Source organism: Meriones unguiculatus, chromosome 2 (assembly GCF_030254825.1).
Source record: "Meriones unguiculatus strain TT.TT164.6M chromosome 2, Bangor_MerUng_6.1, whole genome shotgun sequence".
In the NCBI taxonomy this organism is placed as follows: Eukaryota; Metazoa; Chordata; class Mammalia; order Rodentia; family Muridae; genus Meriones; species Meriones unguiculatus.
Genome location: NC_083350.1, coordinates 126379460 through 126514190, shown reverse-complemented (window position 1 = coordinate 126514190; position 134731 = coordinate 126379460). Strand labels below are relative to the sequence as shown.

The 134731-nt window shown below is 44.4% G+C and overlaps 2 protein-coding genes, 1 long non-coding RNA gene and 1 other non-coding gene across 5 annotated transcripts; 3 read left to right on the top strand and 1 right to left on the bottom strand.

Moving 5' to 3' along the window:
* The first annotated feature begins 3857 nt into the window (after window positions 1-3857).
* LOC132652450 (uncharacterized) lies at window positions 3858-12129 on the top strand. The gene is made up of 3 exons (XR_009590033.1): window positions 3858-4312; window positions 6577-6648; window positions 6825-12129. It is a non-coding gene; the product is annotated as an uncharacterized LOC132652450 (long non-coding RNA).
* Window positions 12130-31651: 19522 nt separating this feature from the next.
* Window positions 31652-55215, top strand: Mdm2 (MDM2 proto-oncogene). 2 transcript variants are annotated; one of them, XM_060378101.1, is made up of 12 exons: window positions 31652-31834; window positions 32246-32410; window positions 32545-32629; window positions 37778-37852; window positions 40777-40910; window positions 41580-41629; window positions 45848-45915; window positions 46630-46726; window positions 47594-47742; window positions 50788-50943; window positions 51663-51740; window positions 53294-55215. In XM_060378101.1, exons 3-12 carry the CDS (start codon window positions 32564-32566, stop codon window positions 53864-53866), a joined length of 1446 nt encoding a protein of 481 aa, XP_060234084.1. In that variant the 5' UTR covers window positions 31652-31834; window positions 32246-32410; window positions 32545-32563; the 3' UTR covers window positions 53867-55215. The 2 variants fall into 2 exon arrangements, with proteins under 2 accessions (XP_060234084.1, XP_021514623.2); XM_021658948.2 differs by lacking the exon at window positions 32545-32629.
* On the top strand, window positions 34465-34571 carry LOC132652695 (U6 spliceosomal RNA). The gene has a single exon (XR_009590272.1). It is a non-coding gene; the product is annotated as a U6 spliceosomal RNA (small nuclear RNA).
* A 3154-nt stretch (window positions 55216-58369) lies between the features above and the next one.
* On the bottom strand, window positions 58370-112594 carry Cpm (carboxypeptidase M). Its single transcript, XM_021658952.2, has 9 exons — window positions 112519-112594; window positions 112152-112314; window positions 83121-83218; window positions 75808-75980; window positions 73698-73882; window positions 72754-72924; window positions 68004-68156; window positions 65393-65541; window positions 58370-62134 (listed from the first exon to the last, which is right to left on the bottom strand). The coding sequence occupies exons 2-9, from the start codon at window positions 112309-112311 to the stop codon at window positions 61892-61894; spliced, it is 1332 nt and encodes a 443-aa protein (XP_021514627.2). The 5' UTR covers window positions 112312-112314; window positions 112519-112594; the 3' UTR covers window positions 58370-61891.
* Window positions 112595-134731: the final 22137 nt, after the last annotated feature.

The following is a 134731-nucleotide window of genomic DNA, read 5'->3' as shown; positions in this document are numbered from 1 at the left end:
AGGGGGCATTACAGGGGCTGGTGTCAGTAGGAATGAGGGACAAAGTTGGAGCAATGAGCAAAGGCACGTTTATATAAATGAATAAACTGTACTGCTAGAGCCGCAGGCTGATACGCATGTCTGCGCCCTGAAGACTAGCATCGAGTTGAAAAGAAAGTTCCTGGGGAAAATGCCCCCACATCCTGGAGTAAGCGCAGGGACACACACTAGACACAGCACTGTCTTTTTGTTGCCAATGGGGCTGGGTTCAGTTTTTATCCTCACTAAACTTCAAGTCTTGCTAAATAGCAAGGACTCTTTGTTTTCACTTCCGTCTTGCACATTAGAGTCCAAGAAGAGGGTCAGCATCTGTGTGTGTAGAAGCGTTGCTCTGTTCTCCTTGCAGACCCTCAGCTCTAATGTAGCAAATTCCAAGTCCCTTTTCAACTATTACATGTATTATATGGGGGAGGCTAGAAGATGGTTCAGTGGGTCAAAGTACTTGCTGCCCAAGCTTGAGGACTTAAGTTTGAGTTCATAGCACCCACATTTAAAGAACAAAAGCGCAGGCTTGGGGCACTGGAGAGTTGGTGCAGTGGGTAAGAACACTGGCTGTTTGTTCTTCCTGAGAACCTGGTTTGAGTCCCAGCACCCACATGACAGCTCACAACCATCTGTAACTCCATTTCCAGGACATTGATGGCTTTTCCTGGCTCTGCAGGCACCAGATGTGCACAACATACCTGCAAGCAAAACAGCCACATACATATTTTTTTTTTCTGTCTGTGTAGCTGTTCTAGAACTCACTATGTAGACCAGGCTGGCCTTGAACTTACAGAGATCTGCCTGCCTCTGCCTTCTTAAAAGCATACTCCATCCTGCCTAGCCATACACATAAAATTTTAAAAATAAAAACTAGGCACAACTGTATGGAGACCCTTAACCCCAGTATCCTGGAAAGAAGAGACGAGGGGCGGGGGGAGGGGGGGAGGTTGGGCGAGGGGAGGGGGTGTCCCAGGCTTCATAGGACCAACCTAGCTTCAGGTCTGGAACAAGGCAGAGTGACAGATCGTGGCTTCCTCTGAAACTGCATGCAGTGCTGAGAACACGCATGGTGCCATTGACTGCACGCAGTAACCCTGAAGGAAAGTAGAAAGCATGAAGATAGTGGGAAGGAGGCGGGTGTGGCCGTACACGCCCTTAGTCCCAGCTGAGGCAGGGTCTTTGGGTTGGAAGCCAGCCTGGTCTATATAGAGGATTCTAGGCCTAGGCAGGGCTACCCAGTGTGGGGGCTGCAGCAGCGCACTTCCTGCCAGGCTGCAGGCTGGCTGTTCTGGGCTAGCGAGGGACACTACTTGCTGAGGGTTCTGTTAGTTGTTTGCAGCTTTGGGCATGCCCCTGAGCATCTGGGTAGTGTGTGTGTGTGTGTGTGTGTGTGTGCGCGTGCGTGCGTGCGTGCGTGCGTGCGTGCGTGCGTGCGTATGTGCGCGCTTGCATGCTGTACTGTCTCAATAGTAATGACAATATAGAGGAGAAACCCTTCTCTGAAATGCAGCCTTTCCTGTGCTTCATTTTTTAAAATACCCTTTAAGGAGACTTGCTGTTCTTAAATCACTGACATCTTAAGATGTTTTTCGCAGCAACATTAGTCACTCAAAGCACAGAAAATTGGCATGTTTTGAGACAGGCCTCACTCAGCCAGGCTGGACTTGACGGAGGGTGATGCAGTCTTCCTGCCTTCTCCTCCCCAGTGCTGGGCTTACAGGTAGGAGCCACCACGCTTACACGGTTTCTCTTTTCCAGCCTCATACTCTGTATTCAGTTTCCTGTTTGTGCCATTCCTCCTTTTTCAGTTAGAAATCAGGCCTGTACTCATTGCAGGAGTGGGTAGGTCTTACCAGTCGGTCTGGGAGGCCCAGAATCAGTCTGAGGCCTCCTAATAACCCAGCTAGGACTCCCTATGGTGGTGACTGGGCTCTGGATCTGTCTCTGGCTGACGTTGAAGAGCAAGGCCAGCCTTCACAGCCTGTACATCTTGGAGAATTGTGGACTTAATTGACCACACTTGTAAGAATAAAAAAAAAAGTTTATAGTGTTCTGCTTGCTTACAAATCTACATCACAAGCATGGCTGGTTCTTGCAGAGGCCAGAGGAAGGCCTTCCATGCCCTGGAACTGGAGTTATGGGTGATTGTGAGCCACCATGTGGGTACTGGGGAAAAAACTGGGTCCTCTTCAAGAGCAGCAAGAGCCTTTTCTTTTTCCTCCCTATTTTCCACAAGACTCCCTACACATTGCCCAGTATTTGGCAGTGAGTCTGTTTTGAGGCACTGCTGGGTAGAGTCTCTCAGAGGACAACTCCATCAGGCTCCTGTCTGCAAGCTTTGCAGAGTATCATTCATAGTGTCAGGGGTTGCCATTCTCTGGTAGGGTGGGTCTTTGGTTGGGCCAGGCATTAGTTTGACATTCATTCCCTCAATCTCTGCTCTATCTTTATCCCTGCACAGCTTATAGGCAGGGTCAAATTTGGGTCAAAGTTTTTGTGAGTAGGTTGGTGTTTCCCTCCCTCTGCTAGGAGACTAGTCTAGTTAGAGAATGTCCTCTTCAGTCTCTATGGCTTCTGCTACCAGGAGTCTCTGCTTGAGTCCCCCTTATGTCCTCCCAGGAGCCTAACTAGACTTAGGTCTCCAGCTTGTCACAGAGCTATCCCAACCCTCAGTTTCTCTTTTCTCCACAAGCCTCTGTCCTCTTACCCTACCTTCCCTAGGTCTGATCTCCACCCTCCTAACTCTCTCTGCCCCCTCTCCTACCTTGTTCCCTCTCTTCAGCCACTACCTCTGTCTATTTTATCTCCCCTTCTGAGTGAGATTTATGCATCCTCCCTTGAATCCTCTGTAACTTATCCTCTTTGGATAAGTGGGAAGAAAGAGAAAAGGACCTGGAGGTGACAGGAGCCCCACAAGAAGACCAACAGAGCCAATTAACCAGGGCCCCTCTAAAACTGAAGCATCTACCAAGGACCATGCAGGAACTGGACCTAGGCCCACTACAGAGATGTAGCAGATGGGCAGCTTAGGCTTCATGTGGCTCCTCTAGTACAGGAAATGGAGAACTGTGTCGGACATGAACTCAACAGCTTTTGATCCGTTGCCCTGGTGGGACTGCCTTGCCAGGCCACAGGGGAAGAGGACATGCTCAGTCCTGATGTGACTTGATGAGCTGGGGTGGGTAGGAGGGAGCTCCCCTTTGATGAGGAAAAGGAGAGGTGGATGGAGGAGAGAAGGGGTGGGGCTACAGCAAGGATGTAAGGTGAATAAAAAAATGAAGTTAATACCTTCAGAAAGGAAGGAAGGAAGGAAGGAAGGAAGGAAGGAAGGAAGGAAGGAAGGAAGGAAGGAAGGAAGGAAGGAAGGAAAGAAAATAGTAAGGACTTTTAACTTCTGAGCCATCTCCAGCCCTCAAAATGTATCTTATAACAAAAATGTGAGAGGGAGAAAAAAACATAAGACGATTGGTTTATCATCCGAAGCATTCGTACTTGCTCACTTCTACGATAAAGGCTTAAGCTAGCGATTCTCCTGTTCTGCCGTACAGTCAGGACTGGGCTGTGTGGTGTCACCTGGGGAACAAACACGACAAAGTTGAACATTTCTGGGGAAGCTTGCTGTTCTGATGCAAGCGGCAGAGGTGGCTGGTTGCGCCTCATTCCAGCGCTTTCACATCCCAGGCCAGCGGTGGGTGTCTGGGATCGCTAGAGCTGTGACGAGACCCTGGTCAGCCCCTCTGCAGCAGCGTTCTGGCCCTGGGGGGGGGGGGAGGGGGGAAGGGCATGCAGGCTTCCTGTTCCGGGTTGGGAAGGAAAGCCCTATTTGGTGAGAGTGTTTTTAGGAGTTACTTACAACTTTGGGCCTATCCCTGAGTATCTGGTGTTGGTTTCATTTGATTAGTTCATAGTATCTTTTACAAAATTATTTTTTAAACCCTTCATTGATCCTTTGTGAATTTCACATCATGCCTCCCAACCCTACCCATTTTCTCATTCCTCCATATCTAACCTCTGCCCTTGCAACTTCCCCCCCAAAAAAGGAAACAGAATCTCCCCATGGAGGCTGCAATGTGTCCTGGCGTGTCCCACAGTACACCCTTTTGACCACTCATCGTTACTTGCAAATGTTCCTTGCGATGAGTCATTGGTCTGGTTCGAGGCCTCCGGCTTCTGCTACACCATCAATACTGGATCCTCCTGGGACTCCTCTGTTGTTGCCTGTGTCATGGAGATCCTGTAGCTTTGGTTCCAAAGGACCTGCCCCTTCACAAGCTCCAGCAGTTCATAGGTAGGTGTTGGGGCAGGCCACCTCAAAGCCCCGGATCTGGGCCTGGGTAGCAGCTGGATGGCAGCTGGGTGTTCAGCCCGCCAGCTCTCCTGCATATCAGGTATTTACATTACGATTCATTACAGCAAAATTACAGTTATAAAGTAGCAATGAGAATAATTGTGTGGTGTGGGTCACCACAACAGGAGGAACCGTATTAAAGGGCCACAGCAGTAGGAAGGCTGAGAACCACTGTGGTAAAGGAAGCCTGCTCTAATAGAGCTCCAAACTCCTGGAACAACATAGGGGGCTAGAGCTGCAGGAGGAGAATGGAGGTTGCAGCTTGGCCTGAGCAAAGCCATCTTGGGTCACAAGCTACTGTTTTTGTTTTTTTTTTTGTTTGTTTGTTTGTTTTGGGTTTTTTTTGCCCCTCCCACTCCACTTGCAGTTTCTCAGCGTCCTATGCACAGTCATCAGAGTGGGGTGTGGATCATTCTGAGCAGACCCTAGTGCAGCCAGCATTGGCAATGTTCGTGTGGGCTTTGATGCTGACTCTAGATAAGCTGGGTGTACTCTAGCTTGGATAAGAACCACTTCCGTCCTGACTGATACAGAAGCCCCTCTTCTAACCAGATTTCCAGAGACCTGCTGGTTTTGACCATACATCTATCAGTAACAGAATACAGAAAATACAACCTGTGCAGTCCTGTATCCGTCTGCCCCTAACATCCCACGGAGCCTTGGGATGTTCTCATGCTCAAGCCCAGGTTCTTTCAGAGTCCACACACATCTGGAGGCATGGGCCAGACACTGTAAGGAATGGGGTTTCCTGCTGACCTGCTTTATTGTGGGCTGACCCAACAGAGAAGTCTTCGGCCACATACAAAGCCATTTGAGTTCATAAAGACGCCCAGTGCTTTTATTCAGTACCCCCCTCAGGGGAGGCAGGCAGCTCAGAGATGTTCTGGAAGGCTGAGACCCCAGCAGTTGGGTCCTGGAACTCTGAGCAGGAATGAATAAGGGAATAATGAAAGGACCGACACTCGTACAGAAAAGCCAGAATCAGATGGGAGTTTAATAAACCTTGGCAACCCGGAACCTGTGTGTCTGTTACATACTGCAGAGGAAGAAAGGGCTTCTCTAGGGTTGCAGACTCAGTCTATGAACATGCAGGAGGAGGAAGCCATAGTTGCTGTCTTTACACACACTGGTCGGTCACTCGTAAACACCGAGATATGCTTTGCACTCCTTTGAGCGGGGCCACATGGGAAAGGGCCGGGATCTGAGCCTTGGAGTGCGCTGCTTGGCTGTGCCCACCCAGCAATGCAATTCCCTCAGGGTCTCACTCTCTGAGGGACTTGCACACGAAGGCCTTCCTCTGCCTCCTACGCTGAAACTGGACAAGGGATCCGTGGCCACAGCCTACTCCTCCCCTGACACTGAGCTGTAAGGCTCTGGAGAGGTCTAAAGAGGCCTGCCGCCGTGAGGCCCTTCAATATCATCACACATAGCTCCTCTCTGCCCAACACTGCCCCCTGGTGGAAGTGTGCACAGCGGTCTGAATTTCCAAACTTGACAGATTTTCCTACCCTAGGAGTCCGTGATTACCAACCAAGTCACAATCTCTGATTTTATATTTTACAAAAGCTTTTTTTTTTTTTTTTAACTTGGGAGCCTGGTGGGGAGGAGGAAGCCTGTGCCTTGCCATTAAGCTATATCCCTAGTCCTTCCTTTTTGTATTTAGTTTTTTGGAACATGGTCTGTCCAATTTCCCAGGCTAGCCTCTGACTTAAAATCCTCCAGTTTCCTGAGTCATTGGATTCCAGGCATATGGCACATCTGAGTCAAAGTACTGTGCTATACAAAAAGGTTAGAAGTGAGCACTGGGCCTTCTCGCACTTAACGAGGACTGGCCCACCCGCATGGAGGGACAGACAAAGTTTGGAGCACAAGATGAGTGGCCTGGGCAGCCTCTTGGTTGACCCAGCCTGGCCAACCAAGCTTAGTTTAAAGTGGGTCTTCAGCCTGGCACGGTAGTGCTCCACTGTAATCCCAGCATTCTGGGAGGCAGAGGCAGGCAGATCTCTGTGTTCGAGGCCAGCCTGGTCTACAAAGTGAGTCCAGGACAGCAAAGGCTACACAGAAACACCCTGTCTTGAAAACCCAAAAAAGTATATATATATATATGTGTATGTGTGTGTGTGTGTGTGTGTGTGTTATATTATATATATTATAAATTATATGTGTGTATTATATATATTATATAGTGGGTCTTCACATTACAGGATTTGGATTCTAGGCTTTTTTCTTGGCTACCTTGGAGTCTGAGGAAAGAACAGAGTCAAGAGAATAAAAAGGTGGGTGACTATGTATACAACTCATTTATCCAGAGTATACCTTGAACTCTCTATGTCCAAGACAACCAACCAATATCCCCCCTGACCCATGTTACCCACATTGTTACTGTGGGCTCACGAAAAGCATCTTGGAGTCATCACTGACACTTCTTTCTCTTGCCTTTCTAATCTGGCAGGAAATTTGGCCAACTCTTCCGGATATCTAGAACCCACATACTGTAACACTTCCCCGAAGGGTCTCCTCACATCTACCCTTGCTCCCCATAGCCTGTCCTCAGACCCCCAGTTCTCCACAGCCAGAATGAGCCTGTCAAGTCACCCCCTGAAGCCCTGCAGCAGCATTTCCACTTGACTAAGCTACATTCCCTCAAGGACAGGTAACATGGTCTGTGTCCTTCCTCCATCTCCTGTGTCCCAGGCTTTGCTGCTGGCTCTGGTGCGCTGCAGGCAGGCCCATCTTAGGGCATTTGCTCCGTTTCTACCTGGAAGCTCTTCCCCAGGCTGCCTTTGCTTAGCTCTCACCTCCTTTTTTTTGATGGACCCTTTAAATTGATTCATATTTATCATTCGTCATCATCCCCCACCCCCCCCAGAGACTGTCAGCCTTATGAGGGTTTATTTATTGATGTATCCGAAACCAGGCATTAAAATAGTGAATGAATGAACAAACAAATCCAGAGGAATCTCCCTACAGCACTGCTTATTAATTCTCTTGAAGAACCCCACCCCAGCCTTTGTTATCACCTTAGTGGGGAAAAAGCAGAAAGAAGGAAGAATGAAAGAATTATCAAAATTTAAGGTTGAAGGGCTGGAGAGACAGCTCTGTGATTAAGAGAATATGGCTTCTCTGGAGCCCAAGTGTGGTTTCCAGTACCCATGTCTGGTCCCTTAAAATCACCCGTAACTCTGAGTGGTTGCATTCCCCCAACACCCTCTTCTGGCACACATTTGACCTAAACACACAGATACACACACTCCAAATCTTTCTTTTAAAATTCAAGGCTGACTTTTGTCAACTGAAAGGTTCAACCACCTTCTCCTTCATCTCCATGACCTTTGCTCCTTTGGGGCAGGCCAGGGAAAAACACTGATAACAAACAAAGAACTGGAATCTGCCTGCTTGTAACTCCCAGGACTTCACTCAGGCAAAGCAGGAGAGATGCAAGAGTGGCCGGCTCCGGCCTGTTCCCACTCTGTGTGTCGGGGGGAGGGGTGTTGAATGTGCCCCTTCAGGTGTGTCCACGTGTGTGCATGAACATGTGGAGGCTGGAGGTTGCTGGCTGTCTTCCTTTATTGTGCTGCACAGCTTTGAGATAAGGTCTTCAGTGGTACTGGGACTCGCAGGTTTGGCGAGGCTGGCTGGCCAGTGAGATCCAGGGCTATTCCCCCTGCCCAGCTCTGGGATTATAGACCAACCACCAGCTTTCTATGTGGATGGGATTCAGACTCACATGCATGGCAGACATGTTACCTAGGCCCTCATTCTCTGCTTGTTTGTTTGTTCGTTTGGTTGCTTTATTGAGACAGGGTCTCACTATGTAGTTCTGGCTGTCCTGGAACTTGCTTTGTAGACCAGGCTAGCCTTGACCTCATAGAGATCCACCTGCCTCTGCTTCCTGAGTGCTGGGATTAAAGGTGTGCCACCACAGCCAGCCACTGTCCACTTAGGTACACACTTGTGCCACAGTTTTTTTCACCTGAGCAAGAGCCGGGTGAACACTATCAGTACAAGCATCTCTCTCAAGTCTTCAGCAGAAAGCTGGAAAGAAGGGACCAGCAGAAAGAAAACGGGATAAGAGAGAGGATTGGAGAGATGGCCCAGCAGGTAGAGCGCTGGCTGCTCTTCCAGAGGACCCAGGTTCAAATCCCAGCACCTACATAACAGCTCACACCTGCCTGTCACTGCAGCCCCAGGGGATCTGACACCTTTACAAAGACACACATTCGAGCAAAACACCAATGCATAGTAAATAAATAAATAAATAAATAGCCCGAAGACATTCAAACATACAGTAATTAAAACTATGTGAGGCTCAGGTTCATTTTAAAACAAAGTTGTAAATAAACAAAGTTTAACTTTCTCCTCAGCGACTACCTAAAAAGAGAGAAGAAAGAAGGAAATCTAAGGGAGTGCTAGCAATATCAGACAAACTAGAATTTAAGATGAAAAGTAATGGAGATGTAACTCAGTAGTAGACTGCTCGCCTAGCACACACACAGCTCTGGGGTCCACCCTCCCCCATCATCTTCATCATCATCGCCACCACCTCCCTTTTATATGCACTCACAAGGAAACGGGGCTTTGCTGTTTTGTTTAATCTGCTGAGGGCCAGAAAGATGTGCCAGCGGGGAAAGACACTTGCCTCAGCACCTGAGTTCAATCTCAGCTTCACAGAGTGGGAGGGGAGCGCCTGCTCCCACAAGTTGTCCTCCATATATAGAGCTTGGCACACACGCACATAGACACACACAACAAAATAAGTGGATAAATGTAAAAAGGGTTATCTATTGAGCGATGTACTCCAAAGAGAGGTTTCAAAGGTCATGAACTATAGGTTCTATGGCCACACTTTGAGTTTCATGTTCAAATTATGGCAGTAACACACCTCACCACTACTCACTCAGTGTTTTGTTTTGTTTTGTTTTGTTTTGTTTAACACCAGTTTTACTCACTATTCACTATCCAGCCAAATTTATTTTGATTAGTCTTGACCTTTGAGTGCCTGGATGTTTAGCATTCTATATGATCAGATGGGAAGCACACATAAACTCTTCTGCCCCACACTGAGATACACACATAGGTCTTCTCAAAAGCTCTGGTCAATGAAATGTAAGCTGGAGCTGGTTGCTGTCCCCACCTTCCAGGATCATTTGTACCTGAAAGAACTACAGGAAACTCCAAGCAAGGCTACAGACAAAAGGCATGCTTTTAGGAATTACCAACTCCTGCTAGGCAACGGTAGCACACGTTTTTAGTCTCAACACTCAGGAGACAGAGGCAGGCAGATCTCTGAGTTTGAGGCCAGCCTGCTTCCAGGACAGCCAGGGATATGCAGGAAAACACTGTCATAAACAAACAAAAGAATTATCAGCTTAGACATGGTAAGGAAAAGGTCTAATAATACATAACTGGTGAAGTTTTGTTCTCTAGGTTTGGACAGTTCTGGTCTTGGGGAAAGTGAGAAACTAAAGAAAGAGTAGGGGAACATGGTTTGCACACTGCGTTCAATGCTAGGCTCTGGAAGGAGGACAGGTCCGAAGAGAACATGTTAGAGAAATGTCTCTGTGAAGCTGTTCTGTTTTCTGCTAGCTGAGCAGCACGGTGATGGATGGGCCATGAGCCAAACAAACAATTTTGTTATGACAGTAATGGTTTTACTCATCAAAGCAAGTCACACCAAAAGAAGCCCTGATTGTTGGTCACCCAGCATGGTGGCACAAATCTTTAGTCCTAGTAACTCAAGAGGCAGAGGCAGGTAGATCTCTGTGAGCTTGAGGCTAGCCTGGTCTACATATCAAGCACCAAGCCAGCCAAGGTTTTGTGAGACCCGGTCTCAAAAATACAAAACAAAACAACTCCCACCCCACCCCCCAAAAAAAACACCTGTTGTTCTTTTATAGAGAATCCTTGCTCTCTCTCACAGCTTTCAACATAATAACATACAAAATTAATTGACGCATGGCACCACCATGAACTTCCGTAATTACAAATACCTCATCATATTTACAAAAGTGGTGAACTTTTCTTCCCTGTGTGGCATACATTGTGATGGCCATCTCCAAAGTGACTTACATTTATATTAGATTATAGTCATAAATCTTACAGTGTTTTTTAACATGCTCTATAAAAAAATTCAACCTGACCTTTTCCTTCCTAAAGACTTCTGCTGTGCCCAGGGTTTAGACGAGGTTTTCTGTCTCTTCCCTCCATCTTTTGGCTGTGCCCACCTCATTCGGGCCCAGTGCTGGTCCCGGTGAATCAATGATTTGTCTAACAAGTAGACGTTGGAGAAGACAAGCCTTCTTTTAACAGGCTAGCAAACTACATTCCTTTAGCCTTAGCTATGATGGAGGAAATTATTCAAGTTAGGAAAGAAGTAAGGCTTTCAAAAAAACGTACAGAACTTCAACAAATCTTTAATAAAACTACAAGGCTAAAAATTACATGTATGTTTTAAAATTAGGACAATTTTGTATTTCAGTTTATTTCTTTTGTATGTGTGTAAGTGTTTGTGTTTGTGTGTGTGTGTTGCAGCATGATCTGGCGCTTTGTATGTAATTAATTGCTTTGTTTTACCAGCAAGCCCTCAAGTATGTCAAGGTGATGCTGTGTTACCTTGCCTCCAATTATCCCTGATTGGCCAATAAATGCTTATATGGACAGGGCGGACGTGAGGTAGGTGGAGCTAAAGTTCAAGAGCTTGGAGGACAGAGGATCACGGGAGGGAGAAAAGAGAGGGTGAGGAGAAGAGAAGAAAAAGGTGGAGTGGCCATGGGTTCAAGAACAGAAGAACCACATGCCTGGGAGGAGCTTGTTCTGAGGATCAGTGTGGAGGAAAGTAGTCCAAATGAAACGCATGTGCAAGTATTTATTCTATTTGAATTGTGGATGGGAAGTAGCCCAGATAGAAATAATTAAAGCAAATGGCATGGGATGTGGGGCTGGAAGGTACAGATAGCTTAGGGGTTACTTTCTGCCCAGTTCCAGTGTATAGGCATATTAAAAATCTAACGGGTGTCTGAGTCTTCTGTTGATATGATAGTGAGTTAATAATGGCTACAATAATTATAATAATAGTAAATATTAATAGCAAATTTTCTACAACATGTATACGTGTGTGTGTGTGTGTGTGTGTGTGTGCACATGCCCTCAAAGCACACATGTAGAGGTCAGAAGAAAACTTGCAAGCATCAGTCTCCCCTTCCACCATGCAAGTTCTGGGGGTCAAACGTGGGTCATCAGATTTGGCAGCAATTGCCTTTACCTGCTTAGCCATTTTGCTGGTCCTGACTGAGGACAAATTTAAATGAAAAGATTAACCAGGCAAAACAGACGATAACTGGAATAGCCAGATGTTCGGGTACCCTAAATTAGAAGTTGAAGCAAGAGAAGTGGCTCCCAACGTTGCTTTTGTTGCCTCTCTCTATGGCTTACAGCAACCCTTAGTTATAGATTTACTCATAGCACTGGTCTCACTGTGGACCCGCACATATAGACCAGGCTGGCTTCAAAACTTGACTATAGTGGTTTAAATGAGAAATGTTCCTCGTAGGCTCATGTCCCCATTTGGTAAAGTTTGGAGAAGTTACGGAACCTTTAGGAGATGCAGCTTTGCTCATGAAAGTATATCTCTGGGGATGGCCTTTGAGGCTAATGGCCTCATCCCACTTCTTCTTGGCTCTCTACTTTCCTGTATGGAACTCAGCTTCCTGCTCTTGCCGCCACACCTTCCCCACTGTGGACATTCAGCCCTCTGGAAATGTTAGACTAAAATAAACTCTTCAAGTTGCCTTTGGTCGTGGTATTTTATCACAGAAAAAAGAAAGAAAGAAAGAAAATAGTAATTAATACATTGATGCCCTGCCTCTGCCTCCCACCTGTTGAGAGAGCAGGCTTGTGTCACTGTACCAGCTCATATTTATTAATTTCTGATTTTTTCTTTTTAGTACAAAGATAAAACCTAGGGCTTCACAAGTGATAGGTATGCCCACTACCATTCAGCTCTATTTCCAAGTCCATAATCATTAATCCCATTCATTCATTCATTTAACTTTCCTATGTTTTGTAAACAGCTTCATCAATTCCTTCCTCCCAGGCCTGTCCCTCTCAAGCCATATTCACGTGATTTCTGTTCCAGCTGCATATCTTGGGGTCAGACAATCTAGTCCTACTACTCTGAATCGCACCTGTGGTGAATTCCAAACCTACATCATCCTTCAGTCCAACATCTGCATGTTAAAATCTAACCGATCAACATTCCAGGCCATCTTCAGCAATAACTATTGGAAAAGAACAAACTGTGGCTTAAATAAATGTTAAAGATATATAATAAGTAATGGGGGTAATGGGGGCTGGGGTGCAGCCCAGGTGCTAGAATGCTTGCTTAGCGTGCAGGAAGCTCTGGGCTCACCGAGTCTGCTGTGGTGGCACACGCCTGAAACCCCAGTGCTCTAGAGCTCACAGTTATTCTCTGCTACACAGTAAGTTTGAGGATAGTCTGGGCTATTTAAGAGCCTTGAACCCTGCCCCTCTGCAAGACAGAATGTGTTCTTAATTGCTGAGGCACCTCTTCCGGCACGGTGGTTTTTAAAATCCCAACCTTCAAGTTGGAGATATAGCTCAGTGGACTAGTACTTACTCAGCATGGAGTAAGCCACACACAGAGAGGGGGAAGACAATGGGGGGAGGGCTGGAGAAGAGAGAGAAACAGGGAATGTCTTTGTCCTAGGTTTTAGAGAGTCAGCAAATCAACCATGTGAGGAACAGTAGCCAGAAACTTAGTGGGAGAAAAAGTGTTTTTTTCTGAATGATTCTCCAGAAGTAGCAGCTCACACAGTCACAGGTGCCTGACCCTGAGCTTGAACAAAGACCCATGAGTGGTGGCCCTGCACAGTCTACCCTGTGATCGGCTCCATTCTGGAACCTGCATCACTGAATCTTTTTATTTGCAGCTTTTTGGCTCAACAACAACAGTGTGTCATTGCCAGATCTATACAGAGAGGAGGGAGCTTGATTCCCTCTAGGGAGCAAGCCTCCCGGAGATGCCAGGGCCAATGCTACCTGTCCCCTTTGGCAGAAAAGAGACTTTTTCCAAACGAGAGCAATCAGTCCCCTGGGCCATTCTGGAGATGGTTGTGCTAGTTACGATCGTCTGTGCAATCTTGCCTTTGTGGAATACTCTCTGCTTTGCTTTCTGTCAGCCCAACCTTGTGCCAACCCGTAGACAACCAGGGAAGTAACGGCTGGAAAGGCTATTATCACCTGAGGTCCAACTTAGACCTTAAGCTTAGCTATTCTGTCCCATGGATTATAGTGGAGGAGTGAGCAATGTTGCCTTCTAGAACACCACTGTGTCCAGGGTCACCTCCCTGCACCTTAGTCTAGTAATGGGCTCTAGCTTTTGTACATCAGAAAGCCTTGCTCTGAAGTTCTATGCTTAGGCTATGGACACGCATGTGCCCTTTGCCTCCTGGCAGAAAAAGATTCAAGATCTGCTAGATCAGTGTTCTCTCCCTTTCTGACAAAAAGTACCTACTGGATGAGGGCACAGCCTGGTCCATTTTTTCTCACCCTTGTAGCCAGCCCTGGCATGAAGCCTGGAACAGATAATGTGCTCAGTGATTGTCTGATGAAGGACTGGAAAAATCAATGAGTGTTGGCATATTTTTATCTACTTCATTTAGGTTCTTATACCTCTACCTCCCTTCCAACCCCCCAACACTAGGTAGGAGAGAAAGAAGGATAGTGGGGAGAAGGGATGTAGGTCTCTTAACTACTCCCTGCTGGTTAAGGACATAGTTCCTTGAGTTCCTTGGGGCAAGTCCAATCTTGGTAGTCAGGATATCCAGTAGTCCAGCAAACCAGCAATAGCAAATGCAACAGCAAGGCATTTGGTAGTCGGCGTCAGCAGGGTGAAGCTTCAGCAGCAGGGTGGGCTGCAGCTGCCATCTTCCTCCCAGTGCACCTGTTCCTTTCTGGCCTCTGGTATTTATACCCTCTCAGAGTCAGAATTAAACTATCTGCAGCTGGCAAAGATCACACCCCTCTCAGAGCATGAGACAATCATAGTTAACAGCTGTGGACAAACTAAAGCAGCCCCATATCCCACACCTGGAATTAAAACAAAAACATGTTTACGAACATAACTGAGTTTTTTAAAGAAACCAAAACTTCCACTACAAACAAGGGCTTTAACTGGACACTTATCAGTATTAGGTATCACTGATGGCATGGGGGGGAAATGGGGAGTGCTGGAAACTGAACCAAAGCCTTTGCAAATGCTAGGCTCTACCATTTAGCCACATCTCCAGCTCCTTGCTCATTTGGTTTTTTTAATTCACTAGTCTACAATGAATTACTGATTGTGTCAGCACTCATTAAAATGCTAGAAAAAAAATTTTGTGAGCTAATGAAATAAACTAATGAAGTTAACTAGTCAGAGATTTTCCCCAACTAATGTGTTTGCTTTTTTTAATCTACCTTCCTTTCTTTAGTACTGGGGATCAAACCCAGGGACTTGCGCATGCTAGCCAAACACTACATTCCCAGCCTAGAACACTAAGCTACATTCCCAATTCTTTACTCAGCAGCATGAATTAAGAGTTTCCTGCAAGGCCCTCAGGAAGCAGAGGCTGGTGGGTTTCTGTGGTGTTGAGGCCAGCCTGGTCTGTATACTGAATTCAGGCTAGCCAGGGCTACATAGTGAGACCCTATCACAAAAACAAACAAACAAACAAACAAACAAAAAACAACAGAAGAAAAAAGGAGGAATAAGAAAGAGAGAGAACAATGCAACAAAAAGCATTTCTGCCTGCAGTACATCATGCCACACCCAGAAAAGTGGAGGGAGTGCTGTTGGTTTACCGACCAGGACAAAGCCGAACAGTGTCATGTTATATGATGACACACGTGGGAGCATGACACTGACTGTACCGAATGCTGTGGCTCTGAGTCACCAAGGAGTCATGACTCAGAGTGGCTCCGTCAGAGCGAGCGTTCATTAGCCTGGCTGGGTCTCTTAAGAACAAGAGATCCTTCTCTTCAAATGACTCATCAGTTTGTGATTGGATAACAGTCATTTCCCCCTCACAACACTTCAAGCTTAAAAAAAAACTATATATGTATAATGCATATATCATATGTATATATTAGTCAGGCTATAGTCCAAATGTCTGCACTGTACCTCCAAAACACAGTGTGTTTTGTGAACTAATGGTCACGGCCGAATTCCCCCCTAAAATATGTCCTTCCTGGCCAAGATTGCAGTAGCCATTCAAGAAACTAAATGAGGATGTACTCTTTACGAGACTGGGCACGTAAGCTGCCTGTAGTCCTAACCAGACAGATGCCTGCTGCCGTTTTTTACAGAGTAAGGCTCTAGTCCAGACTCTTTTTAACTTCATTTTCAACTATGGCGAGAACTCAAGGTGACTTTTATAACAGACTGCCACTTCGTAATATTTGCTCATGTTTTTGTGTGATGCATTTGGGTTTAAGCCTTTAGATAACACAGATCTGACGAGACACATGTGAGAACTGAGTGAACAGGGCAGTGGTGACACATGCCCAATAACCCCAGCGCTGGGGAGAAGGAGGCAGGCGGAGCTCTGAGTTTGAGGCCAGCCTGGTCTACAGAGCTTCCAGGATGGTCAGGGATACACAGAGTAACCCTGTCCCCTTCCCCCAGAAAAGTGAATATATAGCTTTTCAGGAGTTGTTTGTTTGTTTGTTTGTTTGTTTGTTTTTTAATCACAGGGAGGTATTTTTTTTTTCAAATCACACAAAAGCCCCCAAGCTGGGGAGGAAAACCTCCAGTTAGGCTTTCTTGGGTATTAGGTGGACCCACTACTTTCTAAATCTAAACCTATTGACAAAGAAATGCCCTCTCACTCAATCATTTTACAACCAAGGTCTCTTTCCCCTTTTGAGACAGTTCTCCCCATATTGCCCAGGCGGCCATTGGAATCTCAGGTTCAAGCAATGCTCCTGAGTAGCTGGGAATACAGCTGTGCATTGCCACTCCAGCTTTCTATATTGAGCACTGTTAAAATAATAATAATAAACATTAAATTTAATCAAGCTTATTTGAGCAAAGTAAAACAAAACAGGTAAGGCTGGTGAACCAGAGAGCCAAAGCAAAAGTCTGAGAACTTCAACCAAGTGTCACTGGGCTTCACAGAGGAATTTTAATTCAGAACATGGCTGCTCTGGCAAGAGATCTCATCCAAAGACCTTCCAGTGTGAGTACAGACATGCCTTTAATCCAGGAGACAGAGGCAAGCAGATCTCTGAGCTCAAGGTCAGCTTGGAATAGAGCAAGTTTCAGGTAAAGAAAAGCTTAGGTCCAGGAGTGGTGGCACATGCCTTTACTCTGAAACAATGAAGGTAAAGTTAGTTTGTAGAAGGAAGCACCCATGTTAGAAAGTGATGTCTAATTGAGTGGCAGAAACAGTGATGAATCAGAGAAAGCCTTGACAGAATAGGATGTGCCCAAGTCTCATGAGAAGAGAAAGGAAAGGGAAGCTACTTTAGGAGCAAAAAGAGGAGGGCAGGCAGTTTTAGCAGAACAGTAATAGAGAGAAGGGTTGCAGAGAGAGAGAACTCAGTGAATGAGCCAGAGAATGAGTAGGAGTCAAGCAAGAGACTGGAGCAGATTGCTTGAGTTAGTTTGAGGCCAAGCAGAGAAATTCAGAAGTCCACTGGGAGAAGAACAACTGAAGCAGGTGAATGAAAGTTCCTTTTACAGGGCTTGTTAAGGTCAGAGCCTGGGCTGAGAAGCCACAGCAAGCTAGACTCAGCCATTCATCCCCAATGGGTGGAGAGTTGTTCTCCTCCTGCCTCCCAGCAGCCCACAAAGTCAGGAGAGGCAGGAGACAAGATGCAGGCCTGGAACCAGACAAGAATCACACACACTGGGAACCACTGATGACTACTTCAATTTTCATACCAGAGAACAAAGGTTATCTACCCCCAGGGGAGCGGGTGAGGAGTTCCAAGAATAGGTGTACATAATTGGTTGGAACTAGGCACTTCAAGGATGCTTGATTTGCATTTTACAGCATGACCCTATTATAAGAGCAGAATGTCAGTGCTTAATTAACATATAGGTGTGAGGAGGGGAGAGCTAACAGGGAGCTGTGTCAGAGGCCACACATCAAGTGTGGTTAGGGGAGTCTGCATCTAGAGACACTGTCCAGATGAAGTCAGGCAGTGAGCAGGGCACCCCGCTGAAGGGAGGGAGTTCTGCCTTTAGCACCAAGCTCATAAGGGCTATCCGGTCCAGGCAAGAACCGCAACCTCAACCAGCAGGGTATCTCCAACAGCCGAATGATCCAAGTAGCACTGAAAACCCGAAAAGGTAGGTTCAATATAACTACCTTAGAAAGAGGAACAAATAAAGAGGCTCAGTGACACCCTGTGTCCATCTTTGAGGTCCTGACATGAGGTTTAGGTTTAAATAGAGGGCAAAGGGTATGCATAAATAGCTCAGTATCCCTGGTCAGGATGAAGCCCTGCTTCCTCCCTGCCCCCCGCCATTTCCCCATCACTGTCTGGGTTCCTGTCTCACTTACCACAAGATGGTCTAACAAAGTGTCAGACCTGTGAAATCTCTTTCCTGTAGCCAAGCTCCTCATCATCTGATTGTACCAGGCTTCAGTCTTTTCCTTCCTCAGCATGAGACTCCTGGGGAGATTCCCGTTTCAATTGCAGGTAGCCTAAGGGGAGGACACAAGAGTCTCTGGACTCTATTCATTCCTACCAACATAGTCACCCAAGCACATTCATAAACAACATTTGCAGGAAACCAAAATGAAACACTGACAGCAAGGGTACTGGCCACAGCCTGGCCAGCCACCCAGTGAATTGGGTAGCGTTTCATGGGGAACTCCATGACAGTCATTACATTCTCTATTGGTTTGGTCCATTAAGCCCAAGGCAGGTGCCCAGACCAAACCTGTGGACTCCCACAATTTTTTTTAACAGAATTTAACATTATTTTGTAGTTCAGTGAATTCTCTTAAGCAGGAAAGAACCGAGAGTAAGAAATACAAAAAAATATGTCACCAGAAGTATTGCTCATTAGGATTGAAACTCAACCTGAGAGGTTGGCGAGGAGGCCCTGCTGGTTTTAACCATCACGGTGACCAGTTAGAAACCCAGGGAGGGGACTACGGTTTAGGAGGAAGGAAAGACGGACATCGAAGGTCAGAACATTAAGATCTGGGTGACTTAGCAGGCTGCAACACATGAATTAATCCCATCCAAACAGAAAACATTCCGTGTGGCTTTGTCATCTTGGCTGTGGTGGCTGCTCATCTGCCTTCTAATTGTCCTTGCTTTCATGTCCTCCTCTGATGATAAGGGAAGCTAAGTATTTGAAGAAAACATTAGACAGAACAACTACAAAGGAAAATGAACAGGCCGTACGTAGCAGAGCTGAGGTGGAAGTGCCTAGGCCCTCCTCCTGCCCATCCCCCCCACTGTTTTCATTTTTTTTCTTGTCACATCACATTGTTTGTTAGCCTTTCTCAACACCTCCTCCTACTTTAAGCCAAAGTGAACCCACTGACAAGCCCTTCTACCCCAGTTCTGGAATGCTACCATAAAACCCACAATCTCAGTAGTCACTGTGGTATAATGTAAAGAAAATGCCCCTTCCTGAGCTGGAGATGCCTCAATGGTTAAGAGCATGGGCTACTCTTCCAGGGGACCCAGGTTCAATTCCTAGCACCTACATGGTGGTTTACAAACGTCTATAACTCTAGTTCCAGAGGAACTGGTGCTCTCTTCTGGCCTCCATGGGCATTGCACGCACATTACACATGCAAGTGAAACACTCATAAAATAAAAATATGTAAATCTTAAGAGAAGAAAATTCCTTTTCCTATAAAGGCAACATGCATATCTTTTCAACTGGCTAAAATTGTCCTTAAGTAAAAATTAAATAGAAATCAAACAAACTGACAAACATTTTGTTTTCATAGAGATCTGCAAATCTGTCTTTCCAAATTTAGTCTTGCTAAGAGTGGGACGGGGGGGGGGGGTTACCCTCTTACAGTGATCACGAGACACAGCTTCTATGGAAAGCATTTCAGCAAAACCACAAAGATGTTCATGCTCCTTTTTAATCCAAAAGATCCATGTGCAAGAGTTTATCCCAGAAAGCAGAGAATTGTGTGCAGGAAACTTTAACATAGCACTACAACAGCTGATAACAGCCAGAAAATTGAAAAGCACCAAAATGCCCAGTGGCTCCCCGGTGTTCTGGAAAAGGCCTGGAATTTCCAACCTGTGTTGTCACCTAAATCTCAGCTGGATGAGTAGGGACCTGGCCATCTATGATCTCTCCAGGTAATGATTGCTAGCCTTAGTTTTTAAAGTATAAACAGTGTGATTTTTTTTTCCCACTTACCAATATTCTGCTCCACCTCCTGCACTTTCTATTGCAACCCTTCAGACTTCTTCTGTGGTTACCTATGACCTGTGATCTTTGAAGGTCAGTGGATGGCTCATTGGGTAAAAATGCTTGCTGGGTAAACCTGGTGATTTGAGTCTAATCCCCAGAACCCATATAAAGGTGGAAAGAGAAAATAGACGTCACAAAGTTCTCTTCTAACAGCAAGACATGACCGTGGCACACATACCCACACATACCCACACATACCTCATCATGTCCATATACAACAATAATAAACACATTAACTAAGTACAAGTAAAAAACCAACAAGTATTACATCATACCCCCCAAGCATATTGCAATTCATATTGCTACTAGGAATTTAGCAAAATGATTTTGAAGGCTAGAGAGATGATTCAGTGGTTAAGAGCACTGGCTGGTTGAGCAGTCATGAGGGCTGGAGTTTGGATCCCACACATTCACATAACAGACTGAGCATACTGTGTGTTCCTGTAGCCCCAGATTCTCAGAGACCAGAGACGAGAAGATAGCTAGGGCCTGATGGTTTCCAGCTCATCCAATACACACAGCTCCAGGTTCTGCCTCAAAGGAACAAGCAGAGAATGATAGAGGCACACGCTTGATGCCCTCATCTGACCTCAACCTGTGCACCCATCTATCCCTCGCCATATACACACACAAACACACACACACACAATAAGGGTATGCCACTTGAACTGATAATGTTCCCGACAAGAGCCGTAGACTATCTAGCAAAAACCCCAGGTTGGTTGTCGCAGTCCCAGTGATGATTAAAGCAGTATAGGATATTGCTGTTGCCCTTGGTTGCCTCGCAGGGCTTAAAACAGCACCTATTGCTGAAGACACCAAGTACTTAAGACATGGGACTTGGCGGATTCAAGCTGGAGCCAACCCGAAAGCCTCTTTTCTCTGGTATAGCTTTCAAAGTATAAGAAAGCACTGTGTAAGATGCTAAGGGGGGAACGGGAAAGGGGTGTTGGCTAGTTTTTTGTCAACTTGATACAGGTAGAGTCATCTGAGAGAAAACAAAAAAAACTTCAAATGAGAAAATGCCTCCATAAGATGCCGCTATAAGCAAACCTGCAGCTCATTGTCTTAGTTAATGATTGACTGCGTGGAGTGGGGGCAGAGCACGATGAATGGTGCCACCCCGAATTGGTGGTCCTCAGTGCTCTAAGAAAGCCAGCTGAGCAAGCCATAAAGAGCAAGCCAGTAAGTAGCACACCTCCATGGCCTCTGCATCAGCTCCAGTTTTCATGTTCTTGCCCCTAGTTCCTGCCTTGACTTCTCTGGATGGTGGACTGAGATGTGGAAATGTTAGTAAAACAGACCCTTTCTTCTTCAAGTTGATTTTGGTCATGGTGTTTCAGGGAAGCAATAGAGACCCTAACTAAGACAGAAAGGAAAACAATCAATAGTCTTATCCAGCCGGGGAAGATATCTCTAAAGATGCAAGAATGGCACTCATATCTTGGTGGCAACCAACAGCTGTTTAATTGGACTTAAGGCCCACTTAACAGGAGGAAATCATCCCTGGTACTAGAAACCAACTCTCGGGACTAGTGAGGCCATAGACCTTAGAAGAGAACCTACTACTGGCACTTTACTAGACCACTGTGATTTCTAACGACATTCTAAAAGTTACCATTACACCCAAAGATAAGCATAGCTCTTACCTTTCATCAAAGAAGGTTCTCTTTCCAACAAACAGAGACAATTACAGAAAACCACAAGAGGTCAAAAAGCAAAGATCAGTGGATCACGTGGAAGCTAACCCCAACTGATATATCTACAACATACCTTCTGCACATAAGACTCAGGGAATGCCAGGCGAGGTAACACTCGCCTGTAATCCTGGCACTCTGGGAGGCAGAGGCACGCAGATCACTGTGAGTTCAAGACTAGCCTGGTCTACTAAGCACATCCGTGACAGCCAGGGCTACACAGAGAAACCCTGTCTCAAACAAAACAAAATGAAGACTCAAGGAACATTCTGGAGGTAGGGGATGGGAGAAGAGTGTAAGAGCCAGAGGACCAGGAATTCTGATGCCAGACTGTGGCTCCTTGAGATGACAAGGAAACTGCATCTATGCTATCTTAACAATATGGCTGCCTAAACAAGACCTTAACAATGATAATATCAATAGATACGGTAACTCAGAAGAGAGAAATCCTGCCAGTAACCCCTAGCCAAAGAACTATATAGGCAACTAAAGACTGCTGAGCCATCTAACTGGTTGTTCAATACAAATCGCTCAGCCCTAAAACCCATATGGATACAAGCCAGGCTAAATGGACTCAACAGGTTGTCTTTGTGTGTTCCTGCATTTGCACATACGTAACAGTATTAACAACCACTACAACAAAGAGACCATCAATTTGAGAGGGAGTGAGGGGGAAACAGGGAAGGGGTTGGAGGGAGGGGGTATGGGAGGAGTTAGAGGGAGGATTAGGAAAGAGGGGAATGATCACTCATAGTTTAATTAAATCTTTTAATTAAAAGACATTAAGGGGAGGCTGGAGAGATGGTTCAGTGGTTTAGAGCACAGTCTGCTCTTCCAGAGGTTCTGAGTTCAATTCCCAGCAAGGCCATGGTGGCTCACAACCATCTATATTGGAATTTGATGCCCTCTTCTGGTATGCAGGTGACCTAAAGACAGAGCACACATATGTAAAATAAATAAATAAATAAATAAGTAAATGATTCTTTAAAAAAAGACATTAAAGGAAACATGGAGGCTGAGTGTTGTACATGCTTTTATTTTTATTTATTTAATTTATTTATTGGCTTGTTTATTTTTTGGTATTTTCTTTTCTTTTTTAGGGGTGGGGTGGGGGGAAGGTTTGGAAACAGGGTTTCTCTGCATATCCTTGGATATCCTGGACTCACTCTGTAGACCAGGCTAGCCTTGAACTCACAGTGATCCACCTGCCTCTGCTTCCTAGAGTGCTGGGATTAAAAATATATGTCAATACACCCAGCTGGTTTTTGGTACTCTCAGGACAGAACTTTGATGTATAGCCCTGGCTGTCCTGGAACTTACTCTGTAGACCAGTGGTGGCGTTGTATGCTTTTAATACCAGTGTTTGGGGGTAGGAGGGCAGGGTCAGGGGATCTCTTCGACTCCAGGACAGCCAGAGCAATAATTAGAAATTGTGTAGGGGCTGGGAGATAGCTCAATTAATACAGTGGTCAAGTGCTTGCCACTTAAGCCCACACACCCACCTACACTTATAAAAAGTTAGGCATAGCAGGAACATTTCTTTTTCTTTTTTCTTCTTTTTTCAAAACAGGGTTTCTCTGTGTAGCCTTGTTTGTCCTGAACTAGCTTTGTAGGCTGGCCTCGAATTCACAGAGAACCCTTTGCCTCTGCCTGCCTGAGTGCTGGGATTACAGGCATGCCTGCACCACTGCTCCTGGCTTCAGAATTTCTTTTTTACATTTTTATTTATGTTTTTCTTGTGTATGCATGTTGTTGCTTGCGTATGTGCTTGGGAATGTGTGCCATGGCCCTTGTGTGGAGGTCAGAGGGCAATTTGGGGCCAGCAAGATGCCTCAGTAAGTAAAAGGGGCCAAATGTGACTAAGTGAGTTCCATTCTCCATCCCCAGAACCTAACTGGTCCAAGAAGAGAACCATCCTTTCTCTCCCTCTCTCTCTTTCTCTCTCTCTCTTTCACACACAGGAATGGAATAAAACATTTAACAAGAGAAAATTCTTTAACATTTACTCTTACAAGCCACACTCTGAGCTTTGGTTTTGTTTTTCTTCAGTCTTTAGAGCTGTAACTCGAGAGTCCTAATTAAGACCCACACTCATCCTAAGGGTGTGGGCTCCCTCTCTCTTCTCTACCTCTCTCAGCATCTTACTTTCTAATTAACCCCTGCTTAAGATCTATATTAAAAGTGTCCATGTGCCACCGTGCCCAGCTCCATCCTGGAATTCTTTTCTGTGGTGAAACCACAAACACTAGTTTTGTGTGAGTGGAGGTCCCGAAGGGAAAAGGAACTCTTCACATTCCTGTGGGAGGTATCGTGCAGCTGGGCCTGTGTCCCAGTCTAGGCTCATAGGGTGACTCAGCAGGTCCAGACAGTGACCTCTGCCTCTCAAAGGGACTAACACCCTCAGGAGAAAACATGCACAGACATGTCCACTGCAGGGTTTCTCAGGAGAAAAACGGAAGTGCTGAGATGGTCTGTGAGTGGACTGGCGACCAAAGTGCAGTCAAACTGCAGCCACAGTACTTCACATTAGGAGAACCGGGCAGGCTCAGGCATGGCGGTGGACACCTCAAATCCCAGCGTTTGAGACAGGTCTCTGTGAGTTTAAGGGCAGCCTAGGCTACGTGGTAAGTTCCAAGACAGTCAGAGCTACATAGTGCCAGAAGGAAGGAAGGAAGGAGGGAGGGAGGGAGGGAGGGAGGGAGGGAGGGAGGGAGGGAGGGAAGGAAGGAAGGAAGGAAGGAAGGAAGGAAGGAAGGAAGGAAGGAAGGAAGGAAGGAAGGAAAGGAAGGAAGGAAAGGAAGGGTAGGTCAGGCATGGTACATATTTGTAATATCAGGTTTTGGGGAGGGTGGGGAAGAGGATCATTGGAGAGTTTCTGCCTGGCAACATAGGTGACATGGCTGATGTTAGCAGCATACAGGGGTCCCACGGGCCTGCCTTCAGGAGTCTGACAACATCATCTCCTGCCACCACCAGGTGTGTGCTGCCAGTAAAAAAGGACCCAACTGCCACCTCCCACTCTCCCTCTCTCTTTCTCTTTCTCTCTCTGTCAGGGGTGTCCTCCTCTCTCTGCCTCTCCCCCCCCCCCCCGTTCCCACAATAAATCTCCTTCATACCAAATCTGTTGTGTGGCATTTTTAATCATTATTATAACAGCTGAGACCCTCACCTAGCAAACAACCAAACCAAAATGCGACAAGTCTATAGCACCTGGATAGCTATCATGCATCCCATGGGAAAAACCACTGTAAAATTCTATTTACATAAAAAGAAAACACCCTGCTAGCACAGAATGAACTGAGAGTGTGACACACACACAATGGGAAATGTATTAGGTTTTTATCTCTGCTTCACGTCTCAGAGTAGCTAAAATCCTCAGAAACTCCAGAGTGATGGGAGTGTTTTGCCCTATTCATAATGAGCCCCCTTTGATCATATTTGAGTTCATGGTAATGAAAGGGGACTTAGCCTGGGTCCCCAAAATAGCTCAGGATTGGGCCTGTCACCTGAAAGACAAAGTAATTAGACAAAGCAATCAGCCCCATGCAGAGCCTCCAGGAAAGGGAGTCAGTCAGGAGATAAGCCCTGTGACACTTCAGCAGGAGCTGGGCAAACAGCTCAGAGGGTAGGGTGCTGGCATGCTCAAGTTCCCAGGTTCAATCCTCTAACAATAAAACAAAATCCTCCAGAAAGTAAGATTTGAGGGTCTTGTGTCCCGGGATAGTGTGGCACCCAAAGGGAGCATGGAAGTTTACCCACAAATCCTGCTATGTGGCTGCTCCCCTATGCCCTTTGTAATATCATTACAGTAGAACAGTAAGCATAAATTGTTTCCCTGGGTTCTCTGGCCATCCTAGAAAATTAAGTAACCTGAAAGAGAGCATTCATTGTGAGGACTCCAGGTTAAAGATGGCTGGTGGGAAGCAAGGTCACGCATGATCTGGGATGTCTGATGAGCTTTTGAGGTCCTCAGGGACAGCCTTCATCCATTGGGATCTGACTCTAAAGCGGGTGGGCTTTTCCCTCCCTTTGCACACAGTTTTGTAAGGCCCAAGTGTAAACGTGTGTAAATGAGTGAGCAAACAAGGGGGACCTGGTTTAGGTAAACCTGAGTTGCCTCTGGGATTATGAACGATAGTGATCTAACCAGGGTCAAAGGGCTTTTGTCCTTACCCACAATGCTCTACTGTTTCTGTTTTAAAGCACTGCTTATTACTTTATTAAATTTTACTTAAAATTTTAGCATATTTTTTCTGATATATATATATATATATATCACCATGAGCAAAGAGAAATGCTGCATTTACTGTCAGAGAGAGAAAGACAGACAGAGAGAGAAAAAAAAACACCTTGAAGTCAATAAAGTTACTTTCTTTTATATCTGAAATGAAAAAGAAAGGCCTAAAGCCTGAAGTATAAGGATTCCAGAAGCCATGAGGCTGCAGAGCGAGTGATATGAGATGAGACCTCATCCTTGGGGATACAGTGTGAACCTCTAGGCTGTAGCACCAGAAGTTACCAGGACATGAAAAACTGGTTATGAGCTGCACAGCAGAGTACAAGGTTGGGAGGCCCCGCCTCTTAAATACTAGGAAGGCAAGTCAGAGTGCAAATAGGGAGAAAGAGAGAGACAGACACAGAGATCCAAAATAAACACTGGACGTTCCTACTTCAAGGGACTAGACAGTAACTAAATCAACTTACCATGCCATTGTCAGTGGATCCAACCAGATTTAAATGATAATAAGCATTTACTTAGCTCTTTTAATAAACTGCAGGCACTTACCAGGGAATGTATGTAGGCAAAATAAAAGTGCTACTTTCCTATCTGCTCCTCTGGGTTGTAATGAGTTAAATATATTTTCATACAGCAAACCCTTACAATATTGATAGCAATGTCCACAGTCACAAACAGAGCCAGCGAGGCACAATGTACTCCAGGGCCTGTCATTTTTTTTTGCTTCTTAGGCCTCATTTTCTGCTGTTTAGCTTAAATTCTAGGGAACAGCATGACATCAAATGTCAGGCCTTATCTATGTAAATGATACTGTGGGCAGACTCACGGTGAAGAAACAAAGAATATCATGGCGTTATTTTGGAAAAAAAGAGATGTCACAGAGGCTGCCGGAGATTAGCTGGTGGTGTGCCTGCAGGTTCAGCTAGGCTAGACAAAATCCATGCTCCTGTATATCACAGCCGTGGGGAGGGCAGGTCCTTATCACCCTGCAGCCACTGTTATAGTGGCTTTTAGGCCACTTCACAGATCAATAGCCAAGACCTCTGGAGCCAACTGTGGTCACAGTTTTTTTCCCCAAACCCTTTTGTTATCTTGTGCAGGCAATTCAGCTGGCCTGCCCTCAGGGGCCTTTAGGTCCTGACAATGTCCTATGCCATCACCTGGTTAAGGTGCTCCAGATATAACCTGCCTGCCACTCCTACCTGCTGTTTTTCTGCTTAAGTTTCTCTCTCAGGGCCCCCTCACCATTCCCTGCTCTCTTCTTCTACACTCTCCCACTGTTTCTCTCTGTCTATCTCTGTCTCTCCTCCTTCTCCCAAATAGACCTCTTCATATTTAGATCTGTTGAGTGTGTGGCATTTTTAAATATATCCTAACACCCTTGTTGTGGAGATTGAACCTAGGCCTTCACACAAGCTGGACAAGTGTTTTGCTCCTGAGCTGTATCTTCAGCTGGCTATACTCTTTGCTTTGAAATGTAGATTCACTAAGTTGTTCAGGCTGGCTTTGAGCTTATGACCCTTGTGTTGGGATCCGTAAGCAGGCATCTCTATGGCCAGCCCCAAAGGACCTGACAAACCAGATTATCAGGCATCTGTGAAGCCATGTACAGACCACCTGAAACCACCTGCGCATGCTCTGGATCACCTTATAAGAGAACTTGTACCACCTCCAATCTTTCCTTTCTCCTGCACTGCCCAGAGACAGTCTCTGTGACCCCTTCTCCCTTCCCTCAATAGACTTCCCATGTGGAACCAGTCGCCTGGTGTGATTTGTGAACGTTGCTGCACAATCCTAACACTCTGTTCCTCAGGCTCCCCACTAACTGGGATCACAGGCCTGTGCTATTAGGCATGGCTGTGGTCAGAGACTTCTAAACCCCTCAGCAAGCAGCAGCAAAGACACAGAACGGGTCTTGAGCCTGCTGCTCTCTAGGGAAGAAATTCTAGGCATGCGCTGAGCGTGGCCAGAAGCATTCCAAACTTGCTTTGGGAGAAAAGCTTTTATGCAAGACTTGTCACACAAGTCCTGCCTGTGAGGCGGTGCCTTCATGAGATTTCAGCTTGAAGTCCATGCAAACCTGTCTTTCAAGAATACTATACCTGCCTAGATTGTCAGAGTTTTTAAGTTTGGGGTCGTGCCCTCTAATTCACTCAATGAAAAATCACCAGGCACGGTGGCACATGCCTTTAATCTCAGCACTCAGGAGGCAGAGGAAGGTGGTTTTCTGTGAGTTTCAGGCCAGCGTGGTGTACAAAGTGAGTCCAGGATAACCAGGGCCATACAGGGAAACCCTGTCTTAAAACCAAAACAAACAAACAAACAGACAGACAGACAGACAAAACGAAAAGAAAATAGTAAAAGAAAAGAAAAATTGCATCAGGGCTGGAGAGATGGCTCAGCTGTTAAGAGAACTTTGTTGCTTTTGCAGAAGACCTGGGTCCACATGGTAGTTCACAACCATCTGTAACTACAGGGGATCCAGTACCCTTTTCTGACATCCACAGGTACCAAGCATATGGTGCACATATGTACATGCAGACAAAATACAAAATAGATGAATAAATCTAAAAAAGAAATATGGCATCAGTCATGATCCTTCGCTGTAAGCGCTGGAAAGCAACAGTTACCGTGAGTGATGTAGGAGAGGAAATATGCTTTTAAAAAATTAGCTGATTAATCGAAGAAATAGTTTGAAAATTAAGCACGTTGAGGGGAGTTGGGCCCAGCCAGAACCACATCTGAAGGCATGCCTCAAACCAGCCCAGAGAGAACATCCTGCTGTCTGGGAGTGTCCTGCCTACACTGCTCCAGAACCTCCCTTACAATGCTTCCACTCCAAATCCAAGAAAGGCTTTTGTAAGATCTTGGCTTTCCTATTATAAGTACCCAGTCTAAGTCAAGGTAACTTGCCCTTCCTTGTCCTAGCAGTCCCCGAGCTGGGAAAACAAGTATGTGCACTTTTGCTTTAGTGGTGGGAGGAGACAGTGCTACCTCCCACCAGAACGTGCAGAGAGACTGCTTTAAGCATAAGGAAAGGGGTTAGAGGGTAAGCAGTGTAAAGGAATAATGGCCATCCACTCTGAAATACGTTTACTATCCCGACTCTTGTTTACAGCACAATATCTGGGCATAATGCCAAGCTGGCCTGGAATGCTGAGATTCAAGTAATCCTTCAGCTTTAGTGTTGTGTAACTTTTTCTAGCGAGACAGGTACCTGACTAGTCAGGGTGCCAGTGACAGACTAAAGTACAAGTCCACCTATTAGAACATAGGCCTGCACTTTAGGCCAGATTCCATAACCTGAGGTAGGCCATGCCTCCTGCAGCTTTCTCTAGGACAGAGTTAGGAAGCTGTCTTGCTGTAGCATAAGAGCAGATCCTAGTTTGTGGTCTAGCCATAACCAGTTTCTTCATAGTCTTTGTCATATAAACAATGTTACTGCCACCCCTAAAAGGTTATTAAAAAGAAAAATCAGATCTTTCCTTTGTCTTGGGGGTTGGTCTAAGACTCCTGGGTTCCTGAGGGTGGGGCTGCTGGAGAGGTTCTCTGAATCTTCTGATCTCCTCTGATCTTCTCCCACTGTTTCATGGCAGAGTCTCTCTCTCTCTGTCTCTCTTTCCTTTACACACACAATTGTCAAGATACTCAAGGTGTCTCAGCAGAGATGTGGTATTAAGAACAGTGTAAATAAGGTTAGTTTCTAGAAGGAAGCAACCATGTTTGAAAAACAACAGCAGGTCTGTTTTTCTCCATCTTTCTCTCATTTCTGAAAATGATGTCTCACTGAAGGTCAGACAAGACAAATCAGAGGATTGACTGAAGAGAGAGCAGAAAAACAGAGGGATGTGGGGGTTGCGGGTGAGGCAGTATTATTGGGAGAGTTTTACAAAAAAAGGTTGAGGAGAGAACAAGCTAGACACAGATGAAGACAGAATGAGCTAGAGAATGAGAATGAGCCAGAAGATTAGAACAGATTGCTAAGGATAGTTTGAGGCCAAAGAGAGCAATTCAGTCAGAAGCTGAGAAAAGCCAGATTGAAACAGTCAGCTTGGAGAGGCATTTGAGCCAGAACAGCTGAGTTGAACTAGCCAGCCAGAGTTTAGAAAGAACAAGAAAGGGTGGGCTTATTCAGCAGTAAGTCTCAGAGGCTGAAAACATTCTAGGCCTGGATTAGCTTGTACGATTGTACAGAGACGCTTCCAGGACTAGGCCTAGGTTAGGAGATGGAGGCAGTAAGCCTCAGAGACAATTACATCTGGCTATTAAAATATATTTTTACAGAACATTATTAGCCAGGTGTGGTGGCACTCATAGAGGCAGCTGAATCAGAATTTCTGAGTTCAAAGGATCAATTTTTCATTGGCTTGTGTCCAGGTGGTCAGTGTGCTGCATTCCTGTGCCATGAAAGTTTAACTACAGGATGAGATAAGGCTGCCCAGCACAGATGCCCTATTCTGAGACAAGATGTTTTCCCATTCTTGTGGTTATCTCCAGCCTGTTCCTTGGGTAGGAGATTGTATGGTCTTGTTCCTGGAATTGGTAACCTATGGCCTGGTTCCTGGGACTGATGACTTTTCTTTTAAAGTCAGGCCTGGTCCTAAAATGGAGACAAAATGGAGTTCATGTCATCCTTTCAGATCCTCAGTTTGTACAACTGTGAGATGACCTCATATAGATTGTCTTCAGGCAGATACATCCCAGCAAATGCCACTGCCCGTTGTCTGCTGTGTACCAATGGAGACAGATGTACATTTATTACAAGGTGGATGTTTTTCAGGGCAACACCTGTGTCTGCCCTCCTTCTAAGAAGCCATCTCAAAATAGGACACAAAGTCTGATTTGGGGAGGCATATTTTGGTGTACCCATGTATACACTGTAAACACTGAGAACTAAATCTTTGAAGGACTGAAAATTGAAGCCAGGCATTTATATGCTAAACAAGTGCTCCAGCTATAATCCTGGTTATTACTAGCAACCCTTTGTTGGGGATTAAATCCTTCACATACCTTCACACACAGTGTTTTGTTTTGGGGTGTAATTTTGATATATGGCACAGGCTGGTCTTAGGTCTTTATTTGGCCTGGTCTGACCTTGAGCCTGAGATCATCTTGGCTCAGTCTCTTGAATGCTGGGATTCACAAGTGTCTGCTTCCAGGCCCAGAATTTTATGCTTATATTTTTTCCTATTACTTGTTTTCCTTTCTTGTACCTGCCTCAGCACGACCCAAAGGAGCACTTTCAAGGCCCTATTCCTTTAACCTAGAACGCTAGCTGGAGTCCTTACGACAACCACCAACTAGAAAGTTTTTAAACACTGCAGTGTACGTCTATGGCTTTTTTAAAAATTTAATTATGTGTATGTGTCTGTGCACATGAGTGCAAGTTGCCGGTGGAGACCAGGTGTTGGGTCCTCTGGAGGTACAGTTACAGGTTTGCGCGGCGTGGGTGATGTAAACCTAAAACGGAGGAGCGGCACGCGTTCCTTACCAGCGAGCCGCCTCCCCAGCCCTATTTTTATCTTAAAAAGTCTGAAAAGGGCTCATTTGCATTCAGCTGCTGGAGGGATGGGTTCAAAATACTACACAGCTGTTATTCTTGCTTTCGTTTTGATAGCAGCAACACTTGGATACGAACTGAATTTCCCTAGTAACCACTGCGGTTTTGAGGTGTAAACACAAGAAACAGGAAGAACAAAAAAACCCCAAGCCATCAACGGTGCTGAAGGATGCAGCGCGCTGAGCCGGACGCCAGCACCTTCCCTCCCCCGGCGCGCTCACGCACCGCACCGCGCGGCCGCAAAGTCCCGCCCCCGCCCCCCGCGCCGGCCCTCTATTGGTCCACGCTGCAGCGCCGGGCGTGCGCGCGCCCGGGTGCCCGGATGAGCCGCGGCTTCCGGCGCTCAGCCCGCGGCGGTCGGGGGCGCGCGCCGCTCAGCTCCGCTTTGTTGCGGGGCCTCCCGGGGCCCGGGGAGCCGCCGTCGCTCGAGCTGCCGAGCGAAATGGTCGCTCAGGCCCAGGCCGCGCCCCCCTTGAAGGGTCGGAGGCCGCGCGGGGAGTAGCAGGTGGGCGCGGGACGCGAGGCTCCGTGCTGGGCTTGGGCGGCGGAGGGTCCCGACGGCCGCCCGCGTCCTCCGTGGCCCAGTCGCAGCCCGGGTCGGCTCGCGGCGGGCGCGGGGCGCGGGGCGCGGAGCGCGGGGCCGGGCGGCCGTTTGCTGGCGCGCGGCCCCGGCGTCCTGGGGCGGCTGAGGGCGGGGCCTCGGTTGGCGCGCGCCGGGAGGGGGCGAGAAGAGCGTGGTCTCCCGGCAGGCCCAGCGGCCGGGGTCGTCTCCGGGGTCGCTCACGGCTCACGGCAGGGGTCGGGGCGGTAACAGGTGCCCGCCGCCCGGCGCTCTGGGACGCGGCTTCAGGCTCGGGCGAGGCCGGGCGGCGGGATCGAGCGGCCCCGAGTTGACTCAGCTCTTCCTGTCGGGCAGGTCAAGTTTGGACACGTTCCGCGTCGGCCCTCGGAGGAGCTATGTCCTGACTTGCCTCCGGCTGGGGCTATTTAAACCCTGCCTCTCCCCCCGGAGCCGTCTGCTGGAGCGGAGACCGGGACCGGTGGCCTCCCCGGCGACGCCGCGTTTCCCGCGAGGATCCAGGTAAAGAACCCCTCGCTGCCGTAGTTGTGATTTTGAGAGCTGCCCTTTGTAAATGCGTATTTCGCGGATATTTTTTTTTTTACCATTTCAAGTTTTTATCGTGTGTGTTTTTTTCTTCTTCTTCCTGCTTGTAGGCCAGTGTGCAATACCAACATGTCAGTGTCTACTGAGGGTGCTGTGAGCACCTCACAGATTCCAGCTTCGGAACAAGAGGCTCTGGTTGGTATTTTTGTCTTGAGTGTGTGTGCAAAAATAACCTTGTTTTACCAGGTAATCAAGTAAAAAGTTTAAACCCGAGCGAAAGCACAGTTCTTTACGTGTAAGCTGCGTGTTTAACGGAGAACGCTCAACTTTCTCGGTTGTAATTGCTTTAGAGAGCGAATAGTAAGACTTGCATTTCCATAGCCCTTCCTTCATCAGAGGCAGGCTTTTAGAATGCGTTCCAGTACCAAGTGTGGATGCTGAGGCTTCCGACGCGGTGTTCTATCACTGTTTAGTGGTCTGAATGATAATCTTAAAGTCACAGAAGTAATGTGTGCCTTTTGTAAAGATTTTAGTCATTCGATGCAAAAATTGCCTCATGTTTTTGAGAAAAATATGTGGAGCGGGGCTTGGTGGCACACCCTTGTAGACCCAGCACTCTGGGAGGCAGAGGCAGGTGGATCGTAGAGTTCGAGGCCAGCCTGGTTTACAAATCGAGTCCAGACAGCCAACCCTACAGAGAGAAACACTGTCTTGAAAAACTGAAAAACAAAACAAAACAAAAAAAAAACCAGCAACAACAAAAGCATGTTACTCGGTAAGAAAGAGAGAGAAATAGAAACCCTAAATCCTGAATAAGCACATTTGATTGCAACACTAGTAACTCATTGAGCAGAGGTTATGACAGTCTTCACTCCTGCCAACACTGAACATTACTAGCTTGTGTGTGTGCGGGCACAATTTGTACATGTTTATGAGGAATAATGTGATTTGGTACATGCATGCAAGTCAAGATATTTAGCTTTCCATTTCCTTAAATGTTCAGCATTTCTTTGTCAGAAATCTTCAAATTCTTCTTCTGGTTCTTTATAAAATATGTCATAAACTGGGTCAGTTCTTACCATTACTGCTTTTTTGGCAGTAAAATGTATCCTGGACTGTTGTTTCAATCTACACATCTCATGTCTCAGGTGAGGTAGCACATCCTTTTATTTGTTAAAGAACCTGTTTATTCTGAGGTTTGCCCAAAATCTCCCTTCTTTCCCCTCTTCCTTCCCTCTTTTTTTCCCTTCCTTTTAATTCCCTTTTGCATTTTTCTTAGTAGCTTACATAATTCTCTAAATCTCTGCATTTCAAGTATAGTTAACTTAAAAATTTTTTACGAGTACTTGATGAAACTTGATGTTGTCTTCCAACAAGAATATTTTTATAAAGTCAAAATTGTTTATTTAATTTTAATGACTTGAATTTTCTTATAATGCTTCAGAAGAATTCTTTCATTTCAAGATTATGCATATATGTATAGTATTTTTATGTAGCATTTTAAAACTTTAAAAAATTTTTTATATTAATTATAGTTTATTCACTTTGCATCCCAGCTGTAGCCCCCTCCCTCATTCCTCCAATCCCACCCTCCTTTCCCTCTTCTCCCATGCCTCTCACCAAGTTCCTTTTTTTTTTTTTTTTGTTTAATTTATTAAGTGTGGTTTTCTTTTTCTTTTTTAAGATTTATTTAATAAAGTGTTGCATTTGTTCGGAAAAAAAAAAGATTTATTTAGTTTATTATGTATGCAATGTTCTGCCTGCCTGTACACCTGAACACCAGAAGAGGGCACCAGATTTCATTATAGATGGTTGTGAGCCACCATGTGGTTGTCCAGAATTGAACTCAGGACTGAAGAGTAAGCAGTGCTCTTAACTTCTGAGCCATCTCTCCAGCCCCATTTTAAAACTTTTATATGTAGATCTTTACATGGAATTGTTTTTAAGATTATAAAGTGTTGTGTTTTTATAGTAGTTTTTTTTTTTAATCAACTCTTATCTTGTAAGCCTTCATAAGAAACTGGCTTTTTGTACTCGCTTCAGCAGCACATCTATTAAAATTGGAAGGATACAGAGAAGATTAGCATGGCCTCTGTGCAAGGATGACATGCAAATTTGTGAAGTGTTCTATATTTAAAAAAAGAAACTGGCTTTTTTTTTTTTTTTTTTTACCAAGCATGGTGGCACACGCCTGTAATCCTAGCATTAGGAGAGGCAAGGGCAGGCAGAACTCTTGAATTTGAGGCCAGCCTGCTCTACAAAGCGAGTCCAGGACAGCCAAGCTACACAGGAACTCTGTAAAAAAACAGTGATTTTCAAATATTTGAAGACCGAATTATTTAATATGAAAATAAAGTTCATAAATATCCTTTTTTGTTTCCATTTCTTTTCTAAAACTTTTTCTGTGGGTTGGGAAGATAGCTCAGCAGTTAAGAGCTCTTGGCTGCTCTTCTAGAGGTCCTAAGTTCACTTCCCAGCAACCACATGGTGGCTCATGACCATCTATAATGGGATCTGATGCCCTCTTATGGTATGCAGACTTACATGTAGAAAGAGCACCCATATACATAAAATACGTAAATAACTAAATCTTCAAAACTTTTTCAGATTATAATTATACCATTTTTCCCTTTTTCCTTCTTCCAAAGCCTCCAATATACCCCTTTCTCTCAAATTCATAACCCCTTTTAACATTACTATTACATGCCTAATACATGTTGCATTCCTAAAGACAACCTGCTCACTCTGAATGGTGTCATTTGTATGTATGTTTTCAGGGCTGACCATTTGGTATTTGATAACCAGTTTGGGTGGTCTTCACGGGGAAAAATGCACTTTACAAAATACATTTTAAAATTGTGCTAAACAGTCTTAAAAAGAAAAAAGTGGGGCTAGAGAGTTGGTTCAGCAGTTAAGTGCACTTGCTGTTTTTATAGAGGACCCAGGTTTGATTCCCATCAAGGGCAGGGTAGCTCATCCCTCTTGTAACTTCTGAGTCAGAGGATCCATGGCCTCTTGGCTTCCAAGAGCACTGTATGCACTTGATGCATTTGCATTTATGCTGGAGAAACACCAGTACACGTAAAATAAAAAAGTCTTTAAAAATACCAAAAAGCAGTATACAAAGATGATGGTTTATGTGGTGGTGTCAGACTATAAAAGTTGAGTCTTGCAGATACAAAGAGCATACAGTCATGTTACATGGCTTCTCATCCTGGTTTTTCAAACAACCTTTTATCTTTAGTCAACTCGGTGTACTTACCCTAGAAGCATTTAACACTATTTAAAAAGTAAACTAAATACCATGTAAAGGTAGTGTCCACTTTAGTCCTGTTTGTCTTCACACTACATCATGAGGCTGAATTCTAGGCCATGTTGACAAATAGGGCTAGAACCATATGAGCAACATCCACTGCAACGGTGGAGCCATAAACAATAACTGTCCTGAGAGGGAAAGACAGCTGCGTGTCTAGGAGCACTGGCTACTCCTAGAGGACCTGGCTTCCATTCTCAGCACCCACACAGTGGTTCACAGCCATCTGTAATTCCAGTTCTAGGGGATTGGACACTTTTCTGGCCTCTGTGGGGACCATGGGCACAAGTGGTACACAAACTCATGCAGGCAAAACATCCATATGCATAAAACAAAAGAAACAAGCTCATAGGAGCCATGGTTATTAAAGCCGTGAAGGACAGGAGCATCTTCAGTATAGTGCAAGGCGGGTGGTAATAAACTTTGACTTCAGACTTGGGTTGTAGTGAGTATAATGCCACTTTATCATGGCACATGGGTGCTGGCTGCCAGGCCAGGCTCACCAGTGTCTTTGTGAGTGACAGTTTGCCAGTTTTAGGTGGCAGTTGTTCAATTATCATTTTTAAAGATTTGTTTTATATTTTATGTATATGAATGTTTTGCCTGTGTGTATATGTATATCATGTGGCCATCTGGTGCCTACAAAAGCATGAGGAGGGTGTCAGATCTCTTGGAACTGGAATTACAGATGGTTTTGATTTATCATGTGAGTGCTGGCTATTAAATCCAGGGCCTCTGTAAGAGCAGCAAGTGCTCTTCTAAGATAATCTTTTCTGCCCCCCACCCCCATTATCTTCCTGCTGGGAAAGCTAGATTCGAGTCAGACAAACTAGTTTCTGGGTAAAATTTAACCAGCTACCAGTTTTTGTAACTAAAGTGTATTGTCATGTACTCACTCCTATAGTTCATATAGTACTACGCTCTATAGACCAAGCTGGCCTTAAACTCAGAGATCCACCTACCTCTGCCTCCTGAGTGCTGGGATTACAGGTGTGTGCCACCACCTCCTGCCTTTTAAGCTGGCTAGACAAAAAATAACCTTTTGGCTCTTCTGATGTTGTTGGCATACTGTTTTAAGATTTATTTACTTTTTATGTACGTGAGCACTCTATCTGCCTACATGCCGGAAGAGGACCTCAGATCAAATTATAGATAGTTGTGAGCTACCATGTGGTAGCTGGGAATTAAACTCGGGACCCCTGGAAGAGCTGACAGTGTTCTTAACGCTGAGCCATCTCTCCATCCCCTGGCATTAAATAAGGTCATATGTAATTTTTGTGTGTGTGTGACTATTATTTAGATTTTTGGGTGCATTGTAAATGATCAATAAATAATTAGAAATGAGTATTTGGAGGGACATGAATTGTAGTCTTTGAATTGCTTGTTAACTTTTTGACTTGGAGATTTTCTCTAGCAGTCAGGAATCTCGTGTATAATAGATTGGTGATAGGTTTCATCCTAAGGTACAGACTTTCCTTCTGCATTCTGTAAGTTCTCTATGGCAGACTCATGGAATTGTTGAGTACAGTGAGCATGGATCTCACCTAGTCTGTGGTAGTAGGCAGATGAGAAGAGCTGGAGGAAGAAAGCAGTGCTCACTTTCCCGTGTAGATGCAGTCTTTACCGAGGCCGGGGGAGGGTGCTGGGCCACTGACACTGGAGTTTCAGGCAGTTGGGAGATGCTTGATGGGGGGTTCTGGGAACTGAACTTGGGTCCTCTGCAAAAGCAGCAAGTGCTTTTAATCCCTGAGCCATCTCTTCAGCCTCTTGATACTGCTTTTTGATCACAACTGATAGTACTTGATGACTTCACGATAATTGTCTAATAGTTTTTCCCAAAGCCTTTTTTCTCTTCTAACTCTGGTGATGTGTGCTCTTCTGTTTATGAAGTCTATTTCACTTAGTGTAAAATCATTAAACATGGTCTTTGCTGCCTGTATTGGGCTTCTTTCTGGCCATACTTGCAGGGCTTATGCTATAGAGTACTTTCATCAGTGTAACACAGCCTTTTTTTTTTTTTTCTTTTGCAGGTTAGACCAAAACCATTGCTTTTGAAGTTGCTAAAGTCTGTTGGTGCGCAAAAAGATATTTATACTATGAAAGAGGTGAGCATAACTGAGAGAACTGATGTCTTAATAGTTATATACAGCCATATGTACAATTTTTTTCAAGGTTGTGGGTAACATTGGTCGTATGGAAAGATTTTGTAATAAGCAAGGATTGTGATCATTGGAACTATATTTTGAAGCTAAAAATTCTAATTTGTATGACTTTCCCTCCCTCCCTTTCTTTCTTGTTTTTTGAGACAGGGTTGCTCTGGCTGTCCTGGAACTCATTATGTAGACCAGGCTGCCTCTGCCTCCTGAGTGCTGGGATTAATGGTGTTGCACCACCACTGCCTGGATTTCAGTTAGTCAGGTTTTTTTTTTTTTTTTTTTTGGTGCGTGCGTGCATGCGTGCAATTGTTATTGTTTTTTTGAGACAGGGTTTCTCTTTGTAGCCTTGACTGTCCTTGACTCCCTTTGTAGACCAGGTTGGCCTTGAACTCACAGTGATCTGCTTGCCTCTGCCTCCCTCAGTGCTGGGATAATGGGTGTGTGCCACCACACTGGGCTAAAATCTTAGGAATATTTTGACAGGTCCATTGATCACAGACACTGTTGACAGGCAGTGGGAAAGTAAGAATACCAAGGTTCCTCCTAGAAAATACCCTTTGAGAAGTTTCTAACAGTGTACCTGAGAAGAACCCACTGACCAGTTCAAGAAAAGAATTTCAGTATTTTAAGTTAAACAAGATTTAACCTAAGTGAAAGAGCTGTATCTCAGTCACACTAAATTCTGTTTGCAATTGCCCAGTCTCACTGAAAACAGTAGTTTATGAGCAAATTTTAAGGTAAAGAACAATGCAATGTTTTATCCATGAAACCGAACGTATGTATACCTGAATCAACTCACCTGAGAATTTCACTACAGCTGCTGTATTCTTGTATCTCTAGAGTACAAGTTCAAACCTGGTATCCAGGCATGCCCAAGAAATCCTTGGATAAAATTTAGGGAATCCAGTAATTTGGATGGCAAAGAAATTATCTTTATTTTCACTAAGTTTGAACTGAAATTTGCTTTTTTCCCTCAATTATAAATATAAGCAACAAACTATTTGTAGTGTTCACTATATTTCTTCACTATATTAGAATCAAACTTATTAAACTTATTGTCAGTATTTTGTTAATTTAAAAGGCATATATTGGGCGGGTGAGGTTGGCTCAGTGGTGAAGATGCTCACTACCGAGCCAGATGACCTTTGATTCCCAGGACTGACTCGGGAGGAGAGAACTAATTCACTCAAGTTGTCTTTTGATTTCCACTGTTGTGTGTGCACACATACACACAAAATAAATACAGCTTTAAAAGTTAAAATAAGTAAAAGCATATGATCATTAATTCGCCATTTTGATGAACTTAAATAATTCTGAGAAGTTATCTCAGGCTTTTACTAGTCTGTCAAATGAATTCACAACACAAAAATGCCAAGAACTTTATAGTACTTCCTTCTCTCTGGGTTTCTAGTTTAAGAAAAAAAAAGAACCATAAAAAAAAAGAACCATACTAGGCTTGGTAGAACATGCCTTTAATTCCAGCACAGCACGGGGGAGGCAGATGCAGGTGGATCTCTGAGTTGAAGGCCAGCTTGGTCTGCAGAGAAAGTTCTAGGACAGCCAGGGCTACCAGAGACTCCCTGTCTCAAAAAACCAAAAGATTGATTGATTCCGATTCCTGCTTAGCTGGTTAGGTCTCAAGTATTAAATGATGTTTCTGTTATTAACTTTGGCCTTTATCAAATCAGTTAAGAAAGCAGACAAGTATGGATTTAGCAGTAGATGTGAGAAAACAGATCAAGGTCGTCGAAAAGATTCAGATAGCTTCTGTTAAGCCGTGTGCAGTATACTGCCCAGTGGTCTTCCTCTGCTTTCTGCAGGGCGTTGGGAATATCTTGCCAGCCAAGTCCCTTACTTGAAACATGAAACTTTGTGTGTAATGCTTGTATTGCTTCCCTTATGCTTTACATTATCTTTAGGCTATGTATAATAATATAAATAGTGTTAATACTGTATTCAAGGAGTATCGACATGGAAAAACATTTCTATATTCAGGACATATTTCTGAATGTTTAAAATCCACAGCTGGATGAATCTGGAGGTGGGACTTATGGGGTGTGTATATGATCTGATACTACTGGTTTAGAGTTATAAGATCTTTATTCGGGGGCACTTGAGAAAGAACTGAAAACAGTGTGGGATAGATGAAAGTGCGCTGAAATAGGTGTCAAGTCCTGGGTTAGTTTCTCAATTTTCTTATGGTTGTGTGTGTGTGTGTTTGTGTTTGGTGGTGGGTGTTGGTATTCTCTACAGTGATAACAATTCTGTGGCTGTCAGGATGATGAAGCTATACCTAAAACTGCACTGTGCGGTATAAAATGTGCTGCTGAGCTTGTATTGGAATAACAAAATATGTTGTTTAAGCTGACATAATGGCATACATGGAATATAATTTAATAGTGATGGTTGATGGACTATTTAGTGTAGATTACATTAATAACTGAAATAACTCCATTGGGAGATGTCATTGATTTCCTGTCCTCTGTGATGACCTCAGCTGTGGAAGTGTATGTTTGTGACATTTATCATTGCTCTTAATTCACTGCTGTATTTGACTTGATTTTTTTTCTTCAATTTTTTTTGCATTTTTGCCCTTTTTTCTTTCCTAGTATAGTATGTTAGTATGTAGGTTTCTAGACAAACTTAAGTTTTATAAGAAAAAAAGAGAGAAAAAAACCCACATTTAACTAATATGAACTAATTATTTCTATTTTCCATCACCTTGAAAGTGTTTAAAAGAAGCTTCTGTATACACAATGTGGAGTACATGGTTGTGGATGTGTTTGTTAGTGTAATCTTGTTCAGAAAATGGGGTGTTACTAAATGTGTGTGAAACAGTTACATAATACTTTGAAACCATATTTCTCTTCCAGATTATATTTTATCTTGGCCAGTATATTATGACTAAAAGATTATATGATGAGAAGCAGCAGCATATTGTGTATTGTTCAAACGATCTTCTAGGAGATTTGTTTGGAGTGCCAAGTTTCTCTGTGAAAGAGCACAGGTAAGCCTTCTGTGTGGGCATTTATAAAATGTTAGCTGGGCATCATTGCATCTCTCACTTCAGTCTGTATTCTCTCAGAGATAAGCTGTGACCAGATATACAAAATGCTAAAATATGGATTCAGTTTTGGGGTTCTACTGCTGTTAACACTCCTGGTCCTGATTTTTTTTTCCTCCAGTGGAGAGCTGTTGTAGCCTAATGTTTGAGAACTCCAACTCTAGAATCTTTTTTTATTTTTAAAGATTTATTTATTTATACAGCATTCTGCCTGCATGTGTGTCTGCAGGCCAGAAGAGGGCACCAGATCTCACTATAGATGGCTGTGAGCCACCATGTGGGTGCTGGGAATTGAACTCAGGACCTCTGGAAGAGCAGCCAGTGCTCTTACCTCTGAGCTATCTCTCCAGCCCCAAACTCTGGAATCTTAAAAACCTGTTTGTTATTGTTTTTGTCACGTGTGTGCATACATTTGCATATGCCCCACTGTAAATGTGTAGGTCAGGAGTCAGACCTCCTTTCTTCCACCATGTGGTCCCCAGGAGTCAACTCAGGTTACCAGGCCTGACCTATTTTGATACCAGCCCTGTCATTAGTTGTGTGGGTATGTAAGTGGATCTAATTGCTCTCAGCTGTAGGTTTTCTATTTATAATTTTTTTTTTCCTTGCAAGGAAAATATATACAATGATCTACAGAAACTTGGTGGTCGTAGGTCAGCAAGGTAAGTTAATTTTGAATACTATAAACATAACTTTAAAAATCGTTCTTTCTGATACAAGGTCTTATGTATCTTAGTCTAACCTCAAACTCACTATGTAGCTGAGGATCATCTGAGTAGCTTTGTCTGTGTGAGCTGAGACACAGGTAGCAGTGGTGTGCATGTGGAAGTCAGAAGACAACTTTTGGAACTGGTTCACCTATCTTTCATGTCATTGCTGGAAATCCAGCTCAGATCGTTAGGCTCATATGGTAGGTGCTTCTACCTGCTTAACCATCTTGCCAGTCCTTAATAAGGCGACTTGGATGTATACTTATTGGTAGAATGCTTTCCTAGCATGTGACATTGTCACTATGTGCTTGAATTTTGTTTCTGACTCTATTTTTTTAATCAGCTCTTTCAGTGCCCACTTTTTTTTTCTAAGTTATTTTGCCTGCCTGTATGTCTGTGTACTATGTGTGTGCAGTGCCTATGGAGGACGGAAGAGGCCATTAGGTCTCCTAGAACGAAAGTTACAGACGTGAGCTGTGTAGGTGCTGGGAACTGAATCCAGATTCTTGGGAAGAGTAGCCAGTGCACTTAACCGCGGAGGCATATTTCCAGACTCTATTTACTTTTGTTTTGTTTTGAGACTGGATCCCTATAAAATTGGCTAGGCTGGTTTAGAACATAGTTTTCCTGCTCCCCTTCCAAGCTGGGGTTGTAGTCCTCTTGGCATTCATTCATTCAGCACTGCTAGGAATTGAACTCAGACTCACCCATGCTTTTAGAAAGTGCTGTACTAGCCAGGTTCTCATTCTAGCTTTAAAAATTAAACAACCACATTTTTCATTTTATTTTATGTGTGTGGGTGTTTTGCCTTATGTATGACTGTGTATCATATGTGCGCAGTGCCCAGAGAGGCCGAAAGAAGGGCATTGGGTTTCTTAGGATTGGAGTTAGATACTGTGAGTGAGTTGCCACCTCTAGAAGAGCATCTAGTGCTCTTAACTTCCAGAGCCATCTCTTCAGCCCCTCTTTTGGAAAAAAAAGAAAAATCATGGAGCCTGATGTTATAAATTTCAGCAGTTGGGAGGCAGGTTGGGAGCAGTTGGACCTGCCCTGCCAAGTCACGAGACACTGTCTCAAAAAAGAAAAATTATGTTTTCCTTTATGTGGGTATGTACACATGAGTGCAGGTGTCCACAGATTCCAGAGGTGTTAGATTTTCCTGGAGTTGGAGTTACTGGTGGTTTTGAAATACTTTACATGAGTGCCTGGAACTGAACTAAGGTCTGCTGTAAGAGCAGTGTGTGCTTTTAGCCACCGAACCATCTGTCCAGCCCCATGATTTTCTTAAAATTAAAAAATGACATTTAGTTGTATGTGAGCAGTCTTGTGCACCGTGCTGTACATTTGGAAATCACATGCCAGTTTGAGGAAGTCAGTCCTCCTTCCATCGTGGGGTTCTTGAAGATCAAACTTTGAATTGAACTCAGGTTGTCAGGCTTTGGCAAGTACCCTTCTCTTTTGAGCCAGCTTGCCAGGCTCACTGATTCTTTTTTAAAGTTACTTTATGCATAATTATAATAGGAGTTTAAACTTAAGTAGGAAATGTATATGAAGTAAAACTAATTCTTATGAAAAGTTATAATACAAAGTTGAATGCCTTGTTATATCTGTTGAAACTTTGGTTTTTATCAGGATTTCTTTTGAAAAACAGATAATGTTAAAAACTGTTTGGTAGAAGTGAGATCAAACCTTGAAATATATTGAGATGTTTTGGGAAGTAATATTTTATAATTACCTAGGTAGTACCTTGACACAATGAGATTTCATCTCCCTTTTCTTGCCCTTCTTCCTATTCTTTCTCTTTGTTTCTTGAGTAGACTGAACTTATTTTTAGGTAAGCAGCATTTTATCTCTCTACTTTCAATTCTTTTTTTTTTTTTTTTTTTTGTGGTGCTGGGAATTGAACATAAGTCCTCATGTGTGGTTCACAAGCACTCATTGAGCTACATACCCAGACTGACACTTACATAACTCATTATTTTTGGAATGCAGCCTTTTTGAGAATGTAATAAAAATGCTTGGTTTTCATTCTATAAAGGTACACAAATGGATAGTATTTTTATACTTTATTTTTAAAGAAAGAATATGCCTCCTTTTTCTTCTCTTTCTTTCACTATGCAGCTCTGGTTGGGCTAGAACTCACTATGTAGAGCAGGCCGACACTGAACTCCCAGAGATCCACCTGCCTTTCCCTCCTAAATGCTGGAACTGAAGTTGTGTTTCGTTAGGCCTGGCCTCTTGATAGTCCTCCTCCCCACCACCCTTCAACAGGGTATCTTTGTCCTGGCTATCCTGGAACTTACTCTGTAGACCAGGCTGGCCTCGAACTCAAAGATCAACCTGTCTCTGCCTCCCTGGGTGCTGAGATTACAGGTGTACATCACCCTGCCTGGCCAACCAGGTTCTTACCTTAACCCAGAACAAAGTAATGATTAAGTTGCCAACTTGAGACTTTTTTTTTTTTTTTTTTTTTTTTTTTTGTGAGACAGAGTAGCTGTCCTGTTGTGGCTTCTGCCTCATAAATGGTGGAATTACTGGTGACCTGCTAAGGTTCTTTATGAAGTAAACCTGTAGCACAATACACAGTTATGGAATCTGTAGTATTATTTTGAATTTTCTCAAGTCTCTAATAGTAATTCATTTAAATAAACTTTGACAAATTACTAGAAGGTTTTATTTTCGGTTTTAAGTTTAGGTTTAGTTAGACTAATTTTGAAAATCCTAGATAAGTGCTGTCAGCCACATCACACTTTATTATATTTGCTTCATAATTATCACATATACTAAGACAAATTTTCTATATAATGCAGCCTATCTACTATGGATTCAGTGGCCTTCCCTATAATGCCATTATGCAAAACAGTTAATTGTGGTGACTCATCATTTTAGAGTCCTTACTCAGTGCTCAGGCATGGCTTCATTGTGGATGGAAGTGCCTCAAGGAGGTAGCAAAGGGGATTTAATTGTGATTTTGGATAAATTTGTCTGTTGCAGCTCTGGAATTTTGATGTTTTGAGAGCTTGGTTCTGTAAAACTTGCAGAACTCATTTAAATTCGTTATTTTCTAATCTGAATCTTTGACCTTACTATGGTCATCTCTTGGTGAGTGGTACCACATTTTTTCATGAGTTAGACCCTTGGGATCCTCTTAATACTTACTTCCTTACATTGCATATCAAATACCTGGTCTTAACCAGGTTTTTTGGCTCATTTTTTCTCAAGTTGATCTTTTTTCACATGCTTTAATACTTTTTGTTTGTATTTCAAATACAATTTGCTTGTCTCTATGCTCTGTTACTTGTTTTCCCGTACTGGACATTGAGCCCAGGACCTCACACACGCTAATTGAGGTCTCTCTCCTCCACTGAAATTACCTACAGCCCTTTTCATTTTAGTTGGCAGTCTCACTGAGTTGCCCAGGCTGGCCTCAGATTTGTAATCCTCAGATCTAAGCCTGCTGGGGTGATTGATGTATATCATTGTACCTAGTGGTTTGTTTCTTTCTGTCTTTTTTTTCCCCCTCCTTTTTAAAAAATTCTATTCAGAGGGATTTTCTTCTCATTTAGGAGTTTTATGATTGCTCTGGCAGGGGGTAGGGAGCCTATTTCTATGAGCTAGGAAATCAGCTTTATTTCTTGAACTAAAACCTTTTTAGCCTGAGAAGATGGCCTTAGGCAAGATTTTTGATAACTTCTGAGAAGAATGACATCTTGTGCTGTTTGGCTGAACACACATGACTCTTTGCACAATGACTTTGCATTTTACTGTTTCACTAAGAATGAATTAATTTTAATTTTGTGCCACAGGAATTATTTGTATCTAGACGCTTTCTAACATAGTATTTCTTGGGCCTGAAATGTCTTTCATATGCTAGCTTCAGTGCAGGCAATTACAAAATATGCCCAGATAGATCCTCACAACCTCTTCCCCACACTTGGCAGACAGTACTACTTTGGCTTCCTCTGCTGGTGTGTCTGAGAATTTGCTTACTTTACTTCATAGTTACTGTTTTAGAGTTGGATTGATATTCCAGTGTGCAAATAGCATTTGGGGCATAGATGGTGACTGTTTATTGAAAGGGCAAATCTTTACAGAGCTTGTGTTAGACTGGTCCATGTTCAATTCTTGTGTTGTTTTGTTTGTTTTGATTCAGTTTTTACTTTTTCTTAGAATCTTCAGACTCTGGCACGTCGATGAGTGAGAGCAGATACCAGCCTGAAGGTGGGAGTGATCTGAAGGTAATTTACTTACTCTTTTTTTTTTTTAAGATTTTTTTATGTATTATGTATACAATGCTCTGCATGCATGCATGCCTGTAGGTCAGAAGAGGCCACCAGATCTCATTATAGATGGTTGTGAGCTACTATGTAGTTTCTGGGAATTGAACTCAGGACCTCTGGAAGAGCATAGTGCTCTTAACCTCTAAGCCATCTCTCTAGTCCATTACTTCTTATTCTAATACAGTGTTTCTTTTTAAAAATTTTTCTTTTTCTTTTCTGTTTTTGTTTCTGTTTCTCTGTGTGCCCTTGGTTGTCTTACACTCACTTTGTAGACCAGGCTGGCCTTGAACTCAAAGCAGTCTGCCTGCTTCTGCCTCCCTGAGTACTGAGGTTAAAAGCGTGTGCCACCATGCCTGGCCTTTAAAGTTTTTCCAGTTGTGTGTGTTGTCTGTGGGTGAGTGTGTGTATGTGTGTGTGTGTGTGTGTGTGCGTGCGTGCATGTGCATCCTCCAGCCAGAAGAGTGTGAGATTGATTGGGTCTGCCATTACAGGTGCTTGTGAGTTGCCCCAGACATGAGTGATGGAAACCAAATGCATCCAGGCAAGAACAGCACATGTTCGTAATCTTTTAGCCATCTCTCCAGCTAATTGGGAGGGTTATATAAAACAACTTGGAACAGCCAAGGTTTTTATGTTTGTTTTGCAGTGTTTAACTTTTTCTTACATATTTAGGACCCTGTTCAAGATCCACAAGAAGAGAAGCCTTCATCTTCTGATTCAGTTTCTAGACCAACTACCTCATCTAGAAGGAGAGCAATTAGCGAGACAGGTATATATGAATATCTATTTGCCATATTGAGTAGTTGTTTGGCGTTCTTCCTCCAGTACAGCAGTTCCCAGTCTTTCACTGGGGTTGCTTAAGACCATTGGGAAACAGATATTTACGATTCAGAACAGTAGGAAAACTGCATTCATGAAGTAACAACAAATAATTTTATGGTTGAGGGTTCCCATAGCACGAGGAACTGCGTTAAAAGGTCACAGCATTACGAAGGTTGAGAACCACTGGTCTAGACCCGTAAATTTGGTATCTTTAATAAAAGGAGATTAAGTCTTGATTTCTGTTTTATCTATCTTTCTTATGTACATGGGTGTTCTACCTGCATGTGCACCTGCATGCCAGAAGAGGACATTAAGGGGGTATAGATGGTTGTAAGCCACCATGTGATTGCTGGGAATTGAACTCAGGATTTCTGAGCCATCTCTTTAGCCCCCTTTATCTTATTTTTAGAGACAAGGTCTTTATATAGACCAGGCTGCCCTCCACTCAGAGATCTACCTGCCTCTGCCTTCCGAGTGCTGGCATTAAAAGTTGCTACCACATGTAGAATAATCTTATTTTGAAAGCTTAGTATTGACAGAAAAATTGTATGCTATTAGATCACTGAAAGCCCTAGATTGATTAACTTTATAGTAACTAGTGTAGATAAAGTTTGGAATGGTTGGAAGTTTTTAAGTAGAGCTTGTGTTTTTGGACAGAGCCGATGAAACACTGTTGACTTTTCCAATGTTAATGGTTAACTTACTGTTTAATTGAAATTAAATTTTGTTATAACTATGTGCTGAAGGCATTTTAATTTCTAAATAAGTCAGTCATAGTACATGGATTTAACTACCCGTTTCCCTTAATCTGTAGAAGAAAATGCAGATGACCTGCCTGGTGACCGACAGAGGAAGCGCCACAGATCCCTTTCTTTTGATGAGAGCCTGGCCCTGTGTGTGCTGAGAGGGATGTGCTGTGAAAGAAGCAGCAGCAGTGAATCCACAGAGACCCCAGAGCATCAGGTAGTGTTCTGGTTTTGATTATTTAAAAAAAAGAGCACTGGTTGTTCTTCCAGAGGTCCTGAGTTCAATTCCCAGCAACCACATGATGGCTCACAACCATCTCTAATGAGATCTGGTGCCCTCTTCTGGCATGCAGGTGTACATGCAGACAGAACATTGTATATATAATAAATAAATAAATCTTAAAAAAAGAAAAACCTAGAAATTACATATTTTAAATAAGAGAAGGAAGCTAGAAATTCAGCTCAGTTATATAATATAGAAATCTAAGGCTAATTTGTTTTGATTGTTTGTTTGCTTGTTTTCTTTGCCAAGGATCAAATCCAGGAGTTCACACATGCTAGGCAAGCACTCTACCACTGAATTATACCTCCAGGTCTTGAGAGTTTAAAGACAAGGATTCACTGTGTTAACCTGGCTGGCCCAGAACTTGCTTTAGAAACTCACATTGAACTCTGAGATCCACCTGCCTCTCTGCCTCCAAAGGTCTGGAATTAAAGGCATATGCCTCGCTTTAGGTGTCTTCTGAATGTTGGGAGGTTTCACTGAATTGATGGTCTGTATCAGTAAAGACAGTACTGGTTCTCACTGTCTGCCTGTGTTAGTAACCTATGTTATGCAGAGCTAGTTGCTAAATAGGCCTTTGATTTCTAGGTCAGTGAATGACAGATACTCAGACCATGCTGACATGCTGCATTATCTGTAGGTATGAAGTAATTAGGAAAAATGATAATAGTAAACTCTACCCTAGGACCTGTTCCTTCGGTAGCTACACCTGTTGGACAAGGTTTACAGGCATGAGTTCCCTCCTACTAACTGGTCCTTATATTCAAAATTCGATCAGTTGCTTAATCCCGTTAACAGTCATGTCACTCTAATACCAATGGGTGTGTTTAGCCAGGCCAGTTATAATGTAGGAGCTCATAGCTTGCTAAGACCGGCCTTTCTTGAGCAGCCTGAATATCACCTTTTGGCAGTACTAGGTAGTCTGGATATTTTTGTATAATTCCTTAAAACATAGAGAACACTGAACTAGTTGTGATAGGAAACCCTGTTTTACTCTTCTAGTTACTGTATTATGTATACTTTTTTCTCCCAAACCAACGAGAACAGAGAGGTTCCCTTCAGAGTACTGAGCAGAGCAGTGCTTGCGTAACCAGTAGATGGTTCGTGAGAGCAAGTTTTTATATGTATAGTCGGTATTAAGTCACGTCTTTGTCAGACTTTGCATTTATTCTTGTAAGTAAAATTGTGCTTATGTAGACTTGATTCCTATATAGCAGACCACCACAGTTAAATAATGAAGACATTTAATAAGTCTCAGTGCTTGAGTGATTACTTGTGGCCTGGAATTGGATCTGGTTAGATAACGTTTAATGAATATACAAACTTAAAGTAGGCTAATTTTATTCATTACGGACGGGCTTTTAAAATTAGGTTTATGGCCATCCCGCTGTCTTACTTCTCAGTGCTAGAGATTGAACCCGGGACTCTAGGCATGCTAGGCAAATGTTCTGTCAGTTAACTGCATCTCAGATCACTCACTCATTCACTCACTCACTCACTCACTCACTCACTCACTTTCTCTCTGTGTTCTAGCTAATGTAATAGAATCTGTTCTTGTTAGGTACTTAGAACATGGTCTGTTGACAAGATAGAAGTGTCATTACTGCTGAAGGAACACTGGACTCACTGGACACATGATTGTCCTATCTATGCTGTGAAATGGAGCTGGTTCTTGATGGCTTGCTTTTTCTGTTTCAGCAACATCACTTGAAAGTCTTGACTGCACAATTTTTGTTGATTGTATAGGCATTTAATTCATTGTAGTTTTTATATTACAAGCTAACTGTATATTCTTTAGAAGTGAAATGTGCCTGAAATGAAACAGCTTACTGGTAGCAAACAAAGAAAGCCTATGTTTTAAATTCTAGAATGAAGTATTTTCCTTAGTTGTAAGTTAGGATTCAGTTGCCAATCAGTTTAGGGTAGGAATTGAAGTTGACTCTTGTTTTGTTTTTTGAGATGGGGCTCTCTATGATGTCCTTGCTCTTGGCAGTCCTTGAACTTGCTGTGTAGACCAGGCTGGTCTTGAACTCTCAGAGATCCTCCTGCTTCTGCCTCCTGAATGCTGGGATTAAAGACATGCACCACCATTCCCGGCTCTTGATTCAGAAGATTATAGCCTATGTGTTCCTACCCTTAGCATAGATGGAAGCTACTGAAGCTGTGATTAAAGCCTAAAATGAGGAGTCAATTAAATAGATAGAATTTAAAATTTTGACTTAAAGCTTTTCAAATCAAAGTTATTCTCCAAAGTTTATTTAAAACCAACTATGTTGCTGGGTTGGTGGCACTGGCGTTACTCCCAGCTTGGGAAAGCAGAGAGTTCACGGCCAGTGTGGTCTACCTTTCAGCCTCAGGCCAGCCAGGACCACACAGTGAGAAAGACCCTAAAAGATCCTAAAAGAACAACCCAATTCTGCCTGACACACTAATGGTGTGTTTGAAGCTGGGCACAGTGGTGCACGCCTGTAATCCCAGTACTCGGGGAGGCAGAGGCAGGTGGATTGCTGTGAGTTTGGGGCCAGTCTGGTCTACAAAGCCAAGTCCAGGACAGCAGAGGCTACACAGAGATACTGTGTCTTGAAAAAACAAAAAAGAAAAAAAAATGTGTGTTTGAGGTAGGTCTTAGCCTTCCTGTATTTAATAGGAGAAACTTGTAGTTATGCGTCATATAATTAATGGTTGTATATGTAATCAGTAATCATACAAGTAGGAAAGGTCATTAAATGGGCAAGAGCTCTTATTTATGGTATTGTCAGAGCCTTTGCTAAAGAAAGATGAGCAGTTTAGAAACTTAGATTATCGTAGGAAAAGTTAGTGTCAAGATTGATTTAGGAATTAATGTAGTAACCTTGAACCTTAACCTAGTGTCAATCTGTGTCGTTTGAGCCTAAGAAAGAGTGGCATAGGATGAATTAGGAAGCTCTTAATGAGGCCCAGAAGCAGTGTGTTTAAGTTTACTTTATTCTTTCTCCATAGGATCTTGATGATGGTGTAAGTGAACATTCCGGTGATTGGTTGGATCAGGATGCAGTTTCTGATCAGTTTAGTGTAGAATTTGAAGTTGAGTCTCTCGATTCAGAAGACTACAGCCTGAGTGAAGAAGGGCATGAGCTCTCGGATGAGGATGATGAGGTGGGTTTCTATGCTTGCTACCTTTTAATAAGACTGGAGATGGGATCTTTTCTGAGTCACTTGAACTTCTTGATTTTTGATTTGTTCAGAATAGAATATTGCTTTGTGCATGAGGCAAATTTTTATAGTGTTTTTATTGTTTATTTATATTATAGTCTTATACTACTAAGTCAAAAACTTAGGAGACTGAACTGTGTTTTTTGTGTGTTTGTTTTGAGACAGAGTGTCACCATGTATTCCTTGCTGGCCCTGAACTGTCTGTAGACCAACCTGGCCTAGAACTCACAGTGATTCGCCTGTCTCTGCCTCCTGAGTACTGGGATCAAAGACATGAGTCATCACTTCTGTTTCTCCCTTCTTAAAACTAATTTGTTTTTCACAAATGTCAAACACGGAACAGTGTTAAATAGTACCTATGTATCTCTTTTTTTGGGAGTAACTATACCTTTAGCATTTCTGGTTGTCTTCTGGGTAATAACTAAAGTTATAACATATATTTACTTGAGGATTTTGTTTGGTTTTAAGTATTTAATAACTCTTTCCCTGGTGGGTAAAGATTTTACTGTCCTATTTTTCCTATTTGACATGAACTGCATTTGACTTTCCTTTCAGAACTTCTCATGGACAGTTAGTGGCTCAAGCTATTAGTTTAGAACTTACTAAGAATTCAGCCTTGTTTGAAAGGTGCTGAGTTGATGATAATGAGTTTGTCTTATTAGGTCTATCGAGTCACAGTGTATCAGGCTGGAGAAAGTGATGCAGACTCCTTTGAGGGAGATCCTGAAATTTCCTTAGCTGTAAGTATATAGATACTTCACAGAAATAAAATCATAGTGCTGAGATCAGAATTGGGAAAATATGTTTAATTTACTCCTTGAAATGAGGTGATTATATACAGTCAAAACTTTAAACTGCATGACTTAGAGCATTTCTCTGTTGTACTGGGATCTGTTGCTACATTTGTTTGGTTTTATGGGGTGGAATTTAAACTTGAACATACTGGAGGACTTGAAACTACTCTGTACGACCTTTTGGTTGGTTTGGGGTATGGGTGGAAGCCACACATAAGAATCAAAAATCAGTATGGCAGAGTGCATACACTTTGCCCCATTGCTTCTGTATTAGCCTGCTTGCCAGGCTAATGGAAACCTGATATATTTATTCAGGGTACGCTGGGAAGTGTCTTCAGGCAGAACTTAACCTTCAGTTTATGCAAAGATAATAGGATATGTTCAGTAATGAGGCGGGATGTGAAAGAGTTTGCCTTTCTAAGTGTGTGCAGAGCAGTTGGGACAAGGAAGAGACTGGGCAACTAGAACACAGGAGAACATTGATAGGAATGAGACATATATTTTGGATTGTGGCAAGAATGGTAGATCTTAGTTCCAGTAGCTGACAAGATCTCTTAGGGATGAAAATAGGGAATATCTAGTTGAACTGTGGCCTTTAGAGCATGTCTTAAAGAATCCTAGTTATTGGTGTCTTGGAAGTGCTTTTCTAGGAAGAGCAGGTTTCCTCTAGATTTATTGTGTAATATCGCCTATGTTGGGCTCCAGTTATTGCTAGACTGTCTTTGACCTACCAACTGCCCAAGTAATGACATGGAGACTTTTATTAATAGAAAAGCTTGACCTTAGCTTAGGCTTGTTTCCAACTAGCTCATAGAACTTAAATTAGCCCGTTTACTAATCTGTTCTGCCACATGGCTTGACATTGTCTCAGTCCTGGCCCCTGTTTGTTCCCTTGCCTGGCTAATCTCCACTCCATTCCCCAACTCCCGTTCTTTCCTAGCATTCTTATCTCTGCTTGGAAGTCCCGCCTGTCCTCTCCTGCTTTGCTATAGGCCGTTCAGCTCTTTATTAAACCAGTCACTTCACTCTCTTCGGTACAGAAATCAGTTCTTGAATAATACAGATAACAACCTTTACACAATGCACAAAAAGATCACCCCAACAATGTAATGTCTAGGCAGTGTCCAGGATTGAGCTTTGAAGGAAGTGGGTGCAAAGGAAAAGATGGCCTGTCATTTACTTCAGCTAAATGGATGAGGTAATAATCTGTCCTTAAATAGGCTTGCAGAGTGATCTGTGGCTTCGAGTGAAAGAAACCTCTATTATTTTACATAGTTCCTGTGTGTGTGCATGAAAGGGAACACTCCTAAAACCTACCTTTTTAGCTAATTTTGTATACAGTATTAACTATAGTCCTCATGTTCTTTTTGCTTGTTTTATGTAAAATATGAAATGCTGAAAATTAAACTGTGATACACTTTTACCTCAGGCATACTGAAGTTACTAACTAGCTTTGCTTTGACTACTAGCTAAAGAGGTTATGTTGTCTTTTATTGAAGGACTATTGGAAATGTACCTCTTGCAATGAAATGAATCCTCCACTTCCACCACACTGCAACAGATGTTGGACCCTTCGTGAGAATTGGCTTCCAGAAGATAAAGGGAAAGATAAAGGGGAAGACTCTGAAAAAGCCAAACTGGAAAACTCAGCTCAGGCAGAAGAAGCCTTAGATGTGCCAGATGGCAGGAAAAGTACAGTGAATGAGTCTAAAGATTCGTGCCCTGAGGAAAGCGATGATAAAGTCACGTGGGCCTCCCAGTCACAAGAGAGTGAGGACTATTCCCAGCCATCAACTTCCAGTAGCATTGTTTATAGCCCCCAAGAAGATGTCAAAGAGTTGAAGGAAAGAACACAAGTCAAAGAAGAAAGTATGGAATCTAGCTTCTCTCTCAGTGCCGTTGAACCGTGTGTGATTTGCCAAGGGCGGCCTAAAAATGGCTGTATTGTTCATGGCAAAACTGGACATCTCATGTCATGTTTCACATGTGCAAAGAAGCTTAAAAAAAGGAATAAGCCCTGCCCAGTATGCAGACAGCCAATTCAGATGATTGTCCTAACTTACTTCAGCTAGCTGACCTGGCCATAAAAATAGAATTCATAACTGTAAGCTTCCAAAGTTAGACAACATGGGTTTTATTTTTAATTGTATCCAATAAAGCCAGAAAAGTATCTTAGTCTACGTAAAATTCACTGCATAAATTTATCCTTAAAAGTAAGAATATTGAATGTTTCATTTTGTTTTAGGAAATTTTCTCTCGGCTATATATTTTACATTTGGGTTTTAATTAATTTGCATTGGTTGTGTAGCTCCTTTTCATCCTTATTTTAATACTCTCTACTTGGAAGGACAGTTGGAAGCGAACTACATTCAGTGAAGTGAGTCCTCTTCATCATTGCAAATGGTAATGGACCCTCCTGAGAACTGACTACATAAGAAGTAGTTGATAGTTTATTTTTCTCTGTTCACATAAGAGCATTTTATTTATTTAGTAGCTTTCATGAAAGGAATTAAAGGCTATGACTGACTGGCTATTTAAGTTATTGAAAGGGCTTAGTTCTCTAGCAGTTGTGAGTTGTGGGCTGGAGATGGATGGTTTAGCCGGTACACGCACTTGCTGTGTAAGCCTGGCACCTGAGCTTGATCCCTGAAACTTGCTTTGTAAGCCTGACAATGTGAGCTTGTTCTGTGGAACTCCCAAAGGAGGGTTCTAGTTATACAGAGTTGTTCTCTGATCTCCATATGATCTCCACACTTTTTTTTTAAAAGGTATGAGTTGTATCTGTTAACATGTAAGTAAACACACACACCTTATTTCCGGCTTCTTGACATTCAGAGTGTGGGGCCGTTGGTGTACTCTGTCTCCCAGGTTGAAAGGCCTTAGAAGCACCTTTTTGGGTTCAGATCCACAGTTCTTGATGGTTGCCTAAGTTTTAGGCCTGTACTTAGGCTAGATTAGTAACCAGTCCATTCAGAAAGACTTAATTCAGAACATGGATAAAGAGAACGTATTTTAAAACATGCATAGTATTTTAAAATGACTTCTTCATCCATGTAGATTAACCTCGTGATTCATAATAATCTTCCCCTTTGATTGAAGGATCTTAAAAGTTTTTACGTGTTCAAGTATAGAAAATAAAGTCATCTGGACTGTAAGTTGAGTGTGACTGAAGGATAGTTTTGTATTGTTCAAAAACAAAAAAAAACATTGCTCCCACATGAGTAAGCATTAGAGTAGGACAATAGCCAGGAGCAGTCAGTACCTCAGCTTTGGCATCTGAACTCAGTGAAGTTGCGTTTCTTTCTGATTTACAATTTTGATGTTATATCCTTGTGGAATGTTAGTTTCTAAATGTTTAGGTGCGGTATACATTATTTATTTGCAAATAAATGGTTTATTAAATATTTAAAGAACTTTCAAATGTAGCATCTTACGTTTTGTTGTTTTTGAGACATGACTGGTCTCTATTATCTGTCTATGTGTTCCTGAGACAGGGTTTCTCTGTGTAGCCTTGGCTGTCCTGGACTCACTTTGTAGACCAGGCTGGCCTCAAACTCACAGAGGCAGATCCACCTGCCTATGCTTCCCAGAGTGCTGGGATTACAGGCACATGCCACCGCAGCTGGCTATTTTTATTTTATGTTGGTGTTTTTGCTGCATGTATGTCTATATGAAGGCATCAGATCCCCTGGAACTGGAGTTACAAAAAGGTGTGAGCTGCCATGTGGGTGCTGGGAATTTAAACCGGGTCCGTAGACACTTGCCTCTGCTTCCTGAGTGCTGGGATTAAAAGTGTGTACCACCTCCACCTGGCTGACTTTTTTTTTTTTTTTAAATAAAAAACAGGTTTCCAGAATTGTGCATGGGAGTGTGATTTAGTAGCAGCAGTTGGGAGGGCTGAGCTCTGGCACCCATTAACAGTAGGCTCTTAATTGCTATGAAAATAGTTGAAGAGGTTCCTGGCCAGCAGCAAAGTTTCATTTTAAAAAACACTGTGCATTCAAAAGTACAGTGCTTTCTTGATGGACACAGGCCTTGGTCAGTTAAGACTTTCATTTTGATAGGAGTTAATGACTTGCCTTTTTTTCCCATTATAAAAGCAACATACAGAAATTTTGGAGGGTGGGGTTTAAGCTTTGGAGAGAGTTCAGTCCTTTCACATTCATGAAAGAAATGAGAGGAGGAAACAGTTGTCCTGAAATAAGTTTCTACCTTTTTTTTTTTTTTTCCTTCTTGCATTCCCTCATGTCTGATTTTAAAATTGTAGTTCGAGGCTGGCTCAGCAGGTAGACCCCTGCTGCTGCTGAGCCTCAGGGACTGTATAATTACGGGATTTGATTGCCCTCTGCCCTCCACGCAGACTGTATTGTGTACATTGTGCATGCAAACTGTACCGTGAAAATGTTACAACTGTCCATCTCAGGACTATGAGAAGGGCTTATAGAGCTGCTTGTTAATGCTAGCATGTGAATTTTAAACATTCTTGGGCTGGTGGTGTCCAATAGGTACAAACTTAAATACATGTAGACAAAACATGCCGTGGAACTTAGGCCTAAGGGTCTCCTAGTACACATTTCCTAAATTGCAATGAATTTACTTTTTAAAATGGAGAAATGTTTGCAACTTAAAATTGAGGTATTCAGGTGGCTGAGATAGATGGCTTGGGAAAAGTGTTGGCCATAAGCCTGGTGGCAGGTGAGTCTGTCCCCAGGTACCATGGAAAGCTGGAAGCAATGGCAGTTATATCTAGCCCAGCAGAGGGGACAGTCATCTGGAAACTTGCAGAAACTGCTGCAGCAAGGTGGGCGGCTGAGACATCCCTAAAGTTAACACATCATACAGATGCTGATTAAATATGCATGTTTTTATTTTCTAGTCAGGGGTTGTCTGTGTAGACTTGGCTGTCCTGGACTCGCTTTTTAGATCAGGCTGGCCTTGAACTCAGAGATCCTCCCTGAGTGCTGGGATTACAGGTGTGTGCCACTACCCCTGGGCTAAATATGCATGTAAATAGATAATATTGTGTAGTCACTTTCTATTTAGGGTTAAAGACAGGGTTAAGAGTGCCGGCTGCTCTTAGTTCCCAGCACATATGGTGGCTTAAAACTTCTAACTCTGGTTCCTGGGAATCAAATGCCCTTTTCTGGCCTCTCTGGGCACCAGACACACTAGTGGTACACAGACATACATACAGACAGACAGAATACCCAACTACATAAGTAGAAAACCCACTTGTAGCAGTTTTGGAGGATAGATGTACATTCAGACTAACCTGTCCTTGACTAAAAGACACACTGGCAAGACTTTTTTTTTTTTTTTTTAATGCAGTGACAACCCCTAAGTGTCCCAGCTCCTTTTGGGAGCAAATTCTTTTGTTTACAACTATGCCATGTGTTTCAACAAAAGGACTTGGGAGCCAATGAAACTTGTACTCAGGATTTCCTTAAATGTGTTTAGGACTCTTAAGAATGTACTAGGCTACTTCCTAAATGGTTCTGTGGCTGGGTATGCTTGGGAAGTCATTTTCTTCTGTGATTTCTCAGGTTTTTTTTTTTTTTTTTTTGTACTCAACTTTGTCCTGGATTCACTTTGTAGACCATGCTGGCCTTGAACTCACAGAGATCCACCTGCCTCTGCCCTCCCTTAGTGCTGGGATTATGTGCACCACCATACCCGGCTGTTGGAGTTTGGTGTGATGCGTGTCACTGGTCCTCAAGATGTGGTTACACCTATCCTTGTTTTGTAAGCCTTGTTTTGTAAGCTTGTTTTTGTAAGACCCTAAGACATATCTAACTGGTTGATTAAACAGCCAATAACTGGGCAAGGCAGAATGGGGTATGAGTAGCTAAGGTTCCCTGGGCTTGGAGAGGACAGGAGAATCACAGGGAGACAGACAGGGGAAAAGAGGAAGGAGGGCGACACAATGGGTTAGTGTGGAGAAAAAAATGTGGTTTTTGGAGTCCAACAGAAGGACTCCAGTAATGTGAAAAGGCCCAGATGAAATATACAAGCAAGTACCATGGGATTATGGATGGAACATGGACGGCATTGGATGGGGGCTGGGAGATGGGTGGTGAGGTTATTGAGCCAGCGTAGGTGAAACATCTGCCAGGCCCAAGGTAAATAAGGCAATTATAAAATCTAGCAGTTGTCTGTATCTTATTATTTGTAAAAGCAGGTTAAATAGTACTGCCGAGATAACCTTAGGGCTAACAATAACATTATATAGCCCCAAACATTTATTTACAACACCTGGCCCTTTACTAGGTTATGTGAATCTTCCGGAGTATTTTGCTCTTAGACCGAATCTAGGCCTCGGGCAGGTTCAGCAAGCACTTCTTCCTGGAAGACACCCTTGTCTATCATCTTGCCCATGGAATACACAACCACATAATTCAAATTAACTAATGTCATAAATAGCTTATACGGTCCTGGAAAGACCATCTGGGATTTAGAAAGACTGTTGAAACATTCTTGTCCTAAGACCTTAAGTTTGATCTCTCCTAGAGTATATCTGATGGCAGTCTTCTAGTTTGTTTTTGTTAGGTGTATAAACAAAATGCAAGGAGACAGCATTCACTATATGAATGTCCTTTATTGGTAATCAGAAAATGTAAATTTAATAAGCCCAGAGGTAGTCATGGCCCCAAGCAAATGTTACAGTCAGACTGAGAAAGTTTTTTGTTTGTTTGAGACATTGTTTCTCTATGTCATCTTGGCTGTCACTCTGTAGACCAGGCTGGCAAATGAGAGATTTGCCTGCTTCTGCTTCCCACGTGCCACCATTCCCTGCAGCACACACCATTTTTAGAGACAAATTACAAGTAGAAATTTGGTTCTTTAAAGACTTTGAGAAGTGAGTAGAGGAGGCTAAACATTTCTGACCTGTGCAGCAGATGAAATGGAAAGGAAAGCACCAAAGTCAAAGCTGCCTGGACCTGCAGTGACTTAGCGTTTCTCTAAACATCCCCCACTGTTTGTTTATTTATCTTGGTTCTTTGAGACAGTCTCTATTATGGAGCTTTGACTGTCCCGGAGGTATGACCAGGCTGGCCTTGAACTTGAGAGATCCCCCTGCCTCTGCCTTCCTAGCATTGGGCTTTTACCCATCTCAGTTCAAACCGGCACACAGGTTAAGCTATGTCATTTTGTTCAAGTCTCCTTGAAAATGACATGAATCTTGCTAGCCAGTATTTCATTTTCAGGTCCCCTTTAATAAGGTGTGCGGTCTTCAAAATAGTTGACTGCGTCACCCAAATGTCAGTTGTGCTTTCTCTACCTGGAGGAGTATCAAAAAATGGCATCTACCATGTGTCCAACAGTCAGGACCACAAGTATTCATTCTACTCCTGCAGGATTTAGAACATCAAAGCCTCTCCACTAGGTTAGCAGGCATCAGGGACAGGTGTTACTTGAGGACATGGACCATAGAATAATTTCATGGTCGTGTTTTGTGTTGGGGTTGGGGGGAGTTAGTGGAGACTGAACACAGTCTTTGTGTATGCTAAGCACGCTATCACCCGAGCTACACCCTCTCGCCCTGTTTAAGGGATTTTACATTGGGTTTGATAAAGATTTCTAATTTTTGTAGTGTTACCTTAAGATAGATACAGTGGTCCAGGCCTGCATAGCTACTCCGGAGGCAAATGCAGGCAGATTCCAAGCCAGCCTGGATGATGATGAGCTCCAAGACCAGCCTACATATACAGTTTAGTGAGACCCTGTGTCAAAACGAAGTAGCTGTGGCTCAATGGCAGAGCACTTTCTCAGTGTGTGCTAAGTGCTGGGACGGTCTCGAGTAAGACGCATCCACGTGCAAGTTATTTCAGTAACAAGTTTTGTGTTAGGCCCACGAGCCAATTCAGAAAACAGCTCATTTCCTTTAAAAACCACCCGGGGAAAAGGGTAAGTCAGAACCGAGAACACCCAGCCGATGGGTGTTCTTTATTGCTTTTATTTTTTTTAAGATGGGTCTCACTTGTAGCCCAGGCTGGCCTTGTACTTGTGTGGATCTTCTTGCCTCAGCTTCCCAAGAGCTGGGATAAAGTCACTTAGCCACCTGGCTTAGGCCTATGTACTTTAAATGTCATATACCCAGATCACTTTCTGAACTATTAATACATGCTTACCAGGATATAAGTTAATACTTATTTAAATAAAATGATCAAGCTGTCCATACTACTTTCAAATTTACAAGTGGTTAAAAACTACAAATGCTATTGATATTAAAAGAATACATTTGGCACGAAAAGAGGGCACCGGGATGCCCATTTATGTCCTTTTGAGCCTCAAGCCTTCTCCGTGCGCCACGCCCTGCATATCTCACAGCCACGCAGGGCTTATGACTGAAAAAGCATGTGACTCACTAACCATGGAAGATGTACAGCCCTCAGGGACCTGCACACAGGGGTGCTACTGAGCTTCCTGTTTGATCTTTATCCTTATTTATCTTTTGAGACAGGGTCTCGCTGTGTAGCCCAGCTGGTCAGAACCCAGAGATCCACCTGTCTCTGCCTCCTGAGTGCTGGTTTGTCCCATCACACTGTCTTTCTGTTACTTCTTACAATGTGCTAGGGTAGATTTCTTTGACAGGGTGCATTTCTACTTCAAACTGATCATAAGAATTTTTTTTTTCTGATCTAGAAGCGTGTAGCATGGTTAACAGCTAGCAAATGCCTTTCCCACCAGCATTACAGTGCGTTCCTTCACTTGCATTTATCTTTGAATTTTTTTCCTTGATGTACACATGGAAAGTCTCTCTCCTCTCTCTCTCTGTGTGTGTGTGTGTGTACACTAGTGAGCTGTATGTTGCCAAACATAAAACTTCACAAAGTTGCCCAAATCCCTACCATTCTGGAAGGGTCTATAGCAAGTTGCTGAAACAGCTCCCAGACTCATTTATTTCCTATTTGTGCTAGGCTCAGGGGATACAGAAGTGAACTTTCCCGATGAGCAGATGCTGGCCTGGAAGAGCCCACACTGTGCTAGAGAAGGCCAGCAGGAAGCAGATGGCACCACCGTGCTGTAAACTCTCTAATCAAGACGAAGGATCCAGGAGGGCTGGTTGCCTGGAACTCCATAGAATGGGAAGAGCAAGGCTTCCTGGCTGAAGATGACTCTTAAAGCGGAGTTTTGCTGAGTGGGAAACAGGTCGGGCACAAACAGAATGACACCTAGACCTGGGGTTGCGAGGTTGTTGTGTTTAGGGGACAGAAGGGCTTTTAGGAAGCCCAACTCCTCAGGTGCCCTGTGGAAGATGGACCCTTGAGCAAGAGCTAGGTCAGCTAACCAGCAGGAGAGGATGGGAAGGATCAATACAGCAGCTTGCAGTGACTGACTGGCTGTGCCAAATAGATGGTCAGTGAGGACTCACGAAGCAGGGACAGCCTTGCACGGCATCTCCACTGTCAACAGGACGAGGTGAAGCTCATTTGGGTCTTCTTCAGGTGGGTGTGGCCAGTGGGCAGCTGAACATGCCTCTGAGGTTGGGCAAGAGCCTAGGATTACATGTGAGGGGTCATCTTAAGAGGACTGTGGCTTCAGAAGCAGGGAGACAAGTCTGTTGGGCTCTGTAGACACATCAGACACATCATCTGCCCGCTTCCTCTCATCCATCCTCAGAACATTGGCAAGAGTAAATGGTCTTAGTCCTGCTCATCTAGAAACGTCTTCCTTTGGGGAGAACCACTTAAACGCAGTAGTAGCTCTTTACAACTAGCACTCAGGGCAAGGTCATACATAGCAAGCGGTCAGAAGTGTCCATCACTGCTGCTTTGATCCATTTGACTCTATAATTTTTTTTTTTCTTGTAGCGATGTCTTTTTTGCTTCTCAAGTTTCTTACAAATGCCTGGGACTACTTCAGGATGGAGTGCATGTGGGCAGCGTTTGCTGGGCGGTGACCCCCAGTTTATCCACGCTGAAGACCGCTTTTGTCATCACAGGCTGCCCTGTGCCAGACCTGGAAACCTTCTGCTTTCCCCGGGAGGAAAACAGTGGCATTTATCCCGCTGCAGTCTCACGAGGAGAGTTGCTACAACCTGGAGCAACCAATCCCTGATTCCAGGTGGTGGTGGGCGTTGAGTTTCACATCTTGCTTTATTTGAAAAATATGTGCAAAAGAGTCACGAAAAACACGAACAAACTAGGCTTTGTTACAGCTGAGTGGCTTGGCCTAAATTTGTACAGAGGAATCATCGGGCATGAAGGATTTGATACGAGGATGGAGTCCAGCTGCCCTTGCAATGGGAGGTGAAAATCCTTTTTAAGAGCGCTGAAGCTCTGGGATTTCCTTGGAATAGTCAGCTTTGTGAGGTGTGGATCATGTCCAGGCACTGTAACCTGAGAGGGAACAAGAAACAATTGCATGAGCGATTTCAGATGTTTGTGGGGTCTCCACCAGCAGGACACAGCCTCTGAGCCATACGTGCGTTCGTGCGTGATGGTGGGGATGGGGGCGTGGCATGGCTATCGCTCGGAGAATTGCCCGGTGTCTACTCATGTAGGCCGTAGCTGCAAAGGCAGTTAGTTGCCAAGGATTGCAAAATGAAATAAGGACGGAGACACGGGCTCAGCATCTGGTGAAGCAAAGGGTAACAGAGGAAGAAGCAACGCCTTATTCTGCCAGTCATTTTCACAGTGTGCTAAGGTAAAGGCGGTTTTCTTTGTACCAACCCTATAGTATCCTTACTGGATACAAAGATCGTAAGTAGATTCTTTCCCCAGTTGACTCCCACTCTCCCTGCCACTGATCTAAAGTGTGCACACCACTTTTAAAGTGCTGGGATTAAAGGCTTCCTTTTGAGTCCCTTAAATACTCTGGGAACTCCTTGTGGAGGAGAGCAACAGAACCAAAAAATCTGGGCACGGGGTGTTTTCTGAGACTGATACTCCAAGCAAGGACCATGCATGGAGATAACTTAGAACCCCTGCACAGATGTAGCCCATGACAGCTCAGTGTCCAAGAGGGTACCCCAATAATAGGAATAGGGACCGTCTCTAACATGAACTCATGGGCTGGCTCTTGGATCACCTCCACCTGAGGGGGGCGCAGCCTTACCAGTCAGTCCACAGAGGAAGACAAAGAAGCCAGTCCTGATAAGCCCTGATAGACTAGGGTCAGATGGAAGGGGAGGAGGATCTCCCACCATTGGACTGGGGGAGGGACATAGGAAAAGGAGGAGGAGGAAGGATGGGATTGGGAGGGGATGGAGAAGGGAGCTACAGCTGGGATACGAAGTGAATAAACTAATTAATAAAAATAAATTAAATTAAAAAATACTCTGGAAACTAATCTCTTAATAGATCCGTTGTTTGTAAATCTTTTCTCCCAGTTCTGACATTGCCCTGAATCTGCTGTTGGCTCCTTTGCCATGCTTCTTAGTTTGTTTTTCTCCTTGTTTATCTTTATTTTGGTGCCTTTGGGGGCTTATCTAAAAAATTCATCATTTTATACAGATGCCTTACAGTGTTCCCCTATCCCTATTTCAGTGAAGTTGCTGCTTTTTTTTTTTGAGGGGAACTACACACACTGAATCTGTAAATCACTTTGGGTATCATCTTTCTGATGATATTGACTCTTCTGGTCGACAAGTGGGGTATTTTTCCTTTTTGTTTGTTCTCCATAATTGCTTTTATTGGCTGGTTTGTAATCTTCTTCTCTCAAGACAGGTATCCCTGGCTGGCCTGGAACCCTGAATCTCTAGGGATGGGGTTAGAGGCACGTACCACCATACCTGGCTTACAATTTTTATTGCATGGGTCTTTCAGTTAAATTTATTTCTATATATCTCATTTTTTTTGTAGCTGTTGTGATGAGATTTCTTTCTTAATTTCTTTTTCACCAAGTTTATTACTGACGTATATATATGCTACTGGCTTTTTCTTTTCCCCCTCATATGGATTGTTTCACCCTGTAATTTCCTGGAACTCATTTTATAACTCTCAGCTGCTCTTTGATGGAAGTTAGATTTTCCTAAGCATAAAGTCATGACATCTGTAAAGATAATTAACTTTTTACTTTCCAGTTTTTTATACCCATTATTTTTTTTTTCTTGTCTCATTCCGTATTTGCCTTGCTCCTGATTCAAGAGTCAGTGCTTTAGGCTTTTCTCCATTCCATATGGCACTGCCTATGAGCCTTTCCCATACAGACTGTGGTACACATGTGCCATATTATTTATATATACCTTATACCTACGAGAAGCTCAAACTGTTTGCACCTGCAGCTGTGGTCCCAAGGCTATGGCTGGGAGGACCAGGAGAGTGAGTCGTTGGTCTGGAGCCACCTGGTAGCCCTATTCCTGGAGCTGTGGGGCCCAGCAGGCACCTGCCTAAGCTTCCGATGGGCAGGCGTGGTGAAGCTATGGACTGCAGCATTGGCTTGCGACAGTGCCAAGGCTGTGGCTGGCACAGGCTTCAGTAGATCTCGTGGGGCAGACTGAGTGGCAGCTGGGCTCGTGGCTGTGGATGGCTGCTGGACTCTGTGGGTGTCTGTCTTCCGTTCGGTGAAATGTATACTCGACCAAGGCTTTGGTCAGGGTCCAGGTTGGGCTACTAGCTCCTATGCCAAGATGGTGTCTGGCTGTGACTAGCGAATGTCAAGGAAGAGTTTGAAGTGACAACCTTCTTTGGTACAGGAGAGTCACTTCTGGAGGAGCTCTCTGGACTGGATTTAAAGCTTGTGGCTTTTCATTCATGGCCCCCTGCCACGCTGGTGCTTGGGGGCACCTCCCTGCCTTCCTCACAAGGTGTCAGTTCTCCCTCAGGCGCCAGGGCTGAAGTTACATGTACTTCCGTCTTTCCTCTGGGTTCCTTTCCAAGCATCCCTGCTGTTTGAGGGTTCCTGCCGCTCCTTTGCTGGTCTCCAGAGTTCTCCCTCATTCATTCCCACAGGACAGTATCTGCTTTGCTGCCCTGACTTCCCTGGCAGGGCTACGTGCAAGGCACCGTGACTTACCCTGGCTTCCTCCTGCTCTCACTGACAAGGTGGCCCATGCTTATTAGAATAGCCATCTTGACCAGCGGGATAGTTCACCAGGTGAAAGCACTCGCCTAGCAAGGCGGACAACCTGGTCCATCTCTGGAACGTTTGCTGGAAGGACCAAACTGACCCTCCTCCCACCCCCCAAGGGCATCTTCTGACCTCTGCATGTGTGCTAGAGCACATATACACATACATAATGAATTGGAAAAAAAAAAAAAAGTAGTACTTGGCTTTTACTAAGAATTCTCTGCCAGTTAGGAAAATATGTGATTTTCTCCCCCTCTCAAGACAGGCTTTCTTTTGGTAGCCATGGCTGTCCTGGAACTCATTCTGTAAACCAGGCTGGCTTTGAACTCCCAGAGACCCGTCTGCCTCTGCCTCCTGAGTGCTGGGATTAAAGGAGTGTACCACCCCTTGGAGGCTACACATGATTTTCTCCCCACTGGTCTGTTCCTATCATTGCTACCTCTTCCCCGACTTTGCTTCTGCAGCTCTGATGCTATCATTTCCTTCTGCCCTGCTGTCCCACAGTTAGGGTTTCCACTTATCTTTGGCCATCCTAGGTGAGCGCCGTGCATTCTATATTTTCTCAATAGATGGCCTTGCACACTTACATTTATCAAGTAGGATCCAGGCAAGAGAAGTAGGTAATACTCTCCAAGTTTGTTGGTCCTAAATGGGCAGATATGCTTTCTGTCTTGGACTTCCACAATTACATTTGGTAATGGATTTCCACTCTGATCAAACACTTGACCCTTTACACCTGCAAGACAAAAAGAAAATTCAATGTAAATGGTATATTTTGCGTCAGTGAGATGGCTCAGTGCTTGATGGGCAAGCCTTCAGACCTGAGTTCAATTCTTGGAACCCAACGTGGAAGGAGAGAAGAGACTCCCTATGAAGCTGTCCACTGACCTCCACATGTGTCCTGACACAATAATAAATAATATTAACAAAAAAATAATAAAGTTTCATAAAGTTAAAGTAAAAAAACATCTTTTATGGCATGTGAAAACATTTCCTTTAGTGATTTAGGAAACACATCCCTAGTATTTGTTGTCTGTCTTAACAGTGTTAAAGAAAGGGGAGTCACTTTGGTGCCTATAAATTGCAGCTGAGCTACAAGCCTGACTTATAGCTCCAGCTGCTGGTTACTGGCTACTCAGTGTATAGCACATATTACCAAAATGGAAGACCAGAAAAGGCAATAACCCATTCCTGTCATTTCCAGGTGGTTTACTCAATCACCAAACTGGTACTGACACATGATGGCGGTGAATGCCGCAAAACCTCAATCGAGAACTATTGACTTACAAGATAGCTGCCAGTCTATAAGGATTTCAAAGGTTTGTCTTCACTCCAGGCAGACTAAGTGGGAAGCCAAACTATAATAGCAGTGGTGCTTGTCTTCTTATTAGTGAGAGCAGCTAACATTTATGGAGCTCCATAAATGAGCTCCAGAGCTTCCAGAGCACTGGGATGACTGACATGTGCCACCATGCCTGGCAACCTCCTTAATTTCTATAGCCAACTGTGTGGCCAAGCCAGACCCTAGGTCCATGCTAGTCTCTGGGATCCACACTGAAGTCATTATAGTAGACTTGCCCCACTTCAAGACTTCAATTCTCCCAGTGCTGGGGACTGAACACAGGCCCTCCTGCATCCCAGGAAATACTCTTCCCTGAACTACACCAGCCACATGGTCCAATTTGTTGGCTAATGACATAAATGGAAAAAGCAAAAACAAAAACAATGATAACACCACCTTGGGTTATCTCCAAATAGCAACATTCAACCACTATCATGAAAAAAAAAATCCAACAACAAAAGAACACATTGAACAGTGTCTTCTAGAAAAGACTGAGGGGAAAGATGAAGGTTTTGACATTAGCAAAAAAAGTCTTTACCTCAACTATTAAGCAAACCTCTGACCCAGATGGCCTCCTGATGCCTTTCCTGTTCAGTTCCTGGCTCATTCACCTGGGAATGGGTTATCAAAGGCCACTTTTCCTTTCCATGGTATCTATGGAGGTCAACTCTGCAAACTTATTTTCATGTAGTTTTTCCTTCTTTTGCCTTTTTACACAAAGTCCCGTTTATATTTGTTCCTACTATTTTACTCAGGGTGCTGAAGTTGAAACACTGAAAAAAGACCAGTGGACCCAAAGGTTCAGTTACCATAGCAGCAGAGGCAAAAGCCTCGTAAACCACAAGGGGGCAGCATTCACGTGCTAATAAACAGATTTACGTGCGTTTCCGTCGGATTACAGGGACAGGCAGATAGAATATATTCTTGATACAACCCAATTAAATGGGCTTGTATGTTCTCTGCGCTAATGCTCATGCTAATGCTTAATACTTATGCTAAAACATGTACGTTATTTATTGGGATGCACTGCACTTTCACACTAACATCCTGGTACACATGACAGGTAAAACTGCCGCCCTGAGGTCTACAAAGAGAGCAGTGAGGGGCAGCGACTTCACTCATGTCACACTTCCCCGATGATACCAAGGATGGGTGAGCTTCACAGAATCCAGAGTAACACACTATTGGGGGAACTATAAGGAAAAGGTTAAATTATTACGGGACTCGTGGGGAAAGGCCAGCGGAAGCTGAAATGTCAGAACAACAGCAGAGTGATTATGTAAGAGGGAGGGGGAAGGGCCGGTAATAACTGTGTACTGTTATGAAGATGCTGGTAAGATCTGGTTTTATTTTCAAATTTTTACATCTATTTATTTATTTATTTGCTGTTGCGGGAGGCACTCTGTGCTGTAATGAGAGTGTGGAGGTCAGAGGACAGTTTGCAGGAGGCCGTTCTCTCCTTCCACTCTGTGGGCTCCCAGGGTGAACTCCCGTCCCCAGCTTGGTGTAGGCGCCTGCACCTGCTGAGCTGTCTAGGGGGCGCAAACTAGACTTCTAGTTTTAGATGTCGCAAGAGTACCATCCTGTTTTCCTAATCTCCTGCCGGATTTCCACATCACTCAATGCGTCAAACTAGAGGTACTCTGGGTCTTTGTACCCTCAAATCAAGCGAACATGAGCGATCCTGTCTTCTGAAGTGGTGGGCACAGCATCTCTCACACACCGTGGATGATGTGTAGAGAATTCAGACTCTTAGTCCTGGTACTGTGGCACGAGCCCCCGAGGGGTTCTGTAAATGCTCCCCCAAAGGTTCTACCCACGCTGTGTGTGTTAACAAGAAGTACTAAGACACAAACCTAGGTGCACCTGTTTTATGTACTCGATCAAAGAGGCCCTGTTATCATTCCAGAAGAGAGGCAGCTTCTCCTCCCGAGGATATTTGCAGCATGACAGCTCCAGCGTGATCTCAAAACACTGGGCCCAGATGTAGTTGTAATCTTGCATTCCACCTGAAGAGCAAGCACATCTCAGTTTTGTTAAGAGCTAATGCTGGAGGAGAGCCAGGAATCACATGCCTAGAAAAATGTGTGAATGAGACAGTTGAGAGAAAGCACTGAGAAACGGGAAAAGAGGCTTTGGCTGCATTAACACGCCACCCCAGAGCTTCTCCTAACACCACGTGACCAGACAGATGCAGAGAATCTCATGAGGAACTGGGTTGGAGTTGACTGAAGTTCAGTCGTGCACCAAAATTAAGTAAGAGGTGGGGAAAAAAATCCCCTTTTAGTTTTTGAAATCCTACATTTTAAACATTTTTTTTCTCCTTAAATTGCATTTTAAGTGGAAAGTACTAGTGGATTTGGCTGGGAGCAGACGTTACATTTTATATGGATACAAACCAGATAAGAGTTTTTTTCTTTCTTCTTTCTCTTTCTTTCTCTCTTCTTTCTCTTTCTTTCTTTTTCTCTTCTTTCTCTTTTTCTTTCTTTCTCTTTCTTTCTTTCTCTCTTTCTTTCTCTCTCTTTCCTTCCTTCCTTCCTTCCTTCCTTCCTTCCTTCCTTCCTTCCTTCTTTCTTTCTTTCTTTCTTTCTTTCTTTCTTTCTTTCTTTCTTTCTTTCTTTCTTTTTTTCTTTCTCTCCTCTTTCTTCCTTTCTTTTTTTGAGGCAGGGTTTCTCTATAACAACCCTGGCTATGTTGGAACTCACTCTGTAGACCTGGCTGGCCTTTACCTCACAGAGATCCACCTGCCTCTGTCTCCTGAGAGCTGAAATTAAAGCTGTGTGTCACCACACCCAGTTTTTTTTTTTTGTTTGTTTGTTTGTTTTTTTTACTGGTTTATTTGGGAGATGGAAGACAGGAGACGATGTAAATACTGTACCCATGTTCTCAAAAATATTTTAAATTAGAAATATTACAAAAAGAAAAAAAAGTTTATTGACTATACTGCAAAAGGGTGGTTGGATAAATGGGCTGCACAAGACAGCAGAATAAAATTATTTGAAAAAGTATTTCTGTGGGGCTGGAGAGATGGCATAGCAGTTAGGAGTACTTGGCGTTTTCCCAGAAAACCTGAGTTCAGGTCCCAGCACTTCATCAAGTGGCTCAAAACCACCTAGAAGTCCTGCTCCCAGGGATCTGACCCTCCTCCTGGCCACCTCAGACACCTGCACCCATGTGGCATGCACTCGCATGAACATACACACATATACATAAAAGGACAAAGAACAGATCTTTAAACAGTATTTCTGTAAACTGTAAAAGTTAATTAACCAAGACCAGGAACACTAGTTTAGAGGACTAATAATGCCTAACATTAACTGAATGTTCAGGGTTTCTAAGTTCTTTCCAGAGACCTTTATTCCACCTCACCGGATCCTGACGGCAGTTATCTCCTTCTGCAGGGCAGCAGTCATAGGTATTCAGGCTCGCAGGTCCAGGCCTCTTGCCTGGGGGTGGCAGAGCCCAGTGTGCAGCCATCTTGCCGGAGCCCTGCGGCTTTGGCCTTCGTTCTGAGACTCAAAGAAAGGACGCTGCTAATTCTAGAAAGGCTCAGACACAGGTCCACGTGGCTTCCAGCTGTCACTGCTTATATGCCCTTTCTTTGACATTAAGAGACCCTAATTTCAAAAGGTTATAATTACGGCGTGGTTTTGAAAGGCATGAAATTCCATATGTGACAGCTCTAGATCCGTGTGTCTTAAATTTTTATGCCTGAAAAACATGCATTTAACTGAGAAGATTCTAGAATTTTCTTTCCTGGTGGTATATTTTATAGAATGACATCTTAGATTTGATGAAAAGCAGTCTTCAGTCTTTTTTTTTTTCTCCTTTTTCTTGTATTGTACTGAGGTTAAACCAGAGTCTCATCATACTAGTGAAGTGGTCCACCACGGAGCCACACCATCAGTCCTATGGCAGCTCTGAGGGAAGCAGTTTTACCTTGCTACACTTGATACCTGGTAGGGTTTGAATGTGAAATCTCCTCCCACAGGCTCATGTGTTTAAGCATGTGGTCCTCGGCCGCCCCTGGCAGAGGCAGGACCCCAGTGGCAGGGCTAGAGGATGGAATCTGTCCCAGGTCTGGCCAGTGGCCTCTGTTTCCTGATGTACCAAGGGCCCACCCCTGCCTCAACCTATCATGCAAGTGTCAGATAAATGAAATCCTTCTTCCCCTAAGCTGCTTCTGCCAGGCATTTGGTCTGCACGATGACGACGGAAACTATTACAGTATCTGCCCAAGAGGATATATGTGTTCTCAGTTCCACTAGGTGCTGGAGAAGTTTAAGTTCAACAGAAGGGTCAAGGGGTGGGGTGGGGTGATAGCTCTGGCGCTAAGAGGGCCGTCCACAGTTACAGAGGGCCGGGCTTAGTTCCCAGCACCCACACAGCAGCCCGCAACCCCCTGTAACGCCCTCTACTGGCCTCGGTGGCACAGCATACAGGTGGTTACATACACATAAAATGAATAGATAAATAAAAATCCACAAAGAAAATGTCAAAATGGTAAAATGGTAAGTAATCTATAAACCCGGATTCTAGCAACAAAGATTTTTCTCTGTCCTGTCCATTTCCTTTTTTTTTTTTTTTAATCTGACGGATTTGTATTCCTCTCTGAATCCATTTACACACACACACACTTGCAAATAACCTATAACAACTTTGGAAATTTCCACCCATCTGGATTTCTGTCCTGGCAGTTACAGTGACCATGAATGACAGTTGTGCCACACACAGAACAGAAGGTCCTTTGTGGAGATAGAGATGGAGGAGCAGGACTGTGCTGGAGACCTGAGGTGAGTGGGAACAGATCCTGGGCGGCGGAGTGGAGTTTTCGGTGCCTCCATGTCTAGCTGGGCTCACTGCCTGAACACCATCAATTGCGGTCCATGCTTATTTACTTCATCGGGGAAATTGGCAATGAGCCACCCAGACACAAAAGTACCAGTTTGTGCTAGATTGCTAGACGGCCCTTGCACCCAGAGTGACAGCTGGAGAAGGCGCCTGTGTGCAGAAATGCAGGCTGCAGCTTGCTGTTGGTGGGCAGGCTGACTAGTCTGGGAGGGAAGGCTGTGCTCCCCTAGGTCACTCCTTTTACCCTCTCTCCCTAAGTCTCTCCTCATGTTTTTCATATTTTTCCAGACTAGTCCCAGTTTCTATACAATCCTGGGCTTCTGTTGACATCCCTCATTCCATTACAAGTGAGCTAAGCTTTATGGTGCAGGTCTGTAATCCCGGCTACTTGAGAGTTGAAAGTTCAAAGCCAGTCTGGGGGCAGTTTAGTAAGCCCCTGTTTCAAAATGAGAAAACAGGAAACAGGACAGGAGCCTACCTAGGAGGGCCTCTGAAAGACTCTACCCATCAGTGTATCAAAGCACAGGCTGAGATTCATAACCAACTTTTGGGCAGAGTGAAGGGAACCTTACGAAAAAAGGGAGAGATAGAACTGGAGAGGACAGGAGCTCTACAAGGAGAGCAACAGGATCAAAAAATCTGGGCACAGGGGTCTTTTCTGAGACTGATACTCCAACCATGAATATAACCTAGAACCCCTGCTCAGACGTAGCCCATGGCAGCTCAGTCTTCAAGTGGGTGCCCTAGTAATAGGAACAGGAACTGTCTCTGACATGAACTCAGTGGCTGGTTCTTTGATCACCTCCCCCTGAGTGGGGAGCAGCCTTGCCAGGCCACAGAGAAAGACAATGCAGCCAGTCCTGATGAGACCTGGTAAGCTAGGGTCAGATGGAAGGGGAGGAGGATGTCTCCTATCAGTGGACTTGGAAAGGGAAAGGGAGGAGATGGGGGGGGGATTGGGAGAGAATGAGGGAGGGGGCTACAGCAGGGATACAAAGTGAATAAACTGCAATTAATATAAAAAATTAAAAATAATTGTAAAAGAGGGCAGGGGGGATAATTCAATGACAGGGCACTTGCCTAGCATGTGTGAGGGCCTAGATTCAACCCCCAGTACTACCAACAAGACAAACAGAGAAAACATTCCTCATTGTTCCCCCTCCTCTGCCTGGCTGTCCTCTTCAAGGGTGGGAAATCAGAACCCCTTCCCCTGGTCCTGCCTGAGGAGCATTGCTTCACCATATCCAAATTCTTTTGTAAGTTGGAAGGAGACTGCCCATTGGTCTCTGCTGCTGCGTGGTCCATAGCTAGTGGGATCTGAGCATCAGCTGTCCTTGTAAGGGGGACAAGTGCCATCTTCCTCCAGCTCTGCACTGCTCCCTGCCACCACGGCTATGGAACCCTCCGCATTCTCTTCCTATGGCGACTTCCTTATTCTCTTCCTACTCTGACGGCACTGTAAGCCAAATCCTTACTTTCATCATCCCTCTTGAGAACGAGGCCCGTGCCTTTCGTCTTTCCTGGCACCGTGCCTGGATGCGGGAAGCACCCACAGAGTAAACCAATAAATGTCTGAGGGAATGAAAGGAGAACGTGGGCAGTGAGTCTGCATCTTCCAAACTATCTCCCACCTCCACTGCTGCTGTGCGATGATGGGTAGAGTCTGAGGGCCTGCCTTGTGCTGTAAAGATCTTGTGACACAAGCTGGTGCTTTCAGGGCAAGGCAACAGGAGAATACAAGCACGAGGAACTCACCCTGCAGCGGGTACCAGGAATAGCCATTGATAATGCCGTCGGGGAAGTTCCTTTTGTTTTTACACTGATCTCCTTTCGTCATGTTGGGATTCTGAGACGCATAGGTATAGGCAAGGTGCTGAAAGACGTCATCATCTGGAGTCAAGCTTCGGGACAACAGTGTCCCCGTGGCTGTGTTAGAAAGACAGAGGGACCCACGCAACACACCTCAGCTGACACAATCATGGCGCACGAAGACGGTCTCAACTACCTGCTTGTATGAACACCGCCTCTCTCTTCTTCCTACTCTTTAACGGTCAAGGATGTCAGCTCACAAAATAATCAGTCTAAAAATGCAGTGACCTCCTTCCCTGTGCTAGGCAGTCACCGAAGTTCGGCAACCTTCTTTAGGTGCTGCTACGGGTTAGTGTAAGCCACTGTCATACCTCCAGCTCTTTGTTTCTTGAGACAGACTTTCTCTAGGTAGCCATGGCAGTCCTAGAACTCACTATGTACACAGGCTGGCCTCGAACTCATGAAGATTCACTTGTCTCTGCCTCCCAAGTGCCGGGACTTTAATCCCACCATGCCTGGCCCTTATCCCATCACATCCTACAGAATCTAGAGCAATGGTCCTCAGCCTCCCTAAGGCTGCAGCCTTTTTTTAATACAGTTCCTCATGTTGTACCCCCGCTGTAAAGTTATTTTTCGCCACCACCTCATAACTGTAATTTTGCTACTGTTATGATTCATAATGTAGGTATCTGTGTTTTCCGATGGTCTTAGGAGACCTCTGTGAAAAGGTCAGCCAAACAAACAAAAAAACACCAATTACAGGAAATATTGTCCAGGGTTGGGAAAAGTGAGGCTCTTTCTTGTCCAGTCAGAGAAGTTAATTACGAGTTGTGGAGTTCACCCCATTTCAGCTCTCCTCTCGTCTGCCAGGGCGGAGCCACACCACTTACCTTGCACGCCATTATCAAAGGGGTAACTGGCCACCAGGGCACCCCCGTGGAGGTTCGCGGAGAGGACAAATGTCTCTGTCTTCAGCCACTTCATGACTGCCAAAGTCTCAGGCTGCTTGGTTACATTATTATTTTCAAAGGCATCAGGGAAGTTCCTGTTCAGGTCGTAATTGTTGTAGTTTTCCCTTTAAAAGAAAGGATTTTGTAGGCTTTACTGGGGTGTGTGGGTGAGGGGAGTGGTCTTGCTGTGCACAGACCTGAGGCGTAGGTTCCAGGTGTTTCCCAGATGTGAATCCAAGCACAGTGGATAATTGCTTTGGAGCCCTCTCGTGAATCATACCTGAAGTCCCTGTCCCCTGCTGTGTGATTTGCTTTCTCGAGGGGACACTAGCTACTGGGACACCAGCAAAGGTTTGACAACTGTTTGCATTCTGGGACTTTTTGTTCTTGGAACACAGCCTTTTAGACACCAAGGCACCGCTGGTAGCCACATGTGGGCTATGGAGAACAATGAGGAACCCAGGTGACAGCCAGAGTGAGACGCCAGACACATGGCCCCAGGCTAGCTGTCTCAGACCTGAGTGGAGGCCCCAGACGAAGCAGAGACAGACGTCCGTCCTGCTGTGCCCTTCTCAAACCTGGGACTTGCAGAACCAACACTTGACAGAAAGGCTTGGTCACCATGCTTTGGCAGTGGCTCCTTATACAGCACCCAAGGTCAGAAATAGTTTACACAAACCTGCTTCAGAAAGCTGACGTGTCTGTGCCTAAATATGCTAGAACAGTTAAAGATGAAGGGAACCCAGTGGTGAGATTTCACCTTTTTATTTTTGGCCAACTCAACAACTTTGTAAACTGTGCAAATATATGTGTAAAATATATGTGTATGTGAAGCACTAGAGAAATGCTACACTCCCCAAAGCAGCTTGAAACAAAATATACCATTTAGAGCACATTGTAAGACCCGTGCTATTCAGGCTGTTCGATTAATAAACCAGTTTCGGGTAATTTTGGGGAGTCAGTGTGGTGGTTACACCAGTGGCTGTCAACCTCTGGGTCTCTACCCCTTTGGTGGGGACAGGGGGTTGAATGACCTTTCACAGGGGTCGCATGTCAGATGTCCTGTATATCAGATACTTACATTATGATTCATAACAGTAGCAAAATTACAGTTATGTAGTAGCAATGAAAATAATTTTGTGGTTGGGGGGGTCACCCCAACATAAGGAACTGTAGTAGAGGGTGGCAGTGCTGGGAAGGTTGGGAATCACTGTGCCAGGCGACCTGGCATTAACAATGATAAACACAAAATGACATACTGCCTTCAGTAGCTTGCATTTCAGTGGAGAGAAAGACATTAAGTAAGAAACTAGACATTAGGGGTCCGTGAGATGGCTTTAGCAGGTAAAGGTGCCTTGATGCCAATGGGGTAGCCTAAATTTGATCCCCAGGACCCACCCGCATGGGGAAAGGAGAGCATCAACTTCTGCAAGTTATTCTCTGACCTCTACATAGCCAACTGTGGTATAACCTAGTCCATGTCCACAAATGACAAACATAAAGATTAAAAATTGTGACATGGCTCAGTGGTGGTGGCGCACACCTTTAATCCCAGCACTCAGGAGGCAGAGGCAGGTGGATCTCTGTGAGTTTGAGGCCAGCCTGGTCTACAAAGTGATTCCAGGACAGCCAGGGCTACACAGAGAAACCTTGCCTTGAAAAAAAAATGTGCCATGAATGTACAGTACCAGAGGGTCAGAAAGCATACAGAGGACTGAATACATCATATATGGTGAGGAGGGAGTTTTTGTAGGAATGCTTTTTGGGCAATTGATGAAGATGAAGAGTCAAAACGGATGTACACAGTACCTGAGGTGAGAAAGCACCTGAGAGTTCCAGGAGAAAGATCAGAGGGGCTGAAGGAGGGAGAGTGAGAAGCGGTCAGTAGAGGCAGAGGGACTAGAAAGGTGCCATGTTTCATCCTACAAGATGGCGGCCTGAAGAGCCTTGGTGCGCCTGTGACAGGAACACGCTCTGGGGTGCTCCACCGTGAGGCAAGTCCTCTTGCCGAGGCCAATGGGCGCCCGAGGGGAGACCAGCGCATCTTTACCTTCCATTACTGTAATAACAGTCGGGCTTCTGGACGGCTTCAAATCCATCCGGGTTCATGGAAGGCATGATGTGGATCCGGGTGCTGTTGATCAGATATGTGATGTCAGCGTCTTTCCCGTGACTGGTTACCAGATAGTCAATGAGGTGGAGCAGCAGTTCTCGGCCCACCGTCTGTGCCAGAGAGGAAGAGGGTGGTTATTATTATTATTAAGTCAGAAATAATAAGGAAAAAGTTCCCCCTGTAGGGGTCTCCACATGGGATATCTTAGGTCAAAGTTGTTTGTGAGGCTGCTGGATTTCAAGCACACCAATTATGGAGAGGTCAGCTCAGTGCGGGACGCTGAGGATTGTTTTTTTTTTTGCGACATTTCCAGCACTCGCTTGTAAATTACCTGCCCTTTGTATATGGTGAAGGTGAGAACCCAGACCAATTTAGACTTATAAGAAGAAGCAGAGTAAAAGTTCTTATCGTGATGGTCTTCATTTCTTTTTGCCCTTGAGACAGGAACAGGGTGACAATGAAACCCAGTGCCAGGTTAGTCACTAGATTTTAATGTGATTACTTTTACTCACTGGCCTCAGGGTTTAAGCAGGTTTTAGCATTCAGCACTCTGCTTTGGCAACTTCCGCTGTTGCACGCCTGTGTTATTTTTCTGTGTCTGCGTATTTCTGGTTCCCACATTCTTCTGGTCACGGAACTTAATCATTTGCATGTCATCCACATACCACTCACAGTTTTTGCCACATGAATAAATTATACATACACTGTCATTTACATTTTCTTTAAACATGCTCACTTTTTTGTTTATGTTAAAAGTAAAACTCAGGGGCTGGAGAGATGAGTTAGTGGTTAAGAGCACTCACTGGCTGCTCTTCCAGAGGACCCAGGCTTGATCCGCAGCACCTACCTTGCGGCTCACAACCATCTGTACCTCTAAGTTTCAGGGGACACAAGGCCCTCTTCTGGCCTCTGCAGGCACCAGGCATGAATGTGGTACGAAGACATACACACAGACAAAAGACTCATGCGTCAAGACATACATGCAGGCAAAAGATCCAGTCATAAAATAAAACTGATAATTAAAAAAAAATTAAAGCAGCTGGGCATGGTGGTGCAGGCCTGTAATCTCAGCACTAAGGGAAGCAGAGGCAGGAGAATCTTTGTGAGTTTGAGGCCAGCCTGAGTCAGCACAGCCAAGGCTACACAGAGAAACCCTCCTCAAAAAAAAAAAAAAAAAAAAAAACACAAAAACAAAAATATTAAAGCAAAAAACAATTGACTTCTATATGTGCGCCCCCCACAACCAAATACCCAATAAATAATAACATAAAATAAAGAAACTTAAAGAGAAGATTTATAATATCAAGCTCTCCATCTAGTTTTACTTCAGTTTTTATTCTCTGGTTAATCCATTAAATTTGACTAAATTACATGCTGAATATGCCTCATATCTTATTCTAGATTTTTAAATTTTTTGTTTAATTGAAAAAAATTATTTTATATGTATGGCTATTTTTCCTACATGTATGTCTTTACACATGTTTGGTGAGGCCAGATGAGGGCATTGGATCCCCTGGAACTGGACTTGCAGACAGTCATGAGCTGCTATTAGGTGCTGGGAATTGAACCTTGGTCCTTTGAAAGAGCAGTCAGTGCTCTTAATTGCTGTCTCTCCAGCCTCTCCCCCACCAACACCACCATATTATTTTAATTCCTCTTATTCTCTTTCCACAGAAGTTTATAAATGCCTAGAGAGATTTTTGAAAATATTAATAACAGCCATCCTGGGTGATAGTTACTGGATGGGCCTCTCTCTGCTTATTTTTCTAGTATCACTTTTTAAACAGAGGAGAAGCCATGTTGTCCTCATAAAATAACAATAACATTTCTTTCGAAGGAAGTAAGTGTGTAACCAAAGAAGTATGTGCTTTAGTATTCTAAATAAATTCCCAGTGTTTAACTACAGGAGGTTAAAAAAAAATATCATGAATATAAAGAAACAACCACGCATCGTTTAGTTTTAAAAGGCTGAGGGAAACACACACAATGTCTCAGAGGGAGTTAAACAAAATCCTCCTCCAAAATTTTCTTTATTGGACCATATTTGCTGCCCCTGTGATTTGTGACAAATATTATTCAAATGTATTCTTCCCAGCCTGAGTAAAATACCTCATGTTTTATGTATAAACTTCCCTTTCCCCCTTAAGTTTAAGGCATGGAGTATGAAACCTCTGGGTGCTAAAACTTCCCATTTCCACTGAGGACTCCAGAGTGGGGGTCTTAACTGTTTTCCTCTTGACCCACGCACGGACCCTCTGGACTATCTTTCGGCATGGGCCACCACCACCCATCTTGATTAAGACTGCTGTAAGAAACACAAGGGCCTAAGGCACTGAGGACAGATAGTCAAAAGACTCAGTGTTGAACAAGTTTTGCAGAGTGAGAGCTGATAGGCATGTTTATGGAAAGAACTCAGGGTATGTGGTCAAGCTAGCCCAAAGAGAGACGGAGAAAAGGCTGATCATTTGAGCAGTTTAACGAATACATGCTTAAACTCACTTAGATGCTTCACCTGGAATAATCATTAGTTCTGCTTAAACCCCCAAACAAAGAATTTAATCATTCTAAACCCACACTGGCTACATGAAAATGCAGGACAGTAGTAAGAAAAAAAAAAAAAAGTCTGGGAAGTGACATTTGGAAGCACAGATTTTGCTTTTTGGTTTTGTATTCATAAACGTGGAACCCTGGCCACTGAACTGAACCATCCTCCAGGCCGTCTCAGTTTATTTCCTGTTGCTGTGACAAGCCCCATCTGTAAAATGAACTTCTATTCGCCTGGTTCAGTTGTTGTCTGTACCTAACATCTATCTGAAGCAGGAGATGCAGCACCTCAACGCCAGTGAGAAGAAAAACAAGGTCCATGGGTGGGTGCAGCCGGGGTTCCAGATTCCCCTTCTTTCCAAACCCTGAGTTAGCATAGGGGACAACATCTAAGCCTCTACAGAGCCAATCAGAGATCTCAGAGGGGCTCGTGTCCCATGAGCATTAGCTACTGCCCTTGTAAGGACTGGTAAAAAGCTAAGCGATTAGCTCAGGACCCTGAGCCAATATCACAGAAAAGACAGGAGACAATGGCAGAGCCAACGGAGAAAGCTAAACACCCATGCTACGAGGCTCATTCTGAGTACATCAGAACTTTGTAAGCAGAGATGTGAAAATGTACAAAGTAAGGAAAGGTTTGTTTGTTTGTTTAAATAAAAGTCTTACTTCTTTTGTAGCAACACTTGACTGCAAATGGCCTTTTAAAGCTTGTTTTTGTTTTTTATAGGTCTGAGTGAGGTCTAGCTCAGACTCAGTGCCACCCAAATTAGCCCTGAACAGTTCCTAACGTGTGCATTAGCCAAAAATATTTCACCTAAATTGACCAATATTTGTGTTTTAGTTTCATTGCATGACTTTGATAAAATACCCCAGACAAGCAGCAACTTAGAGGAGAAAGGTTTAGTAGGCGTACAATTCCTGGCTAGACTCCATCGTTTGGGGGAAGACTCACGGGGTCAGTCACATCACACCCACAGTCAAGAGCAGAACGCAGCACGCATACACGCTCACTCGCTGGTTTGCTTGTACTTAACTTGCCCTGCCCCCATTGAGACAGGGTTTCACTCAGTAGTCCTGGCTAGGCTGGAACTCAGGGATCAGAGCCTCTTGAGTACTGGGATTAAAGGTGTATGCAACCATGCCCATTGATTTTCTTGTTTTTTGCACAGTTCAAGACTCCCTGCCTAGGGAATGGTGCTACCCACCATGGACGAAGTCTTCCCATAGTAACTTAAGATGATCCCTAGAGTCCTGCCCACAGACCAACACAATGCTTCTCGTCCCTCACTGAGACTCTCTCTCCAGGTGACTCTAGGTTGTGTCAAACTGACAATTAAAGCTAACCGCTGCACCCTGGATCTCACTTCTAGAATGAAGTAACGAAGGGACAAGGGCAGTAGTAGTACTGTAAGAAAGCAACCACAGAATGTGGGTTCTGACGAGGAGAACACCGAACTGGCCCTTCTTTAAGCTTAATATCATCTAAAGATGCTCCAGATGCCACTCTGAAGAATCGAAGGCATGTTACCTAGATATGACTCATGGTTATGGGCTGGCTCCTGATTTGGACAATTTTGAAGAGAACTTGAGAATCTAGAAGGCGGGAGTAAGGTAAAGGCAGGAAAAACGTATTGCTATGAAAGGGTAGCTAGCGTTAGAAAGGGTGGAAGAGTATATTAGAAGCGCACTCTACACACATATCTGAGAGGATGGGAAGAACTGAGGTTCTTGTTTTGGGGTTGTCAATACATAATGTTTCCTTTTGCACTTTTAAGGCCACATATATGTTGAATTTGTAAAAGTGGATTGTTTTTGAAGAGCCATCTTTCTCTTAGTTTTTTTTTTAATAGGTTGTAAATTTTTTGTCTTTAATATTTTTAAGCTTTTAAAGGCATAATAACCAGGTGAAACTGGAAGGCAATATTTTTTTTTCCAAAAGCTTTTTCAAAGCAGGGTCCCCTACATCATAGGCTGGCCTTGAACTGGCTTTATAGCTTAGGATAACCTTGAACTTGTGATCCTCCTGCCTTCTCCACCCCAGTACTGGGGGATGATAGGCTTGTGCTAGCATGTCTCATTTAACATGGTGCTGGGGGATTGAATCTAGGGCTTCATGAGAGCAAATGTTCTGCCAGCTGAGCTACATCCCCAACCTGCTGTACTTTTATGTAAGCTCAAACTTTAGTTCTTTGGTGTAAGAAAAGGCTGACTACTTGTAGATTTTTCCTGATCTATAAATTTCTTTGTTTTCCTCGCTACAGTCTTGGCTGTCACAGACAGGCAGGCAGTATTTGCATTTGTATAAGAAAATCTAACATTATTATTATTATAAATTTACATTTATTTAGTATGTGTGTTTGTGTGTGTTTTGTGTATGTGCAGGTGCACATGTGCCAGGGCACATGGAAATCAGAGCACATCTTTAGGAGTTGGTTCTCTTCTACTATCTGGGTCCTGGGCATCAAACTTGAGCTCAAGCTCCTGGGGTCAGAGGTCCAGCTTTGCATCAGGACAGCAAGAGCTACTTCTAAAGAAGGGCAAGAGCCACTGACCATGATATTAGCTATGTTGCTATCTGTAAAATGAGACCTGGAAATGCTTTCTGTTCGAAAAGATCTAAGCGGAAGACGGTGGGGCTTAGACTCTCTGCTCAGAGTAATCCCTCTGCCGCAGGTTAGGCCATTCCTGCCTCCAGAAGGAGAGGGCAGAATACACAAGACCTCAAGTCCGGAGTATGAAGTTCTTTACTAGGGCCTGCAGAACACACAGCCACAGCTGGGAGCTGGATCCTACTTCAGATCTCAGAATCCAGGCAGCCTTTCCCTGCCCCCTCCCATATCAGTTCTAGCCTTCCTTAAAGACTCAGGGTGACCCAGAGAGCCTGGGTCTACGGGATACAGTGGACCCCCGGAGAGAAGATGCCAAGACTTTGCGACAGCACAGAAAGGGCATTTCCAGGCAGGGAGGGCATTTCTGCTCCTCTCAGGAAGTTTCTGCCCTGAAAATGAATTCCCGAGCGGCAGCGAATCCTCAGGAAATCAACAAATAACTTCCTGTCTCTTATCAAGAATGGATTCCAGTGGCCCTTGATCAATAGACTAGATAGCAAAAGGAAAAGGAAGTCTGGGGCTGCTGTGTTAAGAAAGTTAAAGAAACAGTACATTATGGTTAAAACAAAACAGAAAAAAGTTTAGCTGTATTGTTTTTTACCCACCCTTCAGCAGGTTGCTTTCTTACAAGCATGCATTTGCAATTAACTCTGCCTGCAAGAAACATTCTCTCAGCAGGACGGGTTGGGTGACATGCTTGGCAAGGGCTGTGTGTGTCAGAAAGGGTGGAGCCAGGTCCTACGGAACCAGAGCTTGAAGAGGTTAAATCAGGTCATGAGGTTCAGCCTTGACAGGAGCATTCCAGCCCAGCTACTGCAAACTGTGAAGACTGATTTGGCAGCCAGCAGGCTGTACCTCCTGCCACATGCAGGAAGTTCCTAAAAGCTGAAAGGGCTTCACACAGGGTACTTTACACAGCCCCTCTCAGGTCCCTTTACTGAGGTCACTGGGAGCTACTGTCCCTTCCTCAGTTGTGTGGAGTCCTGGTACACAGAAGTATCCAGAGGAAGCAAGGTGAGAAAGAGAGGTAGACATCTTCAACAGCCCTGCAGTGCTGGTTGGTCTTTCTGTCCGCGTTACACAAGCTATAGTCACTTGGGAAGAGGGAACACGAGCTGAGCAAAAGCCTCCATTAGATTGGCCTGTAGGCAAATCTGCGGGGCATTTTCTTGATTAATGATTGATGTGGGAGGGCCCAGCCCACTGTGGGCGGTGCTAACCCCTAGGCAGGTAACCTTGGGAAGTATGAGAGAGGGAGCTGTTAGCTAGAGAAAGAAGTAGTGAGCAGCTTTCCGTTGTGGTCTCTGCTGTAGTTCCCGCACTGAGCTCCTGCCCTGATTTTCCTCAGTGACCTGAATAAACCATTACCCCTCACCCCCAACCTGCTTTCGGTTATGGTCTTTATCGTTGTGGGAGAAAGCAAACTAGGACACCAGCCATTACATTCTTAGCACTTGGAAGAGTGGTGAGAAGGTATTTTGCAGAACAAAATAAGAACAGTTCATCTCCTCTAATTTGGAGAAGACGACACTAAGAGCGTGATTTTCACAAGGCGGGTTGGAAAGAAGGTTGTGTGCATCTACACTGGAGCTGTGACAGCTTCAAATGCCACATTCATGGGCTGGAGGAACAGCTCAGGGACAAAGTACTTATCTAGAAAGCATGAGACCTGGGGCTCAGTCCCCAGTACCATAAATGAATAAGTAAGTTAAGATTAAAATTAAAAATTAAAAGCTAAATAAGCCAGATGCTGGGAGTCTGGAGAACTATTTTGGGTCTTCTCACCATTTTGCGTTCAAGTACAACAGACATCCTGTGCTGGATTTCTTAAATGCCGACAGGAGATGGGAAACTAACCCAGAAAGGAGCTGAAGGACAGGGCTGGAGGCAGCTCAGAGAGCCCCAACACAAAAGCAGCTCTGGTTACTCTCTCTGGGGACCAATCGTATGGCCACGTGGTCTGCTGCTGTTGGAGCTGGCTCCCTCAGCTTCCTCTCTGTCCCCGCTGCTTGACTAAGATGCACAGAACTCACCCAGGCTGACACCAGGAGGGACCCGAGGGGAAGTTCCTTTCAGGCGGCCACGCCCTGTACGTACCTCATCTCCATGCATGTTTGCCACGTACTTGAATTCTGGAATCCCAACTCTGTGTTCCTTTGGAGACCGCCCCACAACGAGAACCCACAGGTTTCTGCCTTCATGAGGAAAAAGGAGAGAAAAATAAGTTATCTCTTAAAGTGACAAATGAACTCTGAGGGAATGAGAAGAGAAGCCCTCTTCTCCCTCCTGGCAACTTCACAATTTCACGGTGACTTATGTTCATGTGACTGAAGTTTCCATGCTTCCAATGCTCATTATTTACCATCGGAATGAAAAGGAACTCAACTCAACAGAAACAGTTATTACTCTGGAGTGTAATTTAAAAGATCAGTATACTAGGTTACGGTTGATCTTATTTTCAGAATGTTTATGTACAGTGTTCTGGGATCCTAGAGCCTTGTAGCAACAATCTTGCTAAAATACACAACCACACAGTGAAATCACAGTTGATGGTTGGCTGGAAGGGTGCCATAACTTAGTAAAGAAAATAAAAACAGAAAGAGCAGCAAATCTTGTAATTCCGGAGGAAGGAGGGTGTTTTGTTTTGTTTTAAGTAAGAAACCGCAGGTCTTGTATTCAAGGGCTGAGGTGGCATGGCTCTGGCTGTGGCCTCTGTGTTTTGTTTTTTTCAGTGGTGGGTATTCAATCCAAGTTCTGCACACCAGCAGGGCATGTGCTTTGCCCTGAAGTTCACTGAGGTGTAACCCCGCCCCCACCCTTCCCTCGGCATTTTTTTAAAGCTTTATGTGTAGGGTTTTTTGCTTGTATGAATGTATGTATGTACACCTCTTGTGTGCATGTATGTGTATAAGGGATTGCTTGTGTGCATTTATACATATATGTATATTTACCTCTTGGGAACCCGTATGTGTATAAGTGTTTGCTTGAGTGCATGTATGTGGGCCTGGTGTCTGAGAAAGTCAGAGGAAGGCTTTGGGTCCCCTGAAACTGGAGTTACAGATGGTTGTGAGCTGCCATGCGGGTGCTGGGAATTGAACCCTGGTCCTCTGGAAAAGCAGCCAGTATTCTTAACCGCTGAGCCATCTCTCCAAGTTCCCTCTCTTTGGTGTTTTGAGCCCAGGCTGGCCTCAAACTAACAATTCTTCTGCTGAGGTCTCCCAAGTGCCAGGATGACAGGCATGCATGCCACACCTGGCTTTGACTGTGCCTTTGATACTACTGAGTTCTATCAAGTAAGCCAGAATCCACAGCCCCGCCTAACAATGCAAGGAAATCCTGCACGTCTCCTTTCAGCCACAGGCTATGAGTCAGGCAATCGAGGGCAGAAACAAGATCACTGAGGCTGTGCATTACAGCAAGAGCTCGGATTTATGCAATCCTACACACTTTCTTGTCATGAGCCACTCACTGAGATGGACTGCCAATCAGACTTTACAAGGGAGACAATATTACCCAAACTACTGTGATCACACAGCCAGTTAGAGGCTGTGATTTGATTCCCAGAGGGAAGAGCTGAATCCTTCCACCTCAATTGGATGAGCCCATTCGACTTCAGTTCTAGCATTCCTACCAACAAAAGGGATTGCCTTTCAAGGGGCTCAACCTCCAAGCTGGTAACAAAGTTAAAAAAATCAAGCCAGGCCTGCTCGTTCATGCCTGTAATCCCAGCACTCAGGATGCTGAGGGAGGGGGATTGCTGTGAGTTCAAGGCCAGCCTGATCTATGTAAGCAAGTACCAGACAAGACATGGTCATATAGCAAAACACTGCCTTAACCTCATCTCCTACCAATAAACCCAAATTAAGAAGTCATTCATTCATTCATTCATTCAGTTGTTGAAGACTGCTATTCTAGTCACCTGCCCTAATGCAGACTGTACAGATTAAGTCATGTTCTAAGATAACTCCTGTTCCACGTCAGTTTTTAAAAGACGGTATTGGTAATTAAGTCCAATTAAGAAGTCCCTTTTGATTTTAAAATTGCCTAGCTCTTTTAATACAGTCTCAGAGGTCAATATATATATATATATTGTGTATATATGATATTTGTGTGTGTGTATATGAAACTGTGCTGTAGGTGGAATTTAAGAGCCCAGGAAAGAAGTTCAACAGCAACAAATGGGCTGATGCTGAGCTGCAGATTTTCCCATCTAGTCCTTCAGTCTGGGGCACCTAGGGGCTAAGGAATGCTCACTGTCCTGAGGGACCCAGGGGAAGGAGGCGCACACCGGACTCACTGTTCTCAGCATTTATTCATATTTAATTGGAATAATACCTTAGGGAACTCTGTCATAACAAGGCAACACTTTAAACTCAGTAAAACTGCAAGAATTCTTAGAAACCCAGAATATGGTTTAGCTGATTAATACTCCCTGCCCTATGCAGGCTTCTCATTCATTCATTCATTCATGCATTCATGCATTCATTCATTCAACTTGTTGGCAGACTGTACAGATAACTCATGCTCTACGTCAGTTTTTTTTAAAGAGGGTACTGAGAATTAAGTCCAACATGCCAAGCCTGTGTCCTCCCGCTGCAGCCCCTAAATTTTTTGATTCTATAAGAAAAGCAATGTGCAAACATAATTATACCCGTGTGGCAAATGTAACAGCAGAGATGTGCGTATAGGGTACTGGTGTGTGTAAAAGACAATAACACTCGGCCATCTTTCTCCTGACAGGAAGCTGTAACCCGCTCTACAAAGGGGGGGGGCTTCACACTCGACGGCTCGTCGTTTTATAACCTGGAATCAGTTGTCTGGAATCCCTCCATTCCCCTCCGGTACCAACTCTCTGGTCTCCTGGAACTCCAGGCCTACAAAGTTAAAGTGTTTTATGGGAAACAAGTTTTGTTTTGTTTTTTGTTTTTGTTTTTTATGAGCTGCTAATCATGGTTCTTTGAGTTTGTTCTCGGAAATACTTTTTTGTTTTGGTAACTATTAATGCTCTCGAAGCTAGATAATCACAGGTTTGTATTGTGTATAGACGGTCCAGGGAAAAATTCAGTATCGCTTCAGCAACATGTCTGTTAGCTGCAGTCTCCAGTCTCTCGGTGCATATGCCGTAGTGAGTGACAAGGAAACTCCACTTGACACGGAAGCCCACTATTATTTAGTGTGAGGGAGGGACATCAATCAAACTTAAGTGAAAACAACACTTCGGTGGGAAACTCAATCTCACTTTCAGCATGGATGACCTCAGAGTGAACTGCAAGATAAGAGACTGACCTTGAGCGACTTCAGTGGCACTGGGTCTGAGAATGAAAACCAACCCTCACCTGAAGAATGCATAATCCTTTTGGAATGAGGACCCCCTGAAAGGGCTTTAGCCACCCTCTCTCCCAACACCAAGGCCCTCCAGCTTGGATTCAAGTAAGCAAACAAAAGAAAAACCACTTGATTTTAACCATATAGTTGCCAAGGTAAGAATTAGTTTAAGCAAGATTTTTCTTTTCCCTGTAAAGTTGGAAGTTCTAGCTAATTAACAGGTACTCAGGGATCTGAAGCAAGACGGGCAAGATAGTTCAGCAAGTAAAAGTGCTTGCTGGGTAAGTATGATCTAAATCAATCCCTGGAACCCATGGTTGAAGGGAAGAGTCAGCTCTTTCTCTTACCACCAAGCAAATGAAACCTGGAGTCGAGATAGTTCTTGGTTTTTATTTCCTATTCTCCCCCGGCTCCATGCCCAGTTCCCTCTCACTTTGGGCCTATAGGTGAGTTTACTAATTCTGTTCTCCAGAGCTGTAGAACCGGGGAGGGCTGTGCAGGGTCTGGTTGACCCTGTTTCCACTTGTGTTCTCAGCATAATAGGGCATCCACTTGATTGCCTCTTTTCAAATACTGTGAATTCTACAAAAAAAGAATTCAAGAAATTTCTTCCAAAATACTAGCTCACTGATCCAGCCACAGACCACACACATACATGCAAACAGGAACTGAACAGCAAAGGCATTGGCTAAACTACATATATGAGCCCAAGTTGGAAGCAGCTGCCTTCACAAAGTCAATGAAGCTGCCAGGGGGAACCAACTCGCTTATAAACCTTGACATGACCTTCAAAATAAAATCAGATGCACATTCACTGTGCAAATGACCATCATCTCTTATTCACTCAGCAAATGTCTGTAGATGTCTCTCTTGATCCTGGCATCCGTCCAGCTGAAACAAATGCGGGTCACTCAATTCTACTTCAGACATCACTTCCATCATTTAATAAAATCATTCAAAGGAAGTATGATGCTTTCAAGTCATTGTGACTTGGGGGGAGTCATCATGGAGACTGGATCACATGTGCCACTTGCTTTACAGCTCCTGTGACGTCGAGAGAGAGAGGCCGGGTCCTACTCAGTGTCTCAAGACAGGCTCTAGGCTGTCTTCATCATGTGCTGCTCGCCAAAGAGCCAACATGCATGGATAGTGGGGCCACAGTGGCCAACTTCCATTCGCTGGCCTTTTCCGTCTATCTCCTCCTCTTCTCTCCCTTTTCATCCACCCCCCTTTTTTTCTTTTTCTGTCTCATCTCCCCACCCCTCCTTCCTGTGTTTTTAGTTGTTGAAACAGGCTTTTTCTGTGTAGCCCTGGCTGGTCTAGAACTTGGGATGTAGACCAAGCTGAGGTTGAACTGGCAGCAATCATTCTGCCTCTGCTGTACCCTGAGTGCTGATATACGAGGCTTTTGCTGCCTGGCCTCCAACGTTTTCTTCCTCTTCTCCTACACAGCCCCGCCTGCTCCCTATGAAACTCTCCACCCTGAGTGAGACCACAGGGTGTATGCAGGCCAGGGACCATGGTTCTCTGTGCTGGCAGAAAACACCGTAGTAGAGGATCAATAAATATCTGAATAAACAAACAAACAGCTGAATTAACCATTCAGGGGAGATCAGTTGGAGCTGAGGTCACCCCTGGCTCAGAGATTAAATGGAGGTTTTTGTTTTTGTTTTTTGGTATGATGGAAACACCTGTGACCGGCCAACAAGGTGCCTACTCGGGTGGGCTCTGGAAAGAAGTCAGTTTTCTAGATCAATTTCAGAGCAGATGAACCTTCTTGGAGTATTTCCATATAAGAGAGTGCTGAGGTCCAAAGCAAACATCTGGTTTCAGGTTAGGCTCTGCCAGCACATACTGAAGGATGGGGTTTCATCTGCTCACACCTCTGTCCCCATGGGTGGAATGTTTTTGTATCAGACCAGCGAAATGTTAATGCCAGACTTCATTTTATTTCTTGCTGAACAGGTGATAGGGTAGTTTGGAAGAGTTTTAATTCCTAAATGAGAGGCTTTTCCATTTTTATCTTAAAAAAAAAAAAAAAGACCAATGTGAGCCATCAAACCAGGGCTTTGTGTGTGCTCTACCAAGAACAGAAAGTGAGAGGCAGAACTCAGCCACTGAGCTACACCTCCAAGACAATACAATCTTAATTGAAAAAGGGAGAGAAAATACCTAGAGATGAATCAGGTTGGAGTATGTTCTCTTTTTGTTTGATTTCAACATGGTTAAGATTCCTAGAGAACACAGCAGTGCGGTTCATCAGTGAGCAGCCATCCACAAAACAGGGCCCTCTGCCCTCATCTTGCTGCCCTCTGCCGTCACTCTCTACACGCCCCCCCCCCCCCCCGCTCTATTTGTTCTCTTTCCACGCACAGCAAACTGAAAATTATATAGGTGGAACAAGTTTTCAAAAACCAGACATAAAATCATCACGTACCAACCATCATAATTTCCCTCTCTCTCTTTTTTCTAGACTCCCCCCCCCCCCCCCCCCGCTTCTTCTTCGCATCGAGAAACAAAGCTTGTTTTTAAAGCCCCAAAGCTGAAAACTCTCTAGAGGTCTCATACTATAAAAAGCCCCAGCTTCCCTTACTGGTCCCTTGGGGAAGAGACAGCAACACAATCTGCCTGTCTCTTTTGAAGGACAGGTCAGTAATAATAACGAGAAGTTGAGCATTCTGTCGAAGTGCAAGCAAGTACGCAGGGATTTCTCAAATGTTCTAAATGTTTTTGGTGTTGGGGCTGAAGCCAGGGCCTCACATATGCTCGGCACCTCCAGTCTCTTGGATTTTAAAAGATGCAATCTCCATAGGGAGCACTATAATGTATGGTGTCCTTTGGGAGTTCTTTTACATGGCAGAAGTGTTTCGGCTCAGTGGTGATGATAGGCAGCTTAGATCCAGGATGTACTAGCCAACAGGCCTCCAAAGATGTAAAGGACAATGGGTGAGCCAACTCAGGGCCCCAACTGCATATTAGATAATGGCGTTCTTATGGCGGTCAAGGTATAACGCTAGTAAGAGTGGTCACTATGCCAGCTCAGGGCTCCAAAGGACCAGGTCCAGTCCTGACTGACAGGACTGGGGTTGTTACTGTTTACTTACTTTTTAGAGAGTATATTCTTAAAAACAAACAAACAAACAACATACTTTTTTTGAAATTAAAATAAATTACATCGTTTTTCTCCCTACGTTCTCTCAAATTCATGGCCTCTTTTTCTTTGACTGCTATTCTAATCCTGTAATGCTTGTATGTATATCATTTTGGGGCTGCCCACTTGGTGTTGGATAGCCAACAGGGTGCTCTTCCTTAGAAAAGAGCATTTCCCCCATTCTTAGCATTCTTAGGTTGCCTGCAGTTCTTTGTCTAGGAGTGGTGCCCAAGTTTCTCCCTTCCACGTTTGGCTGTCTATTGGTGTCACCGTTGTCCAGGCCTTGTTCAGGCAGCCATATTGTTGAGACTTCATGGGTGTTGTTTCCCTGACATTTCTAGGAGATGCAATCTCACAGCAGCTCTTACAATCTTTCTGCCCCTCTTCCGCCACGATCCCTAAGCCTTAGGTGCAGGAATTGCATTGTAGATGTATTGGCTGTGGCTGGGCACCACGTGATCACTTGTCCTCTGCAATTTGATTGGTTGTGGTTTTCTGTAATGGTCTCCATCTGTTGTGAAGAGTAGTTTCTTTGATGATATATGGCTCCCTTGCTCGCTCTGATTAAACTCGACTACTTGATTTAAGTACTGCTTGTATTCTATTGGATGCTTCTCTTTTGGGGACCTCCCCATGACAGTGAGATTGTGGTTCTTCAAGCTTAACGGTTGCTCCTCTCTCCTCCCTGCCTTTCCCCTCTTCCTTCCTCCCCTCTCGCTGCCTCTCCTTCTCTCAGCACTATAGTGAGAGGTGGAAGCTTGCATGCCCCCATGCATGTGTAGAGGTCAGAGGACAACCTTGTGGAGTTGGTTTCCTCCTTCTGCCTTTACGTGGGTTCCAGGGATTGAGCTCTGGTTTCCAGGTTTGCAAAGCAAGTGCCAGAACCCACTAAGCCATCTCACCAGCTGCACAGTGCTGTTCTTATTTCACACCTAAAGGTAGATACTGCTGTAATTTATGATTTGGTCAATTCTGAGACACTTAATCCTCCCCCCAAAAAGTGTGTACTTGGGTCTTCTCTTATCCTTACTGCTATTAGTTTCTATTAGAAGAACTCACCTCTTAGTCATTAATTTGCTAGTTACCCTGGAAGCTATTCTCAAGAAGAAAGACTACTCTTAAGTTCCTCTTCCCTGAGTTGTCTTCTGGTCTAATGACAAGCCAGCCAGAGTCTTGAATGAAGGATGGTGCTCTCCCAGAACCAGCAGAGCTTGACGTTACCAAAATGAAATTCCCTCAAGGACCAACCTAGGACATTTGGTGGATTAACAAAGACAGATTTTTTTTTTTTTTTTTAACATTTCTCTCCCTTCCTTGATTTTGTCTGCAGTACTAAGGGCAGAACCAGGGTCTTCTGCATGTTAGGCAAGTATTCTATCACTGAGCTACATTCCATCCTCATTTGCTTGTTTTTGATACATGTTCTCATTATGCAGCTCTGACTGGCCTGGATCTTGGCATCCTCATGCCTATTCCCCACAGTGCTGAGATTGTGGGTATCCGTCACCACGCCTCGCAACATTCTGACATTTAAATCTCCAACTGGATCACTTGTTTGGTAAAGAGCTGCATTTGAGTGGCATGCTACCTGCTCCGAACAGCGCCTTTGATCTCTTAGATACAATGCAGTTATGCACAGCCTGTTACTCAGGGAAGCACACTGGTTCTAAAAACTGGACTGCAAGCCTTCAGAACCTGCTCTGTCACTTGCTAGCCACATGACATGGGGCAAATTGTTTCATCTCTTTGATCACTTTTCTCATCTGTGTCGTGGGATTAGGAGGACCGATACTTCATGGGGTTGTGCTATTTCATTTAATCTTTCCGAATCCTTAAAAGGCAGCTGGTGAGCTGAGGAGGTGGCTCTGTGGTATAATGCTTCCCTAGCATGCTCAGGGCTGTGAGTTCGAGCCCCAGCACCACAACATAAAAGCAACTGCAACAAAGGCAGCAAAACTACCATGAGCGTGTGTTTGTTCAAGGGCAAACCACAGGCCCTCCTGGACAGTGCCTCATCACAGCAGTTAAAGCAATACTTCAAATGTACACTGTGTATTCAAAACATGACGGAGATGTGTGGCAGGAAACCTGCCTTTCAGTTTGAATACACCAGCACTCACCCAAGTGCACGAAAAGGAAAATGGATTATGGCTTCAGAAAGCAGAAAGGGCCATGTTCTAAAAACATGCTCTTCCGAAGGTCTTAACAAAACACGGGTCACAAAAGCTCGCACCACCAGTCATCAACTGAATTTACATTTTAAACTCATTCATAGTTCCCAGGGTAGGGTGCCAGAGGACAGTGCCCAGCCTGGAAGTGGCATGCACACAGGAAGGCAGGGCCGGAAGATAAGTCACCTTTGCTGGCTGCGTTGGCCCATTAACCACAAACATCTTGCACAACACTTTTTCACCTGGCCTGCTTCCTTAGTGATTGAGGTCACCATGCAGATTTAAGGACCTCAGCGATGATGAGGCTGGAAGCCAGGTCTCTAGTCTGGCTCCTCAGACAGACTACAAGGCACCATTGGATAGGATAAACTGAGGGCTTGTAGACAGGGTTTGGCCCCTTAGGAATCAATCAGTGACAGAAAGTTGGTTCAATGTGAACACGGGGCAAAGGGTTGTCCCAGGCTATGAAGATGGAGAGGATTAAGAACAATGGCTGCCCTTCCAGAGGACTTCTATTCTCTGGACCCATATGGCTACTCATGACTGTCTGTAACTCCAATTCCAATTCTAGGGCAGCCAATGCCCTTGTCTGGCCTTCATAGGCACCAGGCATGCACATAGTATACAGGCATACAAGTAGGCAAAATATCCATAAAATTAAAAAAAAAAAAAATCCTGAAAGAAAGAAGATACAATAAGGCATTGTTGGAGCCACAGAAAACTTTCGTAATGCAGTATGTTATTGAACAATCAGGTTTCTTAGTTTAAAGGTGATCTATTGTGACTAGGTGACACATGCTGACATATTCAGGGGGAGGTGGTATACTGTTTACTACTTCTAGTGGTTGAGCAAAATCAATAGAACTCAGCCTCTGGAGGAAGAGGCAGGCAGATCTCTGAGTCTGAGGCCAGCCCAGTCTAGAGAGCAAGTTCCAGGATAGCCAGGGCTACACAGAGAAACCCCATTTCAACAACAAGAACAATAACAACAAACCCCAAAACAATAGAACTCATAAGAGTCAAAATAAGTATGACAAAAATGTGACATTGGGTGGAACTGTGTGATGCTGGATATTTTTGCCTCTTTTTTATAGGGTTAAAACATTTCAAAACAAAAAGCTTGAGGTGAAAAGATAAGCTGAGGAAATATGTTCGTAAGAGACATCTGATTGTTCAAGGCACGGAAAGAACACTAGAAACGCAAAGAAGGCCAGTCAATCTGCAGGCATGGTGGCACATGCCTTTACATCCCAGACGTTGGGGTCAGAGGCAAGAGCTCAGAGCCACTCCTCAGCTACCCAGTAAACTTGAAAGTCTGGATGACATGAGCCCATGTCTCAAAACAAACCACTTGGCTAACAAGTGCATCAAAGATTTTATAGACACATCACCAAAGAAGTAACACAAATGGTAATTAAGCATATGAAGAGATGTCCCATGTCACACATCAGTGGAGAAATACAGAAGAAGATGAGGTCCTACTATTGCTATGGCCTCAGTCTGAAAGGTACCCATAGACTCATGTTCTGGAGGCTCCATCTCAACTGGGGGTGCTATTTTGGGAGAGTCAGGAAACTGTAGAGGAGAGGCCTAGCTGAAGGACACAGGCCGCTGGGGCTGTGAGCCCAGTGCAATGAAACAAGCTATCACAGGCTGAAACCTCTATGAAACTGTGAGTCAAGACAAATCTTTTCTCCATTTAAATGTTCTTTCGTGTGTTTTCCATGCTAAAGAAAAGTCTGAATAACACAATTGTGCATCTGTTAGAATTGGACACTGACAACGTGAAATGTTGGTGAGGGTACGGGTATAAGAGGCACTCCCTTAGTGCTGGTGAGCATGCAAAATAGCATGCTATGCTACGATATGATTACCATATGACCCAGAAATTAAACTCCTTGTTATTTACCCAAGTGAAACAGAAATTACATCCATAAAAAAAATCCCAAAAATAACTAAAACAAAATACCCCCAAATAACCATAGACACAAGACTGGCGAATTGGCTTAGCAGGTAAAGAAACTTGCTGCCAAGCCTGAGGACCTAAGTTTAATCCCCAGAACCGACATGTAGAGAGAACCGACGCCTACAAGTTGTCTGCTGACCTCTCTCTTTCAAAATAAATAAATGTACAAAAAACAAAAATAGACACGAATGTAGTAGGTTTTTTTTAACAAGTTGGAAGCAATCAATATATCTGTCAGTAGATGAGCAGGTAAACTGTGCGTTAAAAAGGAATGAATTATCAAGCCATGCAAAGACATGGAAGTTTAACACATGGAGCGAAGTGAAAGAAGGCAGCTGGAAAAAACCTACTCAAAAGACCTACTCCGTGATTCCAAGCACAGACTATTCTGGAAAAGGAAAATTCATGAAGGCAGTAAGAAGATCTGCGGTTCCCGTGTATTAGGGAGGCAAGAGGGATGGAAAAGTGGCACACAGGGTTTTAGGACAGCAACAGCTCTGTGTGGTGGTACTGGATTCGCGCCATCGAACTCAGTAAGTCTACCGAACTCACGGTATTCAGAATGGTCTTCACCGAGACCCCCGCACCTGGTTGGCTACAGTGTGTCCACAGATGTTCCTCGGCTGAAAGAGCGTGCATCCTGTGGAGCCAGGCTGAAAGTGGGGAGGCCGTGCAGGGCGAGGAGAGAAAGGGTTTATGGGAGTTCTTTGTACCTTTGGAGCTGTGAAGTTCACACTGCTCCAAAATTATTAAGTCTTGACCAAAAAGCCATTGGGGACAAAAGTTTTAAGAGCAATGGAAGAAAACATGCCTGGACCACAGGCTTCTGGAGAAAGTGGGTCAGGCGATGTCATGGCTGTTCAAAGCCTTGCGGAGGCAGAATCTCTACCCTGATGTGAGGAATTCACAAGCTGCTTCTCTTGGTAAAACAATACAAAAAAAAAAAAAAAAAATTATACTAACAGTATTGGAAAGCAGGTAGAGAAACACGGCTTTATCAAATCAGTCTCTCTTTCTCTGCTGGTCCTAAACATATTTTTTGGAAAGAAAGTCATAGACACCAATAAGAATGTTAACTAAAGGATGGGAGGGGGTTAAAATTTTTATTATAACCAGAGAAGGGAACAAAAATACTTTAAAATTATGTGATTTATATGATCATTTAGGATGCTGATTGTGCAGCCATTGAATTATCAAAGGCCAAGTGATTAATATAAGAATTAAGAGGCCCTGTGCAGTGGGCCATGTCTGCAGTCCCAGCCACCTGGGAGACCAGACTGGGAGGATCATTTGACTCCAGGAGTTTGAGATTAGTCTGGGCAACTGGGCAACATATTTCAAAAAGTAAAACGCAACAAGAAACAAACAACAAGAACAAAACCATGGAATCATTAAGTATAGGTTTCGGTAACTGTACCATAACCTCCCAAGTCTCCCTCCAAATTTGGCTTCGGGTGAGGGGGAAACATGTAAATGGGGTCTACTCTGGCTGATGCTTTCCTCTGTTACCACCCTAAATGGAAGTGACGGTCAAAGAACTTGAGGCTCTGGAGACAAAGTACGAGCCTCATCACTCTCCCCATCCCACCGAAGCACAGACTGATGTGTCGGTACTCATCATTCGGCCACTGCTCTCTGCAGAGTCACGAGTTTATTTTCTTTGGTGTCTGTAAGAGCTTGGATAGTCGCTTACAGCTGAAAGCCAATACCCTCGGTAAAGTCGGCCTCAGACAACTAGACAAAACCCAATCTTTTTTGGTCAGGACCCATCCCCAGTCTTCCCCAGGCTGAAGACTGTAACTTCAGTTGACACCCGCATCTACCTGCAATTGCAACTTTTGCACAGCATGTCTATCGGAGCAGCGCTTCACGCTAAGGCCTTGAACCATCGGCCAGAAGACCCAAGGCGACGCGGGCCACCGCCAATGAGGTTTTAAGGTCAGAAAAATCTGCCAGGCCCAACATGGCAGCTTCATCATATAATTAGTTGTATCTCCGATCAGCTTCTGCCTTTCAGTGTGTTGAGAAATGCCGCCTCAGAAGAAGCGTGGTGAGGGCGGTTGCTAGTCAGCTGGCTGAGCCCTCCTGCCCACTCAAGCATATCTTATCTTCATCTTCCGCTTGTACTCATTTAATTAACAATTTACACCCACCAATTTCACAAAGGACAGGAGGCAGCTTGGTCACACAGCACACTGCTCACTGGCAAGAGTGGGCTGCGAGCTACTTCTCCAGAGGCCTGCTATTGTCTTAATGCATAAGTCAGGCATCTGGAATGACAAAGAAACCTTGGTAGAAGGTCCCCCAAATCTTTAGGAACCATTCCAGAGGCACTCTTAACCATATTAGTTTTTTGTTTGTTTGTTTGTTTTTCATAGTGGGCTAAGGGAGTCCTGGTTTATGTCAAATTCACCAGCATTATCAGAACATGTATTATTTTTAAGACAAGGTCTCACTATGCAGCCAAGGCAGGCTACAGACTCACAGCGTAGACCAACCTGATCTTAAGTTCATGATTCTTCTGACTCTGCCTCCTGAGATCACAGGCGTGTGCCACCATACCTGCCTCACAGTCACAACTTTGTGCTGTCCTCTACACTCTCACAGTGTATCTTGCCTCAGTGAAGTGGAAGAAATGAGCGGACCTGCGTCACAATCAGGCTGTCATCGGCTTTGCCTCACCACTCAACCAAATGGTGGCCTGAAAGGACGAGGCAGATTCTTGGGAGGTGCAGACAAGAGGACTTGTTAGGGTTTTCTCCTTGCTCTCCAAGTTAGCAATGGTCAGCAACGGAATTATTGATAAGGCAATGTCTGCAGACACGCCCAACCATCACACAGAAAGAGACCAGCTCTTTAAAACCAGGCGTAAGGTACTGCCCAAGCCACCATCCATCAAACATGCTTGTAAGTGGGCATGAAAAGGCATGAAGAGGCCCAGAGGGAGGCCTGTGAGGCAGCTTAACCACAGCGTTTGCATTTACGTGGAATGTGAGGGAGATGAAGGAGAGGAAGGATAATGTGACAGCCATATGGTTGACTCCCTCTAATGAGGATACGACCTGATAGAGTAGAGTCAGGGCTAGCATTTATCTTTCTCGAATTTAAGAGATGGGAAGGTCTTAAAACAGCTCTCTTGGGTTGGCATGAAGAGGATCCCCAGAAATCTGCTTGCAAGGCATTTTTATGTAGGGCCTCTGCATTGTTGTGCAATTTTCTTTCAAGTCATGAGTGAAATGATACGTGAACAGACACCCTGTAAAGTGAGTTTAGTCCTTCCCGGATAATTCTTTGCTTACACAGCCCTGTGGATGGCTAGGGCAAGCAGATCAGTGGTAGCTTCGGTCAGCAGCAAGCCTGCACGGGCTATTTTATTTTATTAAGTTGCTGGTGGAAAGGGAGATACATTGAAGGGACTTGAGGGGACAGGGAATGATCATATTTCATGTTTTAAATTCTCTAAGAATAAATTTTAAAAACTACGGAGAAGTGAAAAATTTAATCTACCTCTGAGAGGAAGAATTAGCCTAGTATGTCAAGATCTGAAGAATTACATTTTGCCTATACAGGCACTAGTTTTAAGAAAATAGAGATAACTTACGGGTTAAACAACAACAACAACAACAACAAAGAAGTGAAGGAGCTGAAACTCTTAGGAGTTTTAAAGCTCTTAGAGCAGGGACTGGCACACCCAGCAGTGAGCGTACGAGTTGGCTAGGTTGGCTGGTGCCTCCAGACTAAGTGTCCAATGCTGAAGGAAGAGAGGAACTGTGGCTTGGGCAGGTGAGCCTAGCGAGTCCGACTCAGCCACCTTTAAAGAATTATCCACTCAAATCCTGTCCATTTGTTATCCACACCTCTGCTACACAACATTATCTTTCTCCACTGTAAAGAAAATGTTAATTAAGATGTTTAAACACTTTCACAGCTACTTTGCCAAGGCAGAATGAATGGAAGTAGAGAACAGTTAATCCAGGGCTGGTTTTTTTTTTTTTGGTCCCAGATGATGGATTGAAAGTTCTATTACAACGCAGTCTAATTTCTGACCCGTCACCTGGTTCCTTTAAAGATATGACTTTTTGTATTTCCAGACAGGATTTCTTTGTGTAGCCTTGGCTGCCCTGGACTCACTTTGTAGACCAGGCTGGCCTCGAACTCACAGTGAAGCTGCCTGCCTCTGCCTCTCAGAGTGCTGGAATCACAGGTTGTGTGTCACCATGCCTTGCGCTGTGACATCTCTTTACGCTGCATATATTTCCTGAGGTACCTTAGTTCCTGGGACACAAAGTAAGCCGTGAGTGCTCTTTCTGGCCTCTTGCCCCTGCCTGGACCCATTACAATCTCAATCTACTCCTCAGGGCACGGCCTTACTCCTCCTCCCAGACATCATCCCTTGCATTTCTTTTCACACCTCTCAGGGTCCTTTCCGCTTACGAAAGTCACAGACACTCGGGAATGTGAACATTCACAAATATATACCGTGTGATGTAGAGTCTGGTGAAAAACCACTCTAAGAGATGTGAACTTCGGCAGTAAGATGAGGCTACGAAAATGACAGACTTCGTTTATGACTCTGGGGTGATGATGGTGCTTGTAGAGAAAGCCTGATGAGTAGGACCTTGTACAAATTAGGAATCTCACACGGGGCAAAAAATATTGAAAACAAGGTCCAGCAGGCAAGCTGCAGAATAGATGAAGATGTCTGCTGCGTTTATAACAGAACAAATAACTACGAAGGTCCACAAGTTAGCAGACAAATTAAAAAAAAAAAAAAAAAGCACAAGAGAATGTACATGGGCACCAGACTGAAGGTTGGGTCCCCCAGGACAGCAACTGTGTGCATGCACTGGTGTCTTGCATTTCTCTTTTGCTGGGTAATAAGAGAACACACTCCCTCTTCATTTCAGTCATAAAAATGGCATTTAAGCCGGGCAGTGGTGGCGAACACCTTTGATCCCAGCCCTCCGGAAGCAGAGGCAGGTGGATCTCTGTGAGTTCGAGGCCAGCCAGGGACATTATTGAGCAGCCGTGCTTGTTCTTGGGTCCCTATCACAGCACCTATCTGGAACAGCTAAAAGCTATAACCTCTCTGAATGCTCACCAATGTGGAATAGTTAAATAGCGTGTGACAAAAATCACAGCACAGAGCAACCACAAAGCAGTTTGAAATGATGAGGCCAAGATCTGCTGACCGAGGCCGGGTGAGAAGGGCGAGCGGTGAGGTGGTTCTCACCATGGCGAGGCCCATAGACCAGAGCTGTAGACAACAGAAATACTTTTGCTCCTGAACCCCTCTACCTCAGTGCGCTCTGGACATTGGGCCAGGTCTAACTGATAGTTCTACCTAATCCTTTTTATAAAAGACGTATTCTATTCCTGTTGGTGTGTTCTTAAAAAAAAAAAAATCTTTACTAAGATACAATTCACATACCACAAATGTACCAACTTAAAGTGTAAACAATTCAGTCGTGTATGGTGTATTATGGTATTAATTTTTTAAAAAAATCAGTGTGAGAAATTAGTCACTGAACACATGTGTCACATCACATATTTGGAAAAAGTGATATTTTAACTTTTTTTTGTTTGTTTGTTTTCAGTTGGGAAGCAGAGGTAAGTGGCACTCTGTGAGTTGCAGGCCAGCCTGGTCTACATAGCCACTGTGAGTGAGGCCCGTCAGAGCTATGAAGTGAGACTATGTTTCAAAAAAGTTAACAAAAAAAATGTTTGGGGGAGAAGGATTTTGTAGCCTTAAAATTTCCCTTTTCTGTGTACAACTATATCTAATTATTCTATTATCCTGCTATTTAGCATGTAAATTACATTGCTATACATAAAATAAAGTATGGCTTTGTTTTTGTGGCGAAGAAAAATGTTTTTAAAGAGACAGCCATAGCCCATCCAAGCCACACGCTCTTCACTGGTGAGCAATGGATGGTGTCCACCAGCCTTCCACATGCCCCGTGTAAAACCAGGGTTAGAGGTATCTAAAGCTTGTACAACTATTTAAAAGGATTTATAGTAAACTGAAACAGACTTCTCTATGAGAACATTTGAAAGCGAATATGATGCCTCACTTCCCAAAATGCTTTTTTATAAGTTCCTCCCCAAGTAAGTCCTTAAAGTGATTACTGACAAAAACAAAAGAAAACAACAAAACAAGATGATAATTATGCTAACCCATATAACAAAGTTTGTCACGTTAGCCGTTTTAGGTGTACGAGTTGATGGCTCTGACCAAGTGGCTGCACTTTTGCCTTTTGCCATAGCAATCCAGGCAGCAAATCTCCATCCTCCTTTATAGTCTGTGTGAAGGCTTCCTTGGGGTGGAAAGCCTGTGATAAAGGACGGTGGGGAAGATAGAGGGAGGACAAGAAAAGTGGGTGTGTTCTTCTCTAAGATGCGTACGTTATTCCTGTGAATGCTTAGATAGGGATTTTCCAAAGCAAATGTAAAAGTGTGTGTGAGGGGAGGGAGAAACCAAGACACAAACAAAAGCTGGTTTTCCTGTGTTTAATCACATCGCCAAGCGCATAGCCATTTAGCCAGTGAAAGCAAAGGATGGTTTGCTGCCAGGAAGTGTATATATGGAAGATGGCATCTGGACTTACTTTTATTTTATGTGTATGGCCCCTGTCTGACTGTATATATGTGCATTACATGATGGCTGGTGCTCACGGAGGCCAGAAGAGGGACCTGGATCTCCTGGAACTGGACTTACAGATAGTTATGAGCTGCCATGTGGGATTTTGGGTCTCTTAACTACTGAAGTCACCTCTTCAGTCTCCCAGAGGTTTTGTTCGTTTGTTTGTTTTTCTTATTTTTCCCATATATCTGCAAGCAGTTGGGAGCCCCCCGCCCCCAAAGCTTTGGTATTAGATCTAGTTTCCTAAGCCAGACACCATAGTTTTACTGGCAATCGCCCTCACTCTGTGCCCTCAGGTTCCTGTTGTACAGGAGAGGTGCTTGGTCAGGATGTTGTAACACACGTGGCCCAGGTCCCAGTGTGTGCTGGCACTGGAGATTAGGAACTAGGTCAGCCTCAACCGGCAGCTACAGCGAGAGGCAAGCTCTGCAGATGTGCTGCTCCAGGCCCCAATCTGCTGGGAGCTCACTTGGGGGTTCCAGGGCAGGTCCCCAACACCATAGGTCAGTCCCTGAAGCTGGACAGTGGCATTTGCCTCTGAAGGCAGCTGTGCAGGTTCAAGGAGCTGAAGCAGGCCACCGCCTGACCTTGTGCCTGACACCAAAAAGCATGTCCTTGGTGAACCCTGAGGTAAGTTTTAAACAAGCTTGAGTCGGCGCCACACTCCAGAGCTGCCAAGGAGCAAGGCTCATAGAACAGCAAGAGCAGCTCATGCTTCCGCCGCTGACTGCGTCCTATGCACTTGGCGTTGACGCATCTAGCCCTCTCAGCAGGAACTATTAACTATTATATCCACAGCGCATGCTCTTTGCTCCTGATTGCGCATGCTCAGCTTGTTCCTGGAAAGAAACAAAGTCTTCATTTTTCACGATACTTAACCAGGAGTGGAGCCTATATCTTGATAAAGTCTCATGTGGGAAGCCAATGTTCAAGTCCAAGCTGAGCTGTTCTGGCTGGGGGAGAAGAGCCCTGAGGGTTCCTGTCTCCTAACCTAGGAAGCAGCTCAGTTCATGTCTATGGCAGCCTGTAGGTCCTAGACACCTATTTGAAGAGTGGGACTGGGGCTCTGAATCCTGACAAAACTCTGTTATTTTATTACCTAAGCCACTTTCCCCGAGCCCCAGTTTCTCATCTAGAAAATGAGCATGGCAGTATTTCATTCGCAAGAGGCGGATTTAAGGGCTGGTAGGTACTAAGCAGTTAGTAAAGCTGGCCAGTTGCATTGCTAACCATCACACATCCCTTCTCTTCCCAAGGCAAAGAACAGACTGTCCCATGAAAACAGTTCCCCTGGGACCACAAATATTGCCAATTTTAGTGAGAAGTTACAGGAGTCAAAAATCTTTTCCATTCTTAACCACTGTTCTTTGGACATTTTGTTTTTAAAAACAAGGCAAATAGTGACAAAAACATCCCAAACTAAATTTTTCAGTGAGTGTGGATGAAGATGCTGTGGACGATAAGCTATACTGGAATAAATCTTCATCCTGGACTGTTTGTAGAAGGACAGTCCCATCTTCTTGACACACAAGGTGGGAGCTGCCCCTTGCACTGGCCATCGGGCCCTGGTATCTGCTTTGACCAGCTATATAAGCAAGTGAAATCTCCTATCCACATCAGCTGGAGTTCCTCTTCCCCACAAGTCTGCCTAGAAGCTGATCCTCAGGGATTGGCTTCCTTGATAAGCCTTTCTCAACTTTCCCAAACACCCCAGGGGTCAGACCTGGGGTCACAGTCCTTCCTCAATGCTTTCCCCACCACAGCAACAGGGTTTCAGCTCCCTCAGCTGTAGTTCTGAAAGGAAGAAGTCCAGGTTTTGTACTTTGTTTCCTTCTGGAAGGCTTTTGGTACACATTAGGGACTCAGTGAACAAATATAGGTTAAATGGATTCATAAATGAATGACTGAAGGGCAGATTTGATTAATGAACCAAATCTGTTAGTAACTAAGATCTAATAATCTGGAGCCACTGATTTGTCTCTTCATGTGTTTGTTTGCTCACAGCCATAGAATATATATATATGAATAAGAATATAATACACACACACACACACACACACACAAATATATATTCCTTCCACCATGTAGGTTCTAGGGCTCAAACTCAGTTTGTTGGCTCTATATAAGAATATATATGAAGAATATATATAATAAAGAATATATACTTATATAGGGCCAACAAACTGAGTTCATATATATGAATATATATGCTCTTATAAAGAATATATATATGAATATATATGCTCTCAAAAAGAATATATATATTCAGGCTGGAGCGATGGCTCAGTGGTTAAGAGCACTGGCTGCTCTTCCAGAGGTCCTGCACCCACATGACAGCTCACGACTGTCTGTAACTCCAGTTCTGGAGGATCTGGCACTCTGGCACAGACATAGATATAGGCAGAACACCAACACACATAAGAATAAATAAATCTTAAAAAAAGACTATATATCTGTTCTTATAAAGGGCTAACAAACTGAGTTTGAGCCCTAGCATCCACATGTTGGAAGGAAAGAACCAGCCCTCAAAAGTTGACCTCTGACCTCCACACTAACACTGTGGCACATGCACACAAAGAGTGAGGAGATAAATATAATTTTAGCAACTAATCTATTAAATTATAGAGTTGCTAGAAATTTTACAGTCAAGAAAATGATCCTGTCACCTTCGTATCAGGCATAAATCCCCAGATGTCCCCCTTGGATAAAGCAAAAGGCTTTGACAGGGCTTTTAAGAGGGGCAGTCCACATGCCTTCTCCTTTCTGTACCACAATAAGCTTCTTTTGTACCTGCAAGTGGATGGCTCCTTCAGCCCCAGGACCATTGTCTGTCCTGCCTTTCCCATTCTACCTGGTTGGCCATCCTTTGGTCTTGCCATGCTGTCCCCCTGAAAGGGTTAAATTAGCAGAACTAACTCTATGTTGTTTCTCAGACTCCACCCAAGGTTAGCTTGTCCCTGGAGTACCTTGGCTCCCACCCTTGAGTTCTGAGAAAAAAAAAACAAAACACAGTTGCAATAAGACATAGTAACTGAGGCAGACCGATAAAGACGGGGTCAGTAAAGAAAACCTAAGTGGTTCCCAGGGTCGCGGTGCTCCTCTTGGCAAGCTGTTCCTCTCTGTGGTTTTGCCAGGGGCTGTTAATCAACTAGGTCAAAGTGCATTTCATTCCTTTACCCTTTGTCCAACCATGTAACGCTAAGGCTTGGAAGCCCCTGCTTGCAGTTTTTCCCTTTAAAAACCCTGTTGCCTTGGAGCTAGCTGCTGCTTTTTCCTATTGCTGCGTCAGAGGGAACTGCGGCCCGAGCTCGAGCTTGTAATAATAAAAAGATTTTCTCGTGCTTGCATTGGTCTCGGGGGTCTTACAATCTGGGCACAAGACCCCTGCCCCCAACCCAGAACTAATCATGACTGTGTTTAGTAGCTGTCTTGCTTTTCTCCTGTTTTCCCCAACTCTATCGGGGAAGAAGTCATGTCTAACTTTGTTACCTCCGTATTTCTAGGCTAGCTCACGCCACCAAATATTTTAGGCACTGAATAACTGTTAGAGCGACTGGGTCTGTCTATAGAAAAATGGAATTTCAGCTAGGGAGGTGGTGGTGGCACACACCTCTAATACCAGCACTCAGGAGGCAGAGGTAGGCAGATCTCTAGGAGTTTGAGGCCAGCCTGATCTACAGAGCAAGTTCTGGGATAGCCAGGGCTACGTAGAGAAACCCCCTGTGTTAAAAACCAAAAATAACAACAAGAAAAGAAAGAAAAATGGAATTTCATTAGCTATAGTTTGGGTCATATTAGCTCTCAGTTCGGACTTCCAGGAACATTTGGTATTAACAATGACCTTGAGAGGAAATGATTAACACAGCCAATCTCCCTTTCTCAGTTCTTGCTTATCTCTGGGAACACCTGTAGTCTTGGCAATGACCCCGAATCAAACCAACAACTGCAGTCCTGAGCTGCTCACTAGTTATGCTCTTTTCTATCCTGTACCCACTCTGGGGCAGTGAGTGGGTTGCGATAAAAGCCCTGCTTAAAATGGGATGTGCAGCCGGTCCTCAGCTAGAGCTCTGTACTCCTGCTGTGTTGCTCACACAGCAATGAAGACCTCTGAACTCCAAGGCTTAAGTGGGCTTCCCTGGATGGGGATACATGTGTCAGGTAGTGGGAAGCGTGCAGCGTGGGAACTGGCTGCTGACCGGGGACAGAACCTGTGCCACCGTCTCTAGCTCCTGCCATCACAGCCTCAGCCTGTTGCTTCTCTCCTGTGTCCTTGCCGCAAGCTCAACCTTGGATATGAGTTTATTTTCATTTATAAGAGCCCTCCCAGCAAATCCTTAGTGGACAGTCATGGACCCTGGGTCCCTCCGCCTTCCTCTGGCACTACTCTTAGCTGTGCCCCCTCAATACTGATATTTGTTTCTACTCCCTTTGTTGGCTCCTTGCTCACCCCGACTGTAAATGCTGGACTAGCCTTCAGCTCAGTTCTAGCCTTTTATTCATCTCTTGTAAGGTTGTCATTTTGCAGGGTTGTCAATATCATCAATAGTAGAATGATGGCCAAGTTCATTTTCATGGCCAAACTTCTGAGGTCCGCTTACCTATATAGCCACTCTGTTCCTGCCTGAAGATCTACCGAGGATTTGCAGATTAAATAAACTATTTAAGGGGCTGGAGAGATGTCTCCGTGGTTAAGAGCACTATCTTGCTCTTCCAGAAGTCCTGAGTTCAATTCCCAGCAACCACATGGTGGCTCACAGCCATCGGTATCTGATGCCCTCTTCCGGCATGCCCTCTTCCCGATAGGGCGTTCATACACTAAATAAATAAATCTTAAAAAACAAAAACAGAAACAAACAAACAAAAAACCCTGCTTAACTCAGGCATGTTTTGCTTTGATTTAAGGTAGGGTCTCATTGTATAGTACTAGCTGGCCTGGAATGCACTATGTAGATAAAGCTGGCCTTGAATTCAGAGATCCTCCGGATTATGCCTAAGTGCTGGAATTAAAGGTATGTGTCACCGTGCCTGGTTTTTGTATTGAACTCTAGATTCTACCCCAGATCTGGCCTCTGCTAGTTTTCTCTATCTTGGTAGATAACACCAACACACTATTAGAGAGTGAAGCTGTAGGTCATCTGACTTTTCTCTCTTCCTCACATTTGTTTCTTCATCCAGTCCGTCTGGTAGCACATGCTGCTGGTTGTGTTTCAAGAGCAAATCTCCAATGCTTTTGCTTCTCTCCGTTTCTCAGTGTGTGCGTGTATGTGTGTGGGCTCAGACATGTGCTTGCTATCGAGGACAGACTCCCATGTTGGTCCTTGCCTTCTACTTTGCTCGAGAGAGGTCTCTTGTTTGCCACTGCATACGGGGAGCTAGCTGGCCCACAAACTTCCAGGGATTCTGCCATCTCCACTTCCTGTCTTCCTGGGGGTGTGCTGAGATTTCAGAGGCAATCCTGGCTTCACGTGGGTTCTAGGAGGTCCTCTCACTTCCCCGCAGTGGCTTTACCAGAGAGACAGTTCCCAGCCTTTATGCCCTTCACAGCAATTACCAACACCCATGCTTGCTTTCCTTTCTGTTGGCCTGCCTGGTATAGAGCAAGAATCAGGTAAAGAAAAGCTCGGGTCCAGGCTTGGTGGAACACGCTTTTAATCCCAAACAGTGAAGGTAAAGATAGTTTGTAGAAGGAAGAACCCATGTTTGAAAGTGATGTCTAACTGAGTGGCAGAAACTGTGATGAATCAGAGAAAGACTTAACTGAATAGGATATGCCCAACTCTCATGAGAAGGGACAGGAAAGGGAAGCTACTTAAGGGTCAACGAGAGAGAGAAGAGGCAGTTTTACTGGGACAGTAGTGGAGAAACAGGCTGTAGAGAGAGAACACAGGTGAAGACCAAATGAGCCAGAGAATGAGAAGGAGCCAGGTTAGAGCAGATTGCTGGAGTTGGTTGCAGGTCAAACAAAGCAATTCAGTGGCTGAGGGAGAAGCCAGATTGAATAATGAGCTGGGAGAAGAGTTTGAGGCAGATCCGCTGAACTGAGCCAGCCAGCCCAGAGCTCAGTAAGAACAAGAAAGGGTTAAGCCTATTCAGCAGTAAGTCTCAGAGGCTGAAGACAGTCTAGGCCTAGGTTAGATTGTACGGAGGCTAGAAGCTTCCAGGACTAGGCCTAGGTCAGCAGAAGGAGGCAGTAAGCCTCGGAGACAACAGTTGAACCAGGCCAATGAAAGTTACTTTTACAGACTTGCTATGACGCAGGAGTGTGACATTTCCTAATTTTCCTTTCTGTTTCTCACAAGTAGGAGGCAACTGTGCTGACCTGTAGGTTACCTTTATTATCGCTGACTCCAAAGAAGCAAGAGAAAAACTAAAATAATTGTCCTCCACTGAGCTGGCCCTATGTGAAATTTAACTGCGCCCTTGGTGTTATCATTAAGGTATAAATTCATCTTCCTTTAAAATAGAAGAAAGCCGCATGAAACTGCCACACGCGATACATTGATCTGTGCCTCCCACGAGGCAGTTGCCTACATTCTCACCGATGCGAGCGTCTCCCTGAAAAGCGCTTCTTAAATAGTTAGCCTGTCCTCTAACACCCCTCTGGTCAGTGTTGGGGGTGCGAACAAGAGCAATCGTTTCCTTTATTGCCTGAGAGATGACACAGAGTGTCCTTTGGTTCCCTCCTATATCCAGGGCCTTCTGAGCTGAGAAAGTACTCAGGTCCACCAAAATTATGTTACTGTAATGGTCCTGTAGGAGCAACGATATTCTAAAACAGCTGGACCCCACCCTCTGGCTATCAGACTATTGAGACAATGGACCCCAAGGAATTGGAATGAATGGACCAGTCTTTCACTGTGTACGACTGTTTTATGCTTCACTTACCTCCCATAGGTCCCAAATTGTGACCTAAATCTTCCCTTCGTTCTTCCCTCCTCCCCCAAAGGCGGCAATGGTGTCTCAATACCTCAAGCTCAAGATGGCAGTCCCTAGGCTAGTGTGCTGGTCACAATCAGCCTTTTCCTTTTGCTTCATAATCCAAGAATGTGGGCACCTGAGCTAGGAGAGTGGGCTAACTGTACCAAATGATGGAATGCAAGGTACTTCCTATGAATACCAGAAATGGACCAAAGAATTCTACTGGGGCTCAGTCTACGCATTAAGAATGTTCAAAACCCTTGTCAACTCTTTCTGAATCACAGGGTCTAGGGCCAAGTGGGGACAGATGGAAGAGCAGGGTAGGGACAGGAACAGAAAATGATAGCTAGGGAAACCTTGTAGCAAGAAGGCTGCCGAATCAGACCATGGCCCAAGATAGGTTTTGATTTAGTCAAAACTCTGTAATGAACAATGAAAAATTTATTAAATCCCAATTCTTATTTGTAAAAGATTTATTTTTATTTTGTGTGTGTGTGCCCTCAGAAGCCAGAAGACAGCACTGTATCCTTTAGAGCTGGAGTTACAGGCAGTTGTGAGCCATAGGTACTGAGTACTGGAAACTGGACTTCAGTCCTCTGGCTGAGCAACAGAGCTCTTAATGGCTAAGCCATTTCTCCAGCTCTAATTCTTTACTTTACAAATAAATCAAGGCAGCGAGAATGGTGCTACATTATCATTATTAGGATGATTAGGACACACACGCACATATATGTGTGGATATATACATATATACACACATACTGCCAGACAAATATAAAAGTTACTTAATGCAGGCTTATCGTTATTACTTTTAAAGTCCCCAAAGTATTTCTGTTTAAATGTATTTATGATTTTGAATAAAAGTTGATACTAGCTATAAATGAAGCAAAGTAAAATGCTGGCTTATTCTTTGGATAGTTTCTGTCTCCATTTCAACTTAAAACAACATACTAAAAATGCATTTTCTTACATTTGAAAAATGTGCTGTATTTGTAAGACCCCTGAATAATTATAAAACAAGACTTTATTGACTAGATTTGTTAAAAGGAAATGCTAACTATGCTTAGTTGACAGTGACACATGGACAGTGAGGCCCGAAATTCCAAGGTTTTAGCGTTTGTCTTGGGCTTTGCTCCTGGACATGTCAGTATTTTCATCACTTTATACAGAAGCTCAAGCAAATTAGTATTTGGGAGCATGTTTGGAGAACGAGCAGAATGTGACAAGAACCAACTCTCGTGCTCAGATTTTAAATAGATGGCTCACCCCCTCCTTGCCCAATAAACTGTTAACTGGCACCTATCTGGTCAAGGGCAGGAGAGTTTGAGAGAGGACACAAACCAAGCTCAGTCTCCGCCCTGTGGGAGCAAGAATCTAAACCAATTATCATCTCTGAACACCCAAGAAGACACACATGCTCCAGCCAACCTATGGAAGTGAGACTGTGGAGAAAGAAACACGAGAAAGAAATTCCTCCTTATGCTTCAACCACAACAAAAACCCACTGCAGTGATTTTCCAAATAATCACGGAAGGAGGTATTACGAACAGTGTTCTAGAAGATTTCCCCCTTAATATACACGTTTCATCACTAGAATGGCTGCGATAGGACCATGAGATTAGGCAAGCCTGCGCTCTATAGTGAGTTCAAGACCAGTCTGAGCTACCGTTAAACCCCTGTTTCACTGGGTGGCGGCGGCAGCGGTGCCCACCTTTAACCCAGCACTCAGGAGGCAAAGGCAGGCGGATTCTATGAGTTCAAGGCCAGCCTGCTCTACAGAGTTCTAGCCCAGCTAAGGCTACACACAGAAACCCTGTCTCAGAAAAATAAATAAATAAATAAAAACAGTTTCCAAGATGGACAAGCCTTTAATTCCAGCACTTGAGAGGCAGAGGCAGGAGGATCTCTGTGAATTCTAGGTCAGCCCGACAGTGAGTTCTGTTTCAGGGCAGCCAGAGCTACACAGTAAAACCCTGTCTCAATACACAAACAAAACAAACAATCAGCCCCAAAACAAAACCCTGTCTCAAGGAAGAAGAAGAAGAGGAAGAGGAGGAGGAAGAGAAGGAGGAGGAGGAGGAGGAGCAAGCAATAGCCCTAAACTGATTTGGTGAGCTCTGGATAGCTAAGCCTGAGAAATTGCCAATAAATACATTTGTATCTGAAAGAGGATCCCTGATACCAAGCACAGATGAGATACATCTTTGTTTGCTCAACAAATTATGCAATTCATGAAACACTGGTGCATATGCGCACATGCACAGACAGACAGACAGACAGACACACACACACACACACACTCCAGATAGTGAATATTGTGCCTTTAAAACAATGTCCTAACTTGGTCATCAGGTTTGAGCTGCTTTTCTTGTTTTACCTAAGGTTTTTCTGCCCTACGTCAATAGGTCGTAAGAATTCCTTCAAAGCCTAGAGTCAAATATGGTTCCTCTACTATGTTTGAATCTGGGCAAAAGGTACATTTGTGCTCAACTACTGTAAGGGCTCCTTTCTTTCTTCTTTCTTTCTTTCCTTTCTTTCTTTCTTTCTTTCTCTTTTTCTTTCTTTCTTTCTTTTCTTTTCTCCTTCCTTCCTTCCTTCCTTCCTTCCTTCCTTCCTTCCTTCCTTCCTTCCTTCCTTAATAAAAGCTCAGGGCTAGAAAGATATCTCACTGGTTAAGAGTACTAGCTGCTTCTCCAGAGGCCCCAAGTTCAGTTCTCTGGAGGCTCACTACTGCTGGAACTCCAGTTCCAGGGGATATGATGCCCTCTTTGGATTCTGTGGTACTGCATGCATGTAGTATACATACATACATGTAGGCAAAACTCACATACACATAGAATAAAATTAAATAATCTTAAAAAACCAGTATAGAAATATGTAAGAAGATATGTAGCAATAGATTTTTTATCATCATTTACAATAGAAAGAATCAGTAAGTATTCCAATGCCCCCAAAAGGATAATGACTAACAAAATACACATAATCAGAGTATAAAACCAAGAGAATTCATATCAGTACTCCAAATCATATTTCCTAAAAATAAATAATACAATAATGGGAAATGGGAAAGAAAGTAGAATTCATAATTGTGGTAATAGAAACATGATGGATATTCACATTTGGACAGTTAGGCATTATTTTCTCTTCCGGGTGAGGTTGCCCATATTGACGATAGAAGAAAGTACACACCAACATCTAGAGTAAATCCTGCATGCTGAGCACACACATTCCACACCAGAGGGCAAATGTCTGGCCCACCGACAAGCAGCACGCCTTGGTTGTGACATTAAAATGCAGGGAGACCATGGCAACTGGCTCTTAATCTCCACCGCGCAGTTTAACCTACTCTGGAACCTAATGGCGGATCTGGGTCCAAGTCATTACTCAGAGACGTACATACACTCAACATGTGACTGCTGGCGCCAGGATTTATTTTTACACTATAACCCATCGACCCCTTAACCACATAAGGTTAACCCCTTAACCTCTTTTGTGCAGAGGTCAGAAAGCAGAGTCAAGCCTACTGGCTTTTACTGTCCTCGGGTTTGACTTTAGGTGAGCAGTCAGATGGCTCACAGTCAGAGGGTCCCACCATCTCTCACAAGCACCTTGTGTTTGAAAACACAAAAACATACAAGCCACTTAGTACTCGTACTGACAGCCTCTCATCACCTTGTAATTTTAAAGTGACTGAAAAATAGCAGCAGTTAGTTGGGCTGTACGTTTCTTTTATAAACATCGTGGGTATTCCTAAATCTTTTTAAATTGCTCTACTCTAGTCCTTGGGATGAATTATTTAAAGATGTTTAGTCCATATGCTGATTCAAGATATAATTTTTCACATGACTAACCTCTATAGTTTGGGCTTGTGATGTAAGAACATGATATTAACCATGATGAGAAATGGCTGCTTGGAAATATGAGACTTTCCAGCTGAGTCAGAAGAACAATGCTAAAACGTCAGGTAAAAATATGAACACAATTCCCAAAGCTGAGATCCAAACTGCATGAACTTTGTGAGTCTTTTATGTCAAGCATTAAGCTTTCTGGTAGCCAATTTTTGGGGAGTCAATGTAGGAACAGAAGATGAAGGAATCATGATAACTGCTAAATTTACTTGCCCCCCCAATGATCGGGTGCCAATCATGATTTAAAATTCACCATCTGTGGATGAGGGTGGGGGTGGGGTTAGGTCAACCATAGAGTCCTTGCCTAACACAAATGAGGCCCTGGGTTTGATTTCCAGGAGTGAAATAAATAAATAAATAAATAAATAAAATCGCCATCTCCGTGACTTGACCAAAATACTTAATTTCTCCGATTCACATTTGCTACCTACACTGAGAATTCAGTTTCAAAGTTAAAGCAAAATAAGCGATAAACACGAAAATGCTCAGAACATCATTCGTTGCTTGTTACCTAGCAGGCGTATCCTTTAAGTGGATATATTCCAAAAGCAGCCGTCAGTCAGAGAGCCGCTTTTTCTCATACTTTAAGTCATAGAGTTAATTACATATGCGTCGAACTTCACAAAACTGAGGCACTGTCTAGTTTAAAAGCCCTCCGAGGAAAAGTAGCTAACACTCACAATCAATATACAAGGAAGCCAACAAAAAGGGAAACTGGGTTAGATTAAACAGACTTCTTAAGAAGATGTTCACCCTGAAAAGGAACGAAAATGTTCCTCTCGGATAAATAATGTCCTTCGATCCCAAAAGGCAGACCACCAACATAGAGGACTAGGTGATACTGAGTCTCGGTAGAGAAGTTCTGCAAAATCCAGTTCCTCTTACTGCTCTCCCGATCTAACAAAACTGAACAAAACAACAAACAAAAGCAGAAACCGCCAACCGGGCAAGGCATGCTTTACCTGCGTGGAGCGCGTCCGGGGAGCCTCACCTACAGAGGACCAGACGCTACCGTGCAATGAAATTCGGCACGGGAGGCGACCTACCTCTCACAGACTTCCCGATGCTGTGCAAGTATGTGATCGAACTGTAGTTCCGAGCAACGCTCTTGAGGAACGCCTCCATCTCTTCCTGGTGGTGGTATCGGAAATCCAGGGCGGCCACCACGGGCAGCAAAAGCCCCAGCCACAGGCGCGCGAGGTCCATGTCCTGGAGATGGAGGAGAAGGAAAGAGCAGCTGAGGACCACCCCCGGGGGGAAGCGCGGGCACCCGCAGCCCGGACTCCTCTTCGCCTTCGGGGCACCTGAGCTCCACGCTCCCTCTCCGGGGAACCAAGGTGAAGGTGGCCCAACCGGAGCCCCGCAGCCCGCCCGAGTCCCCGCAGCAGCACCCCTCCGCACGCCCCGTCTCACCACGGCCAGGCGCGCGTCTCCGCCCGCCGGCGGCCGCCTGGCGCTCCGGGGAGTTATAGCCGGGACGGAGGGGCGGTTCCCGGGACGCCCCACCCACGACACGCCCACGCCGCGCCGCGCCCTCCCCGGGGCGGGGTCTCCGCCCTCGCTCCGGGGACCCGGAGCCCTGCGGGGTTTGGAGGAGCCTGCTCCCGGGCCGGTGGGCGGTGCAACGCGACCTGTCTGCGCTCGTGTTGGACGTGCTGCCCGGCCTCGGCCACCGAGGCCCGGGGACGCTGCACAGACGGTGCCCACGAAGCGCGCGGTGCGGGCCACCTGGAGTCCAAGCTGGGCCAGGCTTCCAGCCCTGGGCTGCAATTAGGAGCTTTTAAGAAAGAACGTGTCTCTCCACTCTCTCTCCTCTCTCCTCTTTCTCCTCTCCTTTCTCTCTCTCTCTCTCTCTCTCTCTCTTTCTGTGTGTGTGTGTGTGTGTGTGTGTGTGTGTGTGTGTGTGTGTTTGCGCGCGCGTGCGTCCTTTATGTGCCAAGTGTGCGCTACAGGCACTTGTGCAACAAAAGTATGTAGTACCTGGGATTTGACTGACTCGGAGTTAAAGTTTGTGATCAACTCGCGGGACCAAGGCAGAGCCAGTTCCCGCGCCTCCTCCTCCTGAAATGCTGCTCCCTGGGAGGAGGGGGTGGGCTGTGTTTGCATTAAACAGAACCCAGACGGCGACTGAGAAAAGTGGTTCGTGACACCGGGTCATTCCGCGGAACCAGACCGGGACTGATGAGAAGTGTTTCGTGACATGGGCCAGCCTGCTCTAGAGGACACCACACACACTGTCCCACGGTACCACGGACTGACAGACGCCGTTGTGGAAATAAAGGCTCCGGTGCAAACAAACCTCGAAAGCTACCGATTTCTTGTAACACTCTTGAACAGATTTCTAAAATAGTGACGACAGGGACCGTCCCCAATTGATGGGATGGAACTTCCTTCCCGGGGCATAAAAGGTGGGAGTCTCTCCTGAAAAGGGCCCTTGAGAGTGGGGAAGCCGGCTCGCAGGATAAAGAAGACGCCAGGGCCACCTCAATTCCAGTCTCAGAACCCCCGTACAGGCAGGAGAGACTAGACTCCATAACGTTGTCCTCGGACCTCCATGGGTGCAAGGTGATCCTTGCCGCACCCCATCCCCCACATACATAGTAATACCGAAAGAAGTAATATTTTAAAGCAAGAGTTCTCAACCTGGGGGTCGTGACACCCCCCCCCCCCCCCCCCGCGCGCTCAACAGTCCCATTCACAGAGGTGGCATAATCAGATATCCTGCACATCAGATGTTAACATTATGATTCATAACAGCAGCAAAATTACAACGAAGTCACAATGAAATAATTTTACCGTTGGGGGGGTCACCACAACATGAGGAACTGTGTTAAAGGGTCGCAGCACACGGAAAGTTGAGAACCACTATTTTAAAGTTTAAAAACATAAAAAGGTCAGACTGGAGAACCTGGGGAGGCCACTCCCTGTCCTTCCTTACAGACACGGATGGTATGGTGTTAGGTGATGAGTTCTGGGGGTGGATCTGCAAGGCCTCCTGGGATTCCAGGCAGGAAGCCCTTCCTCTGACCCTAGTGCTATGTGAATTCACTGTGCTTTGTAAAGTGCAATTCATTTTAACTCCTTGAATAAGGTTGGCAGGCACATTGTTAGAACCAGGGGGTGTTTATTAAATAAACCCAGCTTGATTAATACATGTTTAAGGAGAATTTTCTGGGAATTGGAAAGCCTTGATGTAGCACTTGCCTTTTCGAACGCAGTGGTCATGATGCTAACAGTAATCTGCCAACCAAGGGGCTTGGGAGAGATTCTCCTTTCCCTGATCATAGATGAGGAGAGCTGAAAGGAGAGGAGGGCAATCCGGCTTGAGGACAGCCACCGAGTTTATGCAGTTATTATGCGGAACAGGAAGGAGATGAGCAAAGTGAAGAATTGCCTCACTAGAGATCACAGACTGCTATGGAAACAAACGGAAACAGCGTGACTTCTCGCACTGCTGAATTTCTCAACCTTCCGGTCGGATAACCTGCATGTCAGATTGCAATCCATAACAGTAACAAAATTAGAGTTTCGAAGTAGCAAGGAAATAATTTTATGGTTGTGGGGTCACCCCACAACCATACTAAAGGGTCACAGCATTAGGAAGGCTGAGAACCGCTGTTGTAGTGACTGGAGACTGGGAGATGGTGGCCTTGTTGGTACGGAGAAAGGTGGCCCATCCTATTCCAGGAAAGCGAAGGGGTGAGAAAAAGTTGCAGTTGCTGCCCTGAAGGTTCATGCCAGCTAAGAAAGACCAGCTAGGGAATCAGAGGGCTGACGTCCTGAAGGTTTAGCACTCACTGAGCCTAAGTGTGATCTAAGGCCACTGATGTCACCTGGAGCATGCCAGAAATTCAGGATCTCCTGTCCTGTTGCAAGCCTTAACAGAGTTCCAGAGATGCATTCTATATTCAGGCTGGAGATAGGCTCCTCTAGAGGAAGAGAGAGAGAGAGAGAGAGAGAGAGAGAGAGAGAGAGAGAGAGAGAGAAAAGGTTCAAAGTGAGACCCTGAAAGCTGCAGAAGAATAAAAGTTTAAGTTAACAGAGAAAAAGACCCTCAAGTTTATGGCTTCAGAGGCAACTTTTCTTATGATGAAATGATTACAGTAAACCATAGTCTAAGGGCTCATAATTTGGTGATACAATAGCATATTGTTTCCTCTGCATGGGTAAAGCCGACAAAAAGTTTACAAGGAAAACGACAACCTACATGTTATGCTTTGTGTATGAATGTCCACACAGGCTCCTATGCAGGCTGGGTCCTATGTAGAACAGTGTTCAAGACTGGGGTTTTTGGAAGTGGAATGGACCATGAGGGCTGACTTCTTCAGTGGGCCCATCCATTGGTGTGTGCGTAGTTGATGGTCTTATTCCAAAATGATAAAAACGAAGAGATAGGGCCTCGCGGGAGGAAGGTGGTCAATTGGGACCTGACTTTTGAAGATGTGTCTTGTTTCTAGCCTTTTCTGTTCACTCCCTGCTTCCTGGCTCTAAAGAGGTGAATGGCTTTGCTCTGTCATTCCCATGGTGATCCATCTCACCACAGCCAAGAGTCTATGTACTGAAGCCTTTGAACCCAAAGAAATCCTTCTTCCTACAAGCTGTTTTTCTCAGGTGTTTTCTCATAGCAACAGAGGCTGATTGATATACCAGAAGACACAATTAACAACTCTTACAAAAGCAAGAATGGGCAATGGACATTAATAGGCAGGTCCTAAGGCAGCAATATAAACAGCCAATAAACACAGGGAATGTTACCAACCCGGCTAGTAAAGAGTTACATATTCAAAGGGAAAGGTAATGCTTTGTTTTGTCAACCAGTAGGCATTTAAAAAAGATTGGCAGTGCCAGGAAATGGACAGGACCAGGAAAAACGATACTTATGTTCTTGCAGCTGTGTTATAAACAGTTAACACTTGCTGGGTGCGCTGCCTGCAAAAAGACAACCAAGTTGAAAGTGTGCCATATCTTCTTTAAAGGAATCTTGAAATATGTTGTATTTACCGTGAAGGTTAGGGTTTCAAAATCAGTGTTGTTTTCAAGTCATGTCAGAGTGAATAACACCTGTATGTCTAACACAAGAAGGCTGCCTCCATCAGTGATTCTGTCTGGGGCAGAATTTCCCACAGAGACCCTTGGCACTGCCTGGAGCCATTTTTGATGATTATGACTTGGGGAAAGTGTTCGTGACGTCCAGTCCTGAGGCAGTGAGCAGGGAGGGGGTTGCTGTTGAAGATGCTCTAGCGGCGGTTCTCAGCCTTCCTAATGCTGCAAACAATTCCTTGTGGTATCCCCCAACCCTAAAATTATTTTTTGTTGCTACTTCATAACTCTAATTTTTCTACTGTTATTAATCATAATGTATTAATATTTGGGTTTTCAGATGGTCTTAGGCAAACCCTGTGAAAGGGTCTTTCAGCTTCTCCTCCATTGGGGTTGTGACCCTCAGGTTGAGAAACCTTGGTTTATAGCGTCCTGCAGTGCCTGCCTCAGCAAAGAAGCATCCAGGTGGAAGTGTCACTCATTCTGGGGTTGAAGCCTCCTTAGTCAGGTGAAGGATATTATGGCCACTGTGCAGGTTATTTTTCAGACATAATAATGAGAATATAGTTATGACTCGTTGACTTGTAAAGACAACTCATTCAGTGGAAAAAGGCAGACGATAAAAGTTAAAAGTAGGAACTTTGGAGGTACAACAGATAATAAGCCATTCCCAGCAAAATGTTGAAAAGTTTTCAAGCAAGCTTGAATGGTAATCCTTGGGTTACAGGGTTTTTACTTTCCTTTGTATAAAGAGAAAACAAAACCATTTATTTACTTGTTTGTATATGGCTATGTATGCACGTGACGTTAGTGGAGACCAAAAGACAACCGGCAAGGGGTCTCTACTGTCCTTCCATCAGGGGAGCCTAGGGACTGAGCTGAGATCATTGGGCTTCGTTAGCAGGAAGCGCCTCTAACCACTGAGCCACCTCATTGGCCTCCCTTCCTTCCTTCCTTCCTTCCTTCCTTCCTTCCTTCCTTCCTTCCTTCCTTCCTTCCTTCCTTTCTTTAATAATGTATTTTGCAAACAGCTTTTTTCCTCAACAAAATGTTACTTCTTTTAATTGGACAAGAGAGGCATTTTCCTGTAGAATCAAAGCTGAGCAGAAAGCACAGAAGAAGCATCAGAGATGAACAGTTCTGAATGAAGAGGACATCTAAATGTCACGGGAGTGAGTCACGGGACTGGAGAGGAAGTAGAAGGTCACTGGAAAAGTGGGAAAGTAAGGGAGCGAAAAGCTAAGGTGTTGGAGAGTTCGTGCTGAGGGCATTGAGGCAGGAATTGGAGCAGAGAGCAAAGCCACAGGCAGGAGTTAAACACCCCAGCAGATGCTGACAAGAATGAAAAGAACAGCAAGAACAGACTTTGTGACCCCCTCCCTCTCTTTCTTCCTTCATTTGACATTTAATTACAGTTTGTGTGTGTGTGTGTGTGTGTGTGTGTGTGTGTGTATGTTTGTCTGTGGTGTGTTTGTGTGTGTGTGTGGGAAGTTGTGCGATGCAGCGTTCAGACGACAACTTGAAGGAGTCCTCTCCTTTCATCATGTGGGTCCTGGGGGATTCACCTCAGGCGGCTAGGATTGGTGACAGGCTCCTTCACCGGCTGAGCCACCTCACTGGTGATCTTTACAGCTTTGTGAAAGTGTCACAAGGAAATATGACTAAAAGTAAATAGGGATGCTTGAAAAGTTTTCACTTGCTTTGAGTCAGCCATTCTAGAACACATGTAGGTACTAATCAGGTGTCAACATGGACACTTCCTGCTGGAATTTCACTAGCACACACAGAATAGCAACTGACATTCCTGGAGCATACTCTTTGAGTACATCTTTATTTCCTTCATGTGGCATTTCTAGGTAAAAGAGTACATATGCTTTAAAGACATAAACTGTTTGGACCATTTTTTTTTCCTTTTAAATATCAGATCATTTTCAAGCTGGGAGGTGGACAGAGAGGAATTACTACTCTATCAGGGTTTGCATCCCAGTGCCCATACTGGGTGGCTTACAAACGCCTGGGGCTCCAGCTCCAGGAAACCCTATGTACACTTAGAGCCTCAGAACAGACACAGACACAAAGCAAACCTAGGTGAGAAAAGTAAAGCTTCAAAAGTAAAACTGTTAATACTTCTCATTCAAGCACAGAGTAAGCACAGGCCAAACCTTAATTTTTATTAGTTGGTGACGAAACCTCAAGAAGAGCAAGGTGTGGACGTCAGGCTTGAGGATATAAGAACACATGGATATAAGGTATAAGGATAGAAGAGGGTATCAAGGAGCCAGAGAGATGGCTCACCACGTAAAAGCACTAAATTTGTAAGCCTGAAGGCCCAAGTTTGATCTCTGGAGCCCAATTAAACAGCCGGATGCAGTGCTGAACGTCTGTAATCGCAGCTCCTACAGGCAGACCACAGGCAAGGAGAACTACTGAGAAGGTCCTATGGCCAGCTGGTCTGGGGTACACAGCGCAGAAGCAGAAAGAGAGACCCTGCCTCAAACAAGGTGCCGGGAGAACTGACCCCTGGGAAATCGTCCTCTGACCTTCACATATGCACCATGATATGTGCGTGCTCCCACTGACCACACATGCGCATACACACACACACACACACACACACACACACACACACACACACGATGTTCACATGGTCACCTTTCACTCCAGGCATTCTTTCCTGTGCTGCAGTTATTTTCAATCTTTTTTCATCTAGTCATTCATTTGTGTGTGTGAGTGTGTGCATGTGAGCATGCGCGCACGAGTGTGCACATGCCACAGTGCATAGATAGAAGTCAGAGGGAGACAACCTGTGGGACTCAGTTCTCTCCTTCCACCATGTGATTTCTGGGGTTCAAACTCAGATCCTCAAACTGGCATTGAGCACCTCTGTGCACTGAGCCATCCCAATGGCCTCCTACACACATTTTTAAATGCAGTGTTTTGTTTTGTTTTCCTTTTGTTACCTGTGCTGTTAGTGTCCTTTCTAAGAAATCCTTGCCAAATCCAACGATTCCCTGCTTTCTTCTACTTTCATGGTTTTAGGTCCTAAGTTAAACTGCCAATCACTTTGAGTACAGTATGGGTCTAAATTCATTCTTTTGGAAGTGGAGGTATAGTTTTCCCAGCACCACTGTGGACGAGGCTGTTCTCCCCCAACACAACCTTTGTTCCCTTGCCACAGATAATTTGACTGTTTTCATGAGGGTTTCTTTTTGAGCTCTCTGTTGTGTTCTCTTGTGTTTATGGCCGAACTGTGCTGTTTTGATTACTGTAGCTTTGTAATATGTTTTGAAGCCAGCAAGTCTACAGCTTTATTTTCTCTTTTCAAGTTCATTTGAGCCTGTGGATTTTAGGATTTTTTCCCCATTTATTCATTAGGATTTTAATAGGGATTGTATTTAGTACGTAGGTGGCTTTGGCTAGTGTAATATGAGAGACTTTTAGTGACTTAACAAGCTATGGGCAGATGGCAATAGTGAAGAAATCCCCCTTTCAGGAAGGGGATAGGGGGAAGAGGGAGGGAAGGTGGGACTGAGCAAGTTGAGGGAGGGGGCTTCAATCAGGATATATGATGAATAAATTATGAAGAAAAAAATTTAAAAATAGGAAAAAAAATGTTTCTATAGGCCAGTCCCCCATAAGCCTTCAATGCTCCTGCCTGTCCTGGTTGAGAATGCCAAGAATTCAGCCCTAAAAGCCATTCCTTAGAGCTGTGTTTGTCACCTGCAGCCTCGATGTGAGGCAATGGCGGTCTTGAAGGACAAAGAACTATGTGGCTCCTGCTTTATAAAAAGCAGGGAAAAGTAATGAGGGGCTGGCTAGATGGCTCAGCAGGTGCTTGCCTTCTAACCCTGCTGACCTGAGTTCATTCCCTTGAACCCTCAGGTGCCATGGCGTCTGCAAGGCTAACATACACCCAGTTCCCAGGCTCAGTTCTCTGGGGTGCTGTATGTTCCCCCGCAACTGTGCCACCCACTTGGGTCCTGACCCTTCAGGACTCCATGGGCAAAGCAAACAGCTCAGGAAGCCTGCAGAAAATGAGCAGCTAACAGCTTTCTCCCTGTGCCGTCCAGGAATCTTAAACCTTCTGTCACCCTGGTGAAGCGGTTAAGAGGCCGGTTAACTTACTAACTTTCAACAAAGTCTCACACCCAGACAAGGAAGCAGCCTGGTCACATGCCAGTGTTTTTACAAGATTCTCGGGGCAGAGACTGGCCTGTCTTCATTTTTACCATGGGGAAACACAGCAGAGTGACTGACGCAGAAAGAGCCCTTACCAAGTCCCAGGTTGAATGAGCATTTCAGATGATTAATGACATAATTTACTGAGCTCAAGGGATCCACCTGCCTCTGCCTCCGGAGTGCTGGGATTAAAAAGGCGTGTGCCACCACTGCCAGGCAGAGTGTTACATATGCAAATACATAAATTGTACATGTGTATAATATCTCACATACATATCTCACAAGACCCTTCTAAAGAGCTTAGAAGGTAGAGGGCATTATTTCCATCTCCCAAGTGAGAATGTGAAGTTTTGAAAACTTAAATAATGCATCCATGGTCACTTAGCCAGCAAACGGTGCAGTCAAGACTGAATGCCGCTGTTGACAAAAATCTGAAATCCACTGTTCATGAATAATTCATCTGGTGTGACAAGGAAATATGAATTTATATGTTTAACATATATATAACTTAAAGTTACATATAATTTAAATTTATAAAATATCTTTGTCATGTATATTACAATTACGTAATGTGCTTATATATTATTTTAAGACCAGTTTTCTTGAAGTTCTATACGTACAAGTACAGAGCCTTGGAATACCATTGCTCAATGATTCTTTTTTAAAATCTGTTCCATTTTTATTTATATGTATGTGTGTATGTCTGTGTGTGTGTCACACGGGTGTGGGTGCCTCCTGAAGCAAGAAAAGGGTATTGGATCCCTCTGGAGCAGTAAGTCACATGTGGCTGTGACTTGTATCACATGGGTGCTGGGAATTGAACCCTGGTCCTCTAGAAGAGCAGACCTTTCTCTGAGCCCCTCAGCCATCTCTGGCTCCCCCGTAATTCAAATGCTTGCTACTTCCCAGATCTTTTAGGGCTTTAGGCATTTACCATACGTAAGCCCACTTCTCCTGGTCGCCCCCTCATTGCTGTCTATTATTTTTCTTCCATCGAAACCAGATGTTAGTTCTCAATAGAAAGGAGAGTACGTCTTTATGCTGTCATTTTTCCAGCCACAGAGATGAAAGTTGCTAGTGAAAACTTGCAGGTTTTCCTCAAGCCCAAGGAACTGTCTTTTCCCTGGACTTCCACATCGTTGTCTCTAAATACTGTGAAGCAGATGTTTGAAGAACACAATTTAACTCAAGTCCTCTTTAAGACAAGAACTCCACAGTTTCTGCTACATGACTATAAAAGAGCTGTTCCTGTTTTTTTTTTTTTTTTTTTTTTTTGTCATTTTTTGTTGTATGTATCTTTCAGAGGATCTTGGTAGGAACTGTGACCGTGTTTTTTGCTTGCTGTGCAACTTGTCTGTCAACATTCAAACAGAGCAGTTCTTCTGTTTTGGGTGAGCAACTGTCGGTATGGTAGCATTCCCCGGGACATTCCGACAGAGCTTTGTGCTCTGATGAACTTCTGAATCCTGGGTTTTTTGATGGTGCACAGGAAGAATTAGACGATTAAAAGTACTGTCTAAGTCATAAAAAAAAGTCATGCTTAGTTGTGAAGGAAAATAGTAAAACAGTAGTAGCGATGATGATAGTGTGGTTGCCTAGCAGTGGTTGTGAAAGCATCCATATCTACCATTGTCTATCATTTCCCTTCAGCATTGTGTCACTGTGGGACATCTAGTTCTGCTCGGCTCCACTCTTTCTCTTTTAGTTTTTTCTGTGAATTTTACATCATGTACCCCAATCCCACTTATCTCCTCTTCCCCTCGTACTCTCCCTCTACCCTTGCAACCTCCCCCCTTCCCGAGAGAGAGAGAGAGAGAAAAAAAAAATCTCGTTTTGGAAGCTGTAGTGTATCACAGTGTGTACCACAGTAAACCCTTTGTCCACACTTCTTGTAAATGTTCATTGTAATGACTAGTTGGTCTAGTATTAGGCTTCTGGTTTCTGTTACACTATCAATGCTAGAACTTCACTGGAACTCCATCCAGATATCCTATTGTTGCCCTGTGTCATGGAGATTCTGTGGTTCTGGATCTATAGGACCGGTCCTTTCACACACACCAGCAGTTCATTGATGGGGTAGACGTTGGGGTGGGCCAAGTCAAAGACCTGGATCTGGGCCTGAGAGGTACCTGAGCTGGTCAGCCTACCAGGGTGTGCTCTTCTGCCCTGCCCCTGCTGGCTCATCCAATGCTGCAGTCAGCAAGGGCAGAGACAGCTCTCCTGCCTCCATGCCCTCAGGGCTGGCTCATTAATGCCCACGACATCAGGGACAGCTTTACTGTGCTGCCCAGGTGAGGTGCAGGGCCTGATTTCTTGATCTGCCCTCAGGGGCAGCTTACCCTAAACCCCTGCAACCAAGGCCAGCTTGACCCTGTTGCCCAGGTGAGGTACAGTGCCCACTCTCCTGAATGTTGCAGCCGGTGAGGGACAGGGCCAGTACTCCTATTCCCATTACCTCAGGGCCAGCTTTCCCACCTGCCATAGGTGACAGGGACAAGGGAGGGGAAGGCATCTCTCCCTTGCCTGAGCTGCTGCATAACAGACAAGTGGCAAGGCCAGCTCTCCCCCACTCACACCCTGGGGTGTTCCCACCCTTGGGGCCTGCTCACCTACTACCCCTGCAGCCAGGGTCAGCTCTACTGTAGGTGAGGTGAAAGGCCTCACACTAGCAGGCGAGGGGCAGGGCCAGCTCTGCTATGCTGTTGAGGCAAGGTGTAGGGCCTGTTCTCCCAAGTGCTGCATTAGGCGAGGGACAGGGCCAGTTCTGGTCAGACAACCCTGGGGCCAGTTCTCCTGCCGGTAGATGGCAAGGCTGCCCCAATCTCTTCCGCTCATTCACTCACTATTTGTTTATTACCTACTCTGTGCCGGGTACTTTACTAGCTCCTAGGAGCACAACAGGCTGAATCTCTTGCCCACGTGCAGCTAACAGTCCACAAGAGCCAAGGTCTCTCTTAAACACTTGAAGAAACCCATGGTCTTTCTTGGGTGAGTGTGTTGGCCTAACATTATTTTCTGCCTCTGCATCTGCCCTCCCTGCTTTATACTGCATTTGATGCTGCACAGAGTGACCTAGATGCAAGATTTTATCTACTGGCAGTGGAGCAAAGTTCAGGTTTTACCACTGTTTGATCTGCCTATCAGCTGAAAAACTCTCATTTAATTCTGGAGCGTGCCTGAGTAAAGAAAGCATGGGCAGCTGAGTTGCTTTGTTTCTTCCACAGGCCCTCTGTCAGAGTTCAGCTATTCATGCCAGCCTGTAATTGCTGGAGAAAGACTACAGAATTATACATTGTAACTGAATGGTTCACTGTTAAAACCTTTGCTGCTTATGACACATCAATAGATTATACATAATAACCAAAATAGTTCATTGGGTTTTTGTTTTGTTTTGTTTTTTAGAGACAGGGTTTTTCTGGGTAGCCTTGTTTGTCCTGGACTCGATTTGTAGACCAGGCTGGCTTCAAACTGGCAGAGATCTGCCTGCCTCTGTCTCTCTGAGTGCTGGAATTACAGGCATGCACCATCATGCCTAGCTTAAAATAGTTCATTGTTAAAAGCAAATCCAATGGAAACACATTGCCACAGGTTAAAACCCAGTTCTGTCTCTGACTGCCTGCCTTTGAGTAAGCTTGAGTTTAATTGTTATGTTCTTTTAGGTATTTATCTATAGGATAAGGTGAGTTGTGATTTTATAGGACTTAGAAATCATATCAGATTGCATGTATTAAATGAGTTCATGTATCCACAGAGTTTAGAAGGCCCAGTCTGACATACTATCTCAGATTCCAAACTCACTATATTGCCACATAGTGAAAATGAAGTAATTGGTGAGAGGGAATCTCAATTCAAATTTCATTGTCTCTAATGACTGATTAACTGATTCATTGAAGCTGTTAATAATTATTCACTAACATCGGGTAGTATGCTGTCTTGGTTATTGGTTTATTGCTGGGAAAACACACCATGATCAAGGTAACTCTTTATAAAAAAAAGCACTTAATTGGAGGCTTTCTTACAGTTTCAAAAGGCTAGTCTATTGGCAGGTGGTGGCACACAGGCAGGCATGGTGCTGGAGAAGTAGCTGAGAAGCTGTACATCTTAGTCTGGAGGAGAGCGAGCGAGTGAGAGAGAGAAAGACAGAGAGCTTGGGGCCTGGCACGTGCTTTTGAACCCTAAGGCCCAGGCCAAGTGACACCCACTCAGCCAATCTCTCCAGCCTCATACATTTTTTCTTCAAGATAATACTTACATAGAACAATACTAAAAAAAATCTTAAAAGTGTACAGAAAAACAGAATGGAAACACCACAAGTAGCCCATGTTATAGCTATTTGTGTCATTCCTTCCCAGAAACCTCCACTAACTGGGAACCAAGTAGTCAAACATGTGAGTCTATGGGAACCATTCTCATTCAAACTACCACAAGTGCTAAGCCAATGGATGCTATGTTGAAAAAGAGCTTAGCCCTCACTTGAACAGAGTTCAAACTCTACTGGAGGAGCCATGGAGATAACAAGTATTCAGTTACCATTTTGACAGAATGGGAGTTTCCCTACTCAATGGGGCATTCCTAATAAGATGTTCAGCAGGTGAGCGGCCTCATGTGGGTCTCAGAGGGCTTCCTGAAGATGCTTCTGCTTGAGCTGAAACTTGAAGGATGGGGAAGTGTTGTTGTATAAGAATGAAAATCCCAACCATTCTATTTTAGCAATAAAGAGACAGATGCTGGGGTGAAAACCTGATAGTTCAGAGAGGCAGAGAAAGCACTCAGTTGATCTTCCTTCTCAGTTCAGGTCCGGATGGAAAAACCCCAAAAGGCTCATGAGCTCAGCTGACAGCCCAGAGCAAAAGGCCAAAAAAAAAAAAAAAAAAAAAAAAAAAAAAAAAAACCCCAACGCTGAAGGCTTGGTAGCTCAAAGCCCCAAAAGCCAGGCAGTTGAGGAGTTGAAGCCTAAGCTAAAGCCAGAGCTTGAGCTAAAAGCCCTTTCTTCTTCTCCACACTGTCTTAAATACCCCTCAACTCAAACCCTCCTCTTCCTTAATCCCTGTCAGCTGATTTCTTGTTCTGTCTCTTGACCTAGGGTTAACTTTATTAAATCCGGTGTACAGAAAGCTCTTGGATTAAAGATGTGTGCTAGGGCTGGATGAATCACACCATAGTCACCTGTCTACAATAAAAAGTTCCTGGATTGAAGGCGAGTGATAGAACTCAACCATACCAAACAAGAAACAGGATTTTACAGTTCACAATTTTGGAGTTCACAATGGGATCAAACAGCATGCAACAGAGAAGTGCAGGGTCTAAGCAGAGGGAGAACTGAATGCTTTGTTTTATGTTATCATGAAGCTTTTATTGGGTTTCTTCATTTACATTAGAAACAGTATTGAGATGATGACTCATTATATACTGATAGATTTATGTAACCATTATTAATTTAACCCATGCTTAACAACTCTCTTGTTCCATAGCAAATTAGAAGGCCCCAAGGAGATTCTAACAGACAAGCAGGGCTGAGCCTCCATGGATGCTGAGGTTCCTGGAGGTAGGCAGGCCTTTATCAGCTGCTCCTGGGTTTACCCTTTAGACTCAGCCATCAGATTTCAGCTTCGACACCCTAAGATCAACAGAAACTTTGAAACTTAAGTTTTATGAATTAGCCATTGATCTGTGCTCCCAAGCATGCCAATTTACTTGTTTTATTATCTGTCTATGATAGCTGGGCTCTAGGAGTCAAATAAACACTGCCAATAATTTGCTTTCTAGAGTTTATATTGAAAATGTGAAACCTCAATCAATCCTTCATCTGAGCAGATGAACAAAAGAAGACGCAGAGAGTGGGAGTGGAAGATCAGAAGTGACTGGTGGACAGTTTAGTAGGCCTTTGGGAGAGGAGGAGTTTTATAGTGAAAGGCTAACTAATGCAAAGAAGGAACTGAAGATGCTTAGGGGTGAAGAGCCCTCACTCCCCTTCCTGAAGACTCGAGGTTCTCAGCACTTACACCAGGTAGCTCATAGTGCCTGTAATTAAAGCTCTACACTGGGGGAACTCTCATTACACACACACACACACACACACACACACACACACGCATAAATAATAAAAAAATAAATCGTTAACATATAATCTTAAAAAGAAATTGAAAACTAGTCACATATAGTAATTTAGTGGCCATAGTTCAGTCTTGCCAATCATGTATAAGGTTCTGGGCTCAATTTCCAACTAAGTAATAAACAAAGAATAAACTTTTTTTAAAGACCCAAATACATATTTTTGCCCTATATCTTCTAAAAATATTTATGATATAAAACTTGTAGGTCACTGATCAAGTTACAAAATTATTTAGAATTGGAAAAGCTCTGGATTTTGTAGAGAGGGGGTCAGGGTGGCCCCTCCATCTAGTTTGTGCTTTCTCTGGAACTCCAAACTTGGGTTTTGAAACATGAGCAAGTGTCATCTGTGCCACTCAGTTGTCAGCTTGGCACAAATTAGAGCCACCAGGAAAGAGAGGACCTCACTTGAGAAAATGCCCCATCAGACTGGTCTGTGGGGACATTTTGTTAATTAGTGATTGATGTGGAAGGGCCCAGTGCCCCGTGAGCAGTGCCACCCATGGGCAGGTGGTAGTGGGCTGTAGAGGAAGGCAAAATGAGTGAGCCATGGGAAGCAAGTCAGTAAGCTGAATTTCCCCATGGCCTCTGCTTCATTTCCTGCCTTCAGGTTCCTTCCCTGTATGAGATCCTTCCTTGGCTTTACCCGGTGATGGACTGTGGCTGAGATGTGTAAGCCACATTTGATCCTTTCCTCCCCAGGTTGCTAATGGTCATGTTTGTCACAGCGACAGAAAAGCAAACTAGGACACATCCCCAATCTGAATAAAGCTGTTGTGATTTGACTCTTAACATCTCCCTAAGAGGAATGAGTTACCCTGTAACTTCATATGGAACTAAAGCCCGTTGTGGCTGCAGAAGTAAGATGGCCTTTGCCGGTTGGCTTGGGGGACCACTTATAACTGAGTACATGTGACACTCTAACCTTGGAGCCACTGCTTAGCGGCAGAGGAGGTGAACGACCTTTTACCTGATGCTGCACAGCTGCTTTAACTTGAATATAAAATGCTCCCTGTAAACTCATGCGCTGGAGCTTCATGGCCAGCTGATGTGATGTTTGGAAGTGACTGGGTTGTGAGTACTATGACTTAATCTGTGCATTAATCCTGTGATGGGCATAGAATATCGTCTTAGCTTATTTTCCTGTTGCTGTGGTAAAATACCCGACAAAGACAACTTACAGGACAAAAGGTTTATTCTGGCCCACAGTTTTAAAGGTTATAGTCCATTGTGACTGAAGGTACAGAACAGGAGCTTGAGGAAGCTGGCTACATTGTATCCACAGTTAAGAAGCAGAGAGCCTTAAATGCCTGCTATACTCAGCTCACTTTTTCTGTCCTATACAGTCCAGGATCTTATGACCAGAAAATAGCTTCATTCACAAATAAGATGGGCCTTCCCATGTCAATTAATATCGTGACAGGGCAAGATAGTTTCTCCATCTTGTAAGTTTGCTGAGGACATTAGGTCTAGCTACAATTTTATCTCCTTGATTGTAAGCCCTGTGAAAAATTACTCAACTCTATTCTAGGAACAGGAGGTCAAAGTGTCATAGATAACTCACCGTAGCTTCTGCTAAACTGTCTGCTTGTGCAGAACCCCCTCCAGCTAACTGCTTCTCTTAGCTTCTGTTAAACTGCTTGCTTGCACAAGACCTCTCCCTGCAGCTGCCAAGAGAGATACCAGGATGAGTTTTTTTGCCTGCAATTACTCCTTACTCTAAATGCTCAGTTCTATACATGGGTCCTGAGTACCTGAGTAATAGCACCATCCAATTGGAATAAAGATTTGCAATTGACTGTAAACCGTGTGCAAGTGGTTATCTCTGGTGAGCTCCCCATAAAATAGAGACAACCCCCTACAGACACCTCCAGAAGCCCATCTCTCATGTGGTTCTAGATTCTGTCAAGTTGACAACTAACCATCATGAATATAATGGTTTGGTTGAGAGATGGTGAAAACTGGATGGAGCTTAGTTGGAGAATGTAGGTCTGTAGGGGGCTTGACAGTATCTTGGCCCCTTCCTGTATTCCTCAGCTCTGCCTCCTGTCTATCATGACATGGGTTGTTTCACCAGCCAGTACCTACCATGCTACGGTGAAATTATGAGCAGAAGAAATTCTTTAAGTTATCTATCAGGTGTTGGTCTCAGTTATGATAAAACAGACTAAGGTAGCAATTGTTTGTGGGCACACACACCCCTCTAGCAATTGGTCAGCCATCAAAGTCAGGAAACAAACTATTAATCGCCTTATCCTCTATCAGGCTAACACATTATTTTGCACATAATAGAAACCACTTTGGTTGTGAGAACAGGTTGTAGAGTTAAACAGATAAGAATCCAAACACAAGGGCTGGGCATGACCACATGTTTGTTGGGCAGAGATGTAATTATGTAGTCACCACTTATAGCTGAACATTTGGAATGTCTTGCTTTTAGTCCTATGCCAGTTCATCCTTTCAGAAGGAGGGTGTGATTGACAGCATCTACATCATATGGATGTTGTGGAGGTTAAATGCATTTGCCATGTAAAGCACTCAACGGATGCTCTGCCATTAGGAAATGTTATTAGTAGGGTTTGCAGCAGGTGCTTGGAGAAGTGGGTTGAATTGTTAGGTTATTTACCTGCTGTGGGTGCTTGGGTAAGAGAGCACAGGTGAGCACCACAACTGTGAATTCTAATGGGAGGCTGGCTTCAGGATGAGCCCCTAGGGGTCAGGGCTCGGCTCACGTCAGCTCCATTCCCAGACTGACCTTCCTAGGCTCAAGCCCCAGGAGATACTCACTTCCTTCAAAACAAAGTTCCAGAATGAGCCTCACTGTTGCCAGATGTGGCTGCCGAGGACCCTGAACTTGTGTCTACTCCACCACGGCAACGGTGGGTGATGTGCACGCACTGGCTCTGGACGTGTTAACTTCTGGAACAGAAAGGAAATAGGTACCTTCAAACCAAATGGACCAAAATTGGAGGAAGAGCTGTTGCCTTAGGAAGACAACTGAGGCATTTCTTCAGAAGGTGAATGCTTGTATGTAGGAAAAGAAAATCAGTGCCTGTCACATTCTCTTATGTAGGCTTTAATTTTTTTTTAAATCTATTTTGGGTTCATAAATGCCCCTACATCCCTTCAAACCCCATACCTTAGGTTGGAGAGAAAGAAGGTTGATAGGGACAGAGGATGTAAACCATTTTATACTTAATTCCTTGGGGCAATCAACTCTTCCTCATCAGGATTCCAAACAAATAGAAAACAGCAGCAGCAGCACAAATCAGCAGAGGGCTTCTTGTTATCCCTTCTCAGAGTCTGCACAAGGATGTTTTTCAGCTGGCAAAAACCAAGACCCCTGAACAAGGCAGTTTTCAGCTACAAAGATCACTCGCCCTCTCAAGAGGTTGTTATCTGCTGTAGATAAACTAAAAGTATTTCCCCATCCCAGACTTGGATTACAACAAAAACATATTTATATAACATAACCAAAACTTCCACTACACCCTTATATCCCTCCAAATTGTCAACATTCCAGATTCTCAGTTTCATGCTCTTTGATGAAGTCCCAGTTCAGGAAGATCCTGGGGACTTCTTTGGTTCGGGGTATTTGGCTGAACCAAACTATGACTACAGTTTCCTTGGGGGCGTCCCAGAAAAGCAAAACATAAGAAAAACTGACCTAAGTCAAATCCTTCCCTCTTCAGAATTATGGGAAGCAGCTGGTCATGGACTTAGTTATTAAAATTAATGTATCATATAACATTCTTTCAATGGTATAAACATCAGGTGTCAGGTAGAGGAAATCTTGTTTGTTTGCTTGTTGTAAAGGAATTTTACTTCAGAACATGGCTGCTCTGGTAAACTATCACGTCCAAAGACCTTCTAGGTCTATGTGATCAGGCTGGAATATAGACATGCCTTTAATCCCAGGAGACAGAGGCAAGAAGATCTCTGTGTTCAAGGCTAGCCTGGTACAGAGCAAGTTTCAGGTTCAAAAAAACAAAACAAAACAACAACAAACCTTAGGTCCAGGTGTGATGGTACATGCCTTTAATCCAAGCACTCAGGAGAGAGGGGCATGCAGACCTCTTGAGTTCTATTCAGTGCTGTTCAGGCAGTTTGGTTGAGAGTGAGTTGAGAGACAGTTCGATGGAGTTGAGATTGTGACAGTTCAGTTCATGGAATTCAGAGGCAGTGTTTACCAGGAGAGTTTTACAGAGAGAGGTTGAAGAGAACAAGCTAAGACACAGGTGGAGACAGAATGAGCCAGAGAATGAGAAGGAGCCAGAAGATTAGAACAGATTATTAGAGTTAGTTTGAGGCCAAGCAGAACAATTCAGTGAGAAGTTGAGAGAAGACAATTTGAATCAGTCAGCTAGGAGAGGCGTTTGAGCGAGAATAGTGGAGTTAACCAGCCAGCCAGAGTTCAGAAAGAGCTAGAAAGAGTGAGCTTACTCAGCAGTAAGTCTCAGAGGCTGAAAACATTCGAGGTCTACATTAGATTTTATGGAGGCTAGAAAGTTCCAAGACTAGGCCCAGGTTAGCAGAGACGGTAAGCCTCCAGGATGACAATTAAATCAGGCAAATAAAAGAAACATTTACAGTTTCTTTCTTTTGTTTTGTTTTTATTTTTATTATTATTACTTTTTTTTTTCAAGAGTGTTTCTCTGTGTAGTCATGGCTATTCCGGAACTCACTCTGTGAACTAGGTTGGCCTTGAAATCATAGAGATACACCTGCCTCTGCCTCCCGAGTGGTGGCATTAATGATATGCACCACCACCACCTGGTGGAAACCTTGTTTTCACTTGTAATAGTAAAAACTTTAGGAAAGTGAAGTTGAACACGGAGGCACATGCCTTTAATCCCAGCACTCAGGAGGCTGAGGCAAGCAGCTAGCAGGTTTTCAGGCTATCTAAGGTCACATAGTGAGACCAGGTCCCAAAAAAGACAACAACAACACACGCACACACCACAAAACAACCTAGCAAAGGGAACAAAGTAGGTTTATACTGTGTCTGTTTAGCTAACAGGAACTAGGGGTTCCTGAACTTCCTTCCCTGTATAGTTGTATGTTGTTTGCTTCACAAAAGACACTGTGCACATGATCTGAGATGTGCGAGTACTGTGTCCACTCTTTTTATGGCCAGGAGGTCAGTTCAGGGCACTGGGGCTATGGCAGATGGGCCATTGCCATTTCTGTGATGCCTTACCTGGTTGGTGTAGAGTGGCAGTCCCTGAAGATCCCACCATACGTCCTTCAGTCTCTGGCATGCTGGGCCAAGGCGTGTCTGCTCCTGACAAAGCGGCCTGTAGCTCCTGGAAATCGGAGACGGGGAGGTGCCAACATGGTTTGCGGCCCATCATGGAGTGCTCCAGCTCATGTCTGTGGCTCTGGCTTCTCTGAGCTTACTTCATGCCCAGCTTTCCTTGCCAATTACTCGCAGGGCTGACCGTAGGCTTTGGTGGTAGCAAACACAGCAGCAACAGACTCGCATAGAACATCCAAGGAGTTCGTACTGCGGCACAAGGTCCTGTCCTTAGAACAGCACACGTTCATTCATCCCTGGTGGTCTTGCCTCTCTGGTTCAAGTCCTGACGGAGCTGAAGGCACAGAACCTAAAGCTGAGAGCCTGGGTGCATCTTTTCCCACCATGAGACCTTAGGCAACTTCTCTGAGTGCTACAATGTGTTTCTTCTAGGAATATTGTGATGCAACAGAAGAAAATCACTTAACAACGGCCAGCCTCCAGGAGCAGAATTGTTCCTCCTCTCTGGCTGCCAGGTTTGGGGAATTCAGTGGAGAACAAGGCAAGAAGGTTCCCATTTGGAGGAAGGGCAGTATGCTTGGGGAAGGGTTTTCTTAGTTTGAACCTAAAATGATTCTCCCACGTTTTAGGCACTTGCTCCCCAGGTGTCAGTGTGATTTGGGGAGCAGGGGTGCTGGGGGACTCTGATGCTCAGTCCCCAATTCCTGCTGCCTTCTGCTTCCTGGTCCTTGCCTCACCGTGCCGCTGCTGCCACAGACTGAGCCGCTCCACCGTGTCTTTCTGCTATGATGGGTGGATGCCCTCAGAACCAGTGAGACAAGGGAAGCCTTCCCCAAACTGGCTTATTTCTGTAGTACATTTTGGTTCCAGTGGCACCATAGTAACTACCGATAATACAAAGTAGCAGAGGCACTGACAGCCGCACTGAGATCTGGGACCACGTAGGCAAGGTGCTTCAGATCTCTCTAAGAAAGGACCCAGGAGGTCAGAACCTTATGGTCGTCATCATTGTTGCAGCTCAGATCACAGCTGCCAAGTGCTGGCCGCATTCCTGACAATGGTGGTTCTCGTGTACAGAGGGGGAAGTAGGAGTGGAGACCTGGAGAAGGCCAGAGTCCAGGCAAAGCAAGGCATTGCTGAGGCAAGGAGGCTGAATTGGAAGCCAAGGAGACTCCCAAGACAGAGTCTGGGCTGCAGTGGGAAGGAAGCATTGTTTTCCAGCAAGGGGAAACCAGGAACAGACCTTCTGTGTTGTTAGGTGTGAGGCAACGAAGGCCCCGTGAGGGGAGGGGAGGCTGCAGGCCCACGGTGGGGCAGTGTCCCTAGAGCTGGGATGTCTGCTGATGTTTGGAGAGACAAAAGCTCTTTATCCCAGGGGTAACTACACAATGTCTTTAGGAAGTGTGGTGTAACCTGAAGACTGCTTGGGTGGGGGGTGGAGGTTATCCTATTTTGAAAATGTGCCTGACAGATAGATCAGGGAACAGAACACACACAAGCATTTTCATCTGTTTTGTTTGCTTTTTGAGACAAAGCTTCACTATGTAGTTCAAAATGGCTTGGCAACTATTCATGTGGCCTTTTTCTGGCCTCAAATTTCTCCTACTTCTGCCTCAGGCATCCTGGGATTACAGGTTTGTCCCACACCACATCTGGCCTTATGTCATATTTTCTGTTAATGTTCTTGTTTGTTTGTTTGAGCCTAGGGCCTTAGGAATGCCAAGCAAGCACTCTATCACTGAGTCAAACTCCTAGCCCTGTGATGTTTTCCTAAAGGATAAAATCTGCCTTTTCAAAGCTTCCTGCTCCTCCCTCAGACCCAAGTCAGACAGAGAGAGAGAGAGAGAGAGAGAGAGAGAGAGAGAGAGAGAGAGAGAGAGAAGCTCACAGAGAAAAAAAGAGATGGGGAAGAAGAGGAGGAGGAGGAGGAGAGGATATACGGAAAGAGAGAGGAAAGAGCGAGGAACCCGAATATCTGGATTATATAGTGAAGGGGGAAGGGAAGCTGCTGTCCCTGGGGTAGAAAGTTCAGGGTAGAGGGCGGGGTATGCTAGCCACGCCCTGCAGCAGGTAGGGACCAAGGGATGCTGGGAGGAGCTGGGAGGCCAGGTCCACTTTGGTAAGGACTGAAACCCAACACACACTTCCTCCACTTTTTCCCGCTCTTTTCATGTCTCCCTCAGTCTCTGCCTTCATAGGAAAAGATTCCACGAAGCTGCCATCTTGTCAGTTAGGACACAGTGCTAACTGTGCCTGCCTAGGTTTTCCCATGAAAGTACACAGGGAGGTCAGGGGTGTCCCTTGGTGGTAGAGCACTTGCCCAGTGCATATGGGGCCTCGGGTTGGATCCCTAGCATGGCAAAACTAACCAACCAACAGACCAAGGTAGGAAGGGAGGGAAGCCATCTGTGGAAAACCATGAACGTTTGCTCTGTGTTCACAGCGGGTCAAAAAGAACATAAGGCTTCTTACTACCTGAGTGATCTTGCTGAGGCTGGCTAGCAGAGCACTCCTGTACAGTATATTCAGAGGACCCAACCCAAAGGGCTCTTCCTCAAGAAGACAAGATCAGTCAAAGGAAGAAGGAAATAGAGCCCCCCCCCCCCACTCCTGACTCCCCCCTCGCCCCCACTGCAGGCCAAGCTGGGCATACATACACACTGTCCCTGGAGAATACTTGGCGTGGTGGTAGGAAATGAACTCAAGGCTGTATCCACTCATGAGTATAAAGGACTCCTTTGTGCACAGAGGGTTTTTTTTCAGGAACCCACGGACCCTTCTCATGGCTAAGCACCTTAGGGAAGCACTTCCCTCTCATTTCCAAGCCCAGTGTATCCTTTCATCTCTTTCTACCTGTTGAAAGTCTATCACGCCGATAAGGCCACAATTTTTCAATAATTTTTTTTTTACAGTATTCATTCTATGACCCTTTGCTTATTTTTCGTATTTATTCCAACATATTCCAAAACGTTTGTTTGCTTACTTTTCACTTATTTAGCTGTGCGCTCACCACGCCCATCACTTTTATTTTGAATCTAG

Bases quoted from the DNA above. Each gene is read 5' to 3' on its own strand.
- Mdm2 (XM_060378101.1), top strand. From the start codon at position 32,564: ATGTCAGTGTCTACTGAGGGTGCTGTGAGCACCTCACAGATTCCAGCT. The intron at 32,630-37,777 runs GTTGGTATTTTT...TTTCTTTTGCAG, and splicing joins CTTCGGAACAAGAGGCTCTG to GTTAGACCAAAACCATTGCT. The intron at 41,630-45,847 runs GTAAGTTAATTT...ACTTTTTCTTAG, and splicing joins GGTGGTCGTAGGTCAGCAAG to AATCTTCAGACTCTGGCACG.
- Cpm (XM_021658952.2), bottom strand. From the start codon at position 112,311: ATGGACCTCGCGCGCCTGTGGCTGGGGCTTTTGCTGCCCGTGGTGGCC. The intron at 83,219-112,151 runs GTAGGTCGCCTC...TTCCTCATGAAG, and splicing joins CATCGGGAAGTCTGTGAGAG to GCAGAAACCTGTGGGTTCTC. The intron at 73,883-75,807 runs GTAAAGATGCGC...TTTCTTTTAAAG, and splicing joins TGTTATTACAGTAATGGAAG to GGAAAACTACAACAATTACG.